The 144,179-nt window shown below is 31.6% G+C and overlaps 8 protein-coding genes, 2 long non-coding RNA genes and 1 pseudogene across 12 annotated transcripts; 6 read left to right on the forward strand and 5 right to left on the reverse strand.

Moving 5' to 3' along the window:
* The first annotated feature begins 1,226 nt into the window (after positions 1 to 1,226).
* Positions 1,227 to 9,135, forward strand: LOC126660588 (patatin-like protein 6). The gene is made up of 3 exons (XM_050354153.2): positions 1,227 to 2,914; positions 5,024 to 5,338; positions 8,769 to 9,135. The coding sequence occupies exons 1-2, from the start codon at positions 1,772 to 1,774 to the stop codon at positions 5,300 to 5,302; spliced, it is 1,422 nt and encodes a 473-aa protein (XP_050210110.1). The 5' UTR covers positions 1,227 to 1,771; the 3' UTR covers positions 5,303 to 5,338; positions 8,769 to 9,135.
* Positions 9,136 to 20,017: 10,882 nt separating this feature from the next.
* LOC126659909 (uncharacterized) lies at positions 20,018 to 21,672 on the reverse strand. Its single transcript, XM_050353236.1, has 3 exons — positions 21,625 to 21,672; positions 21,134 to 21,529; positions 20,018 to 21,039 (listed from the first exon to the last, which is right to left on the reverse strand). The coding sequence occupies exons 2-3, from the start codon at positions 21,500 to 21,502 to the stop codon at positions 20,179 to 20,181; spliced, it is 1,230 nt and encodes a 409-aa protein (XP_050209193.1). The 5' UTR covers positions 21,503 to 21,529; positions 21,625 to 21,672; the 3' UTR covers positions 20,018 to 20,178.
* A 2,283-nt stretch (positions 21,673 to 23,955) lies between these two features.
* Positions 23,956 to 30,091, reverse strand: LOC126660767 (chorismate synthase, chloroplastic). The gene is made up of 13 exons (XM_050354432.2): positions 29,844 to 30,091; positions 28,969 to 29,119; positions 28,764 to 28,840; positions 28,613 to 28,671; positions 27,896 to 27,979; positions 27,727 to 27,819; positions 26,719 to 26,799; positions 26,276 to 26,407; positions 26,008 to 26,110; positions 25,798 to 25,892; positions 25,622 to 25,687; positions 24,862 to 24,946; positions 23,956 to 24,385 (listed from the first exon to the last, which is right to left on the reverse strand). The coding sequence occupies exons 1-13, from the start codon at positions 29,974 to 29,976 to the stop codon at positions 24,237 to 24,239; spliced, it is 1,308 nt and encodes a 435-aa protein (XP_050210389.1). The 5' UTR covers positions 29,977 to 30,091; the 3' UTR covers positions 23,956 to 24,236.
* Positions 30,092 to 33,560: 3,469 nt separating this feature from the next.
* Positions 33,561 to 41,296, reverse strand: LOC126660634 (aminodeoxychorismate synthase, chloroplastic). The gene is made up of 13 exons (XM_050354207.2): positions 40,702 to 41,296; positions 40,462 to 40,593; positions 39,934 to 40,001; positions 39,696 to 39,760; positions 39,192 to 39,258; positions 38,475 to 38,681; positions 38,263 to 38,389; positions 37,592 to 37,893; positions 36,753 to 36,832; positions 36,480 to 36,582; positions 35,751 to 35,833; positions 34,591 to 35,208; positions 33,561 to 34,304 (listed from the first exon to the last, which is right to left on the reverse strand). Exons 1-13 carry the CDS (start codon positions 41,015 to 41,017, stop codon positions 33,824 to 33,826), a joined length of 2,649 nt encoding a protein of 882 aa, XP_050210164.1. The 5' UTR covers positions 41,018 to 41,296; the 3' UTR covers positions 33,561 to 33,823.
* Positions 41,297 to 59,298: 18,002 nt separating this feature from the next.
* On the forward strand, positions 59,299 to 67,330 carry LOC126660638 (uncharacterized). The gene is made up of 3 exons (XR_007635398.2): positions 59,299 to 59,600; positions 66,486 to 66,574; positions 67,224 to 67,330. It is a non-coding gene; the product is annotated as an uncharacterized LOC126660638 (long non-coding RNA).
* Positions 67,331 to 70,011: 2,681 nt separating this feature from the next.
* LOC126660636 (protein TIC 20-I, chloroplastic-like) lies at positions 70,012 to 71,657 on the forward strand. Of its 2 annotated transcripts, none has more exons than XM_050354212.2 (3): positions 70,012 to 70,250; positions 70,670 to 70,830; positions 70,923 to 71,657. In XM_050354212.2, the coding sequence occupies exons 2-3, from the start codon at positions 70,680 to 70,682 to the stop codon at positions 71,525 to 71,527; spliced, it is 756 nt and encodes a 251-aa protein (XP_050210169.1). In that variant the 5' UTR covers positions 70,012 to 70,250; positions 70,670 to 70,679; the 3' UTR covers positions 71,528 to 71,657. The 2 variants fall into 2 exon arrangements, with proteins under 2 accessions (XP_050210169.1, XP_050210170.1); XM_050354213.2 differs by having other exon boundaries at positions 70,012 to 70,239.
* Positions 71,658 to 72,507: 850 nt separating this feature from the next.
* On the reverse strand, positions 72,508 to 79,121 carry LOC126660635 (uncharacterized). Of its 2 annotated transcripts, none has more exons than XM_050354208.2 (15): positions 78,662 to 79,119; positions 78,405 to 78,542; positions 77,828 to 77,895; positions 77,612 to 77,676; positions 77,121 to 77,187; positions 76,422 to 76,628; positions 76,207 to 76,333; positions 74,633 to 74,870; positions 74,439 to 74,531; positions 74,272 to 74,350; positions 74,099 to 74,177; positions 73,544 to 73,583; positions 73,330 to 73,464; positions 73,052 to 73,189; positions 72,508 to 72,847 (listed from the first exon to the last, which is right to left on the reverse strand). In XM_050354208.2, exons 1-15 carry the CDS (start codon positions 78,954 to 78,956, stop codon positions 72,580 to 72,582), a joined length of 2,037 nt encoding a protein of 678 aa, XP_050210165.1. In that variant the 5' UTR covers positions 78,957 to 79,119; the 3' UTR covers positions 72,508 to 72,579. The 2 variants fall into 2 exon arrangements, 1 of the variants encoding a protein (XP_050210165.1); XR_008789655.1 differs by having other exon boundaries at positions 72,706 to 72,847; positions 73,337 to 73,464; positions 78,662 to 79,121.
* A 4,377-nt stretch (positions 79,122 to 83,498) lies between these two features.
* LOC130014974 (protein TIC 20-I, chloroplastic-like) lies at positions 83,499 to 84,491 on the forward strand (the record flags this gene model as incomplete). The annotated part of the gene is made up of 2 exons (XM_056104173.1): positions 83,499 to 83,571; positions 83,662 to 84,491. Coding segments are annotated over 2 exons (678 nt in total), but the record flags the coding sequence as incomplete, so codon positions are not given.
* Positions 84,383 to 87,238, forward strand: LOC126661992 (uncharacterized; annotated as a pseudogene).
* Positions 87,239 to 96,461: 9,223 nt separating this feature from the next.
* On the forward strand, positions 96,462 to 102,263 carry LOC126660038 (putative serine/threonine-protein kinase). The gene is made up of 6 exons (XM_050353362.2): positions 96,462 to 96,650; positions 96,813 to 96,931; positions 97,255 to 97,465; positions 97,784 to 98,021; positions 99,175 to 99,325; positions 101,818 to 102,263. The coding sequence occupies exons 1-6, from the start codon at positions 96,488 to 96,490 to the stop codon at positions 102,133 to 102,135; spliced, it is 1,200 nt and encodes a 399-aa protein (XP_050209319.1). The 5' UTR covers positions 96,462 to 96,487; the 3' UTR covers positions 102,136 to 102,263.
* A 7,072-nt stretch (positions 102,264 to 109,335) lies between these two features.
* LOC126659806 (uncharacterized) lies at positions 109,336 to 112,854 on the reverse strand. The gene is made up of 2 exons (XR_007635087.2): positions 112,146 to 112,854; positions 109,336 to 109,732 (listed from the first exon to the last, which is right to left on the reverse strand). It is a non-coding gene; the product is annotated as an uncharacterized LOC126659806 (long non-coding RNA).
* Between the last annotated feature and the right edge of the window lie 31,325 nt (positions 112,855 to 144,179).

Here is a 144,179-nt window from a genome sequence, read left to right on the forward strand (position 1 = left end):
ATAGATAGTTCGTATTTGTTCATTACTCGGAATTAGATCTGAATAACTCTTGAGTTGAACAATATTTTTAAAATGAGATGAAGAATTGAATATATTTGTAAAATTACAACATTTAACGTCTCACACACACACACGCACCGCAACATTATTAATCCTCAATATAAATAATGTATATACAGTAATCGAATTTCTCAATTCTGACATAAGGTAATCATTAGATCGAAAAAGTACATTAGATTTAATAGAATTATTTTGTTATACTCAAACTGAACTGATTTTTTACTTTTTATTTCGTTTTGGTATTTGAGAACCCAAAAACCGATCCTTTATGGGTTTTAAAGCCGGTTCGGTAACTGAACCGACCAATTATAATCTTAGTTATAACTATCTGTTGTAGGTTAATAGGCTCCAGTCTGATTGGGATTATAACTTTTATGAAGGTTAAACCTAAACTAAAGAAAAAAATTAAAGGTGGGATAGTAACTAAGTTCTAGCTGGAAAAAAATTAAATCTGCCACTATATATAATATAAAATTAATGTTAAAAAAAAATCACGAACTTTACACGTTTTCTTATTTTAATCACGTAGTTTAAATTTTCTCATTTTCATGCACAAACTACCATTTTTTTCCCAAATTCATGCACGGTGCTGAGGTGGCGCTCATTCATTGGTTAAATGACCTCCATCTCAGCGAATTACACCAATAGAGTCGTGACACCTCAGCACCATGCATGAATTTGAGAAAAAGTGGTAGTTCGTGCATGAAAATGAGAAAATTTAAACTATGTGATTAAAATGAAAAAACGTGTAAAGTAGGTGAATTTTTATAACATTAATTCTATAATATACGAATGAATTAAAAAAACGTTCCCATTACATAAAAAAACAAAGTTTATGATATTTTAAATGAAGAAAAATTTATTTATATTTCATTTCTAAAATTAATTATCTCATAATAGTTCTTAAGCTAATGTAAAAGTGGTCCATAATCTATTTTGTTTTTGAGGTTATCCATAATCTAAAATCACATGAACACCATTTTTATGTAAAAAATCAAAACTGAAATTCAGTCTCGAAAATTTAACGGCTCATCTGATTGGATATATGGTTTTTTAATTTTTCAAAACAAGGCACCTAAGATAAAAAAAACATCAAAATCAAAATACAAAATAAATAAATTAACAAGAGAGAGAGAGAGAAAACAAGAAATTGGAGAGTTGAATAATGAAAATGAGCTGATTGTTGTTTTTAAAATCTTTATTTATAAACAGACATCCTCTGCAATTGCTCTGTTCTTGCCTCCCAATCCCATTCTCCTTCTTCTTTGGCTTCTTTTATTCTTTTTTCCTCTTTGATCATATTAAAGCTCTGCCTATAACATAGATTAAATCACCTGCACCCACTATCTTTGATCTTTTTATGCGTGCTCTGCATAAAGATTACATCCCCGGAAATAATTAAATAAATTTGTCTCCAGGGTTTTTCAAGAATCAGGGTTCTTTTTTTCTTGTTCTTTGTTCTCTTGTTGTTTCAACCAAATTTGGTAAACTAAAACCAAAAAGATTTTCTTGCATCAATGAAGTTTTTTTATGTTTTAGCTTCTTGATATATGATTATGGAAATTTTTCATTTTTTTGCCAAGAAAATCTTTGGTGGGCGTTACTGTCAAGGTTACCAAATTACCATGCAAAGAGAATTTAGTACTACTATTTAGATTCCTGAATTTGCAGCCTATAAACAAAATCCAATTCTTGATTTTTGTCTGAAAACATGGAAATGGAAAGAAACCAATTTTTAGAAATGCAAGAACCGAGCATAGACACGGATAAACTCAGCTACGAAATCTTTTCAATTCTTGAAAGCAAATTTCTCTTCGGCTACGACGATCAAAAGCTCTGGATCCCTAAACAAATCTCTCCGCCGCCAGATAATCAGAAAACCGACAATCTTTTATCTCAATCACCTCTCCCCACCGCCGCGGCGGTGGCAACAAACGCCAACAGTCTGTCAGCAATCAAGAACCAGCGCGGTAAAATCTGCATACTTTCTATAGACAGCGGCGGTATGAAAGGTATTCTGTCAGGAAAAGCTCTGGCTTATCTTGAAGACGCGCTTAAACGAAAATCCGGCAATCCTGACGCTAGAATTGCTGATTATTTCGACGTGGCGGCGGGGACCGGCATCGGCGGGATATTCACGGCCATGCTTTTTGGAACTAAAGATCATAACCGTCCGTTGAAGAAAGCTGATGATACGTGGCGGTTTTTAGCTGATCATGGTAAGAAAATTTACCGTTCTGGAAAAAACAGTGGTTTTAAGCGGTTGTTTAAAGGCGGTTCTGGTTTAACCGCCGCTACCTCCGGTTTAGAAAAGGCTATGAAAGAAACGTTTCAAGTTAAAGATAAGAGTTTAACCTTAAAAGATACGTTAAAACCGGTTTTGATACCGTGTTATGATCTTTCAAGTACGGCGCCGTTTTTATTCTCGAGAGCTGACGCTTTAGAAACGGAGAGTTTTGATTTCCGGTTATGGGAGGTTTGCCGGGCGACATCAGCTGAACCGGGTTTATTCCAACCGGTTCAAATGCGGTCAGTTGATGGTCAAACCAAGTGTTTAGCCGTTGACGGCGGTTTGGCTATGAGTAACCCAACGGCTGCAGCAATAACTCATGTGTTGCATAATAAGCAAGAGTTTCCATTTGTGAGAGGTGTGGAGGATTTGTTAGTGTTATCATTAGGAACCGGTCAGCTTCTCGAGGTTAAGTATGAGTTCGATGAGGTTAAAAATTGGCGGGCTAAACATTGGGCTAGACCGATGGCTCGAATATCGGGTGACGGCTCGGCTGATGCAGTGGACCAGGCTGTAGCAATGGCATTTGGTCAGTGTAAGAGCAGTAACTATGTGAGAGTTCAGGTATGGTGTTATGAGACAACTTGTTTGTATGTTTTTATGCATTTATTTGTGTACAACTTGGGTATGGTTTGTAGTGTGTGAGACAGTTTTAGCCAGCCTGGTATAGAAAGGGTTAAGCCAATTGTGTCTTTTTCATGTGTAGATATATAAATTATGGACAAAAAACCCGAGTCGAATCGAATTTAGGATAGAACTTAGACAGTGAAACGAGCCTTAGTGTCTGTTGTTACTGTTACGAGCTGTTAGATGAAATCCAACCGCTAACAATAGGTCTTCCAATAGCTCCATTTTGAAGTTTTAAATTTTGACCATTTGATCGGCGGAAGTTGAATGCCACTAGCGTATGCTAGTGGCGGATCTATCTTAAGATTAGAATAGGTTTCAGCCTGAGCTGCGACCAAAAAATATTTTAGAGACAGAAGTAGAATTTGTAATAAAATTTAGAGTTAAATGGAGGTTAAGTTGGTACTATAGGTAGATAAAGATGGACAAAGTTAAATTCTTTGTTTCGCCACTGGGTAGGCCAACGACTAAACCAAACGCGGCCTTAAGTCTTACCCATCTTTTTCTTGGTTGCCTAGAATAGGGGACTAAAGAATTGTTAAAAACTGGTCTTACATTTACTAAAAAAACATGTTTTGGTCAAAATGCTAGTTTTAAATGCAATTTAAACCTAAGGTTACTAGAGTGTTTAATGTTTATGTTGAGTTCTTTAATGGAGAGTTAATTGCCAAACTGAAGTTCCTTAATTATATGCCCAAGTTTAAATATAGAGTGTTAGTTCCGGGAGCATTTCCGGATAGAAACGGAACACTAAAATATGAAACTCGAGCTTTTTTTCGTGAAATATAGGACTTTAGCTGTACATTTTGAATATTTAGTGGCAATTAGATAAAAATAAATTCAGAAAATGGTAAGTGAATTATTTCTGTCATCAAAAACTGAATTGTGCAGCCAATTTTAGAGTCTTTATCAAAATAGGAAATGTCCTATTAGAAATTGTCTGTCAACATTAGCTGGATGAATAATTAGAAAAAATTGGTAGCGAAGTGAGGATTGGATTTTGTCAGGATTATAATGATTTATATTCTTATAATTAGTTAGAACTTAGAAGGTAAACATGATTTACCATAATTAGCTTCAATTATAGGTCATCCTTTATTTGCTGTCATATTGCAAAGGACATACCCTTAAATCTTCCCATTCTTGTACTGCCTTTAAGGTAGGGGACCCTAATTCAATTTTCAATTTCTTGTCCTCTAATTTTGACATTTTACTCATAGATTTAGCAATGACCGTATCAGTCCTTTTCTGTGATCAAAATAGTATAATTAGATTTTGTTAGGCATACCATACAGTTAATTTCCAAAACTTGGCTTTTGAATTAAGCATAATTGCAGATTCAGCATTATGAATTCGGACTCGTCGATACATTGTACGGAAATTAGTCTTGTCATACATTTCGACATCTTTTTCATTTGACAGATTTTCTTTTGAAATTCTAAAAGTTTATGTTTTAATCTATTTTTGTAAAAACATTATTTCGTTGTTTTTTTATTGCTATGTTTCCCATTCCAGAATTTTAATTTAGGTGTAACATAGATGTTAATTAAAGGATGGTCTAAATTTGGAATAATTTACACCAACTGTTTTTAAACTTTCGTCTTTCTTCATACACTATTCTAAACTTTAATTCGTACTCCAATTGTCCCTAAACTTTCATTTAATAACTTGGTTGTCCTATTGCTATTCTTAAGCAGTTTTCGGTAATTTCAATGACGTTTCGTGCCAACTGAAATTCTATATGGCACCCAAAATTATCACACAGTAAAAGTTACAATTTTAGCCGTCTGTATAAGACTCTAGTTGGCACGACATGTCATTAGAATTAATGGAAACGGCATAGAGGTAGGGACAATTTTGTTGTTAAATAAATATTTAGGTACTATTAACGTACGATTTAAAATTTAGGAACAGTTTAGGGAGAGACACGAGTAGTTAGGGACCGCTAGTGCAAACTTACCCTCTAAAGGTGGATGGATTAGTTTGTAGAGCATAAAACAAAAAGGGTCATAATGACAATTGATGTATTTTTTGGGGATGTGACAGGCAAATGGGTCCAGTTTAGGGAGGTGTGGAGCAAATGTGGACACAGACTCTGGTCCAAAAAATGTGAAGAAATTGATTGGAATAGCAGAGGAGATGTTGAAGCAGAAAAATGTGGAATCTGTTCTGTTTGGTGGGAAAAGAATTGGGGAAGAAACTAATTTTGAGAAATTAGATTGGTTTGCTGCTGAGCTTGTGCTTGAACATCAGAGGAGGAGCTGCAGAATTGCTCCCACTGTTGCTTTCAAGCAATCAAATCCTGCTAATAATACCACCTTGTGAACATCTATGAATCTACCCCAATCAGAAAAAAGAAGGGTATGTTCTCTTTTTCACCTTTTACTTTTTACTTTTTTAATTATTATTATTACGGTAGAAAATGCGGTCCGGAATTAAAGTGTGTCGGTTCATTTGATTAGTTTGGCTTAATCGATCAAAAGTTTTGGCTAGTTTACGATTAAGAGTTTTAGTTAACCGAATTAATTACTTTTTTTATTAATATTCTTTATATTTTTATCATGTTAACCAAATCTAACTGACTATGTTGGATGGTTAAATTTTAACTAAAATGGTTGAGTTCTTAACCGAAATGACCATTACCTAGAGGTGAGCATTTGGTCGGTTCGGTTGCAACCAAACAGGAATCTCTAACTGACCAAATTGAACTCTGCCAAGCTCAAAATTGAAGCCGACTGAAACTATTTTTTAGCCGAAAGCAAACAATTATAAAACAAATCAAAATTAAACCGAGCTAAAAACTGATTTTTTTTCCAAAATTTTAGTAGACTTAGTTAAAATCGATAAACAACCAAAGAAAAGAAAAAAAAATATCTTGTTATCCGATCAATTCGGTTAATTTATATTTTCAAAATTTAGAACCAAAACCAAACAAAAAACGCTTTTTGAAAACCAAAACCAAATCGACTTTTGATTAAACCAAACCAAACCGACCAAAATTATAGGTTTGGTCAGTAACCTGGATAGACTCAAAGTTTTACTCACCCCTACCCCTAGGTAGCATATTAGTGGATTGTTTATGGAAATTATTAATTAGGGATGCTTTTGTTTATAATGCTCCTTCCATCCCATTCTAATTCAAAAATTTCCAATCGCACATTATTTAAGAAATTCTAATAACTTTATTTTTATGCATCACAGTTTTTTAAAAATATGTTTTCTAAATGCATCAATTGAAGAGTGTAAAAAAAAAATAGTGTGAAAAATATTTTATAAATAGAAATTATCAATTAAAATGGACGCCTAAAATAAAAAAATATATTCAATTAGAATGGGACGAATGGAGTATAAAAATATACTAGCTAAAAAGAAAAAGAAAGTGATTGATGGGGGTTGTTTCAGTATATGAAAAAGCTAGAATATTTATGAATTTTCATTTGTTTTCCAACATAATTTATATGAAGAGGAATAAGGACCAATTAGATGATTACTTTTTCTTTTTTCCAAGGAAGATATGTCTCATGCCATATTGTTCTTTAAAGCTCATCGCATTGCATACTAACTTTTTTATTTTTTATTTTCTCTTTGTAATTTACAAATCATTATATATTGTAGTGGGCATAAACTATTAGGTCACGTAAGAATAGGGAAAATTAATAAAATTTGTCATTTTCTGTCTTTGATTCATAAGGACCCCTACAACAACCGGTTGTTATTTCTGTTGTTCTTCTTCTTATTTAGGGCAGAAAAAAAGTCTAAGGAGATAATGACAAAAAATCTATAAAATTAGGGATATGTAGGGAAGATTGACCCTATTATTGTCTCTCTACCGACAGATTCTTGCAACATTTTTATGGACATTTTGGTCACTTTTTTGTAGCTAAAACTCAAAAACCTTGTCCATTTTAGTCCTTTTTGGTCATTCTATTGTGGAAATGTGAAATCAAATCATTTGATGAGAGGTCTCCTAAAAGCATATCCGTAGTACCTAAAAATGACTTGTATTGTCACTTTATTTGCCTCTTTGGAGTCTATTCTAAATTTAAAACTATTATAATTGAGTGACATTTTATTTACTTTTAATGTCCCTCATTAGAATCTAATAGAGATCATACTATCGGAGTAAAATAGAAACTTAATTTTTGCATATCCTCGATGTTAGGAAATGAGAAGTTAGTAAAGTAGTTATAAATTTTTCTAATTTTAGGTTAAGGGTCAATTTGGTCCCTTAATTTTTAATTTGGGTTAAATAATATACACTCTGCCATTTTGATTAACTAAAGACAGTCAAAATAAGATCGAACCTTGTAGGTCCCTGAAATTATGCATATTGTATAATTTGTTTTAGTTAACCTAAAAATCGAGATATTATCCTCAATTGACCAAAATGGCTGAAAATGAGTTATTTGACTCTGAGTCACAAGTTCACTAAGTGGATTGATCCTTTATTTAATTAAATATAGATCCAGTTCATATAATCTATTTTACATTTTGAACCTTAGATGAAAGGTATTTATGTAATTATTGTATACGGCCACAAGCAAAAATAATCACTTTTCTCACAATTTATAAAGTTTTCGAGTTTGAATTTTAACACGATAAAGAGGTCTTCTTATTTATGATAAATTTTTAAAAATTATTATTTTTTTGTAATAAAAGTAAGAAAATGTTTTTTTTATTATTGTTCACGACCTCTCTAAACTCAAACCTATAGAAAAAAAAATATTGTCTGCACAATTATTGTCACAACAACTTTAGCCCTTTGTCCATTTTCTTGTCTATTCAGAGAAAAAGAAATGTTTTGAGTCTCTCTCATTATTCTTGATGTTCCCATTCACAAATTTAAAATATATTGATTGTCTTGGTAAAAGAATAGGTTAATTTAGTATAAGTAGCATGTGTCTATCAATGTAGTGGTACTCTACTTTTTGAGCATTACACTATTTTTGAGTCAATTAAAAAAAAATTGTCCTTCAATTAAAATTATATTAGGTACTAGCAACAAGCAATAGTTACACTTTAGACTTAGGTCAAAATAATGGTAGAGAGATAAATGTAACTTGACCTTATGAGAGGTTGAGGAAGGACCCTTTGCATTAAAATTTGATTTGATTGTGAGTGATCTTATAAAAAGCACTAAAATAGGAGTGTGTTTAGGGGAGAGCTAAATTTTGAGCCGACCAAGTTAACCAACCGAAATTTGAAAAAAGAAAATCAGTTTTTGGTTTTGAATTTCATTATGGTCGGTTCGGTTTCAGTTAAAGATTACTTTCGGTTTTGAGCTTGTGGAGTTTGGTTTGGTTGGTTTGGGAGATTTTGGTTTCGTTTTAACCGAACCGACTGAATGCTCACCTCTATAGTGTTTACTTTAAAGTTGGAAATAAAAATAAGAATGAATGACAAAAATCATTAAATTTTTATATTGTTCAATTGAGTATAAAATAAGAATGAAAATATGAGAATAAACTGAAGTTGATTCACTTAGATAAAAATGATTCCAATTGATAAAAAAATTATACTCAACGGTTGACACCCTAGGCAAATCAAATTCAATTTAGTGGATTTGAGTATTATTAAAATATTTTAAAAAGTAAATTATAATTGATAAAATTTAAAAGTTCGGTTAGAATTGATAAAAGCGTCAAACGCGTTTGGATTTTTGTGTGGTCATTATGTCTTTCTATTTAACCTTATGCACATTTCTGATACTTATTAATAGTAATTGTATAGTGCTCATTTTAAATTCTCATTTAAGATTTTGATTCTAATCAAATTTTATATGCAAATGCAGGTACAAATATATTGATGTATAAATATATTTAATTACAAGAAAGTAAAAGAGAATCAAATTACAAATAGCAAGCTTTTACTTATGAAAGTGAAGATTAATAGCAAAAGTTGAAGACAAATGAAGAAAAAAGACAAAGTAAAAGATAAAAGAAAAGGTAGAAGATCTTAGTGGGATACTTTGCCTACCAGACAACAAACATTGTGGTGTCCACTCTATCTTTTTTACAATGCCAATGAAGCAAGAAAGAAGATAGAAGATTTTTGAAAGTCAAAACAAGTATTATGTGTGAATCTTTTATTGTAAATTAAGAATTTTTAGGGTTTTGAAAAGAAACTTGTTTATTATTCTAATTTTTGCTCTTTTTTAATTTGTATCTATTTTTTAATTTTTTTTTGCTTAATGAGTTTGAATTCAAATATATATTTTGAATTTAATAAGCTCAAAGATGGTTTTAATAGGGTCATTTTCATCTAAAATTTAACTTTTTGCATTTGCAGCGATTTAAGTACAACTTTTAAAAGTTGTCAGAAAATTGTCCAATTTTTCATATTTTGGCATTTTCTATCATTAAGATATTTTTTTCACCAAACGATGTCGTCTTAGCTGTTTTTATTGTAGGGGTGTGCACATATCCTGAATACCTTTTAAACCGAACAGAAAATATCCAGGACCGGAAAATAACCATTAACCATAGACTTTCCCTGAGCCAAACCATACCGAAAATTTTATTGGTACGGTTCTGGATTTTAGTTAGATAACCGTACCGAGAACCATAACTGAACCGTATTGAACCGAAGAACCAAAATTATATATATATATATATATATATATATATATATATATATATATATATATATATATATATAAATTATTACTTTGCATAAAAATTGTATAATTTTAAATTATGTCAAATAAAAATTATTAAAAGTTATATAAATTTGTTAAAGATCTAATAATTATTAAAAATATTTTTCAAAATTTAATACAAATACTTTAGTAAAATATTATTCTTTAAAAATAATAAAATAGTATTGTCAATTTCTGAAATTTGGATTTTTTTAAATAAACTTAAAAAATAATAGTTTAATTACGTGTTATTTGATAAAAGCACGGTGAAATAAAATACATATTTACAATAAATATCTATATACTTATATAACTGAGAGGATGAAAAAAGTATTTTCACAAGTTTTCAATTTAGATAAAAACACCTTTATAATTATTGAAAGTTATTACTCATAGACAATTCTCATTAGTTTTATAGGTATTTTTATAAATTTCAAATTTAAATAAAATACTTATTTAGCTTCTAAAAGTAATTATTAACAAGTAATCTATATTAATTTTTAAAACTGAATAAAGTATTTATTTATTAGTTCATATTAGATTTTAGTCATTATTTATAAATAATTATTAATTAGGTTTCATGCAAATACACGGAATTACAACTAGTATTTATATAATTGAAAGAAACAACAGAACTCTCTGATGTGTGGCATGCCACATCAACGCCACGTAGGCGCCACATGAGTAAAATTACATAATTAGACATTATTGAAATGAAATCATGCGTTTCAGAACAAATTGAAAAAAATTGAAAGTTTTAAACTTTTGTGAAATTTTCATAAAAATTTGGCATTTTTTAGCTATTTGGCCATGCATATTTGATTACAGATTTAAGATTGTACCAACATGATCTGTCATATTTTGAGAAAATGAATTTTAATTGGTGATTATTTTTAAGGATTAATTGTAAAAAAATACACAAGGGTGAGTAATTTTAGCGTCTTATATTATATATTTAAATTTATAGTTATATGTATTATCTTTTTAATGTATTATTTAATTTGATTTATATAATTGGTTATTAACAAAATTATGTTGGGTTTGAAATTATTTCAAGTTGGATTGAATATAACTTATCATGTTCAATCAATCTACACCCTTTCATACAAAATGAATGGTGTATGTAGATGAACGAAATCTAAATTAAGTTAAAATAATTTACACCTTCATTTTATAATGAAAAATGTAGATTAATTGAATATAGTAGGTCATATGTTCATTCAACTTATAAGGATCGTAATCCAGTATGCTCACATATCACGTCAAAAATATTGAGTCATATGTCGTGCAAGCGCTTATGTGATATGATTTAACATTTTCGGCATGCCATGTCATTATAATTTGGTCGGCAATCAATCATATGTATTGAATTAAAAAATATGATTAAAATGTTAAAACGGATAAATATTGTGTATTTTTTTATAACTGATAGAAATAGAATTCCAGCATAAGTGTACTTGAAACCGAATCGTACTGATATACCCTTCTGGGAGAATCCTAAGACTCTCCCAAAGGCGACAACCTAATGATATCGACACTCGGGTCGGCAAGATTCGCCGAGTTTAAAGATTAAAGAGATTCGCCCGAATCTTTAGAAAAACCGACTCCTAGAGGACTTGGTCAACAGACAATCTACGCCAAAGCGCCTCACCAAAGAACTATTTATACGAGAAGAATAATATCTAGAAAATCGAATATACGAGATCACTTTCCTATTCGAAAACAAACTCTTATCTAGGAAGATAAACTTATTCTGAAAAATATTTCTGAATAAGACTTCCTTTGAATAAGGAATCAATTTCCTATTCAAATATAAAATTACTAAGTAGGAATCATTTTCGTATTTAGAGTCAACGAGATATTTTCTCAACTACTGTATAGAGAGTTTAAGACATGTTTAAAAAACAATCACATTTAATACGTGAAAACGTTGCCCAAAGCCTAAACTCCATAATAACGTTAACTAACCATGTTTATAATCACCAGTGTCACATAATATATGTTATCGAGATGGCACAACATACATTTAGGTGAAACATAGTGAAAATCAGAAAATAAAACACATTAATCTAGTCGGTCCATATTTTATTGAATAATTAAGAACATAAAAATGCACGATCTAAAACATTATTATTAATTCTCATATCTCTATCAATTGTTTAGCAGAAAATTATAGTATGGAATTAGTTTTAGCTAATTAATCAAGAAGGACCCTTTGCTTCAATAATTAACTTTTGCTAGAAGTCCTTTTTCTGGTGCAAAGTCCTAATTGAAGTCTATAAAATACACAAGATATGTTCCTTTTTGCCATCTTTTCATTAGGGCCACTATATTATTTAATTTAATGTGTATTAATAACAAATTCTAGACAAAATATTCATTGTCTTTCATAATTCAATAATATAAATACAAATTAAATTCTTTCCTTATATCTATTTCTATCCCATTAGTGACATGCATGAAAAGCATTATCATTTGTCTTATTAATCTACAATTGAAGATGACCTAACTTAATTTTTATATAATGATGGAATCTACTTTATCTTTTTTATTAGCATTATTGGTGAATGCTTATCTTTTTTATTAGACTTTATTATTAGACTAGTCTATCTACTACATTCACAGATTTCTTAGCTTAATTTTATATGGATTAGGATATATATGTTTCATAGTTTATGCATATAAATCCTAAATGGGGTCCATAATAATAATAATTAGAGTAATATATGATATTATGTACCATTTGTCGGTTCTCCTTGCGTGTAATTTTCTCTTTTCTTTTTCAAATAAGCAACCTATGCCTTTCATGCATTTATACGCATGCATGGTTAAATTATATTTTATATACCTTTCTTTAAAAATCAACTTCTACATAATAAGCTCAAATGTGCTGAATTCACATGAAGAAATTGAGTGATACTAAACATCCTACGTCGTAAATTAGTTGAGAAATTGAAGTATGTGCACATTTGCAAAAATAATAATAATTGGTGTGGGTGGGTTACCCTCTTAGATTAAAAGGTTGGATCTGCTCCTGAGTTAGTCGCCGGTAATCTCTGATTATCTTAACATCTTTAGCTACCTTTTTTTTTTGAAATAAGGATCGATTCACTTCCTCAACTTGACACGACAAATGAATCATTTTCGAAAGAAATGATCAAACCAACCTGCAATTTAACACTTTAACAATAAGACTACTCTAACACGAAAAAAAATGAAATTGTCTAATTACAAATTTTAATTTTAATTAATATTAATTTAACACTAATTATAATTAAAAATTAATTAACTATAATTAACTTAAATTAATTAGAGTTTTAAATAAACCTAATTAAATCAAATTAAATTAAATTTTAATTAATACTACTTATCCTGATTAAATCTAATTATTCTAGTATCAAGAGTCGCCGCCGCCCGCACTCACCTCTAGCAAACACCTGGCTCCTACCCAGCAGCTCCTCCTAATCTAAGGAACGACAGATTTGCTCCTCCTCAAATGAGGAAGAGTCGCTGCTCCTCAGGCGACGAGATCTGCTCCTTCTTGTCGCTTGAGAAGGAGCTGATTTGCTCCTCCTCAAGTGAGGATAAGCTGCTCCGGCAGTGGGTGTGTGGGTACCGGGTGGTTGCCAGAGATGAGTGCCGGTGGGTGAAGAAGAAGAAAAAATTATTTAAATTATTTATTTTAATAATAAATTTAATTTAAGTTGACAAAATAAAATTTGAAAAGATCACTAAGGTTTTATTTAAAAATTGATTTAGTTTTTAAAATTTAAAAATACAAGGATTATAAATGAAAATTAAAAATTATTAAATGTCAATTTGAAAAATAAAATAAAATTAGGGATCATTTTTAATTTTATTACGTTTTAAAATGGAGAGTGTATTTCACTTCAGAGAGTGAAACCGTCTGTTCTCTTAGGTGAAGAAGAAGCTCAGTGGCGGCGAGTTTGCCGCGAGAAGAAGCAATAGCGGAGGAAATTAGACCGGCGGCGAAGAAGATGGCAGAGGAAAGAAGAAAAAGAAAAAAAATTCCTAAACTTTTATTTGAAAATAAAATAATAATTGAATTTTTAAAATTGTAAAGACAATTGAAATTTGAAAATTATCAAAAATCAATTTAACAAATAAATAAATTACTAAGAATTTTTTAAAACTTTTTTTTTATTTTTGTATGGAAAGTAGATTTCACTCGAGAAAGTGAAAATGGGAGAGGACCTTTCTAATACAAAAAACACAAATTGCGGATATATTTGATTTTTTTTTAAATAACTCATTTAATATTTTGTGTCAAGTTTAGGGCTAAATTTGTTCTATGGTCATAGTATATTAGTATTACATATTAGCAACAAGTTGGTTAGAATTAAGGGTCGTCAATTGAAAATGACAATAATTTAATTATAAAATTTTTGTCACTTTGATTTTACTGTTGCGGATATGTTTATCCAAGCAAATATAGTCATGAAAGGTCCAATAAATGATTAACTTAACAAGGAAGAGATAGATATAGACATTTAACGAACTAATTTTAGCTAGTCATGATATCTTTTTTAAGAGGAAATTTCGGATTTTTTTTTCCTTCATTTAATACACTATATTTAATATTTAATTCAAGTGATAAATTGCAATATATATTTAGAACATCGTCTATTCTAGTCCAATTTAGTATTTTTTGTGTTAATCATGTTTAATTTTTAAAATTATTTGAAATTTATTGCTAAGTTAGCCATGCTACGGATGACTTAGCATTTTAATCAAAAATATTGACATATCATTTAAAACAAACCAAACCATCTCACTTTTAATTTAAAATCAATCGATCAAATCAATGAAAAACTTTAAGTGATATGTTGGTGTTAAATTCCATCTTAAAACTAATTGGTATTAAGTGGAGGTGTCTAACCAATATTTAAACACATGTTCATTCACACATAATCAATGTGAGATTCCCACTTCAACGCTCCCCTTCACGCGTGGCGTGTACGGGCCGAGCAAACAATCCCCCCTCACGCATCTCATGTGAGCCGAGTCACATTCAAATTGTGTGAATAGATAAGATTTTAATACTATGTTAGATTTCATCTTAAAACCAATTGGTATGAAATGGATGTGTCCAACCAATATTTAAACATGTGTCCATTCACACACACAACTAATATCGAATTTCCACTTCGACAGTTGGTATATTATGTTAAGATTTATTGAATTGACATAGCTGACATGTGACATCATTTTAAATTACTTTTAAAATGACTATAATTGATATGACATATATGGAATTGGACTAAATAAAATAATAATAAAAGTATTGATAAAATTAATCTCATTCGAAAAGTTTTGGTTTTTTTCATGACACATTTTAATAAAAAAATTTAATAAAAATTTAATAAAATAATATAAAATTATAAATACATTTTTTAGTAAATACATGTAAAAACATATTAATCTGACTTAAACAGAATGATAAATGCGGTTCAAGCAAGAGACTCTGGATTTACTATAACGTATAAAGGCTTATCTTATAACTTGGCTTAGCGGGGAACTTTACGAGCACTTTCCACTCTGATGAATAAGGGAAGGGGCGGAAAAACTTATCCTGTTTACATCCTTCTTTAGGAAATTTTTGAGTTGAGCAGGGAGAGGAATAACCAATCGATGAAGGAACATGAAACCTTTAGAGGTAAAAAAAGCTCCTAACTTTGGTCGAAGAAAAAAAATAGAAAGAGTCGTGCCGTTCAAAGTTGAATTCTTCATATGCATACGCTGGAGAGTAATCAACATCAGAATTGGGAAAGGAAGCAACGCGCAGAAAAAGCTGCTTGGATAAGCTTTTGGAGGAGCCCCGCCTAGAACAGTCATGTGTGACTGGGACTGACTTACTTTATACAGAGAGAGGACAAGCAGCAATTCGACGTGATATACTACGATCACGTACAGAAGCCCTTCGGCTCGGCAATATGGAACCTCTCAACAGCTCAATGGAAGTTGGAGTGGGAGTGGAAGTTGAAGTCCCAAGCATTGTTTATTCCTATTCCGACAAAACTAGCTGCTGACTCAAGCTCGTTCTAATCTTGGACGCAGTACATTGGAATCCATATTGCCGAGCCAAGGGCTTCTGTACGTGATCGTAGTATATCACGTCGCCGCCATCTGTTCCTATTCCGCTTCTATACTAGAAAAGACTGCGGTATAGGTAGAAGAAGCTGGTACGGGAAAACCTTCTGTATAGCTGTCTCTCCAGTCTGATCCAGCTTCAAAAGAAATTTTCTTAAGGAAGTGTTAGCTTGCGTAATGTATCCCTTCGGGCAGGGATAATCATTCCGGTCCTGGGAGAGGCGGCGAACATTCTCAAGAATTAGAAAGGTTTAAATAAGAGTGTTCCTGACGTCGCTAGCTGGCGAAAAACCTAGCGCAATGAAAGATGTCCTCCCCCCCACCCCCAAAAAAAAAAAAACTGTACGTGAAAGTTTCCCTTCATGGATCAAGGATACGCCAGGACAAAGTTGCGGTATGGAAAAAGATTGAAGGAAGCTTAAATCTTCTTTGTGAAATGGAAGAAGAAATGTATTGAAGCAAAATCGGACTTGGCATAGTTGCAGTACGACTTTCCAGGTATATTTAACTAACTGAAGCTTTCAATTCGCTCAGAACTCAGTTGACTGCTTCTATAGATAAGGCGGAGCTATGTTTCGTTTGATTAATTCGTAAACCTTTCCCCGCTTTCGAAGGCTTTTTCCGAATAGAAGGATGTGAAACCGCGCTGAGGGTGATGGAAATGACTCCCCAGGTGGCTACGCTCCTTCTTTAATCAAAGAAAGAGGAATCAATGTCTCGACATAAGCCAAGAGGCAGATCCATAGTTTCGAAGAAGACAGGAAAGGATGAGTTGGCATCGAATGCACTCTTGGAAAGGTCGATCTCAATTGCTTAACACCATGGTTACGTTCAATATTCTGTTCGGACAGCTTTTGGGCAAACAAAAGGCTGGTTAGCTGGCCGAACTTATTAAAACGACCCTCAAGCGGAATGTACGGAGCGAGTCAGTATTTTAGAATTCGACATCAGGAACTATTTTCACACCATCGACCGACATCGACTCGAGGAGGAAATTTCAGTTTTAGTGGAGGCATACAAGTGCATCTAGGTCGAAAGTGGAAGCGGTTGGCAAGGAGTTCTTTATAAAAGAAGCATTTAACGATTCTCACCCTGTCTTCGGTGTCTGCAACTTTGATATCTCATTATTACCGGTAAAACTCAACCTATCCTACTTCTAGGTTAGGCAAGCTTGACTCTTAAGAGATGATTAGTGGGTCAGGTCCAGTGTGTGCTCCCCATTTTCTCACTGAGAAGGCAGGGTAGACTACTTTCACATTAAGCCTAGATCTGTACTCGGCTAACCTTCTTTTCTTCCCTCTTCTTTCTTTCGCGAGTTCCAGCCATTCTCCTTCGATTTGACTAGTCCCGCTATTCCACCACTGAGAGAGCGTTTAAGAGGCAAACTGCTATTGAATCAGCTGCTACTTGTGGTAGTGAGGGCAGAGACTTTGATAATAAGTATTTTGTTAGAATAGCAGTTCCGCTTTCTTTATCTTTATAGAGAATTCCCTTGCGCAATTAATCTGCCGGGGGCTCCTTTAGGTATGCCCTTCCGTTAGGTTGTTCTCTTCTCTGTCTTTTCCCTTCAGGTTATCTTTCAAGAAACTTTCTTATGAAAAGATTTTTCCCTTCATCAAAAGGATGGCCGGCAAATATGCACTTTATATCCAAATTCAAGAGCCTCTTCCTAAACCCGCGGTTAAAGGAGAATGGAGAAAAAGGGTTCCTACTACTCCTTAGAAGTTTCGGGTCCCTTTGACTGACATTAATCCTTCCTCTTGGGTCATTGACTCGGGAGCGCCTCAGGCCCTACTTAGTTGACTGACAATGACAAAGGCTTGCGAAACTAAATCCCCATCCAATCGGTACAGCTCATTGTCTGGTATTCCGCATGTCTCCTTGTCTCTTGAAAAAGCTTTCCACCATAGCTGCGTAAGACTTAGAAGAAAAAGAAGGATCCGGTGGTCGGGAGTGACCTAGTAGTCGTAGGGCATGGGCGGGATAAGAAGAAATGAGGGAGAATACCGTAGCGCCTTGTGGCAGGGCTAACTTGTGTAGGCTATCTTTCCCCTATGGTTTCACCCATACTTTTTTCTTCTGATATTAACCAATTGATCAACTTTCCTCTAATGACGACATAAATCAATTCAAAAATAAGTTTTCAAACAAGATTGCTTGAAAATAATTATTAATAAAAATTGTCATTATTAATGAGGTGGAATTCAAATGATATACTCCCTCCGTCCCAATAGAGTTGTCCACTTTGAGAAATATTTTTGTCCCAAAATTCTTGTCCACTTTCAAAAAGTAACTAACTTTTACACTCAAAATCCTATATTACCCCTATTTAAAATCCACTAATGAGTCTTTTGAAAGTAGGGGTATAACAAGAAAAGTAAGGAAAATTTTACAAAACCTATAAGCAATAATTACTTTTCTTAAACTGTGTGATAAAGGCAAAGTTGACAACTCTATTGGGACGGAGGGAGTAGATGTTAGACAATAATTTGTTAGGTCGTGGATTCGGTTCTTTCCACAAGCTCTCCTCTAACTAAACTATAAAAAGAAATAAAAATTGTCGTTATAAAAAAAATCACAACTATACAAACTTCTAGAGTAGGAGAGATCTAATAATTAAATAAATGTTTTTTTCTGGGTGTTTGGTTCAGCGTTTTGGTGGAATTTTTAGCTTTTGTTTTCAAAAAGCTCCACCAAAGTGTTTGGTGAGAATTGTTTTAGAGCTTTTTGGAGCTTTTTAAACCTCCAAAAGTTGCTGTTTGAAAAGCTTCATTTTGTAGCTTTTTGCCCACAGCTGATAATTGTTTTAATATTTTTAATTATTTAGATAAAATTACTCTATTAAAATATATCCTTTTTTAATATATTAAATTATTTAAATTATTTTTAAATACTCTAATTATATAAAATTGTTTTTTTTATATTAAAACAACTATAATTTAATAATTTTGTAAAAAATTTGTTATAAATTTATCAAAAACTATCTAAATTAGTTCAAACTAAATACTATTTGTTATAAAAAAAGTAATTATTAATATTTTTATTAAATAGTGTATGATATAATATGTTCATAATTTAATAAATAAAAATAAAAATTATGCCCTTTACGGTCATTTTATATTTAAACAGCTACAGCTAATTAAATCTCATCAAACAATTATGGTTTATCAGCTACCAGCTAATAGCTAACAGCTACCAGCAACAGCTAACAGCCACCAGCTATAAGAAACAGCTAAACCAAACAGACCCTTTATTTGATAAGACAACAAAAGAGATCGATAAACTATAATAATTATTTCTGGAAAATAATAATTATACATGTTCTTTCCAAATGGTCGGAAGTCATATTGAAATCCTTTGGCCAACTAGAATTAAGTACTCCCTCCGTCCAAATAGAGTTGTTCACTTTGTCTTAATCACACAGTTTAAGAAAAATAATTATTATTTATAGGTTTCATAAAATTTTCTTTATTTTTTTTATCATACCCCTGTTTAATGTAGAGTCTATTTACAATTTAGTTTTAATTTACTCATTATTGGATTTTAAATAAATGTAATATAGAAAGATTGAGTGTAAAAGTTGGTTACTTTTTTAAAGTGGATAATAGTTTTGGTATAAAAAAATTTCTCAAAGTAGACAACTCTATTAGGACGGAGGGAGTACTAAATTTAATGGTGTTTTTTTTAAATACCTCACTTTTTGAATTTTTTGTAAACATACCCTTTCCAAATTTTAACAGTTTATGTAATACTATTATTTTTTTGAAGTGACGGATTAAAAAAAGTTGTCTTATAATTATATATACTGAAAATCGGGTTAATGACCATAAAATTTATTTTTTGTTAATTATTTCCGAAATTATCATCAAAAATTACGTAATTCCCATTTTGTCTTCTAGACCGCGGAACTGTTCCGCGGTTTGTATAAACCGCGGAACTGTTCCGCGGTTTGTATAAACCGCGGAACAGTTCCGCGGTCTGTCCTACGTGGCTCCTCGCTGGAGGAGCCACATAGGAAAAGCAAACCGCGTAACAGTTACGCGGTTTGCTTTTCCAACGTGGCAAACCGCGTAACTGTTACGCGGTTTGCTTTGTGCAGTCAGGGAATTTAATTCCCTGACTGCACTGATTGGGAGAAAAATTCTCCCAATCATTTTAATGTAATCATTTAAAAAAAAATTAAATAAATAAAATATTTATTTAAAAATGAAAAAAAAATTATTAAAAAAATTACGTTTTAATTGCTGAATTTTTTAAATTTAAAACGTTTGAATTAGTTAATTTTTATAACATTCTACAAAAATAAATTTATAAAATACTACAAAATAATTATATTAACAAATATTCAAATATAATTTATACTTAATAACAATAACATATTTAATAAAATAAAAATTACAAATTAAAAAAGATTACCACATCAGATAATAATGTACAAAGTACAAAAAAGAAATCATCTAGGAGTCCTATCGTCATATCTACTAGTGACCGGGAGGTTCGAGCGCAAGTTGTTTCTGTTACGGTTCGCCCGACGGCCTGTACTGATGGTGAGGTAACGTCGACCTGGGCGACCATCACCATCACCCTCTCCTGCATCGGCGTCCTCGTCGTCGGCTCCGTCGTCACCCTGCTGGTCCTGGGGAATGGCCGTACTCGTCGTTGCTGGTGGCGGGGTAACAAATTCTCCTTGTTGGCGGAACATCATCGCCTCCATGCTGTCTAGACCTAACCAACTGCTACCATATGACAGAAAGTCTGTAGTCCCAGGTGTCTGTGGAAGTCCCTGTGAAGCTGAAAAGTCCTGTGTACCCTGTGTAGGCTGATCCCACTGCACCTGAAAAGGAGGCACCGTAGGTGGTACATAAGCAGGCGGCGGAGGAACAAAAGGCGAAGAAGGTCCTGGTGGCACTGGATATGAACACGACCCCTGAAAATAGTGATGTGCCGAATCCCCGTAAAACTGGCCAGAAGAAGAAGGAGGACCCGATGAAAAGGGTGGCGGTGCAGAGCTGGACCCCGCGTAATAGTAATGCCATCTGAAAGGATGAAAAACCACTGGGGGAGGCATAGGATCAGTCGGACGCTGAGGTGGTGCAGGGGGGTGACGCCGCTGTCGCCGTCGATGTCGCAGTGTAGTCGGATCTATCGGCGCGTCAGGTATGACTGGTAGTCGATGCGGCGGTATAGAAGGCTCGATAGGGGGCGATGTAACATCACGGCGGTCCTCTCTAGTGCCTCTCTGTGTGCTGGCTGCGAACCGCCGAAGCTCAGTGTCAACAGGAGCATCCCTACGTACACGCTCCACAAAATCGGCCTGCACATAAAGATATAATACGTTAAAAAAAGTAGAAAATTAACCCACAATTTATTGATTAATTAATTGAAAAACATATAATTTAAAAAAATACCTGTGCTCCGAGCTCAGCGCCCTGTCGTGTGATCCAGCGACGCGTGACATACCGAAACCAATCCATATACTCAGAATGATAATGAGGTGGGTCCTGGAGGGGCTGTCCTGAAATTACAAACCGGAGTCGGTCGTCCCACACACGAATGTAGTGAGAGTGTGTCTGGATCCAAGATGAGCTGCTCTTCAGGGTAAGGGAGTGTAGTGCGTGGTCCTGAAGTGGGGCGTCTGGAATACCCTGTTGCAGTCCGAACTGCTGCAGAACTCTGTCTGCCTGGTGCCACTCCACAATATGAAAATAAATAAGTGGAACCGTGGCCCGCCAAAAAGCGCGCCCATCTAAACAATACGCTGGGATAGTGTCCAGCATATCATCAGTGTACGGCTGCCAGATAAACTGCATGTATAAAATATAAGACATTTAGTATTAAAACATTCCCACAATGAGCTATTTAACATACGAGATAATAAAACCGAAACATAATTTCTTACATCTTCGTAGCGAGATGTGTCAAGCCGAACACGGATGTCAGGCAGCGAGTGTCGTCATTACTACATAATTTCTTACATCTTCGTACCATCCCAATAAATTTTTAGGGCTGGCAGCTCATTTGTCGTCATTACTACATTAAAAAAATATAATTTTAACTACATTTTTAGGGCTGACAGCTCATTAAAAAGAGGGTTACTCTCATTTAAAATATAATTCAAATATTCTACATGTCAAGTTCAAATTTTTAATAATTAGCCGATTTAAATGTAAATACGAATATTTTATGTTAACTTTTTTCACAAACCTACAGTTATAAAAAAATTATATTTTCTCTAAATACTGTTAAAAACAAATACCTATTATATTTAATTTTTTAGTATCGAATCTATTTATATAATATAAAACATAAATTTTAATATTTTCACTAATTCCAACCTAATATATATGAATATTCTAAAAATTTCATATATTCGATTTTTTAATTTTAATTTACTCTATTTTACATTTATATAAATTTTATACACATTATTCTAATTTTATTTACACATTAATCTAATTTATTTTATAATATATATTTTTAAAAAAATTAACTAAATCTAACTATATTTATTTAACTAACTACATTTCAAACACTATTTTAATCTAATTACATTTCAAACATCATTTAAATCTAACTACATTCAATAATTAAAAATAACATAAATTTAAAAAACTCACCCGATAATTCCGCCAAAAATTAATATTCTACGCCAAAAAATAATATTCCGCCACGAAAAATAATATTCCACCACGAAAACCGACTCTGCAAAATCTTCTCCACAATAATTCCCCGATTTAATAAATTTTTCTCTCTCTATCTCTCTAACAATTTTTTCTCTCTCTCTCTATCATCTCTCTAAAATAATATTTCTTTCTCTCTAATTTTTGTGGGATAAGGGGGAACAGATTCCCCCTTATATAGTAGTTGTAGACCGCGGAAATGTTCCGCGGTCTACAACTACTCAGTCAGGGAATAAATTCCCTGGCTGCCAACTACTCAGCCAGGGAATTTATTCCCTGACAGAGGGAATAAATTCCCTCTGTAAACCGCGGAAGTCTTCCGCGGTTTACAGTGACGTGTCACTGTAAACCGCGGAACTCTTCCGCGGTTTACATTGACGTGGCTCCATCTCTGTCCAGATGGAGCCACGTCTGCAGACCGCGGAACACTTCCGCGGTTTACTCCAAACCGCTGAAGTGTTCCGCGGTCTAGAAAGCACAATTTCAGAAAAAAAATTAAACACGGGCTAATATGAGAAATTTTATTAATTTTTGAGATAAACATGTCATTAACCCCTGAAAATCATAAAATTACTAATTATTTTCAATTAAATATTGAACACTAATTCAAAAACTATTATAAAGTTGTTTTAACCCTTGAAATTATAAATATATAATATATGAATAAGAACTATGATAATAATAATATTTATCATAAATATAAATGCTCATAACATAAATATTATAAAGGCCTAATTACAAAAAAAACCCTCACCTTGTAACATTTTTTCGTTTATACCCTCACGTAGGAAAAAGTTTATTTGTACCCTTTTTTTGATTTTTCATTTTCATCTCTACCCTAAAATTAAAATTTTTGACAATTAAATTAATTAAAGGATGAAAATATTATAAATGACTAATAATATTAATATTTAATTAAAATATAAGCTAAATATAAAGCATCATTTTGAATATTTTTCCAAATGAAAAGAGGTCAAATTAGCTTTTTAGGGTAGAGATGAAAACGAAAAATCAAAAAAAGGGTACAAATGAACTTTTTCCTACGTGAGGGTATAAACGAAAAAATATTACAAGGTGGGGTTTTTTTAAATAACTAGGCCTATTATAAACTTTAATTGCATAAGAAAAAAAGATAATTTCTTAAAAGAAACACCCCCTTTCTACCAAATCATCTAAAAATATTATCCATAAAATTTGTTTTGCAAAAGTAGTTATATACAAAACAACAACAAATACTCTTTATTTGCACATTAAATAGATAAAACGGTATTGTCTTCAAAATAGAAAATCGATTTTAAAGCTTCAAAAGATCGTCAAATGGTATCTCTTAATTTAACGTGTATAATTACAAACTTTTACTTTTGCTATAGTACAAAAACCAATTTGATACTCAAAAATGGGGTACTCAATATCGTGCGTTATAATTGAATATGTAAATTGCTTATTACTAGAAAAAGCAGCAGAATAAAGTTATATTTATCTAATATAAAATAACTAAATGTTACTAATATACATTATAAATAAAAATATTTAAATAATTAGTAAGCAAATAATTGAAATAGATCATAACTACTCGCTGTGATCCCATTTTTGTTTTTATTCATAAAACAGACATGAATTCTTTTACATTTCAACTCAAAAGCAAAACAAAAAATAATACACTTACAAATTCACCAATTACAAGAATAGAAACACCCAACCTAATTATAAAAAAATTAAATCAAAAGCCGGCCTTGAACTTTTAATCTCACTGTCGAAGCGTCTTCGAGTAAAATCTTATCGTCATATTTAGTGTAAATTAATTCATATATTACAGCAACATAGCTACCTTTCAATTGGAGATGCTCACTGGCTCAACTGTTGAATTCTTCATGGGTTCTTGTAGCTCTGGATTGAGAGGGAACATGTTGCACTGAGCAAATTGCGCCATCAATTGGTCCACAAGAACCAGAGCTACCATGGCTTCGACCATAGGCACCGCTGCATAAGCAAAATAACAACAATACAAACTCTTACCACGAACTTCTTACTCATAAAAAATTAACAAGGAAATGCAATCAACACCGACTTTCTTCGTAGATTTTCTTTTTTGCGAATCACGCCACTTAAAAGTTCCATAGCATTTCAGCCACGTGTAAATTCTTATAGGTAGTAGGTTTGTATATTTTTCCTCTATCACCCACTTATTAACACACAGCCACAGAAACTTATTGATATGCCTACAGTTTTAGTTTCATTTTTGAAACACTTTCTGAAACTCCTAAACTATATTATTTATAACCTATTTTTGTAAAAAAAAAAATCCTGAAGTCATTTCATGTTTCAGCATTTTCCACATTTCCACTTTTATGTTTCAGTATCCGTGCAATATACACACACAGAGAAGAAAGATTAAGATATCAGCTCCAAAAGGAGAAAACCCGAATAATAAAAGACTAGATAAAAGTTGAACGTACCACGCGGGACAACACAAGGATCATGACGACCACGAGCAATTAGCTCTGTTTCCTGTTTTTCTCTAGTCACCGTGTTTTGCTTCTTCTGCACAAGAAAAAATAACCAAGCTTAACATTTGATATATCTAATACTCCCTCCGTCGCAGATACATAGGCACTTTAGGACAAACACAGTTAAGAAATTCAGTTTATCTTTGTAAAATGTGTTAATTTATAAAAATTAGCGCTAACACTTATTTAATTACATAGTGACTGTGTCTTTTAGTAACTTTTATTTTCTTTTTAATGCATTCTATTATAATTAATACAGGTATATATGACATTTTAATCATTTAAGTAAGGAAAAATTACAAAAAGATCCCAAAAAGTTCTCATAGGGTACCTAAAAGGTTTTCACTTTGAACAAGTTGTATTAGAGATGTATCGGCAATGAATTAGCAATTTATCTTAGAGGTAGCCGATATGTATCTACAATGTATATTGTAGGAAAAAATAAACGCATAAAGGGTGAAAAGATTTTTATTTTAAAAAAAAAATGAAATTTTTAGACTTAAAGTGTATTTTTGAAAATTAAGTGGTTTTTGGGCAGTTTTGGTTTTCCCTTTTGAGTACCTATAGTTTGGGACTAAAGAAACTTGAAATAGTGTGGGATGGAGGAACTTTTATTGAAAAGGCATGCATGAAATGAAACAACATTCTGCCAACAAGTTTAAGAGTGCATATAGAGAGGTACGGAGAGGAAATTAAAGATATAACTTACTGTTATGGTTGATGTTGGCTTGAAAGCTACCCTCAAATATATAATTTCACCATTTGATATTCCTCCCTGCTCAACAATACAAGAAATTCTCAATATACCACAATACTAACTAACAACAGATTGGTAATTAATCCTTGCTTAGAAAACAAACAAACGATCACTATGAAACCACACACCTGTACACCGCCAGAACGATTTGTTCTAGTCCTAATTTTTCCATGATTATCCATGTAAAATTCATCATTATGTTCACTGCCAGTAAGAAAAGTGCCTGCATAGATTTTTTTGACTTGAATTAGCATTAAGATCATTCTATACGTACAGTTGATAGGAAATATGATGCAGATTATTAATTACGCATTATCATTCATTGGTTAGATCTTAACCTGCAAAACCGCTGCCAAATTCAAAGCCTTTTGTTGCAGGTAGTGACATGACAGCTTTAGCCAGCTCAGCTTCAAGTTTGTCGAATACTGGTGAACCAAGCCCCTGCCATACAATTACAAAAGTTAATCTTAAGCAGTATTTGCACAAAATTCTTACAGAATACAGAATAAGGCACTATTTTATGTTTGAGAAATTGAGAAAATTAAAAATATGAGATCATACTTAAGCTGCATGCAGGTAAAAGCAAACATGAGAGATAAGACTTACACGTGGAGCATTCCTTACGATGCACGTGACAACACCACCAACAGAATCTCCTTTTACGCGGACTGTGTCAATGGCTGCAATCATCTTTTCTGCATATTCTGGATCTGGACACCTGACGATATTGCTCTCTATCTGCCGAGGTTTTCAAGCTTAAATAATTAGGAAAATGGCTAATTAAGAGCGAAGAGCCAATCAACTTAACAATTTCTTTAGACAAAGCAGAATCTACTTTCTGAGAGGAACAAAGCTGAGATTATTTGAGGAGAGGCAAGAAACGCTATTAGTAAAACAGCTACTGTTCAAGAAAGTAGGACTGTAATAGCAAGATGATGCTGCCAACAGTGTTGGTGCATGTTTCTGTGTGTGAAAGAGAGCTGCGTGTGTGAGTGTGTGTGTGTGTGTGTGTGAGTGAGTGAGAGAGAGAGAAGCAAATGCATTCGTACCTGATCAAGTGTCACAGACTCATGATCAACACGATCCTCTGGAAGTATAACCTTATGAACTTGAGAGACATAAGCAAGAATCTGAAGACAAGAAACTAGAAGATATAAAACACATGACATTCTAGGACAGATGTCATACACACATGAGGAGTTTATCTATCAGTAAAATAGATAAAAATAAATAACAGAAATAAATCTAATGCTCTCTCTGCACTATCTGTACAGTGGAAGGATATTCACACTCACAGTCATGGAACTTGGACATCAAAATGTAAATGAGTTACAACTTACAATACCACCATGCATAATATCAAATTCAAATTTAAGAATGGTCCTATATTTCATATTAGTGGCTAAGGGATGTGGATAAATTAGTTTATGTAATGCACAAGAAATGTCCATACTACAGGCTTCCATACATACCCAACACTTCTTGCAAATGACAAGATCTATAGTAGATACATGAATGTATGATTTCCAAACACAAAGAGTCAATATCAGAGTATGTACATAAACTGGCGTAACAAACCATGGTTCAAGAAAATTCATGACTAAAACAAGAAAGGTTTTATAGCTAAAATAACATCACTTATATTATATTTGACACTTGATCAAAAGTCACATAAATGATGGTGTAATTATTTAATAGTTAGAGCATTTCATTTAAGCTTATCACAAAGAAAGACTGGCGGTCCAGATGATGCTCTTGCCATGTAATTTACATTATGCATACACATTGAATCCATGCTCATGGACAAAGAGTGATAAATGAAATTATGCAAATATGCAATATACAAGAGACGGCTGAACAGGTAAACAAAGTAGTAAATCCATACACCTTTGACACTTTTTAAAAACACATGTACTATGAGAATTTGCAACAGAAAGATGTAGAACTAAACACCTATAGGAAAAAAAGGTCAAGTAATTCATGTCTCAATCATCCGTCCATCCGGGGAAAAAAAGATTAGGACCACAAACCTTGCGTGAGATAAACAATTATCATACCTCAGTTCCTGAATATTGCTTCAGAATTTTCTTTGCAATAGCTCCTGGTGCAACTCTTCCAATGGTCTCTCTTGCAGAAGATCTTCCCCCACCCTTAATTAAAATCCAACTTCATCATATATTAGGTAATGCCAGTTCATTCAGATATGATGATGTTTGGAGACTGTACCTGCACTGATCTGACACCATACTTCATGTCATAAGTTGCGTCAGCATGAGAAGGCCTATAGGCCATTGACATTTCACTGTAATCCTGCAAAACATAAGGCGATGATTATACCTTTTGAATTACTCTAGAAAGGGTTAAGATAAACTCAATTAGTTACAGCACAACCCACATAACAGCTTACTTCTGATGACTATAACTTTTGAATTACTCTAGAAAGGGCAAAGATAAAATCAATCAGTTACAACATAGCCCACATAACAGTTTACTTCTATGACTATGTTAAGTTAAGATCATACACCAAAAATGACTAAATTAATCACCAAAGAGTAACAGTAGATATAGTTCTTGGTTTTGTGAAAGTTGAATTTGAGTTGAGTTGAAAAAGAAGAAGAGAAATGTTTGAGAGCAGAGAAAAAAAGAACCAGAACAACAAAATTTCAAAATAAGTGTGTACTTCATTTCCTTCTGTTTTGGGTGCATGTGTATTCAAGAGCCTAAAATGAACTAGACCAAACTGTCTGAAACAGAAAAGGAAATCCAATGCAATAATTTTTTCACAAGATCCCATTTTTGCAGTACTATTGAGTATTGACCTATAGAATGCGCCTGAGGAAAAGCAGTGACCAATTTATTACTACATTTTGCACTACAAATTCATTGTATGCTAAATCAACTTGGAATCCAGTCTCAAACAAGTGTCTGATTCTAGAAACTCACATTGCTTCTCTGGTCAGTATTTGGTACAAAAACATGGATGGGTGTTCCAGTAGTCATTCCTGCAGTTAAAAACTAATGCATGAGTACATCTCCAGAGAAACATGAGCAGTGATATCTCAGTTATATAGTTAAAATGCTAACAAATACTAACCTTCGGAGACACCGGAACTTATTTTACATGTATCAGTCTCCTTTCTAGGAGTGGTAATTCGACTTTGACCTGGCCTCCTGCACAACTCAAACTATTACTCTTTGAAGAAACTATGGATAAAAGAGTCTGAAAAAGGGAAACGTAGTAACTACGTTGTATTGTGACAGCCAGAGCAATCAAATGACACAACAAACTTCTGAATTACCTTCTATCAAGGTCCACTTGTAAATCAGCTTCTGAAATAGGGATGCGAGGAGGGCATCCATCAACTATACAACCAACGCCACCTCCATGAGACTCTCCAAATGTTGTAACACGGAAGTGGGTTCCATACGTACTACCCGCCGCATTTATTTCTGTTGCAGAACAGTAAAGAGACAGTCAGAAAGCAAATCCACAACTTTGTCAAACTCACTAATGGCGTAAAATTCTTCCCGAAAAAATATCAGATTTAATTACTAAAGCACCAAAACATATGCTCAATGAACCAGATTAACAAAACCCCAGTTACATATACATATAAAGCAAGCCTCTCCATACCATACCAAAAATCAAGGCCATCATAACTACATGAACAAGACATAAAAGTAAAGCCTTCATTCTTGTATTTTCATATTCCACCTATAAAAGCATAATTATTCTTACAGTTTCATGCTGTGTCACGTCATTTTTACAACAAGCCAATCAGCATTTGCAATAGAATTCTTTAATATGGCAAGCCTCATTGGTTTTTTTCTTCATGAATGAAATGGCACAACGATTGCGTATGTAATTATTATTACACAAATACCACACACCTCTCACAGCATACAATGATTGAGAAAACCATAATCAAACAAATAAACCTCACAAAATCGATTTTTTTCATCACTTCGAAATGTTCTTAAATGAGCTCTTTAGCAACTTGGGAGCTAAAGACTACAACTTGGAGCATAAATTGAATAAAACCAATAAAATTAGAACATGGGTATTGCATAGCAAACTAATTTACACATAAAAAATCTCTCCTTCTACTACAATTTGATTAAAACATAAGCATATGATATTTAATTCTAAAAGAAAATAAGCAAGAACACTCACGGAGCTTTTTGGGCGGTGCTGGGGAGCGGAAGGAGATCTGGACGGTGGAGATGGAGAGATTCCGGTGATCGGAGTGGCTGAGTATGGAAGAACCAAGAAAAGGGTTGGAAACAAGAGATGAAGAGGAAGCCATTGGAGGTTGGTGGAGAATATGGTGGAAAAAGAAATGGGCAGAGGTTATGTAGGAGATGGTTTGGTTGGGTTTGGTGGTGGCGGAGGTGGTGTTAGTGGAAGTTAGTAGCCACCTACCCCCTCCCCTAACGTATTTTTGTTTCATAAATAAAAGGAAAAAACACTTTTAAATTTATTTAATTTTTTTATTTTTATAATAATAATAATAAGATTATTATAACTATGTTTAAATCTAAAAATTTCACTTTAAGTTTAATTATTTATGTTATTTATTAATTACGATGAAACTTTTAAAATACGGGTTAATTTGAAACAAATTATTATGAAAATTAAATCGCAATTTAGAAGAGAAGTAAAGATTTAAATTTAAAAGGCGAGATGCAAAAGTTGAACATAATTATAATGAATTTTTTTAATTAAAATATTCTTGAAAAAATCAATAACTAATAAAAAGCATAAATATTTGAATTTCTAAATTATTTGGCCTAAAAAACTATATGTTAATATTTTAATTAAAATCATATTAGATGTTTGTTTTCTTTAAAATAATTATATTTATAATATATTTGGAACAAATTCAATAATTAAACCTAATAACCTGAAATAGAACATAAAAATTACGCTAACACGCGCTGCCTGATTTGCAATTCTATTAAAGAAAATAAAAAATAGATTATCAATTGCTAACTAATTGAGTGCAGTCATCGATTAAATTTCTTCAATACCCATAAATTAATTTATAATATGATAAACTCGATCATGGCATACAATTCAACCACCACTTGATAAAAAAAATTTAAAAAAAATAATAACAAATTTTTCACAAATAAAAAATAACAAACCATAAAATACAATTTTAAAATATTTTGGCCTATAAATAATCTATCTCTATTGTTAAAAGATCTTTAATCTAATTTCGATTTTTAAATAAATTAAATTTGATATGGGCTATAAATTTTAATTCATCAAGAACAAAAGTGAAACAGCGTTGACTATTTTATTATTTTTTATGAAATTAAAATAATATAAAAATAAACGAAGTGTGTGTTTTATATGCGCTAAATCAAATTTGATGTGCGTTTTCGCTGATAAATTATAATTCATCAAGAATAAAAAATAAAATAAGCGTCGATTGTTTATTATATTTTATAAAATTAACAGTATTTGAATTAAATTAAATATTGATAGAGAAGGAAAATTAATTTAGATTAAAGGATACATAATGCAAATTCTATATAAGAGTTTGTGGCACATTTTCTTTGGATTATTATAGATATGTAGAGTTGATAATTCCGAAAATTCAATGCCAATTTGACTATACCTTATAATTTTACATTTAAATAATTATAATACTATAAACAAAATTTAAACTATAAAATTAAATTAAATAATTTAAGAAGCAAAATAAATAAAATTAGAATATCAAAAGACTATGTTTTATTAAAATGCATGAAATAATTATTAAAATTGTAAATTGAAGTTGAAATTTTGATAGAAATGTGTGTTTTAATTAAAAACAATTTTCAACTTGATTATCATATCAGTATCATAACATTGCATCGAAAAAGAATTTTTTTATTGAAAACAGTGCTTAATTTATCATATCGATATTATTATATTATTATATTGGTATCATAGTATTATTTATCATATCAGTATCATTATCATTATATTACATATTTATAATAATAGTATGATAAGATATTGATAATAGTATGATACAGTTATGATAATATCGGTATTACTGATTATCAATATCGGTATCATAACACCTCTTGATAAAAATAATTTTTTATAGAAAAAAATGTTTGGTTATCATATTAGTATCATTACATTATTATATCCGTATTATAATATTATTATATTAGTATCATAATATCATATGTTTATAATAATAGGATGATAAGGTTATGACAATCGTATGAAAAAGTATGAAAAACATTACATAATAATTATGATACTGAAATGATGATGTCACTGATACCTATATGATAAGAATAAAAAAATAATTATTCTAAAAACCGAGAGTAGAAATATAAATATGAAAAAAATGTGATATATTATGTAACTTTTCCGTGTTGAGGAAAAAACCTTAAAAAAAATATAGATAAATACGTAAACTTCCCTTAAATATTTGTATTATTTTACAATTATAATAGTATCATATTTTTCCAAAATGCAAATTTCTTTATTTGATTTCTTAAACGTTAGCCTTCAAATCATAAGAAGAAAATATATGTATGGAAAGACTTTAATGCAATTTATTTTTGAGGAAATTACACCATTTACCAAAAAAAATGAAAATAATTACAAAACTACATCTTGACCTTTTTCATTTACAAAAATCTTATTAATATTTATAAAACTACAAAAAAATAATAAAAAATATCAAACATACGGTGTATACTGTGGGTATAATGTCAGTATACTAATAAACTAACATTATATCAACATTATATCAATATTATAACAAAATTATACCAACATTATACATATTGAGATTTTATTAATATTAAATAAAAATTTACCAAAATTACATCAAATCATATACTAAAAATTAAATTAATAATATACCAAAATTATACCAACAGTATACCAAGAATGTACACATCAAAATATACTAAAATTTTACTATTACATCAACATTACACCACATCGCATACTAAATATTAACCTAACAATATACTAAATTTATACCAACAATATACAAATTATCTAGTTCATTACCAACTATAGTGAAAAATACATATAAAAAATATACATGTTATCAACTAGAAAATATATATAAAAATTTATAATCGATATACCGAAAATATACTGAAATTATACCAATAATAAACCAAATAGTATTTTTAAATTATCTGATTTATAGTTTTAATATTCTAATATTATACCATAATTATACCGACATTATACAAATCGTACTTTTGTAATTAATTTTCATTTTTTGGTACTTTTGTAATTAATTTTAAATCAGTCATATTTTTGTAAATAAAAAAAGTTTACAGGTACTTTTGTAAATATTTTTAAAATTTTAGATACTTTTGTCATCGTCCCTTTATTTTTTGTTTATTCACTTTTTCTCATGATATATGAAATTGCACACAAATTTTTCAATTTAGTCATAAATTTCATTTCACCAACCTTGACACACAAGTTGCAAGTACATCATTAATCAACTTCCTATCTCTTCTAGCTTACTTATATGGCATAATGCATTTCCTTGTCCCTACACTTATCCTATTTTAAACATCGAACCCATTCACTTCTATTTGTCAAGATTAAATTCCTCCAACACAACAATTATTAATAGTGTCTATTCAGACCAAAAATATTAAATTAAAGTCAACCAAAAGAAAGATGCAAATACAAAATTTTAATAAAGTTAAAGTTAAAAACAAATGATATCTCAGTCGCACCGCAATTCATTTTCAAAAACGGAAAGACCTAATATTTATAAAATTAAAAACATAAAAACGATTGACAAATAAAAAATAGAGATTCGATAATGCATGGACAAGTGCAGGGAGCCAAATAATATTGCGTTTTGTATCTATTTATATTGAACGAGTAGATGGAACAATCTTTCAGAAAGAAAACAGAGCTTTGTGTATACATGTTTATATTGAGAATCAATTCAAAATCTGATCAATGGCAATGCCAAAGTTTGGAACACAAAAAAAAACAAACAGTAAATTATTTGCTCTCTGACAAAATTAATCTGTATGCTCAAGAATTTAATTTTCTAAGAAAAATCAAAATATATTACTATACTTCTTGACTCAAGGATTAGGTGTACTATGGTGTGTAAAGATTTACTCTTACTATTCTATAATGTTGATCTGATCCTATTGAAATTCTACAATCGCCTTGGCTGGTGCACGTGTTTTTAGTAACATTTCGTCGTACTCATCTTCAGGATTTGATAAAGCAACAATGGCTCCTCCTGCTCCTATGGATGCTTCACCTTCATGCATTACTATCGTTCTTATCACAATATTCAGATCAAATGTTTGATTATACGAGAAAAAACCGATGGAACCTGAGTAGATGCCACGCGAACAGCTTTCAAGAGAATCAAGAAGTTCCATAGATCTTAACTTTGGAGCGCCCGTCATTGAGCCACCGGGAAATGCAGCTTGGACACAGTCAACAGCTGTTAAATTTGGCCTCTTCTGCCCTCGAATTGTGCTCACCATAGTATGCACAGTTGCGTATGATTCCACATCCATAAGATGTGGCACATTAACAGAACCAGGTTCGCACACACGACCTAGATCATTCCTCAAAAGATCAACAATCATCAGATTTTCAGCTTGATCCTTTTCACTGTTCAGAGAGACAGAGAGAGCACATCAGTTCATTGTAGGATTCTCGCCCTCGGACTTAAAATACACTTCGTAGTTCAAATTCTATCCCCATCTCTTCTCGTAAAGAATAGTAGAGAACACAAGACAAAGTTTTCCAAGTTGTTACATACAATGGTTTTAGCAAATATTGACTACTTTTAATGTTGGAACATGTTACAAATCAAATGCAACTCGCCCATCATCTATTAGGCTTTCTGCAGCTTAATCATAAATAAAAAGAAAGAGACAAATGAGATTCATATTACCTGTACTGCAACTTCAACTTAAGTTGTTCATCTTCTTCCAGTGTTGAACCACGAGCTATAGTACCCTTGATGGGCTTCGCTTCCAAAACTCCATTCCTGTCGAGTCGTAGGAACCTCTCAGGCGAAGAACAGCAGATGCGCAGGTTTTCATTTGAAAAATTCAGCCACGCAGCATATGGTGCTGGATTTTTCTCTCTAAGGTGAAGGTAAAGTCCAAGAGAATCAACATCCCCAACTCTTTTTCTCATCTGAGTAGTAAGACACAACTCATAGCTTTCTCCATCTTTGATGTATTCTAGACACTTGTGCACATCGTTAATATACTGTGCCCTAGACTTCTCCGCAACAAAGCCAGCATCACATGCGGAAAATGATGCTGGTTGTGAAGTCTGATGAACTACTTTTCTTTCAGCAGGCACTTCCAAATGAAGAAGTTTCCGTTCAACATCATCCAACCACTGACTATTGGTTGCACTTCCTTCTTGTACAGACAGTATATAAACATCGTCATAACGATGATCAATGACTATAAAATTATCGGCAAAGAAAAAGCATGCATCTGGAGTTGTGGATTTGTGGTAGTTTGATGACATGCCGCATTCAACTTTGAGATTATACCTGAATGGAGATAAAGATAATACAAATTAAGATTGTGTGAAGCGAAAATCAACAACACATAAGACGGCATTTAATTGAGGTCGGACAAAATTGGAAAATTTATTTCTTTGAGTTCTGAGTAAGAAATTAACACAATTATTTCTCTGTCATTCGAAAATTTATACTAGCCTATTTTAGTTATGTATAATAGTGTAGAGATCAGTATGTTCGAAGTGTTTCTTAGGCAGTCATTATAGTTGGACCACCTCAAGCATAGAAACTAGCAAGTTCAAATATAAATCCATACATTTCAAATTTCCACTAAAAGCATCTCTTAACAATAAGGATCATATGAACAACTCATCTCTTAACATTAAGCATCATTTAGCTGTCACAATTACCAATGTAATTCTATAAGACAAACTACGTTGCTACATTAGACAAAAAGAAAATCAATCCATGCATTATAGGACCAATTACAATGTGAGCCTTATGTTGTAGACAAAAAGGAATTCGTGAATTAATCAAACAAGATTGGAGACGTACATAGGAAAAAAACTTACCCGATGTAACCAATATATCCACCATAAAAGTCAAATGGCAATCCTTCAAAATCCTTTTCATCATATTGAAATGACAAGAGTTCCTAGAGACATATAGCAATGCATTATTTAATGAAATATATCTTGTTCCTGAAATAAATATACTCGGAACATAAATTTTGATTATCGAAACTCTACGAATTAAAACCCCAAAAATATAGATAAAAAATTGTAATGAAACATAGGTAGTTCAATCGTCCCACAGATGGGAAAGCTCCACCGATGAGCACAAAACACAACAAAGCAATAATTCATGAGCTTTTTATTGGCATTAGAACTTACGCAGACAGAGAGGACAACTAGAAGAAAAGAAAAATCGTGTCTGAGTCATACTTCTTGGGGGAGCAGAGTATTATGGCAAGCAGTTAGATCACCATTTAAAAGATTACTAAGGAACCAGGAAACATAAACTGGATTACAATCAGATAGCTAAATGTACACTTGAGTCAAAGATAAACCACTCACTCACAGCTACCACCTAGTGCATAATAGATATAATTAATCCTCTAATTCTACAGAATATGAAGAAAAAAAACATATTTCTTTGAACATAAATATATCTTGCTTGCAGAGTATAATTTTGTGGATGAAATGATGTTATTTTTCCTCATGTAGTCTGTAGATACTAATTCACAAAAAATAAGAACAACATAGAATGTGCAATGTCCACAAGAACTATGCAACAATTACCTGGTTAAGAAAATCAAAAAACCCTTCTTCCAAATACATGCTTCTACTAGAGCCTCGAGAATCTTCAATTGATATGTACCCTCCATCATTAAGAGCCATATTACTGAAAATGGATGTACCAATCATCAGATTGCAAATTGAAATGAGCTATTTAACAAAAGCATCAGATTGCAGCCACAATTGAGGTAGGATATAAAAACGTTTAGAAAAGATAGAAGAGACTAATTTTTCTGGAAAATAAAGTTGACAGAATATTTTGTTTTTAGAAAAAACCTTTGATATGACAATCTAAATGTCATTTGCTTCCAAAGTGATCCACCTATGCCCCCCATAAACGAGAAGCGTGCCCTATCCTGAGCAAAAACAAAAAAGTTAAGTAGAAGAAGTCAAAATTTAACAATTCATAATAATGATGAAGCAGCTGGTGATAGCAATATATATGAGAACACTAAAGCTAAACTGTAACATCAAACATATGTGACTTCTATTCTCCTCGACTTCTCTATCCATTTCAAAACCGCATGATATTAATCATCTACTTTTAATCTAATAATACATGCTTTATACCACACCTTATTCCATATATACTTTTTCCTACAGTTTGGATTGGGGTTCTTATTTCAGTTCTATTTATAGATTTTCTAAGGTCTTCCAGTTAAACATCAGAGAACAGACAAATTTCATTTTCTCTGGATTTTGCTAAAGTTACTTCCATATCTATCAATCTATTTAATGTGTTTGCACGCATGCATTTACACATTTGGGTACCCATATCCACGCAAGTTTCAGTACAGTCTAAGGGCCAAATGAAAGATAGGACTACAACTCCACCAAGTATGACTCTATAAGCAATTGTTCCTACCGTGCTGAAGTCATGGTGTCTGATTAAAGTACTCGAGCAGTTAATAGAAGCCGCAAAAAAAAAGTGAACTATCCACTCAAATTCTAGTCCTCCCATCATTTATGTTTACCCACATTAACATAAAAATGGATACCAACAAAGAATCGTTTAGGGTCGTAAGATGCATGTATAATTTACGTACATCAAAATTTTAGAAGTATGATAAGGTTTGCAATTTTTAGTGATAGATGACTAGCAGTAAAAGAAACACCTTTTCTATTGAGGAACTGTCCAACCAAAAGGTATTTTCAGCATTATTATCCCCAAACAGTTTGCAAAATATATTTTTTGCGCCACCAACTTGCGCAGCCAACTTGTTGAACTTTCTCCATTTCAGCTTTAAATGCCTTACACCAACGCATCTCGACATCCTGAAATAATTCCTCTCATCTATGCTGTCTAGAAATTGATTTCTTGAAGTTTCTTGAAATGATAGAACATCATCATTGCATTCCAATACCCGACTTCTATTTACTTCAAACAGTTGATTAGCACCAGGCGCCTGCATGCATGCTAAAAAACTTTTATCATAAAAGGTAGCTAGTCATAACACATTTTGGGGAATGACATAGTAATTGTAAATAGTTTGGAAAGGAAGGCTCAGGATATCAAATGGTAACAAGTTTATCAATCGATCTGCAGGATCTAGATGGTCATACGTTTCTAAAGTTATCAGTAAATTATTCGTCACGATTATGACAGTTGCCGGATAATAAGATAATCATAATATTTCATCCAAAAAAAACATCAGAGTCAATATGTTACTCATGCACGGACATGCAGATAGAGTGAGAGCAGGAGAGGCATGTTTAAATTAGTCAAAAACAGAATCAAAAGGAAAAGATGCAATTGCATAAGCATGTGCATGTAGCTTCCGTTTACCAGCATAAATGGCATTTCTCTCGTTGACAAATGTTGATCTCAGTCTCTGCCAATAATTCTGTGTCAACTCTCTAAAATTTTCAAATATCTGCCTCCCATGACAGGTAGCAATACTCTCTGGATGAAACTGAAGAGAAGGAAATTAAAAAAATGCAACTAACAGAAATTGTTAAGAGGTAACTTAACTACAGAGGAATGGTAGTGTTAAAAACCTGTAAACCATAGTGAGGCCTTGTAGAATGCTTAATGCCCATGAGAATTTTTTTCATTTGCACTTCTTCAGAGAGGCTATAAGACCAAGTATCAGAACTCTGAGACTCGAGGAAAGAATGTATGCCAGCAGAAGTAGTCCATGCAATTGGTACAAGATCCTCTGGAAGGGATTCTGCATCTATAACAAGTGAATGATATCGAACCACCTGCAATATTCAAATCGTAAACAAATGCGACAAAACCAGCTCAACAATTTTAAGAGAGAAGCTCTACCATACTAATGAACATTTCAGAATTTGAAAAAACATGACAGCAGCAAAATTATCTAACACGCCTCTATGTGACAAAATAAATCTTGTAATGTAGATTCACCAAATTTCAAAGTTCATTCTATATAACAATCCAAGTTTCTTCATTATGTGAAGTATTCTTCTGATATACTTTTACAAGAAGAGAACCCAGGGTACTCTTAAATTCAGTTTTATAACTTTTTCATGGTCATAATTTTTAACTTTTTTCTAAACATTTCCTCGAAAGAAATTGACCTATTTTAAGAGATGGATCTGTTCAGGCAAAAAAAAAAAAATACCTCAAGAATGCAACTACATGCAAATCAAAATGCACCCTTACGACTATTTTAAGACTTCCCATGGAAAGAAAAACACCATACGATGAATCAAAATATGACACCATTCTCTTTTAAATGACAGACTGACCTTGAATCCAGATTTTGGGCCAGAAGGTATCTTATTGAAAAGTTTGCACCCATTATGCTCAACTTCGCTGGAAGACAAGAAACAATGTTAAAGAAAAAAAATGCATTTAAAACCACAGCGAAATGTCAATAAAAATAACTAAAAATGACAAAGGCAAAATGAATTGTCAGTATACTGTTTTTCCCGCGCACTATGTTGCACGCGAACTTGTCGAATTTTACAATTCGGTGTTTCGTTACTGTTTCTGAAAACACTTTTCAAACTCTGAAGCGTTATATTTATGATCTATTCTTGTAAAAGATATTGTTTCACATTTTACCATTTTCATTTCTGTGCAACATCGCCCATGCACGATTAAAACTAAACAAGACAACACCATTCAAAAGATAAACTCACTTCATAATATCAAACCACAAACACATCCAAAAAATACGTTTACAAATATAACCAAATGATCAGGTAGACACCAGAATGAAAAAACTTCTTAAAAATAAATTCACAAACCTCATGCGTCCATGAACTGGTTCAGATGCATGGACAATTTGAGCACCATGAACATAACCCAAAGCCTGCCGTATAAGAATTCATTTTCAACAATTGCAGATAATTGTTATTTCAATTTGAGATCAAAGAAATGAAATGACAAGAATTCAATTTTTTTTTGTCGGAACAAGAAGTCAATTTACTCTGACTGAAACAGAAGTGTAACTGTCTAAGTAACAGAAGATCAGAATTATAATACCTGGTATCCAAGACAAACACCCAAAATAGGAATATCCCTGCACTCAAGCAGCAACCGAAGACATATTCCTGTAAGATTCAGATGGAATCTAAACTGGAGTCATAAGCTTCACCCAAATAAAACTAAACTACAATACAACCCTTAGGGCCTTCTATAATAAAACAATCATCATTATGCACCTTCACATATAACACTACAGCGAAACCACTAATATTCAATTAACATAGCATTTTGAGGCCTTACAAGCTCTGAACTATGGAAGTCAAAAGACTCAAAACATTTAAGCATCTAATGATGTTATATATTCCATAAACTCCATATTTATAACCTACAGACTAGGTAGCACGGACACGAACACAGGCAACGGGGCACTTGGACACAATATAAATAGAAGTTTCATGTCCGAAACGTCAAGTGCCCAACACGTCTCTTAAACAGGACACCTTAGATTGAATGAAGTGTCCATGCTACCTAGATATCAATAAATGAACTGCATGCAACAATCAACAAATGAATTATGAATTGTACCTATATCAGCAGCACAAGTTGGAGAACCAGGACCAGGTGAAATAACAATATTATCAAATGCTTTTTCTTCATACAAATAATAACAAACTTGCTCCCATGTCCACTCATCATTCTTCACCACCACAGGAGGCACTGATACATACAATATAATACATAAAGGAACAAACTTCAACACAATAGAACACATAAAAACCAAATTCAATACAATATAAAACACAAAGAAATAAACTTTTTGATTACCTCCATTAACAACAGACAATTCTTGATAAATATTATAAGTATAACTATCATAATTATCAACCAACAACGTTCTCACAAATCCCAACTTCCTGGGAGCCTCTTCAAATCTTTTCTCCCCCATGAAAGAACCCTCTAAATGTCCAGGCATTAAATGGCTGCAAACCGCCATCTTTTTTTTACTACTACCATCCCAAGAATCTTGAACAACAAATGATTTGGTTAATAACATATCAGAGCAAGAATCATGACTACACTTCAGACCCAGAAATGAAAGATTTGAAAGATCCAAAGATGAAGAACATAGAGCAAAATTCATCCTTTTTTTGGTATATTTTGAGTGCAAGAAAATGAAAGAATTGGGCTAATAAAGAGATCTTAGAACATGTGAAGGACAAAAAGAGTGGAAATTTTTTGAGGGTTCGGTTCAATTCCACCAGCAACTGGGAGGGAAATGGATTGGTTTGGTGGGTGGTAATGGTGGGGACGACTCAATGAAGAGATTAGATTCTGTTTTGAACCGTCTAAAGTGATGTCAATGGAGGACAGAATCCAAGTGCTCACTCCTTTTGAAAACTCTTTTTCATATTTTATTTTGGCTGCTTTCGTTTGAAGGTTGTTTCCTTTTTTTATTTCCCGAGGAGAGTTTTATGGATAGAAATGGAGGTATTAAACTCAAGCAACGTAAATAAAAACAAATATTAAACTCAAACAACATAAATAACATTAATTGGTGACATAGTGAACAAATAATTCATATACCGCTAGGAGTATTAATTTTAATTAGATTATACTTTCTAATAATTCAGTAATAATAAAATTATTTTTCATCTAAAGAGTTCTAATACAATTAGAATTCTAAACATGTTCCAATAGAAGCAAAGAACGGCCGCTAAACCCAAAACAAATACCCCACACCACTCACTCATTGAAGAGCCATCTCAGCCAACAAGAATAATTAGAGAACTAGAGAAAAAAGACCTCGTGAAGAGGGTCAGGTGACGACATCAAAGTGATATAAGCGAAACCAACAAACAACACTAGTAACCGTACAACATCTAAGTATGGAGGAGGAAGTAGAAACTGAAGAAGAGACATTGGTAATCAGGGTAGAGGTAGAAGGTAGGTAAGTAGGAAGAATATCTATGGATCCAGGAGATGCAGCGAACATGATAACATGGGAGGTGTACCAAAGGGCCGGAGGAAGTATCATACAGATGAAGTTAAATCCAATGGAGATTAGAGGAATGGTAGGAGTGGAAACATGTTCGATGGGTAACGTCACCATCCGGCTCCAACTAAAGAACGCCAAGGGAGAGGAGAAAACAATCACGAGTCTATTTTATGTGGTCGATAGAAAACTACCATATAACATGATACTTTGACATCCATTCCTATATGAGTCAAGAGCGGTGATCGACATACGAAATAAAAGGATAACGTTCCCAACAACAAAAGACACGTTAGTGATAGATAGAGACCTGAGAGAAGAAAGGCTTTGCCACAAGGCTGCCATGGCTAAACTACTAACGGTGAAATAAATACTCAACCTAACTTGTGAAGATGTCACGATCCAAATTATTGAGCCGAGACCGGCGCTAGAGAATGGGAGTGGTAGCCCGAAACCCGTAGCAAACCTAGAATCACTATAAACTTTTTGCGATCAAATAAATAGCAATCATGCAAAACGTTTTAATAAAGGCTTTTAAAACAATTCGATTACAAACATCTATTCACATTCTGAAAACTATACATAAAAACTAGGGTCTTACAATACGATGCCACATCGAGCATTGCCTTGTTTCGCACATCAAAACAAACGGTTTAAAGCGCAGTTAAACTATACTAGTTGCAAAATATCATAGTACAGACGATACATAAAACCGTTTGACCATATAGACAACTAGGACTAGACTACTGCAGCGCTATCGATATAAATCTTCTTTGTACATACTTCTAGACACAGACTTCTGAAGCAAGGCTATAAGTCTATCACGTTAACAGACTATTTACCTGAAAATTGTTAAAAAAAACGGGGTCAGTCAAAACTGAGTTAGTTCATAGTTTACAAGTGAGTACTCTATAAAATAAAACAATGCTATAATTCATTCATTTATATGCATCGGCATATAACTTCTGATTGAAACCCTAATCCTCGATTCATTGAATCTTCTTTGCGATTAAAACGATTAACTTAATCCTGATGGTAGGTTACGTGATAGTTCAACCAAGTCAACCAATACCATATGGTATAGTCCCGGGATAGTTCAACCAAGGTGACTCGTACCATCGCTCAAATCCAACAATCGATATGAGTCTCGGGATAGTTCAAACATGGTGACTCCTTAGATATAGGTTGCAGGATAGTTCCACCGAGTTGACCGTGTATCGTCTTCACAGTAAACGAAGAAACATATATTTTGAACTTAACTAGTGATCACGTAGATCCTATTGCCGCCTAATAGTAAAACATGTTTCATCGGATCTATGCTGGTTTCAAGATAATGATGTGTGCATTTCATACAGAGTATTTTTGATAATAAATCATGTTATGCATTTCATTTAAATCACTTGAAAGCAATGCATTTTCAATACATCAAATGTAAACACATATAAACTCACTCCTTGCTATTCCAAAACTTTGATCACACGACCCTCGTCAAGTCTCACGAGCTCCTTGTCCGGTAGTTGGTTGCCTCGCCGGATCTAGAAAATAAACAAATGTAACTCGAGTAAGAATCTAACTTTATAGACATTCTAGACTCTAGATATAAACGTACTCACAACTGGTCGTATTCTAATCGTATCTAACTCGATCCATTCTATCTAATTCGTTGATATCATGATATCACCTCGATACAACTTCAGGTTACAAATAACCTTAATTCCAAATGTCATTTGAATGATCTATCAAATAACTAGACTTATAGTTATGTTTCAAACTTAACTTTGTCAAACACTTTCTTGTCTTGTAAACCATCATTAAAAATAGCCTAATCTTAGATTAAAACTTTTGAGTCTATTCTTTACAATCTCGTCAATCTAATCCTTGCTAATTTGACTTAGAATCAGTATGCATCCAAGCCAAAAACTCGTCGAAAACGTGCCCCCCGGAAACGATCAGGGACTGCTCGAACAGTCCCATAAGGATTGGCGAACATGGCTGGGCTGCTCGCCTAGCAGGCTTCATGTCTGCTCGCCGAGCAGAGCACACATCTGCTCGTCGAGCAGATGTGTTCTGCTTGTCAAGCAGACCATGATTCTGCTTGCGGAACATAATCCTTCTGTTCGCCGAGCAGACCTTTGCTCTTGGTGAGCAGAATCCATTTTGCTCACTAAGGCAGAGCGAAACCTGTCAGAGTCCATCCCGACGTGCTTGGGAAACTAAAACGCACAACCGCAATTCAAAACTCCCAAAACAATCAATCAAATCCTTAAAACAAAACGAATACGCGAAATCAAAACGGTTTCATCGAAACCCTAATCATTCTAACCAAAAACCCATAAAATACACTCAATTGATCCATAAAATGATGGCTCATCTTGATTCCTTGATGAATTATAAATGTCTAGCAACAAAAATCGTCAAATTCGGACGAGAAACAAAAACCGTACGTTGAATCGAAAATGATCGTAAGGAAGGAAATGAAAATGAATTTTACTTAAGGGTTTTGGTCCCTGATTAACAAATGAATATGAATGGGTTTTATTACATTGGTTGGCTAAAGTACCACTAGGCTCAAGCAGCTCAATCTCGTACTTCAACTCAATTCTCTAATTAACGTCTGCGTCCAATTTTAAAACAGTTTCAGAATAACACGAAACTTTGCCGATAAATTTTTAAACATATTTTACGGACGACATCATAAAATTATTAGCTCGGGACCTACTTTTATTTTATATTAATTTTCTTAGATTTTCCTTAGTCGTGCTAATACCCACTCTAACGAATAATAATTTTCCAACCAAATTATTATTTTGCAATAAACCTTATAAACTTATTCCGATAACAATTCTTAACTCGATTCTTATTTCCGACCTACTTGACCTAAATTTCATAATTTAGGACATGTGTCACGATCTAATACCTTAACAATTTATGGGTTATTACAGAAGAGCTAGTCTCCAAACCAGTTAGGGAGACAGAGATATGGGAAGTTACCTCGCGTAAGCGGGTAAACTTGGGACGAACATCCCGAAGGAACTAAAAAAGTCCATTAAGGGAGTACTTATGAAACACAATACATCATTCGCAGTTAAAGCATCAGAGATAAGAGGAGTTGTCCCGGGGGTCGCCTGCCGTGAGTTGAATGTAGATCCAGCGGCGAGGACCGTTAAAAAAAAAGGAAGCACTTGGAGGAACGATAGAAAGCAATCGACGAGGAAGTTGATAAACTGCAAGTCGCAAGATTTATTCAAGGAAGCCAGATACCTAAAATGGTTGGCCAATATAGTGTTAGTCACGAAAGCCAACAGAAAAATTTGTATGTTTGTAGATTTCACGTATCTCAATAAGACCTGCCGTAAAGACTGTTTCCCAATACCTAACACCGATCAACTAGTATACGCAATTGCATGCTACAAACTCTACATCCTAGTAAACATGGCGCAAAGATACAATCAAATCCACATAAAGGAAGAAGACCAAGCCAAAAAAAGCTTCATAACAGACGAAGGTACATTCTGTTATACAAATGGTGTCATTTGGATTAAAAAATGCAGGAGCCACATACCATAGATTGATGAAATTCATGTTCAAAAAACAAATTGGAAGACAATGAAAGTGTATGTGAATGACGTAATAGTGAAAATCCAAAAGGAAGAAGATCGCCTGATGGTAGTATGGACGGACAAACCGCTAAGACAAATGCTCTAACTCTAACAACCCGAGCTGTCTGGAAGACTAGTGAAATGGTCCATACATCTGGGAGAACACGACATCCAATATGAACCAAGACAGACGATGAAGGCGCATGCCTGACAGACTTTGTTGAAGAGCTTACCAATTATTTAAAAATAGGAACAAAACTAGATGCCCAATGAGAGCTATTCATAGATGGGGCAAAAAACGAGAAAGGAGTAGGAGGGGGAGTCGTCCTAAAAGGACCACACAAAATACAAATCGAATATGCGATCAATTTAAATGTCACAGCAACAAACAACGTTGCATAACATGAAGCACTCCTTATCGAATTGGCACTAGCGGTGGAAGTAAGAACATACGATCTAAACTCTACTGTGACTCCAAACTAGTGGTGGGACAAATAGAAGGAACCTTTACCACAAAATAAGAAAATCTAGCCAAATACCACAAGCGGGAAATAATTATTTAATGAGAATTAATATTGATAATAGATCCCTTCGAGAAACTGTAGGTTTTATTTGACTACAATATTGGTTCTTTTCCGACAAATTATCTTGGCATTCCACGATCAAACCATTGTACCACATCTGACAATTGGGATTTTGTTATTCAAAGATTTAAATCGAACCCTTTGGCGAGGTTCGCTCTTATCTCCAATGGAAAAATTAATTCTTATAAAATATGTACTTCATAGCATGCCAAATATTACATGTCTATTTTCCATATGCCTCATTCTATTCAAGCTCAACTTGAGAGCTATATGTAATGATTTTTTTTTGGAAGGGTAATATCAGTATTAGGGCTTTTTGTAAGATTTCATAGAAGACTATTTGCCAAGATTTTGACATGGGAGGTTTGGGACTTTATAGTCTTAACATTCAGAATCAAAGTTTATAGTTTAAATGGATTTGAGAATTAAGGTCTCAAAACACAAACTCTTTTTGGCATAGAGTAACGACAGCTTCTTGTTATATTATTAATTGGGATTCCATGCGTGGTCTGGAATTTTCAAAGTTCTCATATGTGTGGAAAGAAATTATAAAAGCTTGTTATTCATATGATAATTGTGAGGATATTTTCATGAATAATATTAGTTTTAAAGTAAAGAATGGAAAAACAATTTCGTTTTGGAACGATAAGTAGAATTTCAACGGTATTGCGGCTATTCACTTTCCGAGACTTTTCAGACTTTCAAACCAGAAAAATACAGTAGTTTATGACATTATCAGCTCAAATTGGCGTTGGAGAAGAAGGATTCGGCTGTTTGAAAAACTAGAGCTGCAATTGTTGCAGTCTTGGCTTGTAAAGATTGCTATGTCAGAAGGAAATCAGACGAAATCATCTGGGGCTCTAAAAATGGTACGTATACATCGAGCTTTGACACTTTACCTCTGATATCTTATCCAGACCGATTAATATGGCATCATCATGCGTCAGGGGTATATTCCGTCAAATCGGGCTATCAGTATATTTATCAACAAAATCATTCTACTGTGGTATCTCATCCTTTGGGTTTATTGACAGCAGAATGGAAGTTTATTTGGCATATCAATATCTCTCCTAAAATTTGTGTTTTTCTCTAGAGGTGCTTTCATAACGCTCTAACTTTTGGAGAATTGATATTACAACGATTCCAAGTTTCTTCTTGATGTCCTTATTGTCAGTAACTAGAAACCCTTATGTATATGTTGTTTATATGTGGCTTTCCACAACATGTCTGGTTCCTATCTTCACTCTCATACCAAGTTTTGGCATCTCCACTGGTTTCTTTTTTGCAGCTGTGGTTATCAGTTTGTCAGGAACTTGATCAGTTACACCTTTTTGAGGAATGCTTAACCTCCTTCTATTTTCTTCTTTGGTATATTTGGAAATTGAGGAATTCAATGCTATTCCGACATCAGTTGATTTTAGAACAAGAAACAGTCATATTGGCTTATTTCGTCTCTTCTGAATTTCTCTTAGCACGACCTCCTTCCCAAGTATCTGTACTTCCATCTATCTCTTCTGGTGATACTCTTCCTCCAATAGGTACTATTAAGATTAATATAGATGCAACTACTGATAAAGTGCGTAAATTTGGAACGATTGATGCAGTTGCTCGTGATCATACAGGTGGGATTGTTGATTAATTTATGGCTGGGGTCACCCCTCTTCTTTCTTTCGCGAGTTCCAGCCATTCTCCTTCGATTCTCCCTCGAGCTCCATCAGACATTTTCAGTCCATTTGGGATCCGAATATATTGAAATTTCTGGCGTTGAGAGACTCCATGAATTGGGCTAGATCTAAATGTTTTTGAAGGTGATGCTCTTCAAGTAATTCAGTCAGTTAATTCACACGATGTTCAAATATCAACTCCTTGGGGTATTTGCAAGGATATTTAGCATCTTTAACGATCCTATGATGATATAACTTTTTGCTATATTTCTAGAATTTATAATAACATGGCTCATGATTTAGCTAAACACTTTTAAACTCTCAATGTATTCACATTAACGTTGTTGTAACATCCTTTTCTAAATATATACCTTCTTTTGACAAAACAAAGTATATAAATAATAGGCAGTTCAAATTATTATTTATAGTTTTAAATATTTGAATTGACTCGCCTATTCAGAAAAATTGTATATAAAATTTTCATTTGCCTCTTTATATATAATTTGAATTGTGATAACTTCTTCTTTATTTGTTAGAAGAATTAAATAGAATGAAATTAAAGTTTTTTTATTGGATTGTGTTTACAATTTTATTCTATAAATTTTGTCTTTTTTATTCTAATTTTTTTAGTGATTATATAGTTAAAAACCATAAAACCAAAAAATTAAACTGTCTTAAATGGTTAATCGTTTTAAATTTTAGATTTAGATTTTTTTTTGATAATTTGGGAAGGGGGAAGCGCTTGTGGGAGGAATCGAACCCACAACCTAGCAGTTTGCTACTTAGCGCTTATACCGTTTGAGTTATAGCTCATTACTTAGATTTAGGTTTTTAATTTTAAAAATTATACTATTATGGGCCGGTTTAAAAAAAATCTTCATAAACCGATTAATTGATCCATGCCCACCCTAATAAACATCACTCTACTTGTAACTTTTATTTAGTAGTAGTTTATATGTTAGATCATATCTCTGTTCTTAATTTCACATTCTTTGGTTTAATGCAAAATTTTGTTGCATTGAATTAATAGCAGTAGTAGGTAGGAGTCTGCAATATTCGGTTGAAATTGAATTAACCGACCGGATTAAATCAAAATTTTAATTCTATTCGGTTTTTGGTTAATTTGGTTCGGATTTGGTTTTTGTTTTAAAAAATTTGGTTAATTCAATTTGGTTCGATTTTGGATATGGAATTCCTGAATTAATCGAACCAACCAAAATAACTGAATTATATGTATTTATAATGTTATTTTTGTAATTTTTTAAAAACATTAATGTAATTTTATAATTTTATTAGGATTTTGTTATTAAATGTTCTTGAAATTTTACATTAATTATAAATTAGTCTTAAAATTAATTTTTAATTTTTAATTTTTATTTTTTAATAATTAATTTTAATAAAATTTGCTTATTTCGGTTAACCAAAACAATCGACTGAACCGAATTATTTCAATTTCCACTTAATCATGTTTTGGTTATAGAAATTTCTAATATTTTGAGTATGGTTAATTCGGTTTCGGTTTAATTCAATAACCGAACCAACCGAGTACACCCCTAGCCCTGATAGTATAATCATAAATTTAAGTTGAGTTTTTGAACTAATGTATGTTTCATCAAATCAAAATGGAAAATGCTATAAACCCTCCATTTTGTACTAACTTCTTTAACCTACCTTACGTAACAATAATTAATTTGTCCAATTCTCCTCTAAAAATGTATATCTCAAAAAACAATTTTAAATACATTTACTATTTGATTGCCACGTCACATGGATTAAGTAAAGTAGGTTAAAAAGGAGGGTTATATAGTATTACTCAATCGAAATAATCTGTAATACCCCAAAATAATTAATTATCTAATTGGACCACGTGTCCAGTTTTGAGTCGCAGAAGTGGCAATATTGGAAAGATTTCCGATAAATAAGTTTTAGTAGGTCGGTTTTAGAAAAGATTATTATGGAGAAAATTTATATTATATTTCAATTCTAAAGTTAGAATTGGAATTAAATGGAAAAATGACGAGAAAAGTCTAAAATTGGGCACAGGGACCAAAGTGGTAATTTAGCCACTTTGTGTCAAAAATGGAAATATTGGATTTTGACGGGAAAGTGTTAATATCGAGCTTCGTATTATTTATCAGGGATAAATAATACGTATAAGTCGTGATAAAAGAGTTTAACGATTTAGCTATGGACTAAATCGTACGATTGAAAAGTTTAAAGGATAAATGATAAGAAACAAAAAGAACAAGGACCAAAGTGAACCTTTAACCAAGAAATATAAGAAACCCAAATTCAAAGAAAGAAGATCAGAGAAGGATCGAGAGAAAACAGAAGCCATCGCCGATTTCCGTCGTTTCGCCGCCGTTTCTCCGTTCGACGTCCGATTCAAGCGATTCAAGCGGCGATTTCTTCAGAACCGAAAGCCCTATCATCTCTGGCCCTCAAATTAAGGTAAGAGGTCGGGTTTTGGGATGAAAATGATGGTTTTGTAGGCTGTTTTTATGAGATTGTGGTTTTGGGTTGAATTTGACGTTTTTGAAGTTATTATGGCGTTTACGAAGAAACCGAGATATGGGTATTGACTAGGGAAGCGTTTAGCACGTCGGGGTTGTGGCGAAACCCCGGAAAACTTGATTTCCGGGGCTGTGCACGTGGTGCACGACCGTGCACCACGGGTGCACGAACGTGCACTAAAAGTGCACGAACGTGCACTAAAAGTGCACGAACGTGCACCTAGCAAGGTGCACGAACGTGCACCTGAAGTGCACGAACGTGCACTCTTCAGGGTGCACGAACGTGCACTGGAAGTGCACGAACGTGTACCCCTGAGGTGCACGAACGTGCACTTGGTTGCACGATCGTGCACCCACCGAAGGGCACGCCCGTGCATTCCGACTTGCCCCACGTGTATGCAAACGGTATTTAACTTAGGTATTCGACGTTTTGAGTAATTTGACTCTAAAGGACGGGTTTCGGACTTTGAGAATTATTGATCTCAAGATTAGCTCGACGTTTTAAATGAATTATAATAATGGAAAACGTCAAGAACGTTAAGCGATTCTCAATTTTGAGAAATAGTATTCGCTAAGTCGTTTATACGACTAGAGATATTGAATACGTAAATAAGTGTAAAACAAAACTAAATCCTAAAACTTAAAAGTATTATACGTATAAGAATATGAGAATCACGTCTAACTATTAATGATTTATCAGACGTGTCAGCGAGTAGTGGAGTCAGTAGAGGCGGACTAGCGAGAGCGTACTATCAAATCGATCATATCATTTCTTGGATTGCGGTCACTGTGAGTTGTACTTTTACTTTCATGTATTATATATATTAAAATTATTTTATGAAAATTATATATATTGTTTTCACGCATCGCATTATATACAAATGATTGGATGTTATATGTTTATTTAATTTCTATATGCGAGAACTAGTATGCGATCCGAAGAAACTAGCTACCTATTGGGTGTCAATAGGCTGTGTGATCACCAGTATCGAGTCAGTCTAGTATGTTTGCATTGAGAAATGACTTGACACAGCTGGGAGCTGTTGATGAATATGAAATTTACGATTGGGTTATGATTTAGATACGCAGAGTGAACTCGGCTACGGTGTAGCCTGGAAGTCCCCGTATCTAGTGGCTGGGCCACCAGCGAGTTGGACTCGCAATTGATATTTACGATTGGGTTGAATGATATATGATTATTCGAGAGATGTGTCGCATGCTAGGATATTAGTTTCACACGGATCAAATACATGTTTATATCTTTTATATTAATATTTTCTCGACATGCGATGCTATGTTTTTATATTAATACTGTTAGTAAATGTCAACTCACTCAGTATTTCCCCAAATACTGACCCCTCACCTTTGATGTCTTTCAGGTGCTTAGCTTGTGGACTTAGCTAGAGGCCAATTTTGGAGTGCAGAAGTCATCTGTATATGTTAGTTTATGACTTCTGTTAATGCTGCAGTAGTGGTCCTGTGTCAACAGAATAGTAGCCTAGTCAGCAGTTCATTTTGATTGTATATATCAACTGCTGTATTTGTTTATATGCTTCTTGATAGGCTACGTGTTTTGTATATGATCCACGGCCCCAGATGCCGGTGTGATGTTTTGAGACACTAACTGATGTATATAGTACCGTGAGGCCAGTTCGTACAGGGTACGGTAACTAGAGCCCGCGAGGTTAACGGAACAGTTAGTGTAAATGTTTATATGTGTTATATATTTGCTTCTGTTGTGTTACGCTGTTTGTTTATATTATTTGCGAAAAATAAATTGTGATTTTAGGCTTGCTACGGGTTCCGGAGCAACCACTCCCGTTCCCTAGCGCCGGTTGCGGCTCAATATTTTGGGTCGTGACAATGTTGGTATCAGAGCAGTTTGGTCCAGTTACCACTGCAAGATTGTTTCAATGTTTGTTTGAGAGCAGTTGGTCCAGTTACCACTGCTAGAGTTGTTTGATTGCTTATTTGACTGGGAGTATTTGTCAGTAAGTATACCTAGGAACTACTGCAGCAAGAGTCAGACCGTGGTTGTCTGTAATTGTGTTATGTGTGCATTAGTAAGCGAATAGTATCTGTTTATACGGACGACTAAGGCAATTAAGTATGTATTGCTTGTGCTAAGATATAGAAGGTGGTTACATGTTTGCAAATTATGAGCAATTGAGAGGGTTAAGTATTTGCTACTCGCGCTGCGATTGTTAAGTGATTATCTGCTTGCGAATTACGTGCAGTTGGATTAAATGCTAAATGTTTACAGCATTATATAAGCTGATTTTGGAATTGCGTGTGAAATGGGCTCAGATGGTCGCTTACGTTCGAAATTGTTTCTTCTCAGCATGTCTGGGCAAAACGGAGCTCAGTCGCATGCTGATGAAGAAAGGGAGGAAGCGCCTCCTATATTTCAAAACGGGTTTCATAATGAAGTGGGCGAACCATCTGGGGTCCATCAGAATGGATTCCACGCAAATCATGGAGCATCGCCAGAAATATATCAAAATGGTTTTATGTCTGTGTCGGAGATAGGTAGTTCTTCCAGAAACAGAGTTAGAGAACATTCGCCGGAGATTGAATACAGCGAAGAAGAGGAAGGGGAACCGGAGGAAGATCCGGAAGAGGATCTTGAAGAAGATCCTGAGGAAGACCCTGAGGAGGATCCAGAAGAAGAATTAGAAGAAGAAGCAGAAGAGGAAAATCCTCAGGAAGAAGAGTTTGAAGAAGAAGAAGAGTTAGATGAATTAGATGTCGAGGAATACAGAGGTGACTATTTCTGGTCAAGTGTGCGGAGATACCGCAATTTGAGGGAAGATGCGGACATAGCTAACGGTCAGGCGCAGATAGCCCTAAATCAGGTTAGAAGGCAGATGCGTTCTTTTTCTAGAGGGATGTTAACTGTAGGAGCGTATTCTACTGACTTTCTGCGGATGGCAGAGGGAGTTCCTAATCTGAACGAAGACAATAGGACCATTAATCGTAGATATGTCAGGGGTTTAGGACCTCAGTTTGATGAGCTGTATGAGCACGTGGACGAACATTTCAGCACGCTTACTACGATGGCCCGTAGGATTGAAACAGAGCATGAATGGTCGGGTGATCCGATACGACCTTATTACTTTAGACGTGAGTACCACCCGGATTACGTCAGTACGTCCTCCAGAACTACAACCAACCCCTATTTCGTACAAAGAGGTGGACGAAACTCGGGTAGAACAGTTAGGGGCCGACATACAGGCATAGTTATTAGGGAACCTAACGTTCCGCGTCAGGCACCTCCAGGTATTAGTAATTTATATGCTTTGAGTAATTGTGTTTATGTGTTTGCATTATTGCGTTTATATAATTGCTGCATTGCATAGTAGAATGTCAGTAATAGGTTTTGCCTTTAGGATAATACCTCGGAAAGCGAGAACCTATAGGAAGCGTTATAGTTAAACACGCGTCTAATAAAAGAACATATAAACATAACACACAAAAACAATAATACAATAAACATCACAACATAATTATCGCAAACGTAATTCCTATATTACGTTTTGGAATTTGAAGAAAGAAATAGATTGTGTACCGGGAGTCGATGTGAAACATCGGTATCTGCGTCTGTATATAACGTAGAATAGAATGTTGCAGAAGTGGATATGATGATTACAGCAATAGAAAATTTTGAATTTAATTGAGTTATCGGAGATATGGAGAGAGAAGGAATGTAACAGAAGAACAGTCTGTAAATTTGACAGCAATATAAAAATTTGAATTATACCCAATAAGTATAAAGAAAGCCGTTAATAGTCGCAGAGCGTATAATCCAGAATAAGACTTACGATTTTATGAAGATTTTGAAAGTTTTTATGATTTTTCAAGGTACGATTGTGCTCAGGCATCGCATGTGACATTGCATAACCACGATAGAAATGCATAAAAGAATGATTTTCAAAATTTTAGATCATGCATCATATCTTCGTAATAGAAAAAGAAACTGCGATTTTGAGCAACTCCTTGGTGATGAGAGATATCATCACTCTGAGCAACAATTGTACTAACGATTTTAAAGGATTTATGAAAAGTGGTTTAGAAAGAGCTGCGCAGCCAAAAGAAGTTTTAAAATCGTATTGTTTAGTAAGTAAACTCGGATGTAAAGCCCTGCGACAAATAATCAAAGATTCTTAACAGATAAGAATAAAAATTGTGAAAGAAACTCCAATAAAAGAATATAGCCATGTTAATAACCATTGCCCTAAGGTTAATAGAACTAAAGAAGAATGTGAATAAGAAATTACCGCCGGAAATGCGCAGATAAGCTGCAATGCACTGGCAATACTTAAGGATACAATATTTATCCTTACGATTGAACAAAGGATAATATGACAGGGAGTCGTGCAAGGCGAAAGAAACGTAATATATACATAAGGATGATGTATGATTACTCTTATGATTGAGATAAACGAAGTAGCGATTGTAAGTTGTAATTGAAGAGGAGAAATTAAAAGTATGAAGGGCAAAAGAGATGGTAATATGAATGATGAATATCAAGTGATATTTAAAGGAAATATAACGTTATCAATATCAGTGTTTAAGGATACAGAAATAGAAAGAGAAAGGATACGAAATGACGAAACATACGATTTTACAAGATATGAAAGTTTAAATTAGATAGATCAAGAGAGAGATAGTAGTTCTATATGACTGATATTAAGTAAAGTTACTAATATCAGCATTAAGAATTATAAAATCACGTTAACAGAAAGGAGAAAGGCACACGTATAGACGTACGTGTCAGTAATTATAAGAATGGTGGATGATATGAAGAAAAATGTAAAGGTAAAATGCAAATACCTCAAAAATTTAGTAAGGTGATTGGAAAGTAAAAGTTCTAGAAATACGTCGAAAGGATTGTCAGAATAGAGCAGCAGCAATAGAACGGCTATAAACAAAGGAAAGACGTAACAAATATAACAAGTAAAAGACAAGACAAGAGTTGATACTAGTTCAAAGAGACCAAGATATTTGAAGACGATTAAAATCAAGATTTAAGTGCTAAGAAAGCATAAAGTGTATAGGACGACAGTGAGTTGAAATTATTCCTAGACTTTAGGAATTGTAAAGTAAATGGAGTATAAATATTAGAAACAATCGGAAAACCCTTCAAAAGAAGACAAGAGATAGAATAAGAAAAAAGTTAAATGAGGGTTAGCTAACGAGAAGGATTCTCGAAATAGTCAGACTTAAAAGAAACATGCGAGATTCTTATGAGGTTATTACAAATAAAGAATCGTGTTATAAAGGAGAGACATTTTTGACTGACAAGTCAATTAATGACTCGAAGGGATCTTTAAGGACTAATCAGAGAAAGTCAAGAAGATAAAAATATGGATAGTATCGATCAACGAAGACGATCGTATAAGCTATACGGTTAAAGTCAACACAAAGAAAAGTACATTTAGCGATGGAGAATGTACGAAAGATCACGACCAATAGAACAACATAAAATTTACAATAACTTAAGCAAAGCAAAGAAAAGTTGAAAGAAGCAAAGGAAGTATCAATCTCAACTACGTTGAGAAGTAGTAAGGATTAAAAGCCATAGGTTGTGCTTATAAGAGAAAATACTCATAGAAGTATGAATGAAGTAAGTACGTCATTAAAGAGGTAGCCGATACGTCATGATTATTCACGTATAAAAGAGACAAATAGCGACTCGATGATGATTAAGAATGAAACAATAGACTTGAAGGATACCGAGCGGGGATTAATCGACGTTAATAAGGACAAAAGAGAGATCGCAACCAGTAATACAAGACGTCAGGACTATAATATCGGTGATACGCCTTGAGCCACACTATTTTAGAAAGATGATGAATAGAACAATGGTAACAGTAAGAAGATTCTCAGCTATGCTACAACAAGGGACTACTATAAGCAAGATAGATAATCGATTAATGATAAATATGAAATCACAGCTATACGTAAAGAGCTAAGAGCTAAGTAAAAGAAAAAGACATGACTGACGCGTAGTAATGAATGTCAAGAAAGGTATAAGAATAACTGTAACGTCCCAACAAGTTTTATGAAAATTCGAGGACGAATTTTTATAAGGGGGGAAGAATGTAATACCCCAAAATAATTAATTATCTAATTGGACCACGTGTCCAGTTTTGAGTCGCAGAAGTGGCAATATTGGAAAGATTTCCGATAAATAAGTTTTAGTAGGTCGGTTTTAGAAAAGATTATTATGGAGAAAATTTATATTATATTTCAATTCTAAAGTTAGAATTGGAATTAAATGGAAAAATGACGAGAAAAGTCTAAAATTGGGCACAGGGACCAAAGTGGTAATTTAGCCACTTTGTGTCAAAAATGGAAATATTGGATTTTGACGGGAAAGTGTTAATATCGAGCTTCGTATTATTTATCAGGGATAAATAATACGTATAAGTCGTGATAAAAGAGTTTAACGATTTAGCTATGGACTAAATCGTACGATTGAAAAGTTTAAAGGATAAATGATAAGAAACAAAAAGAACAAGGACCAAAGTGAACCTTTAACCAAGAAATATAAGAAACCCAAATTCAAAGAAAGAAGATCAGAGAAGGATCGAGAGAAAACAGAAGCCATCGCCGATTTCCGTCGTTTCGCCGCCGTTTCTCCGTTCGACGTCCGATTCAAGCGATTCAAGCGGCGATTTCTTCAGAACCAAAAGCCCTATCATCTCTGGCCCTCAAATTAAGGTAAGAGGTCGGGTTTTGGGATGAAAATGATGGTTTTGTAGGCTGTTTTTATGAGATTGTGGTTTTGGGTTGAATTTGACGTTTTTGAAGTTATTATGGCGTTTACGAAGAAACCGAGATATGGGTATTGACTAGGGAAGCGTTTAGCACGTCGGGGTTGTGGCGAAACCCCGAAAAACTTGATTTCCGGGGCTGTGCACGTGGTGCACGACCGTGCACCACGGGTGCACGACCGTGCACCACGGGTGCACGAACGTGCACTAAAAGTGCACGAACGTGCACCTAGCAAGGTGCACGAACGTGCACCTAGCAAGGTGCACGAACGTGCACCTGAAGTGCACGAACGTGCACTCTTCAGGGTGCACGAACGTGCACTGGAAGTGCACGAACGTGTACCCCTGAGGTGCACGAACGTGCACTTGGTTGCACGATCGTGCACCCACCGAAGGGCACGCCCGTGCATTTCGACTTGCCCCACGTGTATGCAAACGGTATTTAACTTAGGTATTCGACGTTTTGAGTAATTTGACTCTAAAGGACGGGTTTCGGACTTTGAGAATTATTGATCTCAAGATTAGCTCGACGTTTTAAATGAATTATAATAATGGAAAACGTCAAGAACGTTAAGCGATTCTCAATTTTGAGAAATAGTATTCGCTAAGTCGTTTATACGACTAGAGATATTGAATACGTAAATAAGTGTAAAACAAAACTAAATCCTAAAACTTAAAAGTATTATACGTATAAGAATATGAGAATCACGTCTAACTATTAACGATTTATCAGACGTGTCAGCGAGTAGTGGAGTCAGTAGAGGCGGACTAGCGAGAGCGTACTATCAAATCGATCATATCATTTCTTGGATTGCGGTCACTGTGAGTTGTACTTTTACTTTCATGTATTATATATATTAAAATTATTTTATGAAAATTATATATATTGTTTTCACGCATCGCATTATATACAAATGATTGGATGTTATATGTTTATTTAATTTCTATATGCGAGAACTAGTATGCGATCCGAAGAAACTAGCTACCTATTGGGTGTCAATAGGCTGTGTGATCACCAGTATCGAGTCAGTCTAGTATGTTTGCATTGAGAAATGACTTGACACAGCTGGGAGCTGTTGATGAATATGAAATTTACGATTGGGTTATGATTTAGATACGCAGAGTGAACTCGTGTAATACCCCAAAATATTTAATTAGCTAATTGGACCACGTGTCCAGTTTTGATTCGCCAGAGTGGTGATATCAGAAGAATTTTTGAAAAGATAAAGTAAATAAGTTTCAAGTAGGTCGGTTTTGAGAAGTTAACTATGAGAAAATTAAGGTTATATTTCAATTCTAAAGTTAGAATTGGAATTAATAGGAAAAATGTCAAGAAAAGTCTAAAATGAAGTACAGGGACCAAAGTGGTAAGTTAGCCACTTTGTGTCGAAAATAGAAATATGGGATTTTGACGGGAAAGTGTTATTATCGGGCTTTGTATTATTTATAGGATATAAATAATACGTATAAGTCGTAATAAAAGAATTTAACGATTTAGTTATGGACTAAATCGTATAAAAGAGAAGTTTAAAGGATAAATGATAAGAAACAAAAAGAACAAGGATCAAAGTGGGCTTTTAGCCAAACAATATAAGAAAGGAAATATGAAATGAAGATCAGAGAAGGATCGAGAGGAAACAGAAGCTTCATTCGTTCGATATCGTCGTTTCGCCGCCGTTTCTTCGTTCGACGTCCGATTCAAGCGATTCAAGCGGTGATTTCTTCAGAACGGAAAGCTCTATCACCTCCGGCCATCGAATTAAGGTAAGAGGTCGGGTTTTGGCATGAAAAAGATGATTTTGTGGGCTGTTTTCATGAGATTATGATTTTGGATTGAAATTGATGTTTTCGGGTTTACTATGACGTTTTTGAAGAAACCGAGATATGGGTATTGAGCGTGGGTATGTTTGGCACGTCGGGATTGTGGCGAAACCCCGGAAAATCTGATTTCCGGGGCTGTGCACGTGGTACACGACCGTGTACCACGGGTGCACGAACGTGTACTGATGTACACGAACGTGCACCTAGCGAGGTACACGATCGTGTACTAAAGTACACGAACGTGTACTTCTCATGGTACACGAACGTGTACAATGAGTACACGAACGTGTACCCCTGAGGTGCACGAACGTGTACTTGGTTGCACGATCGTGCACCCACCAAAGCGCACACCTGTGCACCCCAACTCGCCTCCACGCGTATATAAACTGTAATTGACTTAAGTGTTTGACGTTTAGAGTAATTGGACGCTAAAGGACAGATTTCGGACTTGGAAAGTTATTAATCTCGAGATTTTCTCGACATTTTAAATGAATAATAATAATGGAAACGTCAAGGGCGTTAGGCGATTTTCAATTATGAGATATAGTATTCGCTAAGTCGTTTATACGACTAGTGATATTGAATACGTAAACAAGTATAAAATGAAACTGAAGTATAAAACCTAAAAGTATTATACGTATAAGAATACGAGAATCACGTCTAACTATTAACGATTTATCAGACGTGTCAGCGAGTAGTGGAAGCAGTAGAGGCGGACTAGCGAGAGCGTACTATCAAATCGATCATATCATTTCTTGGATTGCGGTCACTGTGAGTTGCATTTTACTTTCGTGTATTATCAATTGATACTATTTTGGTATTATTATCTATATGCTGTTGATATGCATCGCATTATATATATATATTTGAATTACTGATATGTTATATGCTTTGAATAAGTTTTTACGTACAAGAACCTAGTATACGATCCAACGAAACTAGCTACCTATTGGGTGTCAATAGGCTGTGTGATCACCAGTAATGTGTCAGTCTAGCGTGTCTGACTAAGAGGTACGATTTGATATGCATGGATGATGTGATTATGAAAGTTAGAATATGAATTTGATACGAGAGTGAACTCGGTTAAAATAACCTGAGCCCCACGAGAGTGAACTCGGTTAGAGTAACCTGAGCCCCGTATCTAGTGCCACTTTGGGATTAAGAGATATGTCCTGACTGACGTGGTTGAACGTGAACGCTCCCGGGTCAGACCATTGGAATCAGTATGATTTGAATAATAGTGAGTTACGTTATGTTTCAGGATTTTAGTTTCGAAAGGATCGAGTACTTGTTCATATGTATTTTTGTATTAATGTTGATTTAAAATGCGATGCTATATTTCTATAATAATACCGTTAGTAAATGCAAACTCACTCAGTATTTCCCCAAATACTGACCCCTCACCTTTGATGTCTTTCAGGTGCTTAGCTTGTGGACTTAGCTAGAGGCCAATTTTGAAGTCCAGAAGTCAGCTGTATATATTAGTTTCTGACTTCTGTGAGTGCTGCAGTAGTGGTCCTGTGTCAACAGAATAGTAGCCTAGTCAGCAGTTTATTTTGATTGTATATATCAACTGCTGTATTTGTCTATATGCTTTTTGATAGGCTACGTACGTTGTATATGATCCACGGCCCCAGATGCCAGTGAGATGTTTGAAACACTAACTGATGTATATAGTACCGCGAGGCCAGTTCGTACAGGGTACGGTAACTAGAGCCCGCGAGGTTTTGAAACAGTTAGTGTACATATTCGGTTATATGTTATATATATGTATATTTGCTTCCGTTGTTTGTTGTTATTTGTTTATATTATATTTGCGAAAAATAAATTGTGAGTTTAGGCTTGCTACGGGTTCCGGAGCTACCACTCCCGTTCCCTAGCGCCGGTTGCGGCTCAATAATTTTGGGTCGTGACAATGTTGGTATCAGAGCAGTTTGGTCCAGTTACCACTGCAAGTTTGTTTCAATGTTTGTTTGAGAGCAGTTTGGTTCAGTTACCACTGCTAGAATTGTCTGATTGCTTGTTTGACCGGGAGTATTTGTCAGTAAGTATACCTAGGAACTACTGCAGCAAGAGTTAGACCGTGGTTGTCTGTAATTGTGTTATGTGTGCATTAGTAGTACGTGGCATTACGCGCGCGGATCAGGACTATTAAGTTAGTAAGTGAATAGTATCTGTTTATACAGACGACTAAGGCAATTAAGTATGTGTTGCTTGTGCTAAGATATAGAAGGTGGTTACATGTTTGCAAATTATGATCGATTGAGAGGGTTAAGTATTTGTTATTCGCACTGAGATTGTTAAGTGATTATCTGCTTGCGAATTACGTGCAGTTGGATTAAATGCTAAATGTTTACAGCATTATATAAGCTGACTTTGGAATTGCGTGTGAAATGGGCTCAGATGGTCGCTTACGTTCGAAATTGTTTCTTTTCAGCATGTCTGGGCAAAACGGAGCTCAGTCGCATGCTGATGAAGAACGGGAGGAAGCGCCTCCTATATTTCAAAACGGGTTTCATAATGAAGTGGGCGAACCATCTGGGGTCCATCAGAATGGATTCCACGCAAATCATGGAGCATCGCCAGAAATATATCAAAATGGTTTTATGTCTGTGTCGGAGATAGGTAGTTCTTCCAGAAACAGAGTTAGAGAACATTCGCCGGAGATTGAATACAGCGAAGAAGAGGAAGAGGAACCGGAGGAAGACCCGGAAGAGGATCTTGAAGAAGATTCTGAGGAAGACCCTGAGGAGGATCCTGAAGAGGATCCAGAAGAAGAGTTAGAAGAAGAGGCAGAAGAGGAAAATCCTCAGGAAGAAGAGTATGAAGAAGAAGAGTTAGATGAGTTAGACGTTGAGGAATACAGAGGTGACTATTTCTGGTCAAGTGTGCGGAGATACCGCAACTTGAGGGAAGATGCGGACATAGCTAATGGTCAGGCGCAGATAGCCCTAAATCAGGTTAGAAGGCAAATGCGTTCTTTTTCTAGAGGGATGTTAACTGTAGGAGCGTACTCTACTGACTTTCTGCGGATGGCTAAAGGAGTCCCTAATCTGAACGAAAGCAATCGAACCATTAATCGTAGGTATGTCAGGGGTTTAGGACCTCAGTTTGATGAGCTGTATGAGCATGTGGACGAACATTTCAGCACGCTTACTACAATGGCCCGTAGAATTGAAACAGAGCATGAATGGTCGGGTGATCCGATACGACCTTATTACTTTAGACGTGAGTACCACCCGGATTACGTCAGTACGTCCTCCAGAACTACAACCAACCCCTATTTCGTGCAAAGAGGTGGACGAAACTCAGGTAGAACAGTTAGGGGCCGACATACAGGCATAGTTATTAGGGAACCTAACGTTCCGCGTCAGGCACCTCCAGGTATTAGTAATTTATATGCTTTGAGTAATTGTGTTTATGTGTTTGCATTATTGTGTTTATATATTTGCTGCATTGCATAGTAGAATGTCAGTAATAGGTTTTGCCTTTTGGATAATACCCTAGAAAGTGAGAACCTATAGGAAGCGCTGTTATTAAATACGTGCCTAAGAAAATATATATAAATATAACTTACAGAAACAATAATATGATAATCATCACAACATAATTATCGCAAACGTAATTCCTATATTACGTTTTGGAAATTGAAGAAAGAGATGGATTACTTACAGGAAGTCGATGTGAAACATCGGTATCTGCGTCTGTATATGACGTAGTTTAGAGTGTTGTAGAAGTGGATGTGGTGATTATATCAGTAGAAAATTTTGAATTAAATTGAGTTGCCGGAGATATGGAGAGAGAAGAAATGTAACAGAAAAACAGTCTGTAAATGACAGCAATACAAAAATATAACAGCAGTACAAAAATTTGAATTATACCCAATAAGTATAAAGAAAACCGTTAATAGTCGCAGAGCGTATAATCTAGAGTAAGACTTACGATTTTATGAAAATTTTGAAAGTTTTTATGATTTTTCAAAGTACAGTTGTGCTCAGACATCGCATATAACATTGCATAATCATAATAGGAATGCATAAGAAACTGATTTTCAAAATGTAGATCATGCATCATATCTGTACAATGATAAAGAAAATGCGATTTTGAGCAACTCCTTGGTGATGAGAGATGTCATCACTCTGAGCAACGATTGTACTAACGATTTAAAATAATTTATGAAAAGTGGTTTAGAAAGAGCTGCGCAGCCAAAAGAAGTTTTAAAATCGTATTGTTTAGTAAGTAAACTCGGATGTAAAGCCCTGCGACAAATAATCAAAGATTCTTAACAGATAAGAATAAAAATTGTGAAAGAAACTCCAATAAAAGAATAGAGCCATGTTAATAATTATTTTTAATTCGGCTAATAAAGCTAAAAGAGTGATCATCGGGAAGCATACGCAGATAAGCTGCGATGCACTGGCAAAATTTAAGGATACAGTAATTATCTTTATACAAGAGTAGAAGATGGAACGACAGAGAGTCGTGTTAAAAGAAGAAATATAACGAATACATAAGAGTGATAAGTGTTATGATTATTCTTAGGTTGGGATAAACGAAGCAGCAATCCAGAGTAATAATTGGAGGAAAAAGATTAAAAGTATGAAGGACGAGAAGATGGTAACACGAATGACGAACATCAAGTGATATTCAAAGTATATATAGTGTTATCAATATCAGTAAAGGCACAGAAGTAGAAAGAGAAAGGATACGAAATAATGAAGCATACGATTTTGCAAGATACGAAAGTTTAAATTAGATAAATCAAGAGAGATAATGATGTTATATGATTGGTATTAAGTAAGGTAACTAATATCAGTATCAAGAATTATAAGTTGCGTTAACAGAAAAGAGAAAGGCACACGTATAAACGTACGTGTCAGTAACTGTAAGGATGGTGGATAATATGAAGAAAAGTGTAAAAGTAAAAATGCAAATACCTCAAAATTTAGTAAGGTGATTAGAAAAGTGAAAGTTTTAGAAATATGTCGAAAGGATTGTCAGAATAGAGCAGCAGCAATAGAATTGCTATAAATAAAGGAAAGATGTAACGAATATAACAAATAAAAGACAAGACAAGAGTTGATACTAGTACAAAGAGATCAAGATATAAGTGCTAAGGAAGCATAAAGCGTATAGGACGATAGTGAGTTGAAATTCTTCCTTGACTTTAGAAATTGTAAAGTAAATGGAGTATAAATATTAGAACGATCGGAAAACCCTTCAAAAGAAGACGAGAGATAGAATAAGAAAGAAGTTAAATGAAGATTAGCTAACGAGAAGGATTCTCGAAGTAGTTAGACTTAAAAGAAACATGCGAGATTCATATGAAATTATTATAAATAGAGAATTGTAACATAAAGGAGAGACATTTTTGACTGACAAGTCAATTAATGACTCGAGAAGATTTTTAAGGACTAACTACAGAAAATCAAGGGAGATAAGAATACGGATAGTATCGGTCAAAGAGAATGGCTGTACAAGTTACACGATTAAATGTAACGTGAAGTGAAGCGTTGAAGATAACGGCGAATGATGAAGATTTACGACCGTCAGAACAGCCTGAAGTTCACGATAGCTTAATAAGCCAAAGGAAAGAGAAATAGTAGATAGTAAAGAGTGTATCAGGCTTAGCCATGTTAAGAGACAGTAAATGTGTTAAACGTAAAGTAAGATGAAGAAAATTGATTAAGAAAGAACAAAGTGTCAGCAATGATAGAACAGAGTGAGAAATAGCAAGAACCAGCCAAGAAAGGATAGTGATAGTTACAGGCGATGGGAAAGATCATAACTGCAAGTTATGATTACAAGAGAAAATATTCATAGGAATATGAATAAAATAAGTACGTTATTAAAGATGAAGCGACACGTCGTGACTATTCATGTATAAGGGGGCGAGTAGCAACCTCATGGCTACTAAGAATGAAATGACGAAACAAGAAAACATTAGATTATGATTAATGACAACTAAGTGGCAATGATGTAAGGACTATGACATCAAGAATATGCCCAAGAACAATTCTATCTCGGAAAGGATAACAGATGAGACGAAGGTACCAGTAAGAGGATTCTCGACGATGTAACAGCAAGCAACTATTAAGAGTTGAATAGACAATCAATTAACAACAAGTATGAAGTTATAACTGGGCATGGAAACTAAGAGTTAAGTAAAAAGGAAAAGCTGTAATCAAAACGTATTAATGGACGTCAAGGAAACTGTAAGGATAAGTTAAGATTCCAACAAGATTTATGAAAATTCGAGGACGAATTTTTATAAGGGGGGAAGAATGTAATACCCCAAAATATTTAATTAGCTAATTGGACCACGTGTCCAGTTTTGATTCGCCAGAGTGGTGATATCAGAAGAATTTTTGAAAAGATAAAGTAAATAAGTTTCAAGTAGGTCGGTTTTGAGAAGTTAACTATGAGAAAATTAAGGTTATATTTCAATTCTAAAGTTAGAATTGGAATTAATAGGAAAAATGTCAAGAAAAGTCTAAAATGAAGTACAGGGACCAAAGTGGTAAGTTAGCCACTTTGTGTCGAAAATAGAAATATGGGATTTTGACGGGAAAGTGTTATTATCGGGCTTTGTATTATTTATAGGATATAAATAATACGTATAAGTCGTAATAAAAGAATTTAACGATTTAGTTATGGACTAAATCGTATAAAAGAGAAGTTTAAAGGATAAATGATAAGAAACAAAAAGAACAAGGATCAAAGTGGGCTTTTAGCCAAACAATATAAGAAAGGAAATATGAAATGAAGATCAGAGAAGGATCGAGAGGAAACAGAAGCTTCATTCGTTCGATATCGTCGTTTCGCCGCCGTTTCTTCGTTCGACGTCCGATTCAAGCGATTCAAGCGGTGATTTCTTCAGAACGGAAAGCTCTATCACCTCCGGCCATCGAATTAAGGTAAGAGGTCGGGTTTTGGCATGAAAAAGATGATTTTGTGGGCTGTTTTCATGAGATTATGATTTTGGATTGAAATTGATGTTTTCGGGTTTACTATGACGTTTTTGAAGAAACCGAGATATGGGTATTGAGCGTGGGTATGTTTGGCACGTCGGGATTGTGGCGAAACCCCGGAAAATCTGATTTCCGGGGCTGTGCACGTGGTACACGACCGTGTACCACGGGTGCACGAACGTGTACTGATGTACACGAACGTGCACCTAGCGAGGTACACGATCGTGTACTAAAGTACACGAACGTGTACTTCTCATGGTACACGAACGTGTACAATGAGTACACGAACGTGTACCCCTGAGGTGCACGAACGTGTACTTGGTTGCACGATCGTGCACCCACCAAAGCGCACACCTGTGCACCCCAACTCGCCTCCACGCGTATATAAACTGTAATTGACTTAAGTGTTTGACGTTTAGAGTAATTGGACGCTAAAGGACAGATTTCGGACTTGGAAAGTTATTAATCTCGAGATTTTCTCGACATTTTAAATGAATAATAATAATGGAAACGTCAAGGGCGTTAGGCGATTTTCAATTATGAGATATAGTATTCGCTAAGTCGTTTATACGACTAGTGATATTGAATACGTAAACAAGTATAAAATGAAACTGAAGTATAAAACCTAAAAGTATTATACGTATAAGAATACGAGAATCACGTCTAACTATTAACGATTTATCAGACGTGTCAGCGAGTAGTGGAAGCAGTAGAGGCGGACTAGCGAGAGCGTACTATCAAATCGATCATATCATTTCTTGGATTGCGGTCACTGTGAGTTGCATTTTACTTTCGTGTATTATCAATTGATACTATTTTGGTATTATTATCTATATGCTGTTGATATGCATCGCATTATATATATATATTTGAATTACTGATATGTTATATGCTTTGAATAAGTTTTTACGTACAAGAACCTAGTATACGATCCAACGAAACTAGCTACCTATTGGGTGTCAATAGGCTGTGTGATCACCAGTAATGTGTCAGTCTAGCGTGTCTGACTAAGAGGTACGATTTGATATGCATGGATGATGTGATTATGAAAGTTAGAATATGAATTTGATACGAGAGTGAACTCGGTTAAAATAACCTGAGCCCCACGAGAGTGAACTCGGTTAGAGTAACCTGAGCCCCGTATCTAGTGCCACTTTGGGATTAAGAGATATGTCCTGACTGACGTGGTTGAACGTGAACGCTCCCGGGTCAGACCATTGGAATCAGTATGATTTGAATAATAGTGAGTTACGTTATGTTTCAGGATTTTAGTTTCGAAAGGATCGAGTACTTGTTCATATGTATTTTTGTATTAATGTTGATTTAAAATGCGATGCTATATTTCTATAATAATACCGTTAGTAAATGCAAACTCACTCAGTATTTCCCCAAATACTGACCCCTCACCTTTGATGTCTTTCAGGTGCTTAGCTTGTGGACTTAGCTAGAGGCCAATTTTGAAGTCCAGAAGTCAGCTGTATATATTAGTTTCTGACTTCTGTGAGTGCTACAGTAGTGGTCCTGTGTCAACAGAATAGTAGCCTAGTCAGCAGTTTATTTTGATTGTATATATCAACTGCTGTATTTGTCTATATGCTTTTTGATAGGCTACGTACGTTGTATATGATCCACGGCCCCAGATGCCAGTGAGATGTTTGAAACACTAACTGATGTATATAGTACCGCGAGGCCAGTTCGTACAGGGTACGGTAACTAGAGCCCGCGAGGTTTTGAAACAGTTAGTGTACATATTCGGTTATATGTTATATATATGTATATTTGCTTCCGTTGTTTGTTGTTATTTGTTTATATTATATTTGCGAAAAATAAATTGTGAGTTTAGGCTTGCTACGGGTTCCGGAGCTACCACTCCCGTTCCCTAGCGCCGGTTGCGGCTCAATAATTTTGGGTCGTGACAACTCGGCTACGGTGTAGCCTGGAAGTCCCCGTATCTAGTGGCTGGGCCACCAGCGAGTTGGACTCGCAATTGATATTTACGATTGGGTTGAATGATATATGATTATTCGAGAGATGTGTCGCATGCTAGGATATTAGTTTCACACGGATCAAATACATGTTTATATCTTTTATATTAATATTTTCTCGACATGCGATGCTATGTTTTTATATTAATACTGTTAGTAAATGTCAACTCACTCAGTATTTCCCCAAATACTGACCCCTCACCTTTGATGTCTTTCAGGTGCTTAGCTTGTGGACTTAGCTAGAGGCCAATTTTGGAGTGCAGAAGTCATCTGTATATGTTAGTTTATGACTTCTGTTAATGCTGCAGTAGTGGTCCTGTGTCAACAGAATAGTAGCCTAGTCAGCAGTTCATTTTGATTGTATATATCAACTGCTGTATTTGTTTATATGCTTCTTGATAGGCTACGTGTTTTGTATATGATCCACGGCCCCAGATGCCGGTGTGATGTTTTGAGACACTAACTGATGTATATAGTACCGCGAGGCCAGTTCGTACAGGGTACGGTAACTAGAGCCCGCGAGGTTAACGGAACAGTTAGTGTAAATGTTTATATGTGTTATATATTTGCTTCTGTTGTGTTACGCTGTTTGTTTATATTATTTGCGAAAAATAAATTGTGATTTTAGGCTTGCTACGGGTTCCGGAGCTACCACTCCCGTTCCCTAGCGCCGGTTGCGGCTCAATATTTTGGGTCGTGACATAATCATATCTTATTAACAAGGCGGTGTTATATTTTACCTTCAGTTCGAATGAATTTCAATTGACTATTTAATTTATTTTTATTTTTTTGACAATCTATATTAAATCTTCTTTTCATAACTTTAATGGTGTCTTTACAAAATTTCAAAAATTATGCATAAAAATTGACGGTAGCTTAGGCGGTTAATAATCTCCCAATGGATTTTGATTTTAGGACTCCCTTACAAGAAATCTCATGATCTTTAAAAGCAATCAAGAAACCTCCTTAAACCCTAAACATGAGAAAAATATTCCTAAAAATTTAATAAAACCAAATCCAACTTAACCAAACTTAAAACCACCTACCCAACCCTTAATTGACAACAACAGATGTCGTCGGCCCCTCACTGTAGCCGACCACCCACTGATGTTGACAGGGACAAAGCCAAGATTTTTTTTTTGGAGGGGCAAAAATAATTTTAATATTCATTCAAAAATTATCATAAAAAATAATAAAAAATTAACTTCATTAATAAAAATAATTCAATATAATTCAATATATATTAAATATCAATCTTAGAATTTTACACGTCTTTTTTTTATATAATTATAAAAGTTAGAGATCTACTTAGGTATGAAAATATATTAATGACATAATTAATTTTTTTACTAAACGAATGAATAATTACATTAAAACAAGGCTTAATCACCAAATCTTTTCACCTTTTAGCCCCTTTCAGTCTTACACCAACGTTGTGATTTTGTCAAATTTATCCAAATTTACACCTTTAAGTTTCAATTCCACCCTCAAGTATTAAATTGATCTCTTATCATTCGAAAAAAAGTTAAAATAAAACATTTATTTTTAACTTTTTTAGCGGAAAAGAGTTCAGATAAGTATTTTATAAGGGTTTTTATAAATTTTCCAAATAAAAAAGAGTCCAATTTATAATTTTGAGGGTGAAATTGGAGATTAAAGATGTGAATTTGGGAATATTGGGCAAAATTATAACGTTAAAATGCAACTGAAAAAGGGTTGAAAGGTAGAGGATTTTTTTGGTGGTTAAGTCTTAAAACAATTATATTAATTAGTTTAATATATGTATATGAGTTTTTTAAAATTGAAATTTGTATAAAAGTATTGTTTTTAGGAGATTTTCCTTCACTAAACTTTAAAAAATTGGATATTTTGGAGGGGCAAGTGCCATGGCATGCCCCTCCTTATCTTCGTCCTTGGATGTTGATCGCTTTCGAAGATCATGGGTTTCTTATAAGATGACTTTAAAATAAGGGTACAAGGGTAATTATTAGCATATTTAGGCTGGAGTTTACTCTAAACTGCAAGCGCTTGTCAATCTCCTTAATATTTAAATTAGTCCTAAATATTTACTTTATTTTTCAAATAAGCACTTAAATTTTTTTAATATCAATTCAACTCCTATAATTTAAATAGTTTATATATCAAATTAAATTTTATTAAAAAACTTAAGGACGTTTTTGTACTTTTTACATCTTAACCCAAAATTCAATTGTTTTTGTTTTTTAAAATAACCTAAAATCAATTTTACTCCTATCATCTTCAACGTTTCCGCCACAAAACCAAAATCATCTTCTTCTACATTTCATCCTCGCCGTCCAGCCGTCGCTCGTCCTCATCGTCCTAACAGTTGGCAACAGTTGGTCGTCATTCCATGGCAAGCAACATCTAATGTGTTTAATTTTGTAGGTTAAGTTTGTGGATTGGATACTCAGAGTGACACGTCACTAAGTTCAGGTCCGCCGGAGGTTTATTTTCTGATATCATATCTTTTGTTTTTTTTTTTAATTTAAAGTCATTTTGGTAAACTTGAAGCTAATTATAGTTTTTTCACAGTTAAAATTTGATTTTTAAGAAGAATTAGATTTTCACAGTAAGCTAATTAAAGTCTACTAATATAACTACTGGATTGAGAACTGCTCTGTTGCACCTAGAAATTCAATCACATTGATGAAATTGTGTCTTTTGATTGGATTAAGTAAGAAAGTAAAATTATGTTTGAGTTAATTAGGTTTGATTTGGATAATTAGGGGTTTGATTAAGTTTAATTATGATAAACTAGGATCAGTTAGAAGATATGCTATGATTTTACTTTGTATGTGAAGTTAATAGCTTTTGCTTATTTTAATTGGATGCCAACTCTTTTGCTATTTCAATTGGAAAACAGGTGCTTCGCTATGATTCTTAACGGATGCGCCATAACGGCTAAACCTAGGTCCAACGGCCTGGTTTCTGCAAATGCTCCTCACGTCAGTGCTAAGCCTGCAATTATCAGGAATTCATGGACTCCATTTCTGAATCTGGAGTCTAAATCATGGTTACCTAGAGGTATAAGCTATCAACATTACTGTTTTTTTTTACTCATTGTAGAATATATGTCAGGGATGATCCTAATTGTGAAATTATTTTCGATAAAACAGGGTTGCTCTTAAGCGGGGGTCGCAGTAAAATTTGGCATGCTGTTCCATTGTTACCTAGGCAAAGAAAATCTTATATTTGCCCCCGAGCGTCGAAAGATGTCCCATACAGTTACCGCTTCCCCCCAATGACGGAGAAGCCGAAATGGTGGTGGAGGACATTAGCTTGTCTCCCCTATTTGATGCCGCTTCACGAGACTTGGATGTATGCCGAGACCGCATATCATCTACATCCGTTCCTCGAAGACTTTGAATTTTTGACATACCCGTTTCTCGGTGCCATCGGGAGGTTGCCCAGCTGGTTCTTGATGGCGTATTTTTTTGTTGCATATCTTGGAGTTGTGAGAAGAAAGGAATGGCCACATTTCTTTAGGTTTCATGTGGTGATGGGGATGTTGTTGGAGATTGCTCTTCAAGTGATTGGAACTGTGAGCCGGTGGATGCCGCTGGCCATCTACTGGGGTAAAGTGGGGATGCATTTTTGGACAGCCATTGCGTTTGCTTATCTCTTCACCGTCTTGGAAAGCATAAGGTGCGCTCTTGCCGGTATGTATGCTGATGTACCTTTTGCCTGTGATGCAGCCTACATCCAAATCCCTTATGATTAATTTGCAAATAGTGCAAAAAACAGATATTAGTGTTGTCCTTTCATTTTTTATTTTGTACTACCAACTTAATGCCACTTTTAGATCAATCAGAAACAAATGACTTTATGTTGAAGATAACCGTTTCTCAGTTTGATCATTGTTCTTGTAGTTTTATGACCGTTAATTTGTACAGACATGAGGTTTCAGTTTCATGTTCAACTAGCTGTATGTTAGAGCATAGGTCATGGCAGTGATCTAAATTATCTACAAGTCTCAATTATATTCAAAAAAATTATTTTGACTGGATTGCCCATTACAGATTAATCACATTTATAGATTCGAACCGCATCCGTTAATATGCATATATGAAAATTACAGTAGCATACACCCGATATCAAAATTGAAGAAGAATTGCCAACTGGGGTTGGTCCAAGTGGTATGCGGTTTGGTATCACTTAAGCAAGTTCTCGGGTTTAAATCTTGTGAATATAAAAAATCCCGCTGGCGGACTCACCCACCTAGGTGTGCGACGCGGGTCGGATCCGGAAACTTTGAAACCGGATGGGCAACCAAAGGGTTGTGGCAATTGGATAATTTTTCATTGAAAAAATATACCAACACTTAATTCTTCCAATTAGCAAAGTGAAATAAACAACTGGTAAGTTATTGAACTTGATTATTTATGATTACGCATTTCTTTAACATTGGTTTGATGTATTAAATTGTTGATTCCATTCTTTGATGGAGACACAAATTTATTAGAAAACTTTCTTTATAATGAATTAAAAATTAGTCATAAGCAGAAAATTTAACGCGGAATCAAATTAATTATTGAATTTAAATAGTAATTTAGAATAAAAATAATTACTATAAAAAATGTCAACAAAATTTATATGCAAAATATTAAAATAAAATGATTTTTTTATCAAACATAATTTAATACATTTATTGTTTTGAAATTTGATTTTTCCAACTTATCAATAATATGCATCCCTAAAAGATGAAGGCAAAACTTAAAGGCACTTTCATTGCAGAAATCAGTGTACTTCTAATTTATCTACAACATAAACAGTCTACTTCTCTGATGATGGATATTCCATCTGATCTATGATATTAAGCAATCCTGATTTGTAACTCGGATGAAGAAGCCTGACTCCTAGTTCTTTTTTCATTCGATCATTGGAAACACGTTTCTCGCCTCTCCGGTTATATGATATAGCTTTCTCAGTAAATGTATTATGCTCGGCCCAAGTTGGCCACTTTTTCTCAACCAATTCTCTAGCATAGGCAAACACCTCGTCACGAGGAGCCGGGTCGTCATCCACAATATTGTAAATTCTCCTACATTGGCATAATTGAGGAGACTTTAGGTTCTTATAATCATTCACAGCACAACATATAAGAAACATTCGGTTTGCAGAAATGAAATCGAGAGAATGAGTACAGCTACGCTCGACATCATCAAACATTCACCAGGAGGCTATATAAGAATGAATAATATGCATAAAATTGTGTATGCTGAGAAATGGCAGGGAGATAGCCTACCGGAAGGGTAGTCTGTGGATGCTAGCCTTCAGTGCTTGACAAATATCATCAACGTGAACTCTGGATGTGTACTTTTTGGATATTCTCATCTTCTGACTTCTCGAAACGGGTTCTTGCTTAATTATTGTGTCAATAGCACTGCAACAAATTATTGTAAACTCGAGCTTTATTACATCATACGTATCAGCCAGAAGCAAAAGATTAACAGCCAAAGCAAAATGCATCAAGACTCAGAGACTTCTACAATCATAATATGAACGGTAAACAGAGACCACAACCTCCTACCAGGACCATAGATACCACCAAGTCGAAATATTTGCGTTGAAATTCCAAGACTAGTGCCCAGATTTATCCATCCTTCTTCAGCAGCCAACCTTGCTTTAGCCGTTTCACTTGTAGGGCTTGTCGAATAACTGCCATGGGATAACACATCTAGTTAGTAAGTAGCATTTAGAAAAGTTGAACAGTTCACATCCCAAAATGGTCGCTTACTCTTCATTCACCCAAGCACCACCACAGTCACCATATACACCTAACAACAAGAAGCAGAATCACATAGCTGAAATCAACTGTTTTCAAACATATGAGTGGCATAGTGTTTAGATTTATGTGCGGAAAGCATACTAGCATTTGATACCTCCCGCTAGTAAGAAGATATTGGACAATGAAACAACAAGCTTCTAAGGTAAAAAAATTAAGAAAGGAATATGATATGCAGGCTAGCGGAGTTACAATCGCAGATTGCATGACCAAGGATGCCAATATTCAGTTTGCCGTACCGTAATCATATACAATGTTTATCTCATAACATATCCTTCTTTATTTTTTAATGTCCTTTCACGTCATTTGGCTTTATTTTTAATGGTAAGAAGATAAGAGATAACGATAAATAATAGCGAACCAAAAACATAATTCATTACGTATGCAATTCCATTCCAGTAAGAACAGTATCATTTAAAACAAAAAGACGGTATGTATTGATATGAAGCCATGTATACCGACGTCTCATTTGCATATCTGCAGTAATAGAAACAGCAAAAAACATACTAGTAGACGACAGATAGCAGAGCCATTGAAGATTTCCATCCAACAAAGTACTTCTCAGTAGTTCATCATGCTGAAGCAACTAAAAAATGACAACATGAAAAGCAATAATCAAACCATCGCATTACGCCATTACCAGCCATTTGACAATGATGATAAATAACTCGAAAACATACCGGATCGCCAACGCCTACCACAGAAGGGATAGACACTAGTAAGTGTGTACAGCTCTTCAAAGTATTCAATGTGCTCAATCTGGTGGGATTGCATTGATGCATTATGAATATAAACTTCTTGATGACATTGAGATTAATGTAGAAATAGCAGAAACTGACTCACTCACTGAGGCTCATTCGTATCGAAAAGGCAAATATCAAATCCTCTCTCCTTAAGCTCCTCCTTTTTGGCTGTGCTTGTGCTCGTACCAGTAACCATCCTAATTGTTGATCCACATGACAAAAACACGACATCATATTACTCCCTGTTTCCGCGTACACTAAGCTTTGTTTTCGTGAAGTGAAAGAGTTAAATAGTTACCAGTCTTCGTTTCTGAGGTTTCTTGCAAAGACTTGACCTACATACCCCATTCCCAGAATAAACATTCGATTCCGATCCTCCGATTCAGTTTTATATTTTGAATTGGTAACCGTAAAGGAAAATGACCGCGACTTTCTAGGCGAAGGATGTACTACTCGAACAGGAAAGGTCTTCGGTAATTGATGGTAGATCTCCATCGCGATGCCTGGTAAACGCTTTTCTTTCTTACTTGATGCAGCTGACTCCACAGATGGTAAATCCACATACATAATGTTAGTATTGGCAGGGAAGTCTGCCAGCAAACTTTAAAGGAAAAAACCTGTTAATATGACACAATTATGAAACCTTGCAATACAAACACAGCTTTTTGACACAAATTTCATTTGTGCTGGACTTAGGTTATTCCACAACTGGTAAATCCATATTTTTTTCTGGATTGGGGGGTCTTATTTCAGGTCTATTTGTAGATTTTCTAAGGTCTTCCAGTTAAACATCAGAGAGCAGAACACAAATTCATTTGCACTGAATTTTGCTAAGGTTACTTCCATATCAATCAACCCTTATCCACACAAGTTTCAGTACAACCAAAGGGCCAAGCGGAAGATAGCACTACAACTCCACCAAGTATGACTCTATAAGCAATTGTTCCTACCATGCTGAAGTCATGGTGTCTGATTAAACTAAAGTACTCGAGCAGTTAATAGAAGCCGCAAAAAAATGTGAACTATCCACTCAAATTCTAGTCCTTCCATCATTTATGCTTACCCACATTAACATAAAAATGGATACCAAGAAAGAATCGTTTAGGGTTGTAAGATGCATGTATAATTTACGTACATTAAATTTTTGGAAGTATGATAAGGTTTGCAATTTTTAGTGATAGATGTCTAGCAGTAAAAGAAACACCTTTTCTATTGAGGAACTGTCCAACCAAAAGGTATTTTCAGCATTATTATCCCCAAACAGTTTGCAAAATATATTTTTTGCGCCACCAACTTGCGCAGCCAACTTGTTGAACTTTCTCCATTTCAGCTTTAAATGCCTTACACCAATGCATCTCGACATCCTGAAATAATTCCTCTCATCTATGCTGTCTAGAAATTGGTTTCTTGAAGTTTCTTGAAATGATAGAACATCGTCATTGCATTCCAATACCCGACTTTTATTTACTTCAAACAGTTGGCTAGCACCAGGCGCCTACATGCATGCTAAAAAACTTTTATCATAAAAGGTAGCTAGTCATAACACATTTTGGGGAATGACATAGTAATTGTAAATAGTATGGAAAGGAACGCTCAGGATATCAAATGGTAACAAGTATATCAATTGATCTGCAGGATCTAGATGGTCATACGTTTCTTAAGTTATCAGTAAATTTGTCACGATTATGACAATTGCCGGATAATAAGATAATCATAATATTTTATCCAAAAAAAACATCAGAGTCGATATGTTACTCATGCACGGACATGAAGAAAGAGAGACAGCAGGAGAGGCATGCTTAAATTGGTCAAAAAAAGAATCAAAAGGAAAAGATGCAATTGCATAAGCATGTGCATGTAGCTTCAGTTTACCAGCGTAAATGGCATTTCTCTCATTGACAAATGTTGATCTCAGTCTCTGCCAATGATTCTGTGTCATCTCTCTAAAATTTTCAAATATCTGCCTCCCATGACAGGTGGCAATACTCTCTGGATGAAACTGAAGAGAAGGAAATTAAAAAAAAAATGCAACTAACAGAAATTGTTAAGAGGTAAATTAACTACAGAGGAATGGTAGTGTTAAAAACCTGTAAACCATAGTGAGGTCTTGTAGAATGCTTAATGCCCACGATAATTTTTTTCATTTGCACTTCTTCAGAGAGGCTATAAGACCAAGTATCAGAACTCTGAGACTCGAGGAAAGAATGTATGCCAGCAGAAGTAGTCCATGCAATTGGTACAAGATCCTCTGGAAGTGATTCTTCATCTATAACAAGAGAATGATATCGAACCACCTGCAATATTCAAAATCATAAACAAATGCGACAAAACCAGCTGAACCATTTTAAGAGATCAGCTCTAACCATACTAATGGACATTTCAAAATTTGAAAAACATGAAAGCAGCAAAATTATCGTACATGCCTCTCCGCGAGAAAACAAATCCTGTACTGTACATGCACTAAATTTCACCTTTTAGAAACTCTAATGTCCAAAGTTCAAGGTTCGATTATATACAACAATCCAAGTTTCTTAGTTGTGTGAAATATTCTTCTGATAAGCTTTTACAAGAAGAAATCTCAGGGTACTCTTATATTCAGTCTTATTTAACTTTCTCATGGTGATAATTTTTAACTTTGTTCAGGCAAAAAAATAAAATACCTCAAGAATGCAACTACATGCAAACCAATATGCAAAGGTATGACATTTCAAGACTTCCCATGGAAAGGAAAACACCACAAAATGAATCAAAATATGACACCTTTCTCTTTTAAAAGACAGACTGACCTTGAATCCAGCGTTTGGGCCAGAAGGTATATTATTGAAATGTTTGCACCCATTATACTCAATTTCGCTGGAAGACAAGAAATAATGTTAATGAAAAAATGCATTTAAAAACCACAGAGAAATGTCAATAAAAATAATTTACTAAAACTGAAAAAAGCAAAAATAAATGTCGGTATACTGTTTTTCCCACGCACTATGCTGCACGGAAACTTATCAAATTTCACATTTTAGTGTTTCATCACTGTTTCTGAAAACACTTCTCAGACTCTGAAACTATTCTTGTAAAAAATATTGTTTCACAGTTTATCATTTTCATTTTCGTGCAACATAGCCCACGCACAATTAGAACTAGATAAGACAACACCATTCAAAAGATATACTCATTTCATGGTATCAAACCACGAAAAAATCCAAAAAAAAAGTTCACAAATATAAACAAATGATGAGTAGACACCAGAATGGAAAGACCTCTTAAAAATCAATTCACGTACCTCATGCCTCCATGAACTGGTTCAGATGCATGGACAACTTGAGCACCATGAACATAACCCAAAGCCTGCCATGTAAGAATTCGTTTTCAATTCAACAACAATTGCAGCTACTTGTCTATTACAATTTGAGATCAAAGAAATGAAATGACAAGAAGTCAATTTACTCTGACTAAAACAAAAGAGTAACTGTCTAAGCAGCAGAAGAAATTATAATACCTGGTATCCAAGACAAACACCCAAAATAGGAATATCCCTACACTCGAGCAGCAACCGAAGACATATTCCTGTAAGATTCAGATGGAATCTAAAGTAGAGTCATAAGCTTCACCAAATAAAACTAAACTACAAATCAATCCTTAGAGAACTTCTTTAATTATACAATCATCATTATGCCACCTTCACATATAAATAGTGAAACTTTATACAACACTACAGCAAAACCAGTAATATTCAATTAACATATCATTTTCAGGCCTTACAAGATCTGAAGTATGAAAGTCAAAACATTTAAGCATCTATGATGTTATATATTGCACGGTAACTTCTCAAGTGTTACCTTTGCATTACAAATAATGCTTCTGAAACTCCATATTTATGACCTTAGACTAGGTAAGACACAAATACGATGAAATAGTGTTATTTTGAGGTTTCTTATATAAATAGAAGTTTCTGTCCGAAACGTCAAGTGCGAAACAGGACATCTTAAATTGAATGAAGTGTACGTGCTACCTGGTCTATAGATATTAATATATGGATTGCATGCAACAATCAACAACTGAATTAAGAACTCTACCTATATCAGTAGCACAAGTAGGAGAACCAGGACCAGGTGAAATGATATTAACAATGTTATCAAATGCTTTTTCTTCATATAAATAATAGCAAACTTGCTCCCATGTCCACTCATCATTCTTCACCACCACAGGAGGCACTGGTGCATACAATATAACACATAAAGGAACAAACTTCAATCCAAATCCAAATAAAAAAACAAACCAAAACCACAATTCAATACAATATAACACATAAAGCAACAAACTTTTTGATTACCTCCATTAACAACAGACAATTCTTGATAAATATTATAAGTATAACTATCATAATTATCAACCAACAATGTTCTAACATATTCCAACTTCCTGGGAAGTTCTTCAAATCTTTTCTCCCCCATGAAAGAACCCTCTAAATGTCCAGGCATTAAATGGCTGCAAACAACCATCTTTTTTTTACAAGAACAGTACGAGGATTCTTGAATAAATGACTTGGTTAACAACAAATTCGAGCAAGAACCATTAGTAGACTTGAGACCCAGAAAAGAAAAATCCAAATATAAAGCAAAATTCATCCTTGTTTTGGGTGCAAGAAAATAAAAGAATTGGGCTGATGAAGAGATCTTAAAACATGTGAAGGAGAAAAAGTGCAGAAGTGTGCGGTGGTGGAATTTGTTCGAGGGTTCGGTTCGGTTCCACCAACAATTGGGAGGGAAATGGGTTGGTTTGGTGGGTGGTAATGGTGGGCAAAATGCTATTTAACCCACCATTTTGTACCGCCTTCATTTTTCCTCCTTACGTGGCAGCATTTAATTCGTCAAATCCACCTCCAAAAATGTATATCTTAAATTCCAACCTTTTAATTCATCTACTCTTTTAATCCACATAAGGTGGGTTAAAGAAGGTGGGTTAAAAATAAGGGTTATATAGCATTACTCGGATGGTGGGGACGACTCAATGAAGAGATTAGATTCAAAACCAATTTTTTTATATTTTATTTTGGCTGTTTTTTTTTAATAGAGATATATTAGATGAAAAAACTTATACAGAATACAAACAAACAAAAGTGATATAACTAAGGTACGGTACTATGTTTGACTTGCTGAACCCAGTTGTGTGCTTCAAAATTTTGGATACGAGGAACGGATTGGAATACACAATTGTCGAAGGAATTTCGGAGATGTCAGATATCTTCACAAATACCCTGTACACTTTTTTGTGGTAATCATATTGGTAATTTGTAGAGCATCACATTCAAATATAGTTCTCTTCCAACCTTTTGAAATTGCCAATTCGTCGCTTCACGAAGAGCCATCATTTCCAAAATACTCGGATCCCAAATAAATCTAAAGAGGGCAAAGGTTGAGAAGCTTCGTCGCCATCTTGTTGATACTCGATATTTTTATTCCAGTTTGATGTCGGAATATCGTTTAGCTATTAGAGCGAGGTTTCGCGAGCAAAACCCCAACGGTGAACTTTCCGGTGTTACCCCGCAGACTTGGCTAAGGTCGTGAAGGCGAAACTAGATAAAAAGAAAGTCGAAGCTCTTCTTGGGTAGAGCAACTGATTTTTGTTTTTTCTTTGTTACTTGTAATTCAGTCGATAAAGACTTTTGTAAAATTTTCTCTTAATAATGAAATTCATTTTGGAGTTGAACACTTATTCTTTATTTCATATTATATATATATATATATATATATATATATATATATATATATATTTTGGAGCTGATTTTAGGGCTCTTTGTTTATACTATACTTTTCGAGTTAATATAGAATCTAATTATCTAAAAACCACTCACGTTGAAATTTTTTTTATTTATACTTCGACGTAGGAAAAAAAAACTAATTGTACACTTTTTCATGTTTCACCTCTACCCTAAGGAGTTAGTTTGACCTCTTTTTATTTGGAAATTTTTTAAAAAAAATCTTTATTTTTAACCTATATTCTAATTAAACATTAATATTATTAATCGTACACAAACACATTCTTCCTCAAAAAATTTAACAAATAACAAATTATTTATTTATTTTATATTGACTATTAATATATTTTTAAAATTAAAAAATGTAAAACAAATGTGTTTTATTCAAAAATAAAGTCGCTTTAGGATAAAAAATTATAAATATTTTTCAAAAAAGATCATCAAGGAAGAACAACATAATCATCAGGTCTGTTCTTTCTTGAAGAACAGATCACCTTGGACATGTTCTCTTTTAAAGAATAGATCGCCTTGGATTTATTTTTCAAGTTGAATAATAGATCACCTTGGATTTGTTCTTCAAGTTGAAGAACAGCTTGAAGAACAGATTAATTCAACTTTTGTTTTTGTAAAAAAAAATTATAAATTAATTTTTTAATAAAATTTAAAAAGTTAATTAATTGTTGGAATTTATTTGAATATTTTTAAAATTAATTGATTTGTTTATATTTTTTCAAATTAAAAAAATATGACACAACCTTTTCTAATTAGTTGTTCTTAATTTCATCCTCAAATTAATTAAATTGTCCAAAATTTTAATTTTAGGTAGCGATAAAACATAAAAACTCAAAAAAGGGTTCAAACAGTTTTTTTTCCTACGTAAGTATATAAATGAAAAAATGTTTTAACATGGGTCGTTTTTACGTAATTAGTCCTTTTCTATATTAGCATTTATAGATTTTTAAAAATAAATTCAACTCCTATAATTTAAGTTTGGCTTAATCACCAAAAAATGCCAAACCTATACGTTTTGTGTCAATTATAGCCAAACCTTTAAAAATCACCAGATTTAGCCAAACCTTATATGTTCTGTTTCTTTTTTAGCCATTTTTGAATCGAACCGGTTTTTTATGACACCGTGCCATCCACGTCACCGCCAACTAAGCAATTGGCTGACATGGCAGCTGAAATATTTAAATAAGGTTTGGCTATAACTGACACAAAAGAAATAGGTTTGGTATTTTTAGGTGAATAAACCAAATTTTAAAATCAAACCAATTTTTAAATTTTAATTAGTAAATTAATTATATTATTTATAAAATTTATTTATATTTGAAAATAATTAATATTTCCTATTTAATACTAATTAAAATTAATTTCAATTTTTTATTAAACCTAATTAAATCTAATAAATTTATATTATAATATATTTCATGAATATGTAATTAAATAAATGAATTAATGTATTATTTAGTAATTAATGTTGAATTAAATTTGGTGAAAGTGTTTAATGTTCATGATGATTTTGAACTTGATTTATTATTTTAATGTTTTGTTATGACTGGATTTAGGTAATAAATAAAATAGTTATGCGTAAATTAAGGTAAGTTTTTGGCTATGCCGAATAAAATAACATATGCGTTTATGCTTATAAACATCATGATATATATTGATTACATCACAATGAGCTTCACTCGTCCTTTAAATAAGCAGTCTGTTTAGTGATTATTTTTATGTTTATGTGTGTATAGTTGAATTATGAACACTGTCTTATGTTTGTTGTGTATGTTACTCTCAGATTATTCGTCGGAAGACGAACAATTGGGTCTCAAACGGCGGCAGTGTCAACGAACCGACGACGAAATTTTTAAAAAAAAAATTAAGATGAAAATGACATTTTTTGTATTTAATAGAATTTAAATTAATTATATATCCATCAAATATGTAAAAAAAATTATTAGAATTAATTAAATTTAGTAAAAAAAATAGATTAATTTTAATTAGCGTTAAATAAAAATATTATTTTTTAAATGTATATGAATTTTATTATAATATAATTAATCATTTAATTTTTTAAGTTTAAAATTAGTTTTATTCACCAAAAAATACCAAAACTATGCATTTTGTGTCAGTTATAGCCAAATCTTATTTAAATATTTCAGCTGTCATGCCAGCCAATTGCTTAGTTGGCGGTGACGTGGACGACACTGTGTCAGAAAAACCGGTTCGATTCAAAAATGGCTAAAAAAGAAACAGAACATATAAGGTTTGGCTAAATCTGGTGATTTTTAAAGGTTTGGCTATAATTGACACAAAACGTATAGGTTTGGTATTTTTTGGTGATTAAGCCTTTAAGTTTATATATGAAACAAGATTTTATTAAAAAAACTTAGGACTTTTGAGTACTTTTTCACATTTTATCCCTAAATCAAATCATCATCTTCTACATTTCATTCTCGTCGTCCAGCTGCCGCTCGTCCTCGTCGTCCAAACAGTTGGTCGTCATTCCATCGCAACCGACATCTATGAGCTCGTTTAATGTTTTATAATGTGTTTAATTTTGTAGGTTTAAGTTTGTGGATTGGATACTCAGAGTGATACGTCACTAAGTTCAGGTCCGCCGGAGGTTTGTTTTCTGATATCATATCGTTAGTGTTTTTTTTTTAAATTTAAAGTCATTTTGATAAACTTGAAGCTAATTATAGTTTTTTCACAGTTAAAATTTGAGTTTTAAGAAGAATTAAATTTTCAAAGTTAGCTAATTAAAGTCTACTAATATAACTTAAAATCACATGTCTACTGCATTGTTCTTTTTTGATAATTGGGGAGCACTTGTAGCAGAGTGCTTATACCATTTGAGTTATAACTCATTGTAATGTCTGTTGGATTGTCTCTCAGTAGATTTTTGGAAACCAACTGCAGATTTCATTGTGTGTTTGTATATCTTTCTTGTATGGTTTTTCTAGATGTTTGAAGTTAATTAGGTTCGATTTGGCTAATTAGGGGTTTTTTAGGTTTGATTTGGCTAATTAGGGATTTAGTTAAGTTTAATAATCTAGAATCAATTAGATGATGAGACCTCAAGTTTCAATTTAAGGTAAAAGTCCATTATTTCTGTCTACATATTCCACTCTATGTTGGTAATAAGATTAGGGATCGAAAACCCACAAATTCAACAATGAGCTTAAAGATGAAATTAAAGTCGATAGAAGATATGCTGTGATTTTACTTTGTATGTGAAGTCAACAGCTTTTGCTTATTTTAATTGGATGCCAACTCTTTCTTATTTTAGTTTTCTTTGTTATTTTAATTGGAAAACAGGTGCTTCACTATGATTCTTAATGGATGCGCCGTAGCGGCTAAACCTAGGTCCAACGGCCTTGTTTCTGCAAATGTTCCTCACATCAGTGCTAAGCCTGCAATCTTAAATATCAGGAATTCATGGAATCCCTTTCCGAATCTGCAGTCTAAATCATGGTTACCTAGAGGTATTAGCTATCAACATTACTGTTTTTTTACTCATTGTAGAATATATGTCAGGGATGATCCTAAGTTTGAATTTATTTTCGATAAAACAGGGTTGCTCTTAAGCGGGGATCGCAGTAAAAATTGGCATGCTGTTCCATTGCTTCCTAGGCAAAGAAAATCTTATATTTGCCCCCGAGCGTCGAAAGATGTCCCATACAGTTACCGCTTCCCCCCAATGACCGAGAAGCCAAAATGGTGGTGGAGGACATTAGCTTGTCTCCCCTATTTGATGCCCCTTCACGAGACTTGGATGTATGCTGAGACATCATATCATCTACATCCATTCCTCGAAGACTTTGAATTTTTGACATACCCGTTTCTCGGAGCCATCGGGAGGTTGCCCAGCTGGTTCTTGATGGCGTATTTTTTTGTTGCATATCTTGGAGGTGTGAGAAGAAAGGAATGGCCACATTTCTTTAGGTTTCATGTGGTGATGGGGATGTTGTTGGAGATTGCTCTTCAAGTGATTGGAACTGTGAGCCGGTGGATGCCGCTCGCCATCTACTGGGGTAAAGTGGGGATGCATTTTTGGACAGCCATTGCGTTCGCTTATCTCTTCACCGTCTTGGAAAGCATAAGGTGTGCTCTTGCTGGTATGTATGCTGATGTACCTTTTGCCTGTGATGCAGCCTACATCCAAATCCCTTATGATTGATTTGCAAATAGTGCAAAAACAGAGATTAGTGTAGTCCTTTCAATTTGTATTTTGTACTAGCAACTTCCTTTTTATCAGAAATTAATGGTTGTATGCCACTTTTAGATCAGAAACAAATGAGTTTATGTTGAAGATAACCATTTCTCAGTTTGATCATTGTTCTTGTAGTTTTATGACTGTTAATTTGTATAGACTTGAGGTTTCAATTTCACGTTGTTGTTATTAGTGTCTTGTGTTTCTGGTATGAGCAGTTTTTCTGGGGTGTTGCGTTTGCTATTGGGGTCGCCTTGCAGTTCTGTACGTCATTTTTGTTGTAGAAAGACTTCCATTTACCATGATGGTACTGCAGAAAGCTGTGAATGGGGTCTTCCTGAGGTTATGAGGGTGGCATATGCATTTATGCTAATTATGCGTTTATGGATGGGAATATGGTCTTTTGGAGCAGCTGGCATTGTAGCTTCGACCATGGCTGTTGGTAGGCGCTGGTGGCTTCTTTTGGTTCTCTCAGCTAGCTTATTCTGGATAGGTGCAGTCCTCTGTAATACTGTACGTGTTGTAGTGTCTGGGATGGTGTTCCTCGTTCTTATTCATGGTGGTCGAGAAGCATCATCTACGCTTCCCAACCCATTGGCAAAGTCTCTACGGTATGCCATCACGACATCTTTTGACAGCATTTGCTATGGCTCACGCTAGTTCGATTTTCTTAACAAGTATGGGTATGTCCAGATAGCTATTAATGGCAAAAGTTTTAACCATTCGGCTCGTGATGCCTGGGAATTATTTCAATCAACCAGAGTCGAAGCACTTGAGTGAGCTGATTACGGGAACTTGCTCAGGTGTTTGGACGTATATAAAATGGAATGACAGAGTAAGCATGGTAGTAGGATCCACTGCAATTTACAGATTCATCAAAAAAAACTTTTATCTTTTAATAAGACTAGTTTCGCATTACGTGCTATGCACGTGGCTCGTAACGTAACTCGTCAATGTACATATTAGTAAATTTATTATAATCATATCAATTTTTTTTTAATGAGTCACATGCATGAACCTCTAAATTTGAGCAACACTTTTTTCATTAATAAGGAAAAAACGATATTCTAAGTTATACATACATGGTTAAGATGTGTCATTAATAATAAGCTGAAAAAGATATAATAGTTTTATTTTTAGAATAATCTGATCTTTATGGTTTGCAAAAGTATCAATTTGTTACCAAAGATACGTGCATAGAGTCCTCTAAATTTGAAACAAAGAATTAGACTTGGATATTGATTCTTTCCGTTGAACATACGTTTTTACTCATTAAGCAAAAATCAGAGAACAAAATTGTTGGCATGAGATTTGCATTAAAAAACGTAAAAAACATTTCTTAAAAAAAAAATAAACGTAAAAAACATAATTTACAATTACCCTATATTATAGTTTCAGTAGTTTAGTAGAAATTGTTAGTTTTTAATTTATAATTAATCTATATTATAGTAGATTAATAGTTTAATATTTTCTCTACCAAAAAAAATTAGTTAAGAATATTTGTAAAAGTAAATATAATATATTCGGTTATTAATTTTTTTTTCATACTGAATTTAACCATAATTAAATAATTAACTTTATTTTATTAATAATATCTTTAAAATAATAAGATTAAAATTTAAATAATAATATATTGACTAAATACAGTATTTTAATTTGATAGGTCAATCAAGCTAAAAGATAGGTATTCCTATTAATTTGGAGACAATTTAGCTACCCACTCTAATTAGGACTTTAATTATAATAGTGATTAATTAAATAATTAATTAGTTAATGACTATAAAACCTTTATTTAGTAACAGACTGAAAAGGATTATTCAGTAAATTTGCCTGTCCCTTTTTTATTTATAATTAATATTAAATTAGTTAAAAAAATTTGTAAAAGTAAATATAATAAATTCGGTTATAAATTTTTTTTCATATTGAATTTCTTTCGATTTTATAATAATCATAATTAAATAATTAACTTAATTTTATTAATTTATATCTTTAATATAGTATAGATAAAAGCTAAATTATTTTTTTAATTAGCTCTGATTAGATTTGAATTTAAAATTAATTTTGTAAGAGATACATTTTTCTATTTTTGTCGCACATTATAAGTACATTATATTTGACCAAACCCTAATCATGAAAAATAAAACTAAAAAGAGCATAATCATTTGACCAAACCCTAATCATGAAAAATAAAACTAAAAAGATCATAATCATTTGATAAGGTAGGTGATATCTAATTTGTCATGAAGTGCAATACAAAAGAAGAATTTTCAAAACCAAATCAAAGAGTTTGTTTGTGTCCGATGGCTGCGGAAAATCTGAAAAAATTGACTTCTAATTTCATAAATCTTACACTCCTTTTGAACTCTGACTAAAATTAAAGACAACATAATTAAAACAATTTGACAACACTAGATTATAATAATCCAATAGAAATTTATGATAATTGACTATGTCTAAGGTTATGCATTTTTATGTATGTCAGTTGTATTTTAGATAGGAAAATATACAATAATGTATTAAAAGATTTATTTATAAGCTAAGATGAACCATATGCCACATTTAATTCAAAAATCTCAATTAAACGGTCCTCATTCCAATCGAATTTTACCAATGTGAAATCCTATTCACACTTGTCATCAACAATTTTATTACTTTCCAATGTGAACTCGTTTATGTTGGGTCAATTAACCTCAATTTGGACCTCATTCCAGTCTATTTATCTAGAGTGTGATTACCTTCTTTAAGAGCTCATATAAGCATAAACTGGCCTCATGTTTCACATGATTTTTTTTACAGGGCTAACGAGGTTTAGTGAATGGGTATCAACTATGAGATGACACTTTTAAACTTTTATATTCAGATGAATTTTCAATCGAACTGTGTAGGTCTCTTGCGGGAGGCAAACTCTAGACGCATGTTTTAAACGGCTGCATACATGAGTACAGTTCGAAACCGCGACCTTACTTAAGCCAGAAGCGCGCATTACCAACTCATCTGCGTCTTAAAATTCCATGGTTGTTTTTATTTATAAAAATTAGTTTTAAGTTTTATATTTGGTATAAAAAATCAAATAAACATAAATTTATAGTTGAATGTCTGTTAATTTGACTTATCTTATTCTCTCAACTGTGGTGGCAGAATATTATCTAACAATTTGGAGCTAAACTTGCAATATATTATTTGAACGATTTAGAGCTAAAAAAGTAATTTTAATTTTTTTTTGATTTAGTTGTTTGACATATGCGTTGTTAAATAAGTAACTTTGAAAAGAGTATTATATTTATAGATGAGAAAGATAGTACATTAAATTAAATTTTTATAAATAATATGAATTTAATTTTAATGTTGTAATAAAAAATGAATAATTGCATAAAATATGTTGTAAGTAGGTTGGTTCATGGTTAGATGCATGTTCCAGTATTAAGACTTTTAAAAATGGAAAAATCTATTTTCAGTTCTTAAACTATTTTTTGTTCTTATATGGTCTTTTAACTAAGCAAAAAATTATTTTCGAGTCCTTGATTGACAAAAATGAAGCCGTAAAGGAAACAAATTGTATTTTTAAAAATAACAAAACAACGTCGATTTTATCGTTCAGTGACTTAAAAATAATTTTTTGCTAAGTTGAAGGATCAGATAAGAACAAAATATAGTTTAAGGACCGGATAAATAATAAAGGTATAATTTAGAGATCTGAAAATGAATTATGCTTTTAAAGAATTCAGTTTAATTGACTCGGTCGATCAGGAGAGTCTGACTCTTTTCTTAGTCACTCATTGACTCGCCCCTCCTTTTGAATGCACTCATGCATAATTACATTTAATGTTTGGTTGAATCGTTTTTAGATTCTATCTTGTAATTCAAAACTTCAGAATAAGTCTATCATACAATTTTAAAACTAAAAATTAAAGACCAGATCCTCTCATCATGAGAGTCGTTAAAGTTCATATTATTTCTATTACAAATGTATAATGGAGATCTAAAGCGTGTTTGGTTTAATTTCTCGGTGGGATTTTTAATTTTATCTTTTTTTTTAAAATTTCACTTACACGTTCGGTGAAGTTTTCTTAAAAGATTTTCGGAGCTTTTAAAATGTCAACAACTGTGGTTGAAAAAGCTCCATTTCAAAGCTTTTTGATAATTGTTTTGATATTTTTAATTATTTAAATAAAATTATCCCTACTAAAATATATTATTTTTATAATATATAAGATTATTTTAAGGGTTAATTACATATAAAATCATCACCTTTACACGAAATTGTAAAAATAACACGATCTTTAAAACGTGGCAATTCAGGGCACCACCTTTCATTTCTTTTCAAAAATAACACGGGCACATTTTTAGTGGCGTTTTTGCTGACGTGGCATGACACGTGGCACTCCCATCAGGTGTCCAAATCAGCAAAATTTTATCAAAAAACGTGCTCATGTTGTTTTTGAAAAGAAATAAAAGATGATGCCCTGAATTGACACGTTTTAAAGTTCGTGTTATTTTTGAGAATTCGTGTAAAGATGGTAATTTTATATGTAATTTATTACCCTTATTTTAATTATTTTTGAATACTCTATTTATTTATATATTATATAAATTTATCTTATTTATATGTGGTAATTTCCTGAAATACATGTTTTGATAACTTATTTACCCCTTTACCTGCCAAGTTTTGATTTTTCTTTTTTACCTTTTTTTATTTACAAAAAATACCTTTTTGTTTTTTTAATTTCAAAAATACCCTTTTTCGGTTTTCAATTTCAGTTTTTGTTTTTTTCGGTTCGGTCGACCGAACCAACCAAACCGACCGACAATTTTTTTTATATAGTGTAAGATTAGTGTATATATTGTGTTAATTTTTATTTTTTATAGATTTTTTTTGGATTTTTTTTATAGTGTAACAGTAGTGTATATACATAGTGTTTTTATGGTGTTTATATAATGTAAGATTAGTGTATAAGTAGTGTATATATAGTTCATAAGTAATGTATATATAGTGTATAAGTAGTGTATTTATGGCATTTTGTAGTGTTTTTTGTGGTTTACACCATGAAACACTGCAAATACACCATAAACACTGTAAATGCACCATAAATATACTAAAAAATGGCAGAAATACACTATAAATACACCAAAAATACACTAAAACGTAAATATATTATAAAATTACTACAAATGCACCATAAATCATTTTTTTTCTTTACAAAATCAGTAGCAATAAACAAATCTATGAATAAGAGAAGAAAAAATAAATAATTATATGAATAATAGAACAATTTTATAAACAAAAAATTATAAATCTACAATAATTTATTTACAAAATATTTAAATCATTACAAAAAACCTAAAAAATTACGCAAATCTAAAAACGAGTCGAGAAATCCATAGTGCGAATGGAAGAGACGAACGGACTAGCGCGAACGGAAAAGACGTACGGAAAAACGACCGGAAATGACGAGAAATCCACCGGAAGTAGACGAACGGAAGCGCGACCGGAAAGACGAACGGAAAAGTAATCGGAGGAGATAAACTGAAAATCAAATGAAAAAGAAGAAGAAAAGAAGAGAGAGAAAAGAGAGAAAAAAAAGGTGACTATGTAAAAGTTTAACTTAAAATGAGATAATGGTTCTTTATATAGTGGGTATTTTTAGTACATAAGTTAGCTTATTAGGTAACATAGGATAAGATGAAAAGATTGGCCAAAATGGTGTAAATATTTTACCCAAAACATGTATTTGGAAAATAATCCCTATTTATATTAGAATAGTTATAATTCAATAATATTTTAATGAATCATAAATTTATCAAAAAAATTATATATATAATTAAACCTCAAATTAAATATTGCTTCTTATAAAAAAATTAAATTTAATTATTTTTATTAAATATAAAATAAATAATCTATTTATAATTTAATTAATAAAAGGTTTAATATCGTAAAAAATCATAATCTTTAGCGTGTTATGCAAATTTAACATAAACTTTTAATTTTGACAAATAAATACACCGACTTTCAATTTTTTGCAATTTTAGCATCGATCAATTTTCCTTTAGAAAAATAGAGAAAAATGATGTGTACACCAGAATAACCACTGTTCTGGCGTCCACATCAGTATTTTTCTGACGGAAAATTGATCAGTGCTAAAATTGCAAAAAAATCAAAAGTTGATGTATTAATTTGCCAAAATTTAAAATTTATGTTAAATTTGCAAAACACGTTAAAGTTCGTGATTTTTTTACGTCATTAAGCTTAAATAAAATAAAAATTATATCCTTCAAAATCATTTACATATAAACAAGAACTAATCAAATTTCACCAAACGCGTATAATCTATTAACTATCAGCTACCAGCTAACAGCTCATAGTTACTAGCTGAAAAAACAGTTGAACCTAGAAGAGCATTTTGATAATCAAATGGTAATATATCCTTGAGGGAATATACCAACAAATATACCATCCATGGAGAGCACAATGATATATCACCTATGTGCAACAAAAGAAAAATAAAAAATCACAAAGGGAAAAAACAGAATTCATCAGTGAGTTGTCTCTAACACTAAACCATTCAACCTGGCACACTAGTCTGCCACTGTATGGACAAATTAACCTCTTTTAGAAAAACTTAAAATTATCTCAACAGCTTTATCAACTCATCATTATCTCATGATTTGTCATCTTGTACACATATGTTTATGGACAAAAAAATATTAGCTAAAGGTCCATTTTATCTAAGAGTTTGTAAGACCCATTTTTTTAGAAAAACCTTGAATATTCTACCTCGCAACTCAAGCATATTGCCTAGAGGTATTTTTAAAAATAAAGATCCACATGTCCAGCTCACTAGACAATGTAAGGCTGCCAGTGTATTATGAATTAGACTGTGCTATTATCAAACAAGAATTACGCTAATATTTTTTTGCCAGCTGACTATGCAACCTTGGCATGTGGATAAAGTTATAAGGTGATTCAACACTTGAATTCTAGAATATTATAGCCACTCTATAAAAGGAGGATATCACCCATTGTATTGTTATTGGTTAGAGAGCATCAAGGCACCACTAAAAAGAGCTTCATCTTAGGTTTTATCTCACGATCGTTGTGATTTATCATGTATCAAAAGAAAGTATAAACCCAATATTTATATGTATATGTGAGAAGGTTTCAAGCAGTTTATAAGAATATCTTGTGGGGAGGAGACTAGTTTTGGGTGGAGTTAGGCCTGTAACCTGTTAGTTTGCTGGAGCTAATGAAAATTGGTGGTTCAAGGAGCAGATTAATTTTGGATAGATGTAACCTGTTAATTCGTTGAAGCTAATGAAACCTAATGGTTTGAGAAACAGATTAGGTTTGGGTAGAACTGAACTTGTAATCTATTAGTTAGCTGGATCTAATGAAAACTAGTGGTACGAGAAGTAGGTTAGTTTTGGGTAAAACTAGGGCTGTGAACCTATTAGTATGTTAGAGCAAATAAAAATTAGTGAGAAGGCTAGCATACTAGGTTCTGGATAGAATTAAGGTTGTATCCTTTTAAATCTTATCTCTAGACTACAATAGACATCGAAATGTGAATTAAAAACTTAAGAATGAGATCGTTAAGTAGTGAACGTAGGCAGAGTTTTCGGGTCACTACAAATCTGGCGTTCTTTCCTTATACTTTCAATATTTCTATATTATCTTACTATTTTACGAAAGGGTTTTCAAAAGATTTTAAATGATATATACTGTTTGAAATGCTTTACATTGCTTTGGATAATTAACTTATTAAAAAGTTTATCACAACAGTTTTCTAAACAACTTTGTATTTGAATAACATTTGAAAAAATAAATTATTAACCAGTTTGTTAAGCATTTTAGTGTACTAATTAATCAGCAAAAGTTTTTAAAGTCTAAATCCCCCCCTCTTGAGCTACTGACAGACCCAACATAGGAAGTTAAACATTTACCAATTCTGAAGGCAAGAGGACATTTTCCTCTTGCCTTTCGAACCCATCCCCTTCACTCACTGTGGCTTCCTCATAATGCTCCACACTATGGTCTCCTCCAAAAGAATATACTAGCGACATTGTCAACCAAAACGGGGGTCTGATTAACAACTTTTTTGGTCTGCATCTTCCCGTTGGTGCCCATTAAATTAACCTCGAAGATCGAGAGATCTACATCAGGTACGAGCAAAGGAGCAACATGACATTTTACCTTTGCTTCTCCTTCATTAATCAGATTGATAAACTTATCAAAAAATTCCTTTTCGATCGTGGCATTCTCCGCAATAACAACATCCTGGCTTGTTGTCAAAACCTTATTCAGCTCAATAAGTTCTGACAGAGAAGCTTCAAAGCCCTTTCATCGCATTCGGTCTCAAGTTGAACTTTTGAAGTAGCCTTTTTATTGTTAAAAGACCCCACCCGCATCTCGAGTTTCGAGCACTTTGACTCAGAATTATATAGTTGATCTTTCAAAGCAGCACAATCTGAGCGCCAAAGTGCCAGCTCATTCTCATACCAATTCCATTGAAATTCAATCGTGGACTCTATATTATTTTGAGAGAACCGTTCTGCTTCTAAAGTTGTCTCGACATTAATAACTTTAACATGGACATCAAAAGTTTTTGTTAGCAGCTTCTTCTAAAAAGCAATTTGTTATATAAAATAATTGGATGCATGGTAATAAATAAATGAATATATTAAGTAATTACGAGAAGAAAAATACTTATAAGAAAATAATGTCGTGATCACCCAGGTCTTTCTCCACGGTAGTGATCAAAGCTTCCTTATCAACAAGAAGCAAAGTAAGTTGAGAAAGTCCTAGATCATATTTGAGATTATCAACAGTACAAGAAGAAATTCTTGGAATGCGACCAGCGAGCAAAAATATAGATAGCAAGAACAACGCCCTCATTTGAGATCCTCGCCTCGGTCTCATCAACTAGCACTCTTCTTTTCTTAGTACGAAGAGGGCTCATGTCTTCCTCGATAGTAAAAGGAGTAGGTAGATCCACGATAGACCCTGGCCAATAGGGGGCACCTCCACCTCTTGCTCTTTAATGAGCAGATAAGAAAAACTAGCTTTACCTTTATGTGCTATGGTCTTATACCGGGATCTTAGAAGATCAACACTTAGCGGTATAACAATAGAAAAAAAAAACATCTACATTTAAAACCCGGTCATCCATCGAGGGTACAAATGTTTATGGGCCAACCTGTACTAAACTCGAAGGAAGAGTCGATTTTGGAGAAAGTACTAGGGGTTTACTCTGATATTTCTTTTTCTTGTTTTCGTTGATAGATTGTACATCTAACACTGAAAAGGAAAAAAAAGCAAAGTTTTTTTTTTAAATTAACGCAAAGACAAAATCGAGATTATAATTTTTAAATTTTGACTTTTAGCGCGGTTAGAAACTTGGCTAGAGGAATCCTATGAACTAACTTATTAGCATATATAGCCTCCTTTTATGCTATAACCTCCAGAAGTCGGGAATAATCCTACCTCTTTATATCCCCATAATCCAAATATTTATTCTCAAGACCCGAGACTGACCAACGAGTAAGAAGAGAAGGAAATGCAGAAGGATGATATACACAAAAATACTCGTGGCTAATTTTTTAAGAGAAGTGGTCACACAATTTAACAGCTTGCGAGGCTCGGGTAGAAAAAGTCTAATAGGAGAAAAGTCAAAGTGACCATGAAAAGTAAGAGAATAAAGGATGACCTATAATTGAATAGAAAACTTTAACTTATTATATCGGCAAAAGGTAAGACATGTAAATAAATGCCTCATATTATTAGAGTGGAATTGGAAAAGGGGCATTAAGTAGAAATTAAGCATCTCTACCAAACTAAGATCTAAAGGAAACCTAAACCCGAATCGTAGGTGTTCCAAATACACCCAAAAAAGTATATTCAACAGACAATTTAAACCTCTTTGACTAATAAACTAATGAGGCCTAGTAGACATCACTAAAAATGGTCTCCATCTGAATACGCCGAGTTTGGACAGTTTGCACTTTCTCAAAACGGGTTGAAGATGTGGTCTCCAAACCCGATCCACCACCCTTCTTAGGGTTATGATATTTTTGAAATCCTCATTAGACATTATTCTAACTCCTCTATTTCTAAAAAACACAAAAATAAGATATTGAAGAGGCAAAACAAACATCTAAACCTAGATACACATCAATAACAAACTACTTAAAATCCAGAAATAAAGAATACTAGAATAATTATTTAGGCAAAGGATATTGGAACAAAACTAAAGAAGAAAATCCAAAAGACAATTAAAAATCGTGTAATAAATCATGGTATTAGTGGGGAAGTGCACAGGCCAACACGTGTCATCTAGCAGCCGAAAATATAACTACCAAAACTTGAAAAGGCACCAAACTCGAAACCCTAGATGAACATCCCTTTGACACAACCATCAAATCACTTACTCTCGCCACCAACAGCACACAAACTGACATAAGATCACACATTACAAGCACTAAATAACAGTAATTAGACATACTCCACTAACTAGTTTGCGGAAGAATAATTAAGCTCAGACATAAATATCAGACACTCGAAGAGGGACTTGTAATAACATATTGCAGGTGGAACAATTACAAATCACCCAAAAGCCCAATAGATAAAGCCCATTTAAGACAAAGTCCAAAGTTAAGTAACCAAGCCTAGCTCAGGAAGTGAAGATAACACAAAATCGAGCTAACATCAAGTCGAGGTAATTAAGAAACAATATAGAGGGGCTATGACTAGAAACAGCATAAACGAGCTATGGGCTAGAAACAACATAGTAAAGACAATAGTCTAGTCGCACTATGGCTAGAAACAACTTAGTCGAGACAGTCCAGAAATAGCATAGCCGAGCTAAGAATAGAAACAACATAGCAGAGACAATCTAGAAACAATATAGCCGAGCTATAGCTAGAAAGGCATAGCCGAGGTAATCCATAAACAGTATAGCCAAACTATGGCTAGAAACAGCACAACCAAGATAACTCAAAGACAGCATAGGCGAGCTATGAGAAGGTGAATATTTTGTTCACACTCTTTATACTATTTTTTTTCTTTTTTCTCTCATTAAAATACTAATTTGCTCATCGGAGTAAACATCTGGAATTCCCTTTCGATGTTCTTCTGGCCTGTTTTCTCGTGTTTTCAAGTGGAATTTTGGTGACTTGATTCGTAAATCACTCCACAATTTATCAGTTATTGGTTTTCCATTATTATCTATATTATACAAAAGAAAAAGGAAAAACAGTTTATAGGACGAGCATGTAACAAATGACCACACTTTTTAGCCAAGCAATAAATTTTTCAGTTACTACCTAATTGTTTCTTTGTCTCCCTGGTTAGGTTGTATAGTTTCTATCATCTAATTCAAAATTTATTTATTTAAAAAATAAAAAGTTGAATTATTTATCGACGGTTACTATTGCAAACGCCGCCTCACGTCACTATTAGTTCATCAAATTGATATAAAGTCAACAGATTTGAGAAATTGACAAGACCTGCCTCCAATAATATAGTATTATACTCTAGCCAGCCAAAGTTTAAATTTTACTTCGTCATATAAGATTTCAAACTTTTTATGGTACAAATATACGTTAGTAATAATAACTTAAATTACATAATAATGTTACTGTTCTGTAATAGCATGCAGGGGCGGGTCCAGGAAGGGTCGTCCACCCTCCTCGACGGAAAAAAAATTAAAAAATGATATAGAATTTTCGATACTTTTTCTTTTAGGGGCGGTAACCACCCCTATTAATTCTAGGGGCGGTTTTTCCATATAGGGACGGTTAACCGCCCTATAAGTTCTTGTTGCCAAATTTTCACCATATTTGCCGTAGTTTAATTTTTTAAATAGTTGTATGGAAAAATTTCGACCCTCTTAAATTGGAGTCCTAGTCCCGCCCCTGATAGCATGAGTGATAAAAATATTCATTTCTTTCGGACATAATTTTAAACTTTAAAAAATAGCAATGGATATTCGCTTCAAAAATACTTTATAAAATTTTATAAATTTTATTTTATATGTTCTATTTTAATTATAAATATGAATAATTTGGTCAGACATATATATATATATATTCATATGAATAGAACCAAATTGAAGGTCAGAAAATTTCGTCTATAAATAGGGATTATTTTGGCATATACATACAAAAAAAATTCTCTCATATTCAATTAAAGTCTAATGATATTAGCTATGGAAAATATTGAGAATACATCAATCTTGAAAAAGATAAAACAAAGTTTATTCAGTCATCGTAGCACCATACTTACTTCTATGAAGCAATCTTTTTCTTGCTTCTCTTATACTCCACAAGCTTCCTCTTCTTCAGATTATAGCACACAAGGTAGATATATATATACTTTTCCTTTAATATATTTACATTTTCAACTCGATATTTATTTTTACTCCGCGTTTATGATTCTCGAACTCGAGATCTCATAGTTTAAAACGAGTTCATAATAGTTTCAGGATTGTTCTTCTAACTAAATATTGATGATAACTACAGGAAGTGTAAACATTCTTGAAAATATTTATGCCTTCTCATATAGTGAGTTGAAGGTTGCTACTAATGGCTTTCATTCATCTAACAAAATTGGAGAAGGTGGATTTGGCTCTGTCTATAAGGTAAGCATTTTTTTTTTTTAAACAACATACTTTTTTTCATGAAATTTATAATATTTAGTTATAGTTTTATTCATTAGTAACTAATTAACATATTTTATAAAATTTATTTAATTATATATTAATTTATTGTATAAAAAAGTGAACATATTGAAATTTTTTTTATTTTTTAACTAGTAAACTCATTTTGACCGATTCTCGTAAATGTTGGATCACACGGATAATTTTTTTAATATATATGGCTAACGGTATATAATTCTGTTTCGAAAAATACATTTCGCCTATAATTAATCGTGTATATATTAAATGGCTTTGAAAAATTGAAGGGAAGAATAGGAGAAGGAAAATTAGTAGCTGTGAAAGTGCTATCAGCAGAATCAAAACAAGGAGATAAAGAATTCATGTCGGAGATTGCATCTCTGTCAATTATTAGGCATCACAATCTTGTTAAGCTGCATGGTGCTTGCATTGATGGCCCTTCCAGATTTCTTGTTTATGAGTACATGGAAAATGGCAACCTAGCTCAAACTTTGCTAGGTGATTTTACTTCTTATTTTCAATTTTGATACCGACCGGAATTTTCAATTGAGCGATATGTTACGAGTTGAAGTAAAGCAGCTCGAAATTACAAAATATGATGATCATTGGTTCTTTAACTATCGATTGTTTTCAGTTGTTTCATCATTTTTTCCGAATATTATTTAGTCGTGTCATTTTTCTACTTTTTCTAATCGCCGACTGTTTTTCTTCTCTCTTATCTTTTATTAGTTGTTTTTAGGACGCTCAGTCGTTTTTTTAGATGATTAATTCATTCTTAAAATGAGAATGGTTATATCTTTTTAATTGACATGGCAGGTGGGTACAAAAATAGAGTAAAATTCAGTTGGAAAGCAAGAAGAGAAATTTCATTAGGAATTGGTGAAGGGCTAGCTTATATTCATGAGGAAATAACCCCTCATATTGTGCATAGAGATATAAAGGCCAGCAATATACTTTTGGATGAGCATTTTAGTCCTAAAATTTCAGATTTTGGACTCTCTAAGCTATTTTCACATAACATCACCCACATTAGTACAAGAGTGGCAGGCACATTGTAAGTTCTCAAAATCTTTCCTTTTATTTCTTGCTATAAACCCTTTTCTAAAATATAATTAAGCTGAAAATAATAATTAAAAATAATTAAGCTGGAAATACTAACTAAATGTATATGATTGTTAGCAGATAGATGTCAACTATCTCATTTATTGCTAGATATATAAAATAAATTGATAATTGTATGCTATATTTATATAAAATTAAATATAAGAAAGAGGAAGAGACAAGAATATCTATTAAATAATACAACTTGAGTTGTTTCCTAATCAAAAATTACAAAGTTGACAATTGTTTTTGCACTTATACATAAATGCTACCATAGAAATTATGGGTAACCAACATATTTTTTTTAATTAAAAAATATTAGAGGCCAAATAATTGGTCGAATAATAAAAATAATCATATCATTTAAAATAAAATATTATTATTTTTTTCAATTTTTTTTTGATAATTGGGGAGGGGGGAGCGCTTGTGGGAGGAATCGAACCCACGACCTATCAGTTTGCTGCTAGCGCTTATACCATTTGAGCTGTAGCTCGTTAGTATTTTTTTTTCAATTTTTTACTCGTTAATATTAACTTAGAAGATAACACTTGCTAATTCAAGCTATTTAAACTAAAAAAAAATAGTTTATCAAAATTGTTTCGTGTGTTTGTTTTAATTTAGACACAGCTTATGATTCATACCATTCAAATTAAAATGTCAAATCACTAAAACATATATTTAATTTTGTTGATTTCTTTTACTTATGGTCTATTCTTTTAAAAATGTCAACTATAATATAGTTTTGATAGATACATTTTTCAGTTGTGGCAAATCAAACATATTTATATAAAAACAATTTTTTTTATTTATGATCAAATTTAATTTTTAAATTAAAAATTATTTATCAAAATTTGGGTATAATAAACAAAATGAAAAAGAATGGCCATCAATAAAAAAAAATTAAAAAGGTTAAATAGTTGTATCAATTGAGATATCCGTATAGTTACCAAAATTAACATTTTTAAAAGTTGGAAAAAACTAAAATAGCTTGCTACTAATCTTAAAAAATCTAATCATTTTATCTAAAAACTGCAATATAATTCTTAATTTATCAATTAAAAATGTGTAATTAATTGTATGTTATATATTTTGTGATCAATTGAAAGAGGTTATCTAGCTCCGGAATATGCAATAAGCGGACACTTAACAAGAAAATCAGACGTATACAGTTTTGGAGTTCTTCTTCTTGAGATTGTGAGCGGAAGAACGGCTGTTAGCTTCGATTTAGAGCTTGGGGAACATTACTTGGTCGAAAAGGTACAATTATTTAACTTGGTCCCTAAAATTAATCTCTTTATAAGTAGTAGAAATATTTTAACATCATATCAGCTAATTTAGTTTATAGATTTCAATCATTAGAATTGACATTTGGATTCATGATATCTTTAATTTATAGGGATAACATCATTTAAATATACTTTAACATTAGGCCCAAAAAAAGCCAGTAATTTTTTTTGACATCATGAAGGGAGTGATTATTTATTTAAATATTTTGAATTTCTAAAAAATCTTATTATGCCTTGAGGGATCCATCCATGAATAGATTAAGTATGTAGAAAGGTGAATGTGAATTGTATACAAAAATTGTGGAATAGATGATAGTTATGGTGACCCAATAATTTTGTCTCTTGGTGGTTTGAGTTATAGGAAACAAGGTCACCTACAAATTATAGCAATTTAAGCTCATCACTCCCTTTCTACTTTAATCAATCATGTACATACCCATTTGTGTATTCCACAGATATAGCTTCAATTGAAAAAAAAGAAAAAAACACAATATCATACACTATACTTCATAAAAGGAAAAGGTTGAAATATTATCCTAAGGGAGAGTAATATTGTATATTTAGATATTTGATAAAAAGAATTTAAAAAAAATTATAAAAATTTGATCCATCAATTTTATAATTTTTGATAATTATATTTGATTGTCAATTTAAATGTATTCTTAGACGCATAACTCTCGATTTGATGCGGAAATTTACAAAACCGAAAGCTATGAACGTCTTCTGCAGATTGGTTCTCTCAAAATGATATAGTAGATATATATTTTGTATTTTTCATGTGATATAAAAATAATAATTCTTTGCTTCTATTTTTACCACATTAGCCTTTTTTATTCAAATGACAGAATTACAGTTCTACCCTTTAAATATATTCCTTCTTCTAGGGGTGAGCACGGTTCGGGGGAATCCGGGAATTGACAAATCTCCGGAACCAAACCGAAAATCGGGGATATCAAAAATTGGATCTCCGGATCCGTACCAATAATCGGTTCGCTTCGGAGATTTTATTTTTCGGTACGGTTCGGTACGAGGATTCGGTCCTAATGGTTCGGTACGGTTCGGTACGGATATCATTAGAATCACGGATCTTGTTTTATTTAAAATATGATATCTACTATATTATAATATATTATTTTGATTTTTAAAATTAATTAGCTACTCATTCATTCTTTTTTTTATATTTTCAACTATCACAAGTAAATAATCATCAATAAAATAAAAAGGTACAATATGTATATCATCGTTCGATTTAATATTAATTTCTTTATGACAGAAGGTACAAAAAAACCCTCGACTTTTTCTCAAAAGTACAAATTAGCCCTTTTCCATTTTTTGAGAACAATTAAGCCCTCGTGTTTTTAAAATTGAACAATTAAACCCTTGTTGTTTTAAAATCGAACAAATAAACCCTTTTAGTTTACTTTAAGGACACTTACCCCCTCTAATTTTCTGTAAATATTTTCAACATTAAAAGTATTGTTGAACTTTTTTCCTATATGATTATGGGAGGTATGTCAGCCATTAACGAGTGTTTCTAATTGTGTTGGACGAAAGGGGTTATTTGTTCTATTTGAAAACAAAGAGGGTTTAATTGTGCCTAAAAAAGTAAAAGGGCTGATTTGTACTTTTGTGAAAACTACGAGAGTTTTTTTGTACCTTTTGCCTTTCTTTATAATTTGAAAAGGTACTTTTATCTATTCTCAAGTCTACAGTTATATCATTTTTGTTAAAACTATATAATTTGGTCAATGAATATATAAATTGTTCATATCAATTTTTATAAAATACTTTTAATAATTATTGATGGAAAATTATATAGTTTTATCAAAGAAATTGTATAAATATTTGAAAAATTCATATCATTTTCATTGAAATATATAAGTAATTTTATTTTTATATAAATTGATAATTTTTATATATATATATATATATAGAGTAAATTTTTTAATGTTATAAAGCAATTTTAATGTTTAGTAATTTAAAGTTAATACCAATATAATAATCAAATTAAAAATTGAATAATATATATATAATTTCGGTTCTTCGGGGATAAGTTCGGTACTTCGGTTCGGTACGGTTCGGTTCGGTTCTCGGTACGGGTATTTATAAAAGATCCAGAACCGTACCAATAAAATTTTCGGTACGGTTAGGTTCGGGGAAAGTCAATGGTCAACGGATATTTTTCGGTCCTGGATATTTTCGGTCCGATTTTCGGTTCGATTTTGGAGATATCCAGGATCCGTGCTCACCCCTACCTTCTTCCCCTCATCTTCATTTCTACAAAGGCAAACGGCTAACAAATGATCCTCATATTTCCACCCAGGCTCTTTTGGCCCCTCAAAAAGACTTGAAGAAGCCTTAAGAGTTTGAGGTGGAAACATGAAGGTCATGTTTGAGCCTTTTCCCTTTCTACAAATATACATTTCAAATTGCTATAATAATATGTTATTGATTCGATTGCAGGCATGGGAAATGTACAAGGCAAATGGGCTCATACAATTAGTGGATCCTGTGCTCTATGAAAATCTTATAGATGAAGAAGAAGCAATGCTATTTCTAAAAGTTGGTTTACTTTGTGTTCAAGAGAAATGTGGGCTGAGGCCAAAATTGTCAAATGCAATTAAAATGATGAGAGGTGAAATTGAGATTAGCAATTTGGAAATTACACAGCCAGGGCTTCTTGATGATATTAAAAATGTGAAAATTAATGGAACTAGAGAAATCAGAAATAGCTCACAGAGTGTCACCACAATTTCTAGCCCACAGTTTTCCCCTTTGTAAATGCATAAAATTGATTTTCATTTTTGTAGTTGGAGTAGAAAGGCACTAAAACTAAAATACATCTTGCATTATAAATTCATATAGCTCATTCCTATTATCAAATTATTGCTTAAGGATTTTCTTTTTCTTATATGTATCTTTATATTGCATATATTTTAGGCATTTTTTATGAATATAGATTATAAAAAATATATAAATTTTTAGGTAGACTCAGTCCACCACGTCATTAATAGACTAAACCTGTCACATTATGACAAGTCATTAAAATAATGACACTATCGTAATATTACTATTCAAAAGTGTAAAAAAATACTCCATCCGTCCCGTTTAAGAAGTCCCATATTCTATTTTGGGATATCCCATTTAAAAAGTCCCATTACTATTTTTAAAATATTTTTCCATTGAATACCCTATTTTACCCTTATTTTAGTTCTCTTAAAAGAGTTCTATGAAAATTCCACTATCATTAATAGGGGCAAAACATGAAAAAACATGAAAAGACAAGAATAATTAATGTTTTCTTAATCTGTGTGTAAAGTCAAATGGGACTTCTAAAGTGGGACGGAGGGAGTAATAAACAAAAATTACAGTAGTGCCACTATTTTAATAACGTGTCGTAATATGATAGACTAGTTTACGGATGACGTGATAGACGACTGAGTCTACCTCAGAATCTCTCTATGCACACTTAAAGTTACGACTCCGAGAAAACAACAGTAAAGGCGACTAATAAGAATATAATTTATTTCCGGTAAACGTCCGAACTAGAACCAGGAAATGGCATTTATAACAAAAAACTGCTCTGATAAAATACTTGTGGACCGAATTCTTTGTAGACGTCCGAATATGCTCAAAAACAGGGCAATCTCTGTATTTCCACACTTCTTAAATGGCGTTCTCCGAAAGAGGGAACAAAAGTTCATAACAACCTTTCAGTATCAAAAATCTCCATTGAATAAAAAAGTTATAAAAATCAAAAGGCATAACTAAATATAAACCAAGTTTACGAAGCATATGATACCAGACAGTCGTTGCGTAGTCATAGTGTATCAGAATGCGGCTCTGAGTTTTGTGGTTTGAGAAAAAAAGAAAATATCATAACCAGCCATGATAATATTTCGATGATCAAGGTAGGCTAAGGAAGAAACCCTGCCATGCAACAAAAACTGCACTCTTGAAGATGGAGATTTTCAAATTAAAGAAAAAGGCTTGGAAGTTATGTCTTGAATTCTAGAGAGCTTGGTTGCATGCGTTAAAAAGACCATCACCATCTTCCCATAAAATTCTGTCAGCTGACAAATTGTTTCTTTCCCCCCAGATGCAAAAATTCATTTGCAGCCATAGAACACTTAAGGATGTTACGCCTTCTTATGGAAGCATGTTGGTTTTCCGAAATTAAATGAGAATAAGGAGCCAATCTGAAGGATAAAACTTTCGAATGAATCATGTAAATCCTATTAAGTGAATTAATATGTCGATGGTATTTAATGTTGGAGGAAGCAATAATTTTGGAACTAGGACAATAAATGAGGAGTTTAGACCTTATGATAATCTTAAAGTGCTGAAAAACGAAGTAAACATACCCATCATAGCAGACTTCAGATAATTCCAAGCCTTGAGGTATAAATAGAAATTAAAACTGTATGTCTCAGAGCTTTATTATTGCCATAAGAATTCAAGGCTGCCATGATTTCTATTTCTTTAAAAGGATAAATGAGAGAATCGGCTTGTACACGAGTAACGTACTAAAAATGAAGGCTTGAAAAATTATAATCACCATAAGAGCGGTTAATATATAGAAAACTGAAGAATAATCTGATTTGGTTTATAGTATATACTAGCTCAATAAAGGAAAGATTGTCAGCCTGAATCTCAAAAAATTAAATTATTCTATGATGAATAGAAGCTAAAATGTTGAAGAATTTAGTGTTTCAATCTCTTTTCAAATGCTTGTTGATTGTCGAATTCTAAATCGAAATCAAATCTAAATGTTTTTTCAAAATTCTAAAAGCTCATACTTCATCTGAAATAACTACTCTAGATCAGCTGCTTTCGACAAGGCATAATTTACGACAAACTCTAAATAGCAAATCTACTGCGATAACCTTTTTATCTTCTTATTATGATCTCCAAATACGTTTATATTCTAGACTTTATTATGGTTCCTAAGACTACGAAGTCTATGACAAATTTACAAAACATTACCTTCTTTGTTAATTGACTCGCAAGAAGAAGCAATAAAATTATGGAAAAATCGAATTATCCCACCAAACATCAATGGACCTAAACAGCTTTGGATGCCAATTAAATTTGTTAGCTGACTTAAACTAGACTGGGGTGTGGTCATAATGTCTTCTAGGCAAAACCGCAATCAAAAGAACTAATTAAAGGAAGAATTGCTAGAAATAGTACATATATTAAGATGAGACCTTAAATAAGAGTTATATTATGTAAAAGACCGAATTTGAAGAAGAATGTCAATCAATTTTAAAACATTGATAAAATCTCTAAGAGCAACCTTTGAAAGAGAACATCCAATACATTTGGTTATTTCACAACTCTTCAAGATGTCATTATAGTCCAATGTAATAATAACAATACCCTGAAAAATCTTTAGATGCTTTAACTCGTCCTAAAAAGCAATATAATCTAATGTTGAATTGTTGGAATAAATACGAATATAGCAAACATAAGACCCATTTCAAGGGAAATCTATACAAATCCACCGACCACCTTTAAAGATGGTGACCGAATTCAACAAAGAATAATTCCAAATTAGAAGAAAACCTCTTGAAGCTCCAATTGAAGGACTAAGCAGAAATCAAAATCAACATTTGGCCAAAGTTTTTTGACAAGAATACCATCACTAGTATCCTTTTAAAATTTTCAGTATCCCGTGTGTTTCCGACAAGTTTCGCTGAGGTTTTAGATAGTTTTCAATAGATTATGTGTTTGATTTTAATTGGTGAAATGCTTGGTTTATGGTTTTACTAAATGTCGGAAAATATTCACTGTGTACATTCCCGTATCAGAGATTTATCAACAATGTATATTTTGAGGTATTAAATATGTATCAAAAATAAGGACGTAAAATGTAAAAATATTTTCATCTCTTAGGTAAAATTGAAATGTTTTAACTTGGAGCATATCTTTGAAAGTTAAGTGATTTTTTTAGATAATTTGTGTTTTTTTTATATAATTAGGGACGGGAGCTCTTGTGGGAGAATCGAGCTCACAACCTAGCAGATTGTTGTCAAACGCTTATACCATCTAAATTATATCTCATTGGTGGTAATTTTGTGATTAACCCTAGATTTTAGCTAATGGAGACCTGATTACGGGCTTGGGTATCCGACCAAGCCCGTCCCACTTGGTTTGAACTTGTACAATTTTTTTATTTCAAACCTAGCTTGAGTTTGAGCTGCAATAAGCCCGATTTTTTATGAACAGATTCAGACTTTTATTATTATATAATTTTTCACGCAAGTCTGTAAAAATTTAGCTAGAGCCAATACGAAATTAATACGCGTACCGAACTTGGATAGTCAATCGGACTAGACTCGAACTTGTATAAAAAAATGTCAAATCCGGTTGGCAGGGGCGGACCTAGAGGGGTTAAGGAGGGTCAGCCGACCCTCCACTGCCAGAAAATATGATGAGTGTCAACTACCCTTTAGTCATAAGCTTTGCCCCTCCACCAATGGAGAAAGAGCAAAAGTTAGTTTAAAACATCTTTTAAGCTTTTAAACGAAGAAGAATGTAAACTTTTAGTAAAAAAATCATTTCAATTTTTTAAATACTATCATTTTTTTAGTGAAAGATTCATTTCAACCTTATAAAAATTGCAAAAGGATTATTAATTTAAGCCCTTAATGTTAATTTTTAAGCAATTAAATTAAAAAAATTAATTATATAAATCATTAATTTAACAAAATTAATCGAAAAAAATATAATACAATTAGTTTTAAAAAAAGAAAATTAATTTTTTATTTACAATTAGATCAAATAATTTATCGTTTAGCTATAAAAAAAAGTAAAATATTAATTAAACGACATGTCGTTTGACTTAAAAATTAAAAAGAGCGGCAAAATCGTTCCATCAAAAGAATTTGATCCCCCTTGCTAAATTTTTTGGTTCCGCCACTTCCGGTTGGATTGGCCCAAACCCGTGTAAACCCGGCCTATGAATAGTTATAGGCTAGACCAGCGAATGGATGAAAGAGTTGTTGATCCATTTGTTAGGAAATTTGCAACTTGTTTTTGTAATTTATAGTCATCTCCATAAACAATATGTATACATATATAGGCAGGCAAGAACAAATTAATTAGGAGAAAAAAGAATTCAAATAAAAGTAGTCATATAAGAAGAATTAAAAGTGAGAAAGTCTCCTAAAATGTTAAAGGAGAAGAGGAATTTCAGAGTTCTTAATGCACTGAAACAACCAGATCAGAATCCATTTATTTATTCAAACCAAAAACATAAATAATTAATCATGAAATAAGAATAGTACTATAATTTATTTCTCAATCATCTAATTTTTTTTTTCTACATGTAAAACAAGAATCATATACTTGTACTTCACACTTCTTTAATGAAGGAGTACTATGCTCCAGTTTTGTTGACATTTTGCTGATGCAATAGCTAAGCAATTCCACTACTTAACCCAAAGAATTAATAATCATCAACGTCACTAAAATACAATACATAAGCAAACTGTTCATTTCTGAATTTCTGTCACAGAAATAAATTAAATTCCAATTGGTAAAAAAAAAAAACAGGTAGAAAACAAAATTAAACAAGAAAATGATTTTGTTTTATTTTGATTTTGGTTTTGTTTTTATATTGTAACGATGAGATTGAAAGAAGTGGAATTAAAATCCATGAAAGTGAAGCTGTAATAAGAGCATTGATGTTGAGTTTTTACCATTTTGATGAAAATAAAATAGGCAAAAGAGAAGCAGCATGTGTCTCTACCACAGTACAAAACATTATCTCTGTCTCTATACACATGAAACAAATTCCTTCGTGGCTAAACTCGTCTTATACTCCTCTATTTTTCAAATTTAATTCGTTTGGTCCTTTTCTAAATTTTTATCTTTAGCACATCCTTATACTTATATTTATTTTGAATTTGTAGGTCATTTTTGGATTAAAAAGAAGTGTGCACTACACTCGTCATTAAACGCGCAAGAGAATAAATCTTATTGTCCAACTAACTTGATATGTTTATAAAATATGTCACATCATCAAACTTTAAAAGATCAAATAAATAAATACAAGGGCTTATTGAATAAAAATATATATAAAAAACTCAACAATTTTCAACAAAAAAATAAAAATAGGGTACAAATGAACTTTTTCCTAGATTAAGGCAGAAACGAAAAAATATTACAAGGTGTAAGTTTTTTAAGTAATCAGGCCAATTTAAAATTTAGGATTTTTTTTATCATTTTTAATGTGAAAAATATTAATTGTTATACGGCGATTGAGCTGCACGTACGCTCATAACTTTCAGTCTATAAAAGAATCAATTAAATAAAAGAAATAGTACCAATGAGATACTGCTCAAATGGTATAAGCGTTGACAGCAAACTGATAGGTCGTGAGTTCGACTCTTCCCACAAACGCTCTCCTCTTCCTAATTATCAAAAAAATAAATAGTATATTAATCTATTGAATGACAAACATTTTAAAAAAATCAGATAAATAAAAAATTTTAAAATGGCTTTTGATGGATTAACCCTTCATTAATCTCTTATGTTATATATAAATTCCAAAGCTACATATACATATAATAGATACCTGAAATCATGAATTGGGTAATAAATAAATTATTTAATTATTTAATATATATGTACTTGATATTTGATGCATAACTTAACTATTATATGATCATCACATGAGTTTTAGATAGAATAAGATAGAATCTACTTTCTGAAACACCAAAGAGTACAACCTGTAACACTATAACACATTGAGAAAATTTGTGGGTCCTTTACTAAATTCAGTACATTTTTCTTCTTTCTTTTCATTATTTATCATCTCTGATCAATCCAGGGAGAATGTTCTCTGTAGACTATGAAATTTAATTTCAATTAAATCAAACCAAATCTCTCAATTTTCTCTTAATTCACTAAATTGACTAAATTGAAAATATTGATATTAACAATGTTTAATTTACTATGTAATGCGAACCTTCTAAGAGATTTGATAGGATGTGCAGCTGAACTTTAATAAATGTACTAAATTGTTAATTCTCGTGAGATTAATTATTTGACATAAAACTTTATTTTCTCATAATAAAGGTAGGTAACTGAAAACGGGTTTAAAGTGTATTAAATGGATTATGGAGTGTCAATTTTTGTTAAATAGCTAAATCTCAGTCCATCTTTCTTGGCTAAATTGAAAAGGAAAATAAAACATAGTAACGTTAGATGTTAGTTCCATTTTACCAATTGTTTAATTTATTAACACCTCCATGTTAATTAAAATATTATTAACCCTAGTGGTAGTGATAACAAAATTATACTTCATTTTTTTTAGTGATTTAACAACATATTTCATTTATTTATATATATAAAAATATTCAAAGTTCCATACGGAAACATATTAGTGATTATATTGTACAAAAATTTATCAATTTTTATATTTAAGAGGTTAATTTTTATTTTCAAACTAATTTCAGAATTTAAATATATAACATATTCTTGAATTTGTTAAGCAAAATAAATTGTAATTTATAATTTTGACCGTAACTTAAAAAAAATTAATAGTACGATCCTATAACTTTTCAAATTGAAATAATTATATTTAAATCTTAATTTATATAATATAACTATCTAGTTGTCTCGGCTCGTAAACATAATAGACCATGATAACTTATGAATATATAAAATTCTTTTGTCTTATTGTTTTACTACTATTATTTTATTGGTTTTAATTTTAATATTCTTTGTTTTCTTAACTTCATTTAAAATCCTAGATGACATATTAATATTTTTGATGAATTAATGATTTAATGAGAAGAAAATAAATTTTTTCTTTTGGCATGAGTTTTTTTGGCACTTATTAAAAAAATCACACGATCTTAACAAAATGTCGTCGAATACATATATTAGTTGCGCTATAACTAATTGTTAAAATAAAACAGAATTAATTGCTCATAATAGGCAATTAAAGATGGATCTAAAGCATATCAATGAGGCAATGAAGGAGATAATAATGATGAACCCTAATATTCAAGAAAATAAAAGTGAAAAATTGGTTGTAAAATTCAGAAATTAATGACCAAAATCCGAGAATTGATTTTCAGGAGATCTCAAAAAATGGTGGTCCCTTAGATGATCTGAGCAATGTGTCCTTTTGACCTGCTTTTAACGTAAAACATATTCCCAAGTAGCCAATGAAAAAACAGAGAAATTTAGGGTTATTGTGAAGAGAAAAAAGGGGGTCCATCAGATTCCCTAGTTGCTATAATCATAATCCTGCTCCTGCACATACATTTACTTTCCCCATAATTCTTACCATTTTCTTTTTCTCTTTCAGACGTGTGTTTGTTTTTATGTCTTCTGTCTTTCGAATTCCCCAAATGCTAACCTATCAACAAAACCAGAACACCAACAAAAATTCAAGAAAGTGTATCGTAAAACCGGATTAAATACTTTCGCGTTTACCGAATTATACTATTGCATAACATTTACCGACATTCAATTTGTTACATTTTGATAACCTAACGTTTACTTTTTAAAAAACGGAAGGTTGTATTCGTCAAGAAAATATATTACTAAACCCGGTTTAGTAGTCTTGTGTTTATATTGTGAGTCAGTGACGGACGTTTAATTTGTTATATTTTGATAATTTGACATCTCTTTTCTTAAAAATGGAAGGTTATGATCAATTCAAGCAAATGTTGTCTATGCGTTCGACCGACGGATTACCACACAGGCAAGATTGATAATTCCGTAGTAAATGAATTAAATATTAATAATCGCTATGTAAAAGTAGTATAATTGAATAAATATAAACATATTTAACCCTAAAAAACACCAAGAAAATGAAGAAAGTACATGCATAGCTATCAAGAAACCAAAAAATACCCAAGAAAGTATCTGCATATAGCTATCAAGAAACCAAGAAAATCAAGAAAGTATCAGCATATAGCTATCAAGAAATCAAGAAAGTATCAAGAAAATCAAGAAAGTGTCTGCATACATCTATCAAGAAAATCAAGAAAGTATCTGCATGATTATACCTACAACTCCTTCTGCAGATAAACCTAAACAAAGAAATGAGAGTTGATGATCATTTCACACTATCTGGGCATGCAGAATTGATTCCTTCATGATCACTGCTACCCACTCTAGCTATGGAAAACAAGGACACTAGCTAGGGCAATCATGATTATTATTATCTTCATGGGCTTCTTGATATGACATAAATCTGTTTAATGTTCCCTTTGCTTTTTATCTTTAATTTTTTAAATTTTTTTTGACAATCTGTCTTCAAATTCCATTTGCTTTTTTGCTTTTGATCTTATCAAAGCAATTTTGCAAAATGATCAAGGGCCCCTATAGCAAGTGGGTGTGTTTCTCTTTTATGTTATACATAGGGTAAGGGCCCTTCCTTATACTTACTATCCTTGTAAAGCTTGTTCCTATAATTTTATAATCACAATCAAGTTTTATATAGAACAAAATATTTAATACCTATTCATTTACATTAGTGTTTGTAGTTCTTTAATGTAATTAGTGTATAATACTTGCCAAAATTAACAAAAAATATGATTTGTTTACTCTTCTTATAGCTATTTTTCTTGAAATTAAAACATTTTGGATATTAAACAGCTTTTTACTATATATTTATAAACTTGCATCTCAAAAAACATAAGTTGTAAACTTACATTTGGGTTTGTAGTTCTCTAATGTAATTAGTGTATAATACTTGCCAAAATTAACAAGAAATGTGTTGTTTACTATTATTTGTAGTATTTTTATATAAAAAAAAAACATTTTGGTTAGTAACCAGCTTTCTATAAATTGATAAACTTGCAACTCAAAAAAGCATGAGTTTTAAACAGAAAAACTATATTGTTTACATTTGGATTTCTAGTTCTGTAATATAATTAGTATATACCAAATACTTGCCAAAAAAAATTAACAAGAATTACAATCTTTATCCTTGTTTATAGCTAACACTAATTTAATCATGAATTCTTTTTGCTAATTACATAAGTAATTAAGAAACCCTTTTCTTAATCTTTTCTAGAAAAACAGAAATTGACATGCAATCTTTTAACCAAGGAAGATATAATGGCCACATAAAAAAAGGAAAAAAAAAAGAAAGAAACCCTAGATGTAGATAAATATATATTATTGAACTAGCTTCTGATGTCTTCTCTCTAAATCTGGGAACTTATACTTACCATCCAAATCTCTAAAAAATACAAAAACATTGATCAAATGGCTATGAATAACTTATTTAATAAGACAAAACAACTATTTGATGTTCTGATCTATCATCACAACACTACAACACTAACAACATCTTGGACATTAGCATAATTGACTAGTCTTGTGAATTGTGAACTCAATTGCCTTTGGGACACTTATTTTACATTTTCTTAATAGTTTTTTAATTTTTCTTCTGGTTTTTTTTTTGGGTAAGAGACTCTAACTAGGGCACCCATATCATAACCAAGGGTCATATACTATGTCCATAAGTATGTAGAATATAAGGTTTTTTAGTAAATTGTAATTATTATTTTCTTCATGATAACAAAAACAATAGTTAATAGGTTCTTGTTTTTATGTTCTAATCAGATCTCTCACAAGCATGCATTTAAAATAAAAAAAACACATGAGATAATTAACTAATAGACATCTAATATTCTCTCTGCCAAAGGTTTTGAAGATAAGCATCACATCATGAAAAAGAAAAAGAAAAACCCTAAAATCCATGTGAAGAATAATGAAATTCCAAGAAGAAGAGGATATAGATAAACCGAAATTACCTTCAAAGCACCTGAATCTTTTCAAAATTACAATGCTGCCCTCTCTCAAATAGTTTTCTTCAATTACATCCCTTAATCCTGCAAGAACAAAGAAAAAATCTGCAGAGAACACACACACCATGGATGTATAATATAAGTAAGAATATGCATGGCTCCTCATACGCCATCCACGAAGGCCATCGATGATCCGATGGGCTCTGCAAATGGCATACAGGGAGCCAGGCACATACAGAAATACATGTATAGATGCATGAGTTAATCAATGATATCCCATCATCAGTAATTAACCATAACTATATTTAACTAACATGGCCATTAAAATATATATATGAATGAGTGTGATTGAACACAAGATGAAGAAGAAGAAGTGGAGAGATGTATTATATATATAGAAAATTTGTCTTGTGTTGTGATGAGAGCACAAGGACAAAGGAGGAGGAAAATTAGGGCAAAAAGGGAAGAGAAAGTGAGAGAAGAGTAGAGATTGAAGGGAAAGAGAGAGTGGTATTTATGGAGGGGAGAGATGTATGGAAAAATAAGAACTGGGTCATAATCAAATTATTAGGAGGAATACATAAAATAAAATTTTAAAAATTAATTAATTATGTATCCTATAGAATTGGCACAAAACAAGGCAAAATAGAGAAGCTAAATCTTGGGGATTAATTTTTATGTGTTATTTTGAGAGGGAAAGAAGGAAATATGTGGTGGGGTTATAGTTGCACCCCAGCTTGCAACTAAATATAGACACCATGATATGAGTGAGTGAGATTCATAAAAAAAAATAAAAAAAACAATTCAAATCAGGCTAAATATACAATATGAACCTTCATATTTGACTCGGTTTTTAGTTTAAGTTCTTATGATATTTTTATTTAAAAGTGGTATTTAACTTTATTAAAAAATGACAAAATGAATCCTCCTATAACGTAGTCTTTTTTACACACGTAGCATTGATGGATGGTCCAGTTTATTTTTTATAACATTAAATTTTTGAAGTATTTATGTTGTAATTGAATAACCACGCGTATGCAATATATCGCGCACATTAGTAGAAATAACGGAGAAAATATTGGTTCAAATAGAACTATTTTATCAATGATACTTTTCTTAAACCAAAAAAATATTGAGGTTTAAGTAAAAATGGAGCCAAATATGAGGATCAAAGTTGTAAATTTGACATAAAATTAGTTCATCAAAACAACAACAAAAATTAAATTAAATAAAAAAACAGGAATTGGTGTGGTTGGGTTAGTAACCACGCAATTTCCTAAGCTAACCCTTATGGTGGGTTTGAAAACTCCTTTTCTGGGTCGTAAAGCAAATGTTGCTTTTCTTCTCTGAACCTCATTTTGTCTGCAAGTGCTTGGATACACTTTGATTCTCTATTTCTCTTCTTTTCATTTTTATTAATTTAAACTTATAAAAATTATAAACAAATTAAATAAATACATTTTCTTGGTTTAATTCATTTTTTAAATATAAATATGCATCTTTTTCTTTTTTTTATCTTTTCCTTTTCCTTTTTCTTTTTCTTTATCATCCCCATCACTTCTTCTTTTCTATCCTTTTTAATAATATGTTATCTATCCGTTAATATAAAATTATATTTGCTGATTATGATTATTAATTTGTTATCATGCTTAACAACTGAGATTCTCCATATGTCTAAACTTTTTCTGTTTAAATCTTTTGTGTTAACCTTTTCTACTTTGCTACCTAATTCACATTCACTTATGTCCATTCATCTTTGTTAATATTAATTTGTAGATCATCCCATATATGGCCACTTGTATTAGTTTATTAAGCTAGATTAAGACTACCTAATCCATGCTTTGTTAATTAAAATCTTTCACCACTTACCCACATGTAACTATTTGAGGTATTTTGATAGTGATGTTTAAAAAAATCTGATTATGTTGTTTCTACACACTAATTGTTTGTTCTCTCATCCTTCGATGCCGTAGCCTATAGTTAGGGTTGTACATCGGAGGGTTAAATATATTTTCGGTAACCCAACAATAACCTTTTTTTATTATCGAAATATAAAAAAATCATAAATTAATTGCCGTACTATATATTTTTTACAAAATAGTACCGAATTATAAAAAGTTACAAAGTTGTTACGGAACTATAATTTATTGATGAAACGATAATTATTTTGTTAAAAGGATAATAGTTCGGTAACTATTTGCAAAATAATATACGTTTTAGTATTTATAATCCGACTATCATTTTGTTAAGAAGATATAATTCGGTAACCGTCACTACAAGAAACTTGATTTTTGGAAACGTGAGTTGTCGTTGTGAAAACCTAAAATATGGTTGTTAAAAGTTTTTAATAACGACAAATGTGGTTGTGCGTGTTAGCGTAATGTAATGTTTTTTATAACGACTTTTTTAAATAATGGTCGTTGCTATAGGTTTTACAAAATCTATAAGATTGGTTGTTAAAAGTTATTAGTAACCATAAAAAGTCGTTGTCAAAACATTATAATATTAATTATTATTTTAATATGTTATATAATTTTTATAATTTAAAATACAATTATTATTAAAATTTAATATTTTTTATTTTTTGGTTGATATATTACACCAAAGGTAAAAATTATTTTTATAGTGAAGAGTGGGTTTCTTTTATAGTGAGAATACATCATTCTCATTTCACTTATTTTCAATGTGGGATTTTAACTATTCCTTCTTTCTTTTAGCAACGAAATTATTTGTCGTTGTGAAATGATAATATTTAAAAACGACACATATTTAATCGTTGGTAAAGCTAATAATTTACAATGACATGATTAGTCGTTGTAAAATAATTATCTTTAAAAACGATATAAATTAAGTCGTTGCTAAAAGTATAACTTTTAATAACGATTTTATTAGGCGTTGTAAAATACTTATATTTAAAAACGACATTAAAATAATCATTATAAAAGGTATATGTATTGTAACGATTTTAATGGTCGTTGTAATAGACCGTTGCTAAAACTCACTTTTCTTGTAGTGCGTTTTGTTACGTTTTAAAATTTGATAATCATTTCCGCAAAAAATTAATTAAGCCAGCATCAGAGGGGTCTGCTCATTTTGGAATCGAGCGAAACCGACTAACCGGAATTTATCAAATTTTCAAACTGAGTCGCATTAAAAATTCAAACCTATACTAAATTTAAAACTATTTGACAGATTTTGTTCTCTTTGGTTGAAAAATTAAATTTTATTTTAAGTTTTTCTAAAACATAGTTTAAACATTCAAAACTTATTATCTTATACAATTCCATTCATAATTAGCATATTTTTCAATTAGTACAAAGGTTATATTTTAAAATGATAATAAACTTACTATAATTAAAATATCAGAAAATATTTATTACATCTAAAATTCTACTATATTAAATACTCATATATATGGAAATACATAATTCATATTTATTTTTAAGTTAGTATTAAAAAAAACTATATATGTACACATGTATTTCTGAATTTTTTTAAAATTAATTATTAATATATACACATGTATTTCTGAATTTTTTAAAATTAATTATTAAACTTGTTTGTTTTTTTCCGGTTATTTTAATATTTAAAATGTTCAAACCCAACCGAAAACTGAATTAGTATAAAAACAAATTGAAACAAACCATAAATTTTCTTGCAATTTTGGTTCGGGTTTAATTTTTGTACACTCCTATCTACACCGTACGCGAACATCTTGAATAATCGAAGTTTTAATTCGCATCTTGTGAGAAAACTTTTGAATTAAATTTTCAACTATATAAAATAAAACTATTTGAGGAATATGAAACCCTAGCTAGCTATAGAGATATAATAATAGATATAATTAAAGTTTGTTTGTCTCATATTTGTTTTCTCTTCTGGTTGGATCCGGTAACTTCAAAATTCTTACCTTATAGATCCAGCAAACCCTAGGTAGGTTATAATACAAATTATTAGCTCCATGGACGGTCAAAATATACAAGAGTCCAATTTAAACATGAACTCCTGCAGCAGCTAACCCCAAAAAAATTGAATGATAATGCAAATCGTAATCTTATGTGATTGTTCTATGAATAGTCAGTATCCTTGTAAGAATCTTTTCCTGTCAATATAATGCCACCAATAGATTTTTAGGGTTGACATCAAAAACAACTGCCCTGTCAGGTTTCTCCTGTGTGCCTCTCATCAACCTTTCATATTCATTTTGGTCCATAAATTATAGAGTAATTCATCGGAATGTAATTTTAGTGATTCGACTTTAATTTATTTTATTTTTATTAATTAATTTTAAATTGAAGAAATTTTCCAGCTAAAATATTGACGTGGTGACCGGATTTTACCATGTGATAATCATTTTTGGCTTATATTATTTTAAAAATTTGTCGATCACTTATGCATATTCAAATCAATTGCGAGTCTTTCTGCCAATTATGCATACATATCACATTTATGGGCAAAATAAAATCTAATTATTTATAAGCGTAAAAAGTATGATATCCAAAAATAATAAAAATACCTTATTTGATTTATTAACTATTAGTTATATTTATAGGGTTTATATAGTTAAAATGATTGATCCGACAATGTTCTTTGTGTATTATGTATATCACATGAATTATATATCTTCTGACAAAATTGTTTCTTTACACCATAAGTTTATAGCATTGCATGTGAAATTGTAATTATTTGGTCACCACTCTCTTTAAATCACTGATTGCACTATTGTGCCTTATTATTCCCCATTTCAAGCCTGTTTTAATAGGGTCGAATGATTTTCATAAATAACTTTGAATTTTACTATTAATGTATGTTTGCGTAATTGGCTCTAATCAAAGATTTCATGACGTTAAAGACTAGTTCATTACTAATTAAGTAAGTTTCTTTATTTATTAGCAAAATGAATTTATCAGTCTATACTTATAACTATAACTCGTTTTTCATATATATCATAATGCTTAAAACTTATCAGTTTTGTGCATCATCTTCTCAAAATTTGACAAATAATTCACAGTTCATCTTCCGCTGATGTGGCGCAATAATATATTTATATATATATAATTTATCTTATTTAGGATATACAACACTGCGCCATCGGCTCCAAACTAGACATCAATAAAGTTTGACAACTTTTAAAAAATACTAATAGACCAAAGCAACAAAATTCAAAAATCATGATATATATGAAAAATGACTTATAATTATTGGTAGATTAATTCATTTTACTTTACTTATTTTAATCGAGGATCAAATGATAAAATTTAATAGGTGTAATCGAATCGAGTCAAAACATAATCAAATATGAATTTGACGCAAATATAAAAATGGAAATTCAAAATTAGATTCAAACTCGATTAAATTTTATTTAAAAGACTGAGCTCTTGTAACTAAGACTCGAGCTCGACTCAATTATTAGTATACAAAATCTAAAAGCTGAATTTTAATATAAGGGTGAAAATCATATTGATAATTATGAAAATTAAATAAAAAATAAATTAACAGAAATTTGATTTATATTATAGACTTGTCGAGTTGAGTACTAATAAACTAAACTTGATTCATCAGTTGATTCGGATAGTTTGAATTCGAGCCAAATTGAATTAACATCAAATCAGTTTTGAATATTTTTCAAACAATCCTATAGTTTAAACATAAGTTTGTTGATTTTATGGGTAAATATTTAAAATACTAGTTTACCAAAATTCATCAATCTCTATCTTGAGATATAATTTTTGTCAATTTCATCCTTGCTTCTTTAAAGTATGGGTTGAACTTGATGGCACATGAGTTGAATATGTCCTTCAAATGTTACAAAATATGCACTTTTATGAAAACTGTCATGTCTGCCACTAATATATACACATCATGCACAACAATTAATCTTGTTTTAACTTTTGAATCCTTCACCAAATTAATTCTATACAATCAAATCCAAAACGAGGAACATTTTAGTTTGCTTTATGTATTCAACAGAATGACTAGCTTAAATATGTAATATAAGAGAAAATTACCCGGGGTAAATAATTCTGTGGTGTCCAGTCTATTTTTTCAAAAAAAAATTATTCAGTTTCGTTATTAAATTTTAATTTTATTTTGATAGAAAAATTTTCAGCAAATAATATATATATATATATTAGTTAAATTTTACTTATCTTTCCCGAAAAACTTGACATGTATACATAATTTAGCCGAAAGAATCCTCATAAAATAAAATTATATACAAGTGATATACTTTTTAAGAAAATACAAGTTAAAAGGATTGTCACGTGGCAAAATCCGACTTTCACGTTAGTGTTTTGGCCTGAAAACTTATGTTAAAATAAAATTTAAATTTGATAATAAAATTAAAAGTAATCAAAATTCAGACACTAAAATGCAATAAATTAAGCGATAGTTTAGATACCTTGGCAATCAATTAAATGTAAAACTAGCTAGGAGTAAGATTTTCCATATCTTGGATATATAATTAAAAGAAACTTAAGTTTGTTTTGAAGAACTGTAGTTTCTAAACAGAAATATAATACTACAAAACAAAAATTTAGAACCCTAGCCATCATAACCCTACATCTCCTTATGTAGGTCTAAATTTAGTATAAGAGACAAACACATCCACGAGTCAATTTTAAAGGCCAAGAAAAAAACATCTTTTTATAATTGTTTTTTTTTCTTTGACTTCTTTTTCTTGTTTGACACCAATTTAATCATAAGTTTCTCATGTTTATCTCAATAAACTTAATTAGTATATTTAGTTGTTAATGGAATGCTAATTCATTTCTCTAATGACTTTAGTCTAGCTTAAAGTTGTTTTGAGAAGCTTTTCCCTCTTATTTTTTTTTTGAATTTTAATAATATATAAATTGAATTATATCAACCATCCACGTATCTCATAATTTTTATTTAAATCTCTCTTGTTTAAAAATTAAATGATATTATTTTTTATTTTTATTATCAACAGTTTAATCAATTCATTTATTTTTAATATTAGTCAACTGAGATAAAAAAAAAATTAAATTAAAAAAATTAATTTAATCCTTAAATTTATGTTTTTAAAATTTCTAAATAGAAATCATATTATTATGAAATTTAGTGAGTTAACCACTATCATTTTAATTTCTAATATTTATTGTTTTTAGTTTTCAATTTTTTTAATTTAAAAAACTAAATGAAGTAAAAATTTAAGAAAAATCATAATTAAAAAGAGTTAAAAGTAAGAGAAATAAAAACTAAACTAATTGAATTTATTAAGATTTTAAATTTATAAATTTATTTATATTTATATTAAAAATAAATTAAAAAATGAATTTTTATTAATGAAATCCTTTAACTCAATTAACTAAATCATGCTCCTAAATTGTGCAGTTGAATTGATAAAATAATAATACCAATAATTTTAGATTTTATATATATTAACTTATAATATATCTGAATTATATATTAGTAGTCAATTTATTTTGAAATATTGTATTAATTTGAACTAATAAAAAAGGATTATTTAAAAAACAAATCTTAACATTTTAATTGTGTAGCAATTTAATACCAATGTTTAAGACATTACGAAACAAATTCTAACCTTTCCATTTTTGCATTTTATAGTTCAAACCATTTTCCGGCAAGTTTCTAAATGCGTGGCAGGCATATTAGATACATATGTTGCTATATTAAATTCTAACATTTTAAAACGTTACAAATTAAATTTTAACCTTTCACGTTTTTACATTTTGTAATCTAAAAATGATGAAAAATCGTTGAGGCTACAAAATGCAAAAATAGAAAAGGTTGGGATTTATTTTGTAACGATTGAATTAAATTTTTAAAAAGTTTAGATGTTAGGATTTATTTTGGCAATACGAATAATAAGTACCATAAATTTGTATTTGTTTGGTTGTCCATTGCCTAAGCAATTAGTGTGCCACTTTTTGTGTGAAAATTTTGATTAGCGATTTTGCCAATTTTTGTGGCTTTTAATATATAAATTTATTTATAAAAAAGGGTTAATTATATAAAAAAAATTATGACCGTTGTACGTAATTTCATTTTAAACACGGCTTTTAAAAAGTTGGCATTTAAAGGCACTGTTTTTTATTTAATTTTTTCAAATTTGTCATTTCAGTATAATTTTTTTTAACTAAATTCTTCATTAAACCATTAATGACAAACACAAATTATAAATCGACTTACAAACTTATTATCTTTAGATATCGTATGTAAGATTATGAATTTTCAGTCAGAAAAAATACACCAAGTTTACTTTGATGATAGATTTGAAAAAAATAAAAAATCATATCTTTAAATATAAATTTTTAATGGTTGTGTTTAAAATAAATTTTTTTATAAGGATCGTGATTTTTTAAATAATTATTCCGAAAAGAAAAAATTTAGTATAAATTTTGCGTCTGTAAAGTTATTCAAAATGGTTATATGACTACTTTATTTTTAGGCTGAATTGTATCTTATATATTCTATTTTCAACAAAATGATACAATTTAATGTTTATGATTTCCTAATAATTCTAAAGAAATTAAAAATTAATTACAATTTTTCAAAATTTTAATTAATTTGATTTTTGTATCATATATAAATTATAATAAAGGTTAACCGAACAATCATATTTTAATATTTAAATTAAATCAATATATTAAAAAAGTTACAGTGATAAATAATAAAAAGTCGTTACTTATTAAATTTATTATTAAGCAAGACTTTCTTGATCTGTTTTCTAGTTTTTTCTGTGTTGGGTTTTCTTTTCTAGATTAAACACAGTCTTTTTGGTTTTTATTTCAAAGTTGAAAAGAGCTTCTGATATCAAGGATTTTCGACCTATCAATCTGATCAATGGGTCCTTTAAACTTCTCTTCAAAGTGTTGACTAATAGATTATCTCCTATTCTCCTTTTAATTATTTTAAAAAAGTAATTTTGTTTTATTAAAGGCAGGAATATTCATGGTTGTCACATGATTGCTTCGGAATTGACCCACTTAACCAACATACATGAATATGAAGTTTTCTTAATTAAGGTTGATTTGAAAAAGGGTATTCATTCTATTTTATGAGATTCCATTTTGAAAATGTTATCTAAGATGAATTTCGATAAAATACGGATTAAGTGGATTTCTTCTATTTTTGATTTAGCTAGATTATTGTTTTTTTTTTTATAAATGACAGTCCTTCTGAGTATTTCAATGTGGGCAGAGGTGTTAGACAAGGTGATCCCATCCCTCTGATGCCATTTACTATGGAAGTTGAAGGTTTAAAGACTATTACTTCTAATGCTACCAATTTGGGTATATGATATATGGTATTTATGTTGATGGTTATGCTAAACCGATATCTATCCTGTAATTCGCGTAGACAAATTGTTGTTTGTTCCAAATGATCTTGCTATGGTTAGAAACGTATTGTGTTTTTTTCGTTGCTTTGAATTGGTTTTGTGCTTGCAAATTAATTTCAAAAATTAGCAATTATGGGACTGAATGTTGATGATGCCTCCTTGATTGCAACCTTTAAAATTCTTAAATTCAAGATTGATTCTTTATCTATTATGTACCTAGGGTTACCTCAGTCTTCCTAATTGGTAAGAGCTAATCTCTGGAATTCGATTGTTAACAATGTTTCAACTCAGTTGACGACATGGGAAGGCAATTCACTTTCTTTGGATATAGAACTTACTCTGATCAAGTATGTTTTTAGTAGTCTCCTGATTTACTATCTCTGTTCATTTTTAATTTTGCAGTCAGTGGTTACTACACTTGAACGTTTTATGAGGATATTTTTACAGAGTGGCTCTGATACCAATTGTTATAAAAGGTTTTTTAGTTTGATGTGTATTTACCACTTGTTAATATTGGTCTAAATATTACTGATCCTTTACATATCAAAAATTGATCCCTTCTTCTAAAGTTGATTTTAATGTATAGTCCTTTGGTTTTCGGTGATCTCTTGCAGTTCTAGTATTTCATATTGGCGTGATATAGAATCGCTAAGTTTCTCATCTTTGGCATGGCATTCACCCGACTTATGTAAAAAACACTCAACTAAAGAATAATTTTAAAGGGGAAATGTCAGCTCATTTGCGCAATAGTGAGAGCATTAATTTTTGGAATGATAATTTGGTTGTAAACTGGTCATTATCTTCTAGCTACCCAAGATTTTTTAGTCTTGCAACCAATAAATTCGTAATTATTTTTTTCTTATTCAGATTTGGATTTTTTCCAAAAATTCTTTCTGTACACTTTTTTAAGATTGTAACTTTTAATCTTGCCTCTAGTGTGTCATCTAATATGTGTCATTTTTTGTACGAAAACTTTGAGTAAGAGGTTTTTTTTATTACTTTTGGTGGGTTATAATATATTGTACGATTCATAAATAAATAAAATAAACATAGACCCATAAAATTAAATAAAAAATAATTAAGTAATGTTTTTGAAATTTTATCAATTTTAACCTATAAATAATCAAATCTACTAGCCAACTCATTTATGCTGTATTTATTTAACATATATCTTATTAATTAGGCTTAATTTCTTAAAAAAACCCCACCTTGTATTTTTTTTTCGTTTATACCCTGACCTTGTAAAAACACCATTTGTACCCAATTTTGAGTTTTTATGTTTCATCTCTACCCAAAAACATTAAATTGTACTCTTTTCATTTGAAAAAAAGTTTAAAACAATCCTTTATTTTTAACTTATATACGAATTAGATATTAATGTTATTAATAGTACAAAAATACCATCTTTTTCAAAAAATTAAAAATAATAATAATTTTTTTTAGTTTTTTTAAAAAATATTTCGAATTTTTTTTTAATTTTTTTAACTTTTTTAAAAATATTTCCGACAAAAAAAATTAAAAATAATAATAATTTTTTTTAGTTTTTTTAAAAAATATTTCGAATTTTTTTTAATTTTTTCAACTTTTTTAATAATATTTCCGACAAAAAAAATTAAAAATAATAATAATTTTTTTTAATTTTTTATTATTTTATCAAATTAAAAAAATTAATTAATTATTTGGATGTATTTGATTATTTTTTAAGTTTAAGGATTTATTTGTATATTTTAAAATAGAAAAAAGTATGTTTTAAACTCTTTTCCAAATGAAAAAAGTACAATTTAATGCTTTTGGGTAGAGATGAAACATAAAAACCCAAAATTGGGTACAAATGGTGTTTTTACAAGGTCAGGGTATAAACGAAAAAAAAGTGCAAGGTGGGGGTTTTTTAAGGAATTAAGCCTATTAATTATGGTAAGAAATTTAATGTCTTTTAACAGTTTAAAGTTGTCCCAGGGACATCTAAATTGAAAAATGATATTAGCGTTATATTAAAGTATAATTTTAAATTAAAAAATAAAAATACTTACGCACAAATTAAAATTAATTAATTAGAAAAAAAGTCATAAAATTACACAAATGCTTTTATATTTATAAACTATAAATATACATTAAAATCTTATACATGTTTACTTTATTTGTTAATTACAATTAAAATTTTAGTGTATATTTATTCAATTTTATTTTATGTTTTAGAACGATTTAATTTAGTTCATGAATACATATTTCTTCACGAATCACTATGATTTATTATAAAAAAAAAAAAAGAGTAAGATTTATGTATATCCGAATCTAGTTTTTTTTTATCAATTTTTAATTACTCGACATATGAATATTTCTTATTAAAAAATAAAATTATGAATAAAATTAATAAAGAATAATTTATGAAGTAAATGAGTGATCAATTATGAATGATTATTTATTAACATACATTACAAATGATATATTTAGTACGTGAGTAACAATTTAACGATTTAATATTATTATTTTTTAAATCGTCGAATATAATTATACAAAAAATATTTTATTTTAATATAAAGTAACAAAAAATAATTATATTTTAATTTTAGTTACATACGAACCCTATCATATGAATTTTTTTGATCCGCCACTGAACTTTGGAGTCGTTTATTTCGTTAAAATAAAAATAAAAATTGCACTATATATTTTGGCATCATAAGTTAGTTCCAAAACAAATTTGGCATCATATGCAATGTATGTAATATAGTGCTCCCTTGTCTGCTCCGAGATCAATAGATATTAAAATTACTGTTCATAGACCAAGCTGCATTTCAATTTTATGAGTCGAGGATGGGAGGTATAATTCATCCTCAGATTCCTGTATTTTTTATTTTTTGTTTATTTGATCCTTCAAGAAAATGTTTATTTCGTCCTCTATAATCAAAAATTTTAATTGTTTCATTTTTAATTGGACTAACTAAACAAAAAGTACTTTAAAGAAGACTACACAAATAATAAATTTTACATAGAATTGCAACGAATGCAAAAGTATAAGGACTAATTAAAAAAAACAAATTAGATCAGAGATATATTAAATAAAATGTGAAAAATATAAGAATTTGAAAATGGATTCTGCCAAGATGAAACTATAAAAGATGTTTTTGAAAAACCCATCAAAAGAAAATTAAAGTGCTAAATATTTGTTTAAATTTTAAAAAGTAATTTAATCGACATGTGATGACGTATTTAAGAACCTAATAATTTTTAGAAGTTATATATGTCAAACGGCAAAAATAAAGTAAAATTTCAAAAATTTGTATATCTAAAAATGTTCTAAGTATATCATTTAAAACACTAAAAACACATGCAAAATTGAAAAAAAATGAAAGTAAGCTAAATAACTACTATTAAATTATTGAAAAATCAAAATTTAATTAGATTTATAAAAATTCTTAATTGTTAGGCCTACATTTAATGAGGTAACTAATGAAGTTCAGAATACAAAAAAAAATATAAGAAAAAATAAAGTTATAGTATTTAAAATTATAGTGGATGTGTTAAATATTTTACCGATAAATTTATATCAATTATATCCAATCACCGACTCAAAAACATTAAGGGTCTATTTCAAACAAAAAATATAGTCCCTTAACTTATTTTTATAACAAACTAGTCTATAATTGAAGAGAAATTTCATAAGATTTAAGAAATTATTTATCCCATTTTTATCAAACAATTTATGTTATTATAACAAAAAACATTTTTGAAATATGAACTAATTTATGATAAAGTAATATAAAATATTAAGTTTTTTTTTGTCAAAATGTAGTAATTTTGATAGATTAACAGATTACATCATACGGTCGAAGTACATTGTAGATCAAAATAATAAAAATAAAAACAATTGAAACCCTATATCGATCTACAAAAAGAATCGAAACAAAAATAGAAATTTAAAGATACAAATTTAACAGGTGACTAAAACAGGATGAATTCCAGCGTAAAAAATTTTCTGGCACCAATCATACTCTATAACTTCTATTAACCACTTGTTCCGCTGCTAAGATACTTCGAACGATAAAAAAACCTTAAATCTTCAAGAACGTGAAGTTGAAGCTTGAACAAACACTCCAAAATCTTGAACGAATCAAGGATCTATAAAAACCACGAACAAAAGACACAAAAACACACCAAAACTTCAAAGAACGAAGCAGTATATTCAAACGAACAACAAAATAGTGAAAGAAACGAGCTAAGAGACGAAGATATCCGGCTAAAAGCCGAAGATCACCGTCCCCTGCGCTCGAAATCGAAGAAATCACACTTTCTCTCTCTAGAAATATTTTCTCTCTCTAGATAAGGTACACCGCTTCACGGCTGCTCTCTATATCTTTTTTTTATCAATTAGACTCTTTGTCCCTTTTAAATACGTTTTGGATGTAACCGACTAGAAATGTAAAACTAAAATATTTATCAACTTTATTATTGTTTTCAATATATTAATTGATTTCCCCAAAATATAAATTTAGGAATAAGTTCATAATTAAAATTTAGAATACTCAAAATCAAATACTTCTTCCGCTTTTTTAATTGTCCATTTAATAAAATGTATTTGTCTTTATTTATTTGTCCATTTAACATTTCAATTTAACTTTAACTATTATCTTTCAAATATAACCCTTCTTAATAAATGACTCTATGAGTCAATTTACTATGTATTTATTAATTAAAAGTATTATATTAGTATTTATTTTTATAATTTAGGGTCAGTTACATATAAAATCACCACTTTTACACGAAATTGCAAAAATAACACGACTTTTAAAACGTGGCAATTCAGAGCACCGTTTTTTTTTAAACAACACGGGCACATTTTTAGTGACGTTTTTGCTGACGTGGCATGACATGTAACACTCCCACCAGATGTTCAAGTCAGTAAAATTTTATTTAATAATATGCCTATGTTTTTTTTCTTAAATAAATGAAAGGTGATGTCCTGAATTGACACGTTTTAAAGGTCTTGTTATATTTTGAAATTTTATATAAAGGTGGTGATTTTATATGTAATTAATCCTATAATTTAAGATAAAATACTCACTATTTTAATTTGTACAATTTTGACTAAAATGAACAATTAAATAAAAACGGAGGAAGTGCATTTTACTTTATTATCTTTACCAATTGAACAACACCATCTATAAAACATTAAATTAGGCCTTTCCTAAAGTTGTTCTTGTTTCTTCCTCTTGAAGGAAGCTAGAAACTTCACCTAGGAAATCAAAACTTCCTCCATTGAAGAAAAAGAAATGGGCATTGGTGGTTCAAAGAGTACATAATTGAAAATTACAAACACCATGATATTTTAATTATAGTGCACAAAACTAAGAATTAAAGAAAAATGGGACAATAATATAATAATAGAATTCAGGTAAGCCAAATAGGAAGATAAGGGCAGGAAACAAACTCAACACATACTTAATTTTCACAAAAGAACATGAGAAAAGTTGATATGTAAGGACAAAGGTTAATGACAAAAAAAATGCATCATTTGAGACAAGCATTTTTAAAAAATAAGTAAATAAATATGGAATAAACCTTGAACAGAATGGACCTTGATCAAAAGAAAGCAAAATGTTAAATAACATTAAACCTGCCTAGGGCATGGAAGAAGAATATACTAATACGTAACAATAAGGCAAACTAAATTAATTTATATATTCATAGTTATTTCAGGTTAGTCATATATATTATATTTTTACAACTTTGTTAATTAATTTAGTTTAATATTTTTTTGAACATAAGCTCTATAGATTACTGATCTTTCACTCAGTTACAAAATGAGTATTATTTTATTTATTTGTTTTTTAAATATTGAAATTAACATTTTCGAAATACCGCAAAATTATCTGTCGAAAAATTTATTATTTAATTTTAAATATTATTCCAAAATGGTCATCAAATTATAAATTTTATTTTATACTGGATACTAATTTGTAAATTATATTTTAAAAAGGATATAAATTTTAATGACGTAAAACTATTTAAGAATATAAATGACTGTGTAGGATAATTTGATTATGCGAGCACAATTAGCAGCATTTGATATGGTACTGACTGTACTAGACCCATATATCGTTACATTGGTATGCAGATTTAATATCCGTATTTTTTCATCAGTTGTTAAATATACTTACGATCTGTTGGGGCATTGCCAATTTGAATATGGAACATCTATGCGTATAATACATTATTTGACACATATAATATCATATTATTTCAATTCCAAATAAATCATGAATATTTATATTAATATTAAGAATAATGCAAATTAGTAGTACAACATAGAGATGTTGAAACCCTAATTTGTCACATAGAGTGGAAACAAAAGCATAATTTTGGTTTAAAAAGAGAAAGAAAGTGAAATAAAGAAAGTGTATGGTAGTCAAAAAAGGGAACTGAAGGGAAGAGTCTTCCATGTCTAGAAAAGGCTGCTAAACATCCATTTTTCATTTTCCTCCCACTTTCCTTGTATGTACAAAAGGTTCAAATTAGTACCCAAAATAATTATATTTAAAAGAATTAAATTAATTTATAAAAATGGGAAAAGCAAAAACAACTATTGATGAATTTTATCGTGTATAGTGTTGGAAGGAACAAGTGTGGGAATCCTGTTGTCAGTGTTTTGTTATGGGTCTTATTCTGTTTTTTTCTAAATGTCTCTCACGCTTTCATTCTTCTCCCTCATCTTATATCAACATTTAATTACTTCATTTATTTTACAAATATTATAATATAAATTAAGAAAAACTAGTGTATATGTATGTATAGCATGTGCATACATAATTATAAATTTTTATTAATATGATTGTAAGATATAGTTAATATTTTTACTTATTTTTAATTAGAGAAGGAAAAAGGGTCATTCATACCCATAAAGTTTGGAGTCTGGATCAAGTAAACCCTCCACGTTTGAAAAGGTTCACCCATGCCCTTAACGTTTCTGAAAATGGGCAATCAGACCCCTCGGTTTAACGTCGTTTCGTTGCTCCTACGACTCCGTTAATGTGATCCTACGTGGTAAAGATAAAAGGATTATTTAAGCCCCTAAGGTTTGAATTCGGGTTCAAATGAACCCTCAATATTTGAAAAAGGTTCACTTATGTCCTTAACGTTTGAAAAGATTCACTTATGCCCACAGCGTTTGAAAAATGAACAGTTAGGCCCCAGTTTAACACTGTCTCATTGCTTCTCAGACTTCGTTAGTGTGATCCTACGTGGCTAATTTTTACCGTCAATTTTTTTCTACGGTGACGGTCTTCCTCTTAGCAACAATAGTCCGTCGTTGCAAAATCATTTTATTACAAGACTGAGCTAACCCAATAGACTATCCTTCTTCAATAATCGAATAAGAAATTATTTTCATTAATCGATATCTTTTTTGATGAAATTTACAATGCCAGGTACGGAAAAAAAGAAGTGTTTGGTGAGGTAGAAAGAGACAATGCATAAGATGGAACCTCAAATGAAAAGGAATACAATTTTTATCATTTTAGTTAATTTTTTATATATATTGTTGGGTTTTTAATTTTTGGAGGAATGTAATTGTCGAATCGAAACACGTGAAGAAGATGAATATATTGATTTTTTTATAATTTACGTTTCATTATTAATTATATTTAATCGTCTTCAATGATAGCGGAGAATTATTATCGATTAAATATTTGACGTTAGTTGCATATGGTTCGATTAATGCTATATTGTAAACAGTTGAATTTTTTTCTATAGTTATCTTGTTTTTCCAGATCATTTGATTTATTTATTAAATATATATATATATATATATATATATATATATATATATATATTTAATGGCTTCCTCTATGATAACTCTTTTGAACTATTTTATCTATTCTATTGTTGGATGAATTTTAATAATTCATCCGATAATAATACATGGATAAAATATAAAAATTATAAAATAAAGTTATCATAGATTTTATTTGATGGCTAATTATTTTACTTTATTTTGGCCAGATTTGGCATTTTTAATTGTGGCAAAAAATCAAAATTTTAAATATAATTGTTATCATATATATTTTTATTTCATCTTTAAAGAAAATCACTAAATTACCATTAATACTAAACTTTTTTTTATGAACTGAATTTAGCCGAATTTTTCGGTTTTTAGAAATTTTAAATTTATACACTATAAATGTATTTGGGTGGCTCTGATTGCTAAAAAGTCATATTAGATGACTGTTTGACAGTATTATTATTAAATTTTTGATAGGTTGATTGATTATTAATGAGAAATCGTTCATCTATACATAATTAGTGTTTCACACTTCATTTAGTGAAGTTTGCCTATGATAAAAAAAACAAAAAAAAATTATTAAAGACATTTTTTTAGCGGTTAATTTTATTGCGGATTCTCCTATTAAGGCAAGTATCATTTGCTCTTTAATTTTTTCTAAACCAATTTTGATACTTGGCTTTATATATGCTCATCAATCACATTTTTTAATAAGTCTGAGTGGCTGTTTTTTTTTTCAAGGCCAGTCTTATTTGCTCTTCAGTTTTTCTATCTGGATTTAATGCTCACCAATCATATTTCTTCTATGTTGTGATCGAATTGATATGCAATTTTGTTCATTTTTAATGTATTTCTATTAATTTTTTCCATTTATAATTAAACTGATTTTTAGGTTTTATAAGGATTAATTAGCCTGACAGATAATAGTATAGTTTTCAATTTAACTATAAACGGTACCGATAAATTATAGTTCAAATGGTATAAACACTGAGCAGTAAATTGCTAGATCGTGGGTTCAATTCCTCCCACAAGCGCTCTCCCTTTTTAAATTATCAAAAAAAATATAACTATAAACGGTGTTCCATTGGAAAATATTATTAATAATTTACAAATATATGCTATCTATAAAAAAACATGAACATTATAAATTCTAAAACACTTAATTATCAGAAATATTCCATTTATCGAGTTCTTTAATTTTATGATTCAAATATTTAAAATTATTTTATTTTTTAATTTTAATTGTTAAAATATAATGGAAAAAAATTAAAGTATGCCCTTTATATTTTTAAAAATTTATAATGAAAAGATAAATTAAAATAATTAAAGTAATATAAAAGATATATTTGAATTGTTTTTAATTTTAAAAAATGGATACTATTGAAAAGTTAACAAATTATTTAAAATTACCGATTTAAAAATTTAAATTGTTAAAAAAAATTAAAAAGATGAAATATTTTTAGCATACTCCATTTAAAATAATATCAAACAAAAAGTTATAGTATAAATTTTTCAATTATTAAATTATATAGATTTTATAACTCTTATTCTCTAATTCTATACATGCTCCTCGAATTACACAAAATGGAATTATGATGATCAAGTTTCCCACAACAAGTCATGTGGCTTTGCAGTTTGCAGCCTTCTTGTTCATCTTCTTTTTCCATTTTCAGTATTCTAAATTATTTAGGAAATTAAATTAACATTTTTTATGCATCAAACTATATTATATTAGTTTAATTTAATCTATTATTTGATTACCTCGAATATAACCAAAATAAACACGCATGTTATAGTAGAAGTAACATCAGCCCTTTTGTTGTATACGACTGCTCTTCTTTTGAGAATTTTGTTATTTTTTTCTTTTTCTTTTTTCAGTTTTCAGTACAAATATATCATTCCCCGCCGCTTCTTCATCTTATTCAGCTCTTTTTTGTCTCTTAAATTTAAACCCTAATTTCATTCTTTCCTCTTTTTCTTGACTGTTGGGATTAGAGGGGTTGTCTGTAGAATAATGGAAGCATTTTGAGGTAAAACAAAACCCTAATAAATATATCAAAACTTCCCTGAAATTAGAGTACACCTATTTTATCTTTTTACAAGATTAAAATCTTTTAATTTGACTATAATTTTTTTTGAGTCTAGCCGCATTAATTGCGCTAGAAGTTACATCAACACTATAAGGGCTTTTAACCGACTAAGAGCTACCCAACAAAATCAATAAACCGTAAATTTAAAAATATATCTAGACAAATTAGTGTAAAATAACAAATGTAAATGATTACAACAAAAAGGTCAGATTTAATAAGCTTAAAAATTAAAATTAGTTGCAACATTTAATATGTAAATATAAATTTTCAACTCGCCAAAAAATACTGAATATGTCGAGAAGGAGGCTAGAGTCGCCAGAGTCGCTGGAAAATGCAGAGCCGCCGAAAAGATGTCGAGTTGCCGGACATACTTGCAAAATTACTGTTCAAACAAGATAAACCCGTATAAGGTGAATAAAACTCATTTAGAGGGTAAATTAAACCAGCATAAACAGATAAAAACAAGAAACTAATAATATACTCCCTCCGTCCCAATAGAGTTGTCCACTTTGCCTTTATCACACAGTTTAAGAAAACCAATTATTGTTTATGGGGTTTACAAAAAAATTCTTACTTTTCTTGTCATACCCCTATTAAATATAGGATTCACTTTCAATCTACTCATTAGTGTATTTTAAATAGGGATAATATAGGAAAATTAAGTGTAAAAGTTAGTTATTTTTTGAAAGTGGACAAGAATTTTGGGACAAAAAAATTTCTCAAAGTGGACAATTTTATTGGAATGGAGGGAGTATAAAAAGCTATTTAATTAGCTTAAGGTAGAAGATTGTGAAGAAATTTGAAAGTTAGAGGGTTGATTTTGGTAAAAAAAAATGACCAAAACCACCTTTCTAAGGTGTGTGGTGGTGAGAGTTGCTGGTTGTTGGAGCTACTAGGTTTAGTCATATTATTATTAATTTTTTTAGAATTCAATAAAATATAAAATTAAATAATTTTTTATTCATTTATATAGTAATTTTTTATAATATAATAAAATCACTTAGGAATTATTATATATTTTTTTTTGAGAAGAGGAATTATTATATATTATTAGCACCTTACGGATCAATTATTTTAATTGGTTAGGGTGTCTGATCATCAGTGCCAAGAGTGGCAGCGTGTGGTCACCACACGTTAATCTTAAAATCTATGCAAAATAATTTTAAAAATGTTAATATTATTTCAAAATAACTATAGTTACTAATTCAATATATTTTATTTATTAAATTATCAAACAACACATGATAAATGTATCTTTTTTGATTTAATGTTGGATTAGTTATACACAAAATTAAAAATTTATGATATTATTTATAAATTAATTATTTTATAATTATTTGATAACTAATCTCTATTTATTTAATTATTATTCAAAATTGTTTGATAAATAATTAATTTAATAATTTTTAAAAATATTATGCTTGTTTTAATAATTATTTATTTGTTTATAATTTACAAGTCTATGTTTTACTAGTTTTAAAAAGTTTTACTAGAAATTAGACTTGCTATTTTAGTAAAAAGATTAAAAAAAATATGCAAAAATAAAATACATACTTTTTTTCAAATTCATTCTCCCACCAATTCAGTTTTTAAAATATGTTTTTCAAAGTATCTATAAGTTATTTTGTATTTTATTATTTCACATGACATATTAAAACACTATGTATTCATCAAAGCAAAATAAAAATAAAAATTTACCAAAAAAATTATTTTAAATATTAATTTAGTAAAGTCTTAATAATTTTTTATTCCACAATAAAAGTTCAAATATTTTAAAAAAGTAACATATAATAAATACTTGAAATATATTTTATTTTTAAATTTCTTTGAATATTGATTTTTTCTTTTAAATTCTTATGTATTATTTAATTTTATCTATTTTTGTGAACCATTTATAAATTTAAGAAATTATGAAATGATGCTCAGTTACTTGCTGAACAAACCTTTTAATTGTTTTGGTACATTATTTAGATTATCAAGAATTTATTTTCTTAGTTAGGACTAATACAGTTCTTCTAATAATTGATAGAATAAAAAGTCACTTCAACTATTTTAAAAGAAACAAAACTAAAATTTGATATGAAGTTATGTTTTTATTTATTGCAGTGCATAAATAAACCAAAATGTACTTCTATTCGCTACATTATCTCGTACTCTCCATGAGTGCAAGCTCTGAAATTTCTGTTGCTTTTCACAAGTTGTAGTTGAAAACAATTTTGTTGGATTAAGCAGAAGTCAGTGCTGCAAATATAAAAAGGAAAAATGAAAAGACAATTGAGAGAACAATTATTCATCATATTTGTCACTAAAAATTTTCTGTTATTTTGTATCATGCATGTGTTAAAGATTATACTTTCTCTTAATTTTTTTTTTTAGTCACAATATTAAAAGTTGTTTAATTAAGATAGTTGAATTGAGAATAAAAAGCTCGGTACGTTACTGCTTCGAAAATTCATTTTAGTGACAAAAATTTTGGTCTCTAGAAGGAGACAATCTGTCGTTAATCTGATTAATTAGCAGTGAAATTAGAGACATAAATAATCCGTCTCTAATATGTTTGTCACTATATATTAAAACGGAATTTTTCTCTAATTAGTGACAAAGAGTATCCGTTGCCAAACCTACTATTCCTCGCTAATAGAGTAAATGGAGGAACAAAGGAATAATTATGTGATAGTATCATCACTAATATAATGAAATTAGGGATAAAAAAAATATATTAGTGACGAAACTTTCGAGAGGTAAATTTGCTGCTGATTAAGAACAAATTTAGCAATACATTTTTTGACTTTAACTTCATTAGATTTAGTGATAAAACATCTACTAATTAATCCGTTAATTCCTCTCCCTAAATTAAGAGGAAAATACACTACATTTTTTTGATTTTTTTTGCAAAAATGCGCTCTTATTTTGTTCTGTTGCAAAAATATCATTTTCTTGAATTTTTTTGTGTGCAAAAATACGCTCTTTTTCCAATTTATCAAAAGAGCTTTTTGCAACAGAAAAAATGAGCTGAAAATGGGTATTTTTATGGGAAAAAAAATCTTAAATCAATCCTTTAATCTGTCTCTAATTCATCTCACTATATATCTTTAGTTTGTCTCCAGTTCGTCACGAAATTCATCCCTAATCTACTGAATTCTAGTACTGATGAATGAGAAAAATATACTTTGTAATAGACCTACTATACTACCGGTGAATTTCATGTTCAACCTTATTCAAATTAATTTCTTGGATTGTCAGACCCAATAGCTCAAAATTAGACAAGTCCAATTAAACCTGCTAATTAATTGATCGATCAATAATTTAGTTTAAGGCTTGAAAACTTAATGTTTATTTAAAATTATTAATTATATATTAATATATACTGATAAATATCACAATTATCAGGTGAAAACCCAGTACAGAAAATACTCATATGATCATTTAAGACCTGTCTGCAACATGCATTCGTCTTCATTCATTGTTATAAATAATGTGCATGAGTCCTTGATTTTTATTTTTATTTTCTTATTATGATTGATTTATAATGTGTCAGAAAATAGAAAATATGTAGTATTACATTAATGGAATCAGAATTCTTTTTAAGTCTAAGCTAAATATTATGTGAACTTTTTTTAGTTAACTTTAACCATTCCAGCAGTCCAATAAAATTCTATATTAAATTAGCATAATTATTATTATTTTTCAATCCAAATTAAATAATATGTGAATTATTTTGTTTATTCTGATCTTCCGCCAATCCAAATATAATTTTCTTGTATTATTTATTTTAAAAAAAATTCGACGGCAACCCAGACAGTTGCCTATCTTAAACTGTGGATGATTCTGCCACTAATGATAAATACAACTTCAGGAAAATTCTAAATCATTTCATTTTAATCTTGTGGAAAATAATTATTATTCAACTATGAATGCAAGAATAGGTATTTTTATGAAGGAAAAAAAAAACGAAATGCATACTTTGTCTTCCAATAATTTTGGCCCGCCAATTCACAACTTGAGCCTTTATGTTAAAAGTAACCCAATACTCATGGTGACCTTACCTGGCCCAAGAAATATGTAAATGGGCCAATTTGTCACATACAACATAGGACTGTCTACATATTTACCTAAAAATGTTTCTTTTTATTTCAACATGAAAAAGTTTTAAAAAATACTCCACTTTTTTTAAATTTATATTTTTACTCTCGATTTTAAAATAATTATGATTTTACTCCGTTATCATGTAAATATCATAACATTATCAGTGGCGGAACCAGAAATTTTTTTCCAGCCCGGGCTAAAACAACATATAAATAATAGTAAAATTACGATAATTTCTATGTTAATTTCGATCACTACGAGACAATTACATTTAACTATTGTTACTATTATTAAAATATTGATCATTACCTAGCTTCTTACATAAATTGGTTTTAATAATACTCATGGATGAAATTGTCATTTCAACTAACCCAAAAACTATTCTTACATAACTAAACCAAACTAACTAATATAATTATACCAATTGAATATAATCATTACATAAATATATAAATTAAGTTAATATGTATAAAAATAAAAATAATTACTCATATCATGGTTTGATTTTTTAAGAAAAATTAGAAAATTATTGAAATAAATTTTTTTGATAGAAGATTTTAATTTAATTTTAAAAATGAAAGATATTTAAATTAAAAAAGAAAAAGTTAAAGTTAAAGTAAAAGAACTAAAAAAATTTATTAAATTAAATTTTTTTAGAAATGATATCTGAAAAATTGAAAAATTAAGGTGAAAATGAATAAAACATAAAAGAACTTTAAAAATTTAAGAAAAACGGGGAGCAGTCCTATCTGGGCACATTCGTTGGACCATAAAAGACCATAATTTGGCCTTTAAAATTCAACTTTCTTATTAAGGGTATTAGTGACTTTTAGCTCTTAAAATTTAAAACTAAAAACAGTTATCTTCTTCGTTGGAATTGTGGAGCCAGGGCTACCATGGCTGAAACAACACCTCCACCGTTCCAACTCCATCACGTCTCAACCAGTCTACCTTCGATTTTCCGACCGCAGCCCGAGCTCTAGCCTACCCAAGCCTTAACCTAGTTCCGCCCCTGCTCGTTATTATTAATGTTTATGTCAAAAATATTTCATATATGTATCATATTATCATATTATTGTCATTTTATTATCATAAAACCTTATCATATTATTACCATAACATTAGCTATCTATTATCATAACTATATCCTACTATTATCATTACTGTATCGTACTATTATCATATTTCTTTATCATACTATCATTATAATCGTATAATGTTATGATACTGATATGATAATATTATGATACCGACATGATAATACAATGATATTTATATGATAATCAAGCATTGTTTTTATAAAATAAATCATTTTTCTCTGCAGTGTTATAATACTGATATGATAACGCAGTGATACTCAAATGATAATCAGACACTGTATTTTTTTTTTGCAAAAAATCATTTTTCCCTGTTGTGTTATAATACCGCTGTGATAATGCAGTGATACTCATATAATAATCAGACGCTGTTTTTTTAGAAAAAACTTTTCTACAAAAATCGTTTTATGAAGATTTTAGATCTGAAACTGAAAAATTCAAGAGTAATTTATTTAGATTTGAAAGTTAAAATAAATCGTAATAATCACCACGAGTTAAGAAAAAAATTGCTAGAATCGAATACGAACGAACGACGGACCGACGGCGAAGTGATGAAGGAACGGTGTAAAAAAGAGAACAACAATGAAAAAAAAGGAGAAAAAAAATTGAAGAAGAAAAAAAACAGAGAAGAAGAACAAGAAATGAAGAGAGAGAGAAAGACATGGCAGATAGTTGAGGGCCAAACCCTTCCTCAGGTCCCTATACTCTTCACTTTTTTTCATCAGGTCCCTATACTTCAATTTGTCGTTTTTAAATCCCTATACTTTCAGTTTTGTTGTTTTTATACTCCTATACGCAGAAAATGTAGAGAGTGTGATACACTTTCCGTCAAATAATAAACTCCGTTAAATAATGACGTGTCAAAAAAAAATGTGGCTAAAATTGAAGGACAAAATAACACTTGTTTTCCAAAAAAAATTCATTGTCGAAAGAAAAATATATAGCTGTTTCCTCCATTAATGGAGGAGAGAAGCAGTCTCTCCTCCATTAATGGAGGAAACCTGCTGGTGTCCTCCTTTAATGGAGAAAATGTGCAGATCTCGTTTCCTCCATAAATGGAGGAAACCAGATCTGCGTTTCCTCCATTAATAGAGGAAACGCAAATCTATGTTTCCTCAATGGAGGAGACGAACAGCTCGTCTCCTCGATTGAAGAAACGAGCTCTGGAGGAAACCTGGTTTCCTTCATAATGGAGGAAACAACAGATTCCTCCGTGAATGGAGGTCTCTCCTCCATTAATGGAGGAAAGAAAGGCCACCATATTGCAGTGGTGGCCGGCCGGATTTTTTTTCCGGCATAAAAAAAATTGATGTAAATTTATATTTAAGTATATTAAAATTTAATTTTGAAATAGATTGAGATTTAATTCAATAAATAAAATTTTTATGGGTGCCGATCGGAGTGGGGGAGAAAACGACGGCAGACTAGAATTACAAATTAAATTTTATTTTAAAATAAAAATTAAATTTTGAAATAAATTAAAATAATAAACTTATTATAATTGTTTGATTAATTTTAATTAATTAATGCTACATTATTAATTATGTACAAATATATGAATTTATAATAATATAATTAGTTAATTTAAAAGAAATTAGGTTTGATTTTGATTTGTAGAGTAAGTACAAGAATTTTAATGTAGTATAAACTAAATATAAGGATTTTAAGGTATTTTTTACTTTATTTAAAAGTTAAAATTTTTTATATTTTTTTCCACACTCTCAATAACAAACAGTGAGGTACACTCTCCAAATTCTATCCATAAAAGGGTGTAATAACACCGAAATTGAAATTCAAGGGACCTATAAACGTCAAATTGAAATAGAGGAATTTATTGAAAAACAAAGTGAACAGTAGAGGGACCTGATGATGGGTTTGGCTATAGTTGAGAGTAAAAAAAATATGCTTAGACTAAAAAAATAATAAAAAGTAAGGTTAATATCATAAAAATTCACTAATTTTATATATTTTCTCAATATAATCACGCCTTTTAAAACTTGTCATAAAAATACATCAATTTTTATTTTTTTCAAATTCATACACGTTATTGACAAGACATTCATTGATTGGTTAATAGACCTTTACCTATGCAAATTAACAAATGAATGAGTCCAATCCAACATCGTGTATGGATTATGGAAAAAATATAAATTGGTATATCTCTATAATAAGTTTTAAAAGATGTAATTCAATTAAAAAGAACGTGTATCTGAAAAGTAGGTATAATTATAATATAAACAAATTTTAAAATAAAAAAATAAAAATATAAAAAAGATAAGCTACTTTTTATTTTTTTTATTAAGGTAAAATATCATGTCATTTCTAAAAATGAAATATTATCCTATTCTCTACACCATTTCACACTAAATATCCCTGATCTTCTTCTTTTCCTATTCAATTTTGTGTACAATTATAAGAGAGCAGTATATATGAGGGATTACTTAGAGATTAATGTAATTACGATTTACGTGGGAGATAATGTTATATCATATTAGTGGAATGTTTTTAAATGTATATTTATATGATTTCAATTGTATATTTATATATGATAACAACACATATCATTAACAACAAAAACTTTTTATCTTACCGCTAAGTCCAACAAATTAAATCGGTTAAGATAATAACCTACAGTAAGAACTTTAATGACTGATCTAAGAGTAATTCGACATAATAGACCATGAATCAAGCAAAATAGTTTGGCATAAGTACATATCGAGACCCGAACTAGGACTAATTAGAATTAGTGAAAGATTATTGTTACAATTGCCGAGTAGCACGTTGGAATTCGATGAGGTTGAATCGTGAACTAGGTCGTTTTCTTTTAAACGTTTTGCAGCACAATTCAATGGTGCAATGCTGACAATCAAACGTGGCGTCCATACGATAAAACATTTGGAATACCATCATCCATGCACTGTGACAACAGCTTTAAAACACTTTTTGTATTACTTGTTCTTGCTTTATATTTTTATCTTTTTGCAAATAAAAGTCATAGTAGTATTTATATAAAAAGAATAAAAGAGCTGTTATGCAAAACTTAAATACAAAAAAAAGTTTTGCATATTCATTGTAGTAAAAGACAAGCGAAAGAGATCATGTGTTGTACTTTATTGAAAATTAAAATTGTTATATAATAAATAAAACAAAAATGTTATGTAAGCAAAAAGTAAAGTGCTCGAGTTGAGCCATCCACCCAACCTAGAAGATTTAATTCCTAGCCGTTCACAAATCTGGCTATCTCTTAGGACACAAATGCATATGAAAATATCCGAATTTATAAATTCATGTAAGTTAGTTTTTTTAAGTAATGTGGAAATCCACAAATATTCTCCACTCACAATGCACTTTTTTTTTATTTTAAATTCAACATTTTTCAACAATTCTTCACTTTAAATTTTAAACTAGAGCCATTAATGTATCAATAAGATTTTGCATAAACAAAGATATCTTCTAATTTAAACTTTTGCGTAGTTTGTTTAATTATGATTCAACAAGAGTGATTCATAGTATTGAACTTTTATGAATAAACCTTTTCAAAAGTGGTTTCTTAAAGCCCTACAATTATGGCCATGCACGTCTATCTTAATTTAGTGAACGCTTTAGAAATTTTGCTTTAAATTCCATACGAAGCGGCCCCACTTTCATATGCACTAAGTTGAAACTATCAAGAGTACACTTGTAGCTAGGTACTCCACTCCATATAAGAGATTCTATTAACTCGTCCTCTAATCGCTTCAGGAATCACTCATCACTTTTGCATGTTCTAGCTCATATCATTCGTAACTTGTTATTACCCATTAAACCTATTTCTTGGGATCTCCAGTAAGTTATCATTATGAATGATTCATTCTATGGGCAATAGGCCCATCCCCTTAGATGTTTTTTTGGACTTTCTCTCTAGCTAACCTTTTTGTAAAAAGATGTGCTAAGTTATCATCAATGCCTACATGATCCGCTCTAATAGCTCTAGTTTAGATGAATTATCTAACAGTGTTGTGCTTACGACGTATCTGTCATTTCTTACTGCAATAGTCGCGGTACTATCGCAATCACAGTTGGTATCGAGCTTTCTCATATCAAGCTAGGCAAAATACAAGGTGTTGGGTTTCAGGGGGGAGGCATAAGGGAAGATCAGCTAGCAGGCTTCTTAGCCATCGTGCTTCTTTACTAGCAGCAGCTAGTGCTATCATTTCTGACTCCATCGTAGATTGAGCCATAATCGTTTGTTTCTTTGATTTCCAAGAAACAGCTACACTATCTATTCTAAAAATATAGCCGCTCGTAGCTTTAGAACATGATGCTTCTAATAATGTAATCTGAAATTTATAGTTCTTTTAAGGTATCTCATAACCTTTCAATAGCATGCCAATGTTCAATACTTGATCTACTAGTAAACCTGCATAGTAATCCAACAACATATGCAATGTCGGGTTTAATATAATCAGTGGGATATCGAAGGCTGTCAATGATGCTCGCATATTCATATTGTCATACACTATCTTACGTGTTCTTAAAACGTTTTACACTTGGATCATAAGGTGTACATGCAGGTTTATAATCAAAGTATCTATATTTCTTTACAATCTTCTCAACATAGTGAGATTGATTTAAAGGAATTCCCTTTTCAGATCAAGTAATCTTTATGTCAAGAATGTCATTCGCCTCTCCTAGATCTTTCATATTAAAGTTGGCACTTAACATTGATTTCACAGCATTCACAACATGAATATTTGATCCAAAGATCAACAAGTCATCTACATATAGACATATGAAAGTAGGACATGGAATTTGAGGAGTAAGGTTTCATATGGATCAATTATTTGGTGGTATTTTTATATAACTGTTTTCTCATATGCGATTTTAATATTCACCAGTAACTATGTAGACTCACTCATAAATATTCTAACCCATTGATATTTTCCCTTTTAGGTGTTTAGCTTATGGATGTTCGAGCTTCCTTACCCTTGCTTCTTGGAGGCTCTCTTTTTGTATTATACATAACTACAAACTCTTCTAAAGCTATAATAGTCTATCAGTAGTTAGTACATTAGCATAGTCAGTGGTTTTGTATGTCCATAGTATTCTGATATAAATCACTGTTTATGTTTATATCTTTTTGATGGCTACGTACTTATGTATAATGTACTATTAGTTAGCAGTTGTGTATAAGTTGTCTGGCTGCATGGTTGTGTTATAATAACAGGGTGTTTGCTATATGCCAGCTATAGGTTTTCTGGTTTCCTATATAAGTGTTTAATGTTTAATATAATGCCCTTAGGTATTTCTCTAAATGCATTATATTCTTTAAATACTTACTTACGTGAAAAAATTTATAGAGGTTTCTAGGCTTGCTACGAATTTCAAAGCTAACACTCTCATTTCCTAGCGCTGGTCTCAGCCCGAGATTTCGGGTCGTGATAGATAGTACCACAGCTATTGCGAAAATTGAGAACTGTTTATATTACGGTAAGAAATGACATATATGTCGTAAGAACAATATAAGCTGTTAGAGTGGATCATGAACATAGTGATAAAAATTTAGCAGATCCTTTTACAAAAGGTTTGGCTATAGAAAAAGTCCATAAAACTTTTAAAGGAATGATATTATTGCGTATAGAATGAGTCATTCGTGATGGGAACCCAACCCAACTGACTAGAGATCCCAAGAAACAGGTTTAATGGATAACAACAAGTTGTGAATGATATAAGCCAGAACATGCAATATTGAAGCATAATACCTGAAGCGATTGAGGACGAGTTAATAGAATCTCTTAGTGAAATTTATACTTCCTATGGGGGTGGAGTATGTAGCTTCAGGTGTACAATTGATAGATTCACTTTTGTGAATGTGGAAGTGGGGCCGCTTTCTATAAAATTTGGGACAAAAATTTATAGAACGTTCACTATATTGAGATAGACGTATATGGTCTTTAAATGCACAGGCTTATGAATACACCTTTAAAAAGGTTGTGTGTGGTTTGATGTCCGAGATAAAGTTCAAGACTACGAGTCACTCATGTTAAATCAGAATCTTACTCACTACGCAAAGGTTCAAATCGAAAGATATTTTTGTTAATGCACAATCATATGGATACATAAATTGCTCGAGAAAATATTTTTAAAATTCAAAGTGGGGGATTGTTGAAATTTGTGTTGAATTTAAAAAGAATTTGAAAAATACATTGTGTGTGGGTAGAAACACCACTTATAATGTGTGTGTAATATCCCGTAAATTTTTAGCGTTTTCCCGGCAACTTTTCCGATCGTTTTGAAGTAAAATCGGTGTCATGGTCTGATTATTTTGGGTTGAGTTTGATTTGATTTTTATAGGTTCAACCATTCATTTTTTTTTAATTAAAAAAAAATAAAAATAAAATATATATGATTCCCGTTCGAGAAACAGGATTCTCGAACGGGAATCCTGTTTCAGGCCTGGTCTCGTTCGAGACCAGGTGGTTCTCGAACGAGAACCAAGCCCAAAAGGGCTGTTCTCGTTCGAGAACAAGTTGGCCCTTAGGACCCTTTTGCCAACCCCTTTTCGGACTCGATTACGGCCCGTCTCCACTCGTTTTTTTTTAAGTCGTTTTCTAAATAGAAAACCTAGATCACGCTGCATACAAACCCTAGCTGCCTTTATTCATCCAATTCTCTGAAGTTTCACTAATCAAAATCACTCTTGAAGTTTGCTGGAATCGTCGGTATGTATGTTCTTGATATTTCAGATTTTACTTTTGAACGGCTTTCCGTATTTTGATTCGTTCTCTTTCGTTTCTTGGTCGAATCCAGTTCCGTTTCGTCGATAAGATTATAGACACACGCCTCTTCAATTTCCATCCTTGTTTTCGCCAAAACGGTACGTAATTCTATGCGTTATAGTCGCCGCCGCTTCATCGGAATTTCGCGTAGTGTTTTCTGTTTTGCATTCAAATTACTGCCGTTTGTTCTTTTGCTTTTGGCTTTGAATCTTTGATGTTCATGATTGTGAATCTCTTGGCATGTGTGGTCATCTTTGTGTTAAGCTTACGGGTTAAGATTGCGCCATCGATTCCGACCTATAATTCCTTAACTCCAAATCTGTTTTCATGTTACTGTACATGATTTATGTTTCTAGTTATTTGCTTGATCATTAGAATTGTTGATTAATCATGAATGGTGTTTGTATGGATTAAAATCTATAGATTGAAGTTTGTTTTGATTGCTCAGTAACAAAAATGGAGGATAGGTTTTGGTTTAGGTTTAGGCGGGTTTGCTTCTTTTAAAAAGAAGAAGAAGGTGGCTTATTAGCCACTTGGGTCACTAAATTGTTTGGTTTGAAATAAATTGATCCTTTAAGTTAAATTCATTTTGTTTCGATAATAATTTTTGATTTTAATTGGACAATTTGTATACGTAATTGTTATAACTTAAATTAATATAATTACTTGGGTAATTATAGGTAATTTTAATTGAAATGTCTATTTTGGCTAATTTACAAATTAGTACCTGAAAGTTTCTAAAAGACTTATTTTAGTTTAGTTATAACTTTTGGACTTCTAATTGCTTTATTATTTAGTAAATTAAGGATTGGAAATTAATTTGATATTCAATCGATTAAAGTACAGTTTAGTCCCTATTTGGCTAAAGTACAGTTTAATCCCTAAACTTTTATAGACTTTAAATAATTAA

This window comes from Mercurialis annua, linkage group LG8 (genome assembly GCF_937616625.2).
Source record: "Mercurialis annua linkage group LG8, ddMerAnnu1.2, whole genome shotgun sequence".
NCBI classification, from domain to species: Eukaryota; Viridiplantae; Streptophyta; class Magnoliopsida; order Malpighiales; family Euphorbiaceae; genus Mercurialis; species Mercurialis annua.

Excerpts from the sequence above, each read along its gene's own strand:
- LOC126660634 (XM_050354207.2), bottom strand. The coding sequence starts at position 41,017 with ATGAATTTTGCTCTATGTTCTTCATCTTTGGATCTTTCAAATCTTTCA. Across the intron at positions 40,002-40,461 it reads AACTTGTGCTGCTGATATAG|GAATATGTCTTCGGTTGCTG; the intron begins GTACAATTCATA and ends TGAATCTTACAG. Across the intron at positions 39,761-39,933 it reads GTGTTTGTCTTGGATACCAG|GCTTTGGGTTATGTTCATGG; the intron begins GTATTATAATTC and ends CTTATACGGCAG.
- LOC126660636 (XM_050354212.2), top strand. The coding sequence starts at position 70,680 with ATGATTCTTAACGGATGCGCCATAACGGCTAAACCTAGGTCCAACGGC. Across the intron at positions 70,831-70,922 it reads TAAATCATGGTTACCTAGAG|GGTTGCTCTTAAGCGGGGGT; the intron begins GTATAAGCTATC and ends TCGATAAAACAG.
- LOC126660588 (XM_050354153.2), top strand. The coding sequence starts at position 1,772 with ATGGAAATGGAAAGAAACCAATTTTTAGAAATGCAAGAACCGAGCATA. Across the intron at positions 2,915-5,023 it reads GTAACTATGTGAGAGTTCAG|GCAAATGGGTCCAGTTTAGG; the intron begins GTATGGTGTTAT and ends GGGATGTGACAG.
- LOC126660038 (XM_050353362.2), top strand. The coding sequence starts at position 96,488 with ATGATATTAGCTATGGAAAATATTGAGAATACATCAATCTTGAAAAAG. Across the intron at positions 98,022-99,174 it reads ACAAGAGTGGCAGGCACATT|AGGTTATCTAGCTCCGGAAT; the intron begins GTAAGTTCTCAA and ends ATCAATTGAAAG. Across the intron at positions 99,326-101,817 it reads AACATTACTTGGTCGAAAAG|GCATGGGAAATGTACAAGGC; the intron begins GTACAATTATTT and ends ATTCGATTGCAG.
- LOC126659909 (XM_050353236.1), bottom strand. The coding sequence starts at position 21,502 with ATGCTGGACACTATCCCAGCGTATTGTTTAGATGGGCGCGCTTTTTGG. Across the intron at positions 21,040-21,133 it reads GCGCTGAGCTCGGAGCACAG|GCCGATTTTGTGGAGCGTGT; the intron begins GTATTTTTTTAA and ends CTTTATGTGCAG.
- LOC126660767 (XM_050354432.2), bottom strand. The coding sequence starts at position 29,976 with ATGGCTTCCTCTTCATCTCTTGTTTCCAACCCTTTTCTTGGTTCTTCC. Across the intron at positions 29,120-29,843 it reads AGCACCGCCCAAAAAGCTCC|AAATAAATGCGGCGGGTAGT; the intron begins GTGAGTGTTCTT and ends GTTCTGCAACAG. Across the intron at positions 28,841-28,968 it reads CAAGTGGACCTTGATAGAAG|GAGGCCAGGTCAAAGTCGAA; the intron begins GTAATTCAGAAG and ends TGAGTTGTGCAG.
- LOC126660635 (XM_050354208.2), bottom strand. The coding sequence starts at position 78,956 with ATGAATTTTGCTTTATATTTGGATTTTTCTTTTCTGGGTCTCAAGTCT. Across the intron at positions 77,188-77,611 it reads CCAGTTCATGGAGGCATGAG|CGAAATTGAGTATAATGGGT; the intron begins GTACGTGAATTG and ends CTTGTCTTCCAG. Across the intron at positions 74,532-74,632 it reads AACCTCAGAAACGAAGACTG|GATGGTTACTGGTACGAGCA; the intron begins GTAACTATTTAA and ends ATCAACAATTAG.